This window comes from Carcharhinus amblyrhynchos, chromosome 10 (assembly GCF_965287045.1).
Source record: "Carcharhinus amblyrhynchos chromosome 10, sCarAmb.v2.hapA, whole genome shotgun sequence".
NCBI lineage: Eukaryota > Metazoa > Chordata > Chondrichthyes > Carcharhiniformes > Carcharhinidae > Carcharhinus > Carcharhinus amblyrhynchos.
Genome location: NC_137333.1, coordinates 105,210,931 through 105,329,428, shown reverse-complemented (window position 1 = coordinate 105,329,428; position 118,498 = coordinate 105,210,931). Strand labels below are relative to the sequence as shown.

General features: G+C 48.3%; 1 protein-coding gene across 1 annotated transcript; it reads right to left on the bottom strand.

Annotated features, from left to right (window-relative positions):
- Positions 1-710: 710 nt before the first annotated feature.
- Positions 711-108,505, bottom strand: clpb (ClpB family mitochondrial disaggregase). Its single transcript, XM_080197713.1, has 16 exons — positions 107,868-108,505; positions 103,273-103,324; positions 89,764-89,850; positions 84,620-84,723; positions 77,642-77,770; positions 55,917-56,014; positions 50,108-50,222; positions 33,109-33,186; positions 21,957-22,012; positions 19,403-19,447; positions 17,992-18,153; positions 14,578-14,734; positions 13,978-14,051; positions 7,110-7,229; positions 5,797-5,901; positions 711-2,174 (listed from the first exon to the last, which is right to left on the bottom strand). Exons 1-16 carry the CDS (start codon positions 108,454-108,456, stop codon positions 1,926-1,928), a joined length of 2,220 nt encoding a protein of 739 aa, XP_080053839.1. The 5' UTR covers positions 108,457-108,505; the 3' UTR covers positions 711-1,925.
- Between the last annotated feature and the right edge of the window lie 9,993 nt (positions 108,506-118,498).

Below are 118,498 nucleotides of genomic sequence, written 5' to 3'. Positions count from 1 at the left end.
TTTGAGGTTGTTTTCGTTAGAAAGAAGGCGGCTACGAGGGGACCTTATTGAAACATATAAGATGATTAGAGGTTTAGATAGGGTGGATAGTGATAGCCTTTTTCCTCGGATGGAGAAAGCTAGCACGAGGGGGCATAGCTTTAAATTAAGGGGTGGTAGTTATAGGACGGATGTCAGGGGTAGGTTCTTTACCCAGAGGGTGGTCAGGGATTGGAATGCCCTGCCTGCTGCAGTTGTAAATGAGCCTAGTTTGGGGGCGTTTAAGAGATCCGTGGATAGGTTTATGGATGGTAAGGGTTTGGTTTAGGTTAGAGGGTCATTGTTTTTTAACTGGTCGGCGCAACATTGTGGGCCGAAGGGCCTGTTCTGCGCTGTAATGTTCTATGTTCCAATGTTCTATGTACCATTACTCAGCCCAAGCCTGGATATTGTCCAGGTCTTGCTGCATTTAGACACAGACTACTTCACTATGAGGAGTCACAATTGGTGCTGAACATTGTGCAATCACTAGCGAACATCCCCACTTCTAACCTTATGATGGAGAGAAGATCATTGATGAAGCAGCTGAAGATGGTTGGGCCTAGGACTTTACCCTGAGGAACTCCTGCAGAGATGTCTTGGGAATGTAATGATTGGCTTCCAGACACCACAACCATCTTCCTTTGTGCCAGGTATGACTCCAACCAGCGGACAGGTTTCCCCGATTCCCATTGAAAAAAAAATGAGTTTATTAGTTACAAGTAGGCTTACATTAACACTACAAAGAAGTTACTGTGAAAATCCTCTAGTTGTCACACATTGACCCCAGTTTTGCTCGGGTTCCTTGATGCCACACTCGATCAAATGCTGCCTTGATGTTAAGGACTGTCACTCTCACCTCACCTCTGGGATTAAGCTTGTTTGGTCATACTTAGGGCAAGGTTGTAATGATGTCAGGAGACAAGTGGCCCTGATGGAAACCAAACTGAGCGCCAGTGAGCAGGTTATTGCTGACTGAGTGCTGCTTAATAGCGCTGTCAATGACACCTGCCCTCACTTTGCTGAAAATTGGCTGTAGATGGCTGGATGGTTAATGGCTGGATTGGTTGTCTTGCTTTGAGAACATACAAAAGGCCCTGTGTGAACCATCTAAACCCTCACACTAGAAGAGGGACAAGGTTGCAAGGAAGAAATAGAAGATGTATCTGGGAGTTGACCAGTGTCTGTGGAGAGAGGGGCATTGGTTTGAAAGTCTCCCTGGATTATATGTTGTGATGATATCAAACCCCAAAGCAAAGAGTGCCTGAGAGTGAAGCATCTTGTTTATTTATGCTGTGGTCTAATGATGGGTTAAATTACAAAGTCCACAGTCGTCGCACAACGTCTGCAGTTGTAACTATAATTCGGGCAAATCAGGAATGTCATTAACAATCTGATTCCTGCTGTAAACACAGATCACGTGTCAGTTACGTATCGCTGTCTCGCTCACACTGTAGTGACTGGCAGCTTTGATTCCTGCGATCTCTGCCGAGTTACAATCAGCTGTGATAATTCTGGGTCTTTCACACAACCCAACAAATGGAAAATAAAATCGACCACGGAGAAACTGGTTCCCGAATACGCTCCGATGACTCCTGGAACAGACAGCGATAATTTGACCCCTCAGAACTACTCCAAAGGAACAGCAGAATGTCGTTTTACCCCGAACTTTGTTCCTCTGGACAATGCGTCTATTGGTGAACGGTGGGTAGATTGAGAGGGTGAGGTCGGTCAGAAGTAAACCTGTGGATCCCATATCGCTGCAAGAGTCCAATGGCGAGGGAGAGACGTGGAGACAACGGGAGCGGTTGGGTGAAGGGAGGGAGAGACCACAGGGAGAGGGTGGGGTTGGGAATTCCACCATTTCCTTTTGGCAGCAGTCAGTCTGATGGATGTTCTGGTTCCTGCTACAACCGGTGGGTCACCTTGTCCCCTTTGACCGGGACCCTAATGTCCAGCTTGCGGGACTTGCTGCCTTTCTCCACAATCTCTAGCCGGATCCTGGCTCCCTTGGAGTCCGGCTCCCCGTGCTCTGCGTCTTGCTCCCTCGTCATTCCCATTCCCGAAGCTTCCACAGCAATGCGGAGTGTGCATCCTCGAGGCAGGAGCTCCTGTTCGTAGGCGGCTGCCAGCTGATTCACAACACGTCGCTCCACCTGGGAAAATAACACGGGGCATTGTGAGCAGAAATGTACCAAATTCCATCCTTAATAGTCAGAAGACGTGAATTTGTGCTGTACGGCCAGGGAGAACATAGCAACACAGGAGCAGCAACAGACCATTCAGCCTCTCGAGCCTGCTCTGCCATTCAACCAGATCACAGCTGATCATCTATCTCGATGCCATCTTCCTGCACTCTCCTCATATCCCAGGGTGTTGTCAGTATCCAGAAATCTATCGCTCTCTGTCTTGAACACACTCAAAGACTGAGCTTCCCTCTGGGGTAGAGCACTCCAAAGGTTCACCACTCTCTGAATCAAGAAGTTCCTCACCTCAGCCCTAATGGCTACCCCTTATTCTAAAACCATGTCCCCCGATTCTAGAATCCCCCAGACAGGAGGAATATCTTTCCTGTATCTACCCCGTTAAGCCGCTTAAATATTTTGTAAGCTTCAATGAGATTATTACCAATTCTTCGCAAGTCTGGAGATCACGGGCCCCATCTCCTCAAATCTGTCTTCATAGGACAATCCTGCCATCCCAAGAATTACTCTGGTGAAGCTCTGTGGCACTCGCTAAGTGGCAGCATATCCTTCATTAGGTAAAGTGACCAAAACTGCGTGCAATACTCAAAGTACAGTCCAACCACGTTTCTGTACAAATGAAGCAAGACACCTTTACCCCTATACTCAACTCCCCCTGCAAAGGCAGCCAACATACCATTTGCCTTCCTAATTGCTCGCTGCACCTACATATTAGCTTTCAGTGACTCATGAACAAGGACACCCAGGTCTTTGAAACCTTGGTTAGACCAAGCATCTGAGTTGCTGTAAACAGTTCTGGCCACCATATGATAAAGAGCATGTTGAGGCACTGGAGAATGTATAAAAAACATTTACTGGAGTGATACCAGATCTGAGAGATCCTACCTTTCAGACTGAATACACTGTAGCTCTTTTCTCTAGAATAGAGAAGACTAATGGGTGACCTCAGTGAAGTCTTTAAGATAATGAAAGGGTTTGATAAAATAACTACAGAGAAGATGTTTCCACTTGCGGATGAGACTTAGACTAGGGGCCATAAATCTGAGATGATAAATCTGATTTTCCCAATTTTCTTAAAGCTGTCTCCTCTCATTCTCGATTCTTCCACCAATGGAAACATTTTCTCCCTATCTACTCTGTCCAGGGCTTTCATGATTTTGAACACCTCTACCCAGTCTCCTCCCTGCTTTCCCATCTCTAAGGAAAACCTTTTCTAATCTATCAACATAACTGAAGTTTCTCATCAACGTTCCCGTGAATCTTTTCTACCCTCTCTCTTCACATCCTTCTTAAACCTCTTTGCTTTTGTACTCTATGCCCCTACTGATAAAGCTTTATTAGCCACTCTTTTCTGTTCTGCTGCTTTCAGTGACCAGGTCCCTCTGCTCATGCACCCTTTTCAGAATCGTACTCATTATTTTATATCTCTCTTTGTTCTTTCTACCAAAATCATTTCTCACTTCTCTGCATTAAGTTTTATCTTCCATATGCTACCATCCTGTCTGTGCCCTTTTGAAGTTCTACACTATCCTCCTCATAGTACACAAGGCTTCCAAGTATAGCTTGCAAACTTTGAAATTGTACATTAAGGTCTAGGTCATTAAAGTACCAGGAACAGCAAAGGTCCAGTTACTGAATCCTCAGGATCTCCACAACAAACTCTACGTTAGTCTGAAAAACCTCCACTTGCCATTACTCTCTCCTGTCACTCAGCCAATTCTGCATCTTTTTGTGTTCTTCCTATCCCCTTTATTCCAGGAGCTTTAACTTTGCTCACACGTCTGTCATGTGGCACTTTATCCAGTGCCTTCTGAAAGTCCAGGTACACCACATCAACGGCATTCCCCTCATCCACCCTTTGTGCCGCCGCATCAAAAAAACTCCAGCCAGTGAGTTAAACACGATTTTCTCTCAACAAATCCATACTGGTTTTCCTTAATTAACTCACATTTATCCACGTGACTATTAATTTTGTTCCAGATTATTGTTTTTCAAAGTTTCTGCATCACCAAGGTTAAACTGGGGGGGCTGTAATTCCCGGGCTTATCTTTACCGGATTTTTGAGCAAGGGTAACATTTATAATTCTCCACCCCTCTGGCATCACCTGAGTCTAAGAGAGGCTGAAAAAGTATGGCCACTTGTCTTTGCAATTTCCACTCTCACATCCCTCAGTATCCTTGGATACATCTTAACCAGTCCCAGTGTCTCACCAACTTTCAGTACAGATAGCTTCTTTATCTCCTCTCCATCAATGGTAAACCTTTTTGTTTCCTCCTCTTTCACCATGGTCTGGGTAGCATCTATGTCCTTGGTAGAGACAGATGCAAAGTGTTTGTTTACCTCAGCCATGCCCCCAGCCTCACTCCTCTTTTCAGTCCCTAATTGACCCTCCTTTTTGCACCATTTTACCATTCCAACACCTTATGAATAGTTAGGATTTGATATTCACTGGCTGGCAGGGCAGTGGAAACAGGTTCAATAAAAGCTTTCAAAACGGAATCAGGTAAATATTTGGAAGAGGAAACATTGCAGGGATATGACCATAAGACACAGAAGCAGAATTAGGCCACTCGGCCCATCGAGTCTGCTCCGTCATTCAATCATGGCTGATATTTTTCTCATCCCCATTCTCCTGCCTTTTCCCCATAACCCCTGATCCGCTTATTAATCAAGAACCTATCTATCTCTGTCTTAAAGACACTCAATGACCTAGCCTCCTGTGGTAAAGAGTTCCACAGCTTTCTGTGGTAAAGAGCTCCACAGATTTGTCTCTCTCTGGCTGAAGACATTCCTCCTCATCACTGTTTTAAAGGATTGTCCCTTTAGCCTGAGGTTGTGCCCTCTAGTTCTAGTTTTTCCTACTAGTGGAAACGTCCTCTCCACGTCCACTCTACCCAGGCCTCGCAGTATCCTGTAAGTTTCAATAAGATCCCCCCTCATCCTTCTAAACTCCAACGGGTACAGATCCAGAATCCTCAACCATTCCTCATACGACAAGCTCTTCATTCCAGGGATTATTCTTGTGAACACCCTCTGGACCCGTTCCAAGGCCAGGAAAAGAATGGGTGAGTGGGGTTAACTGGGAATGTTGCAGCTATATGGGAAAGGAGTGTGTAGGTGAGGTTAACTGGGAATGTTGCAGGGATATGGGAACAGAATGGTTGAATGGGGTTAACTGGGAATGTTTTCGGGATATGGGAAAAGAATGGTTGAATGAGGTTAACTGGGGATATGGGAAAAGAAGGGGTGAGCAGATTTAACTAGATTGCTTTTTTTTAAGAGCTGGCACAGATTTGATGGGCCAAATAACTTTCTTCTGTGCTATTCTATGCCTCCCAGACTCCTTTCATCGCAGTTACTGTACATTGAGGAACTGATACTCCAGTAGACCTCTGGCATATTTAGCTTCTTGTCGTTTCTCTGAGTGTGTCTGAGCTGAGTGCGGCTGAGCAGAAGCATGCTGTATTATTCACTGTGATGTATGACATATTCATATTCAATCTGCTTTATTTACAGAAGCTGTGATTTATGGTCGACACTGCCCCATAATCTCACACTGGCCCCCAGCCTCACCTCATGCTTGATGGATCTAGCTCCATAGTGCAAATTGTATCCTTCCGCCAACACATCCATCACCTCCCGGTCCCACTGCAGGTTGATATCGTGTCGTTGTTTGGCCTGGAGGGAAATGAAAAACATTCCAGTGCCGTATGTTTACTGGTTTACAATACAACCACTCAACACTCCTGTCAGTCCTTCTTTAACAAAACACAACAGAATGTGCAACAAGCTCCTCTGACAGGCTCCAGTGAGTGAAGTTGGCATAGCAGTGAGCCGTGCTCAAAGTCTTGCATTTGATTTGTAACCTCTGCAACCTCCTCCAGCCTGAAGGCTCTCCAAGATAGTCATCCAGAGCAGGAAAGGGCCTTTGGCCCATTGAGTTTGCACTGACATTAGCTTCCACTGAAGTTGAGCTAATCCCATTTTCCTGCACTTGAATGTTAGTTTTTTTTCGTTCACTCATGGGACATGGGCTAGCACTTACTGCCCATCCCTAGTTGTTCTCGAAAAGCAGTTGAGAGCCAATCACATTGCTGTGGATCTGGGGTCACGTGTAGACCAGACTGGGTAAGGATGGCAGATTTCCTTCCCTAAAATCCCAGATTTTTTTTATTGAATTCAAATTTCACCAACTGCCGTGGCGGGATTCGAAGCCGGGTCCCCAGAACATTAGTTGATATTTCAAGCACCCGTCCAAATATTTTTAAGGGTTGTAAGGTTTCCAGCCTCCGGTACCTTCCCAGGCAGAGCATTCCAGATTCCCACCACCCTCTAAGTGAGAAAGAAATTCTCAAATCCCCTCCTGCCCCTCGCCCCCTCGTGACTGACCCCTCGCCCCCTCGTGACTGACCCCTCGCCCCCTCGTGACTGACCCCTCGCCCCCTCGTGACTGACCCCTCAACCAAGGGGAACAGCTGCTCCTTACTCACCCTGTCCAGATCTCTCATGTATTACACCCTCTTCAAATTCATGTCTCTCAGGCAACCCGATTTTAATCGCTCCATCACTGGTGGCTGTACCTTCAGCTGCCTGGTTCTTAAGCTCTGGAATTTCCTCCCTAAACCATGTTCTGTCTCTCTCCTCCATTAAGATGCACCTCAAAACCTGCCTTTGGTCACCTGTCCTCATATGTGGCAGGGTCAGACTCTGCCAGTCACCCTGGGTCATTATACTATGTTAAAGCTGCCATATAAATGCAGACTGTTGTTGTTTGGTCCCCAGGTTTATGGTCTTGAGTGGGGAACTAGGGGAGCTGCTGCTGGGAGCCCTGGAGCCAGGGAGTAGAAAGCCTCTGAGATGGATATCAGTGTAGGAACCTTCCTTACCTTCTTGGCCCAAAAGATTAATTCCTTGTTGACCAGCTGGATCAGCTCCGAGTGACAGAAAGGAAGGAAATAAACAATCTCGTTGATTCTGCCCAGAAACTCATCCCGACGGAAGTGAGCCTGATGGAAGCACATTCAGCTGGTTAATAGCATGCTTCAAAAGACGTGAAAATGACAATACGATAGTGACAGCAGGAGCAACAGACAATAAGAGAATGGGTAGGGTAGGTAACGCACAGTATTGAAGGCAGGGATTGAGGATGAGAGCAATACAGCAATCACAGTCACACAGCAAGTCATAGGGAGGTGATGGCCCAGTGGTATTATCACTGGACTATTAATCCAGAAACTCAGCTAATGTTCTGGGGACCTGGGTTCGAATCCCGCCACGGCAGATGGTGGAATTTGAATTTGATTAAAAAAAAAATCTGGAATTAAGAATCTATTGATGACCATGAAACCATTGTTGATTGTCAGAAAGACCTAACTGGATCATTAATGTCCTTTAGGGAAGGAAATCGGCCGTCCTTCCTCGGTCTGGCCAACATTTACATGGCACCCCTTCATTGTGGAGTCCACTAGAGGTAGACAAAAACATTGACGATCGACGAAAGACTTGAATAAGACACTCACTAAGTGTTAAAATGGGCGGCGCGGGCTTGTAGGGCCGAAGGGCCTGTTTCCTGTGCTGTTCTTTGTACATGTGACTGCAGAGCCACAGCAATGTGGCTGACTCTCAAGTACCCTCCAAGAGCAAATCAGGATGGGCAATAAATGCTGGCCCAGCCAGCGAATAAAAGAACTTCATTGTTGACTTTGACCAGCTCGCACACTCAGTATCCGGGGAGTTGTTTGGTTGGAGAAGAACAAATCAAGAGGAATTGCCAAGGTAGCATGAAGGTTCCTTCAACTAAAACATTTGGAAGAATTTCTTGGCTCAGAGTGATAAATAGAACATAGAACATAGAACATAGAACATTACAGCGCAGAACAGGCCCTTCGGCCCACGATGTTGCGCCGACCAGTTACAAAAACAATGACCCACTAGCCTATACCAATCCCTTTTCGTCCATAAACCTATCCAGAGATCTCTTAAACGCCCCCAAACTAGACGCATCTACAACTGCAGCAGGCAGGGCATTCCAATCCCTCACCACCCGCTGGGTAAAGAACCTACCCCTGACATCCGTCCTGTAGCTACCCCCCCTTAATTTAAAGTCATGCCCCCTCGTGCTAGCTTTCTCCATCCGAGGAAAAAGGCTATCACTATCCACCCTATCTAAACCCCTAATCATCTTATATGTTTCAATAAGATCCCCTCTTAGCCGCCTTCTTCCCAACGAAAACAACCCTAGATCCCTCAGTCTCTCCTCATAGGACCTCCCCACCATACCAGGCAACATCCTAGTAAACCTCCTCTGCACCCTCTCCAACGCCTCCACATCCTTCTTGTAATGCGGGGACCAGAACTGCACACAGTACTCCAAGTGCGGCCGCACTAGAGTAGTGTACAGTTGCAACATGACGCTGCGACTCCTAAATTCAATCCCCCTACCAATAAACGCCAAGACACCGTATGCCTTCTTGACAACCTTATCTACTTGATTCCCAACTTTCAGGGATCTATGTACACACACACCTAGATCCCTCTGTTCATCCACACTATTCAAAGTCCTCCCGTTAGCCCTATACTCGACACATCTGTTGCTCCTACCAAAGTGAATTACCTCACACTTCTCCGCATTAAATTCCATCCGCCACCTCTCGGCCCAGCTCTGCAACCTATCTAAGTCTCCCTGCAGACTATGACACCCTTCCTCACAATCTACCACACCTCCAACTTTGGTGTCATCAGCAAATTTACTAATCCACCCAACTATACCCTCATCCAGATCATTAATAAAAATTACAAACAACAGTGGCCCCAAAACAGATCCCTGAGGCACACCACTCGTAACTGCACTCCATGATGAATATTTACCATCCACCACCACCCTCTGTCTCCTATCTGATAGCCAATTCCTGATCCAACTTCCTAGATTACCCACAATCCCATACATCTGCATTTTCTGCAGAAGCCTACCATGGTGAACCTTATCGAACGCCTTACTAAAATCCATGTATACCACGTCAACTGCCTTACCCCCATCCACCTCTTTGGTCACCTTCTCAAAAAACTCAATAAGGTTAGTAAGGCACGACCTACCTGCTACAAAACCATGCTGACTATTTCTAATCAATTCATTACACTCCAAATAACTATAAATCCTATCCCTAATAATTTTTTCTAAAACCTTGCCCACAACAGAAGTAAGACTCACCGGTCTATAATTCCCGGCAAAGTCTCTGTTCCCCTTCTTAAACAATGGGACAACATTCGCTATCCTCCAATCCTCCGGGACTACACCAGAGACCAATGACGACCTGAAGATCTGAGCCAGAGGCTCTGCAATCACCTCTCTAGCCTCCCAGAGAATCCTAGGGTAGATCCCATCCGGACCAGGGGACTTATCTATTTTCAGCCCCTCAAGAATTTCCAGCACATCCTCTTTATCAACCGTAATACTTTCTATTTTACACCCCTGCGACCCAATGTCCTCCTCAGCTATATTCATGTCCCCCTGCGTGAACACCGAAGAGAAATATTGGTTCAATACTTCTCCAATCTCCTCCGGTTCCACACACAACTTCCCCCTGCTGTCTGTAACTGGCCCTAATCTTGCCCTGACCAACCTTCTGTTCTTGACATACTTATAGAACGCCTTAGGATTCTCCTTAATCCTATCAGCCAAAGTCTTCTCATGTCCTCTTTTAGCCCTTCTCAACTCACTCTTCAACTCCCTCCTAGCCAATCTAAAGCTTTCTAGTGCACTATCTGAGCCCTCCAATCTCATCCGAACATAAGCCTCCTTTTTCTTTTTAACCATCGACTCAACTCTTTTAGTGCACCACGGTTCCCTAGCCCTACCAAATCCACCATGCCTGACAGGGACATACCTATCAAGGACTCGCAGTAGCTGCTCCTTGAAAAAATTCCACATTTCAGATGTTCCCAGTCCCTGCAATCCCCTAATCCAATCCATGCTTCCTAATTCACTCCTGATAGCCTCATAATCGCCCTTACCCCAGCTAAAATTGCTGACCCGAGGTTCACGCCTATCTCTTCCCATCACTAAGGTGAACGTAACCGAATTGTGGTCACTATCACCAAAATGCACACCAACTTCCAAGTCTAGCACCTGGTCTGGCTCATTTCCCAGCACCAAATCCAATATAGCCTCACCTCTAGTTGGCCTGTCTACATACTGAGACAAAAAACCTTCCTGCACGCTTTGTACAAACACTGACCCCTCAAGCGAGCTAGAACTATAGCAACTCCAATCAATATTCGTAAAGTTAAAGTCCCCCATAACAATTACCCTATTACTTTCACTCCTAACCAGGATTGTCTCCGCAATCCTTTCCTCAACCTCTCTAGAACTTTTAGGAGGTCTATAAAAGACTCCCAACAGGGTGACCTCACCTCTCCTATTTCTAATCTCCGCCCATACTACCTCAACTGACAAGTCCTCATCAAACTTTCTCTCCGACACTGTGATACAGTCCTTGACTAGCAATGCTACCCCACCCCCCCTTCTACCTTCTTCTCTACTCCGACTAAAGCATTTGTACCCCGGAACCTGCAACATCCATTCCTGACCCTGCTCTATCCAAGTCTCAGAAATGGCCACAACATCAAAGTCCCAGGTACTGATCCACGCTGCAAGTTCATCCACTTTATTGCGAATACTCCTCGCATTAAAGTACACGCATTTCAAACCCTGCTCCGCCCCACCCCCACTATGCCGTGCCTTGCATTCCCCAACTATGCCCCCCTCACTTTCACCCCCTTTCCTCACTATCCCTCCCCCCCTCCGAATCAGTTTAAACCTTCCTGCATCGCTTTTGCAAATTTACCCCCCAGGATATTGATTCCCCTCTGGTTCAGGTGTAGACCATCCCTCTTATAGAGGTCCCACCTTCCCCAGAATGAGCCCCAATTGCTCAAGTACCTGAACCCCTCCCTCCTGCACCATCCCCTCAGCCACGAGTTCAAACTTTCCCTCTCCCTATTCCTCCCTAATCTATCCCGTGGTACAGGCAAGAGTCCAGATATAACTACTCTTTCTGACTTCGCCTTGAGTTTCCACCCCAACTCCATAAATCTTTGCTTAATATCCCCTTCCCTTAATCTCCCTATGTCATGTGTCCCCACATGAACTATAACTTGGGGTTGATCTCCCTCTCCCCTAAGAGTCCTGAATACTCTGTCCGAAACATCCTGGACCCCAGCCCCTGGTAGGCAACACACCAGCCCAGAGTCCCTACCCTTACCTCCAACTCTCCTATCCGTCCCCATAACCGTGGAGTCCCCAATCACAAGGCCCAATCTCTTACCCCTAACCACCTGAGGCTTGCCAATAGGCTCACCCCCAGAGACCTGCTCCCTTTGGCTATCCCCAGTTGATTTCTCCTCAACTGTAGCCTCCAGGACCGAGAACCTATTTTGGAGGGGAACAGCCCCAGGGGATTGTCCCCCCAACTGCTTTTTGCCCCTCTTCCTGGCAGTGACCCAAGACTTATTCCTAGGAGTGACTATCTCCTTATAACTCCTTTCTATGTCCTGCTCCACTTCCCGAATTATACGGAGCTCCTCTAATTCCCCTTCCAGCTCCTTTACACGCTCCTCCAGAAACTGCAATCTAACACACTTCCCACAATTAAAATCACCTGAAACACTGTGGGAGTCCCTCACTACATACATCCCACAGGAGATGCAGCTTACAGCCTGAACTGCCATCCCTGAATCAATTACCAGCAGAAAAGTAAAAATATAAAAAAAAAACTTCCCTCACACTTATAATTAGGTTAGAGGAGGTGGAAGGGTGGGATTCTCTACCAGTGTAGAGAATCGGGAATCCTCTCTGCACTAATTTATAGTGTTAGGGGCACGAGAAAAAAAAAAACTACAACTACCGGTAAGCGTCCTAGTGACGACTTCCGGTTTCTAACTAATTTAAAAAAAAACCGCCGAAACTCGCGACTTAACACTAAAAATAAAAAGTTAAACGGAATAAACAGAAAATTATACCTTATTTTTGCCTCCTCGCACGCCCAAAAATCGCTGCCTCTCGACTCAGCTCCACAGGAACAATGAGGCCGAGACACGGAGGTAGGTGTTTTTAAACCCGAAAAAAAAAACTACAACTACCGGTAAGCGTCCTAGTGACGACTTCCGGTTTCTAACTAATTTAAAAAAAACCGCCGAAACTCGCGACTTAACACTAAAAATAAAAAGTTAAACGGAATAAACAGAAAATTATACCTTATTTTTGCCTCCTCGCACGCCCAAAAATCGCTGCCTCTCGACTCAGCTCCACAGGAACAATGAGGCCGAGACACGGAGGTAGGTGTTTTTAAACCCGAAAAAAAAAACTACAACTACCGGTAAGCGTCCTAGTGACGACTTCCGGTTTCTAACTAATTTAAAAAAAACCGCCGAAACTCGCGACTTAACACTAAAAATAAAAAGTTAAACGGAATAAACAGAAAATTATACCTTATTTTTGCCTCCTCGCACGCCCAAAAATCGCTGCCTCTCGACTCAGCTCCACAGGAACAATGAGGCCGAGACACGGAGGTAGGTGTTTTTAAACCCGAAAAAAAAAACTACAACTACCGGTAAGCGTCCTAGTGACGACTTCCGGTTTCTAACTAATTTAAAAAAAACCGCCGAAACTCGCGACTTAACACTAAAAATAAAAAGTTAAACGGAATAAACAGAAAATTATACCTTATTTTTGCCTCCTCGCACGCCCAAAAATCGCTGCCTCTCGACTCAGCTCCACAGGAACAATGTTCTAAATAATCAGACGGGAAGAACCCAGGTGGGTTGTTCAAACTCTTAGTGCATTTCTTTTCTTTCTCCTTCATGGGATTGGGTGACAGGACCAGCATTTATTACCCATTCCTAATTACCCTTGAACTGAGTGGCTTGTTTGCCCATCTCAGAGGGCAGTTAACTGTCAACCACATTGCTGTGGATCTGGAGTCACATATAGGCCAGACCGCTAAGGATTGCAGATTTCCTTCCCGTTGGTGACACTAGTGAACCAGATGCGTTTCTAAAAATAATAATCCATTAGGATAGCACGGTGGCACAGTGGTTCGCACTGCTGCTTCACAGTGCCAGGGACCCAGGTTCAATTCCAGCCTTGGTCACTGTCTGTGTGGAGTTTCCACATTCTCCCTGTGTGTGGGTTTCCTCCGGGTGCTCCGGTTTCCTCCCACACTCCAAAGATGTGCAGGTTAGGTTGATTGGCCATGCTAAGTTGACCCTAGTGTCAGGTTGATTAGCAGGGTAAATGTGTGGGGTTACGGGAACAGGGCCTGGGTGGGATGTGGTCAGTACAGGCTCGATGAGCCTAATAGCCTCCTCCTGAACTGTAGAGATTCTATGAGTTTCATGGTCAACATTATTGAGACTAGCTTTATATTCCAGATTTATTAACTGAATTTAAATTCCACCATTGGCCGTGCTGAGATTTAAACTTGTGTCCTCAATGTATTGACCTGAGCCTCTGGCTTAATACTGCCACCATCTCTCTCTGATTTGGAGAGTTGGAGTAGCAAAGGAATTAATGACAATGGGAGTTAAGATATTAAAGAGATGAATAACGAAGGATGTTGGAGTGCTGGAGGATGAGCTGTGATTGGAGAGCAGAGAGAGATGGTCCATAAACAAGGCGATGATCATTGTTGGGCTGTAGCTTTTCTTATATACGGCCCAATGGCTGTAGTTAGTGCTAAACCTGAGTAGTTTTTTTACCTTCAGAATGGGTCTGATCACGTGTTCCTTGAAGTGCTTGGAGATGGTCACTTTCTCACTCAGAAGCACATCATCTGTAGCAACCAGAGAGAACCTCAGATCAAAACAGGATCCAGAAACTTCAATCAACCAGTTTAACTGGCACTGAGAAAGCTCCACATAATGACATTTACACTTCACTGCTAAGGACTAAAGCTCTGAGCCCTGCCTCCCATCTATACTGCATCTGACCCTTGCCATCAACACCTTCTCTCTGTAACTGCCCAATGCCTCAGTCACTTGCTGAAGGCACTGTCCCATGTGGCACAGATTGGTCTCTCTGCTACTAAAGACAGTGTCCAGTATGGTGCAGACCAGTCTCTCTGTCACTAAAGATGGTGTCCAGTGTGTTACTGACCAGGTCTCTGTAATTAAAGACATTGTCCAGTGTGGCACTGACTGGGTCTCTCTGTCACTAAAGACAGTGTCCAGTGTGGTACAGACTGGGTCTCTTTGTAATTGAAGACAGTGTCCAGTATGGTACTGACCGGGTCTCTCTGTTCCTAAAGACAGTGTCCAATAAGATAGGGACCAACACATTAACACAATGCTCTCCCTTACCTAGTTTCTCGGCTAGCCGTTTCTTTCCCAGTTCCTGGGCTTCCTGTCTCAGTTGCAAAGCGTGCTCAGCTATCTCCTCACTGGCCACATTGGAGGTCATGATGAAGATTGCATCCTTACACTCAATAGTCTTCCCTTTGCCATCTGTCAGTCTTCCCTGAAGCATCAAGAGAGGCGAGGAGAGGGGACAGGGTTTTAATCACATCACATCTCCAAAACAAACATTCCAAAGTTGCATGAAATATCACAAGCAGTGGTCCCTGCAAAGCAAGCCCAGAAAGAGCTAACTTGCATACAGAAAGCTCCCACAAGCAGAAACGAGGTGACCAAGTAATCTATTCCAGTTCTGTTTTATTAATTTCTGGCACATGGGGGTTGCTGGTTGGCCAGCAATTATTGCCCATCCCTAGTTGCCCTTGAAAGGGTGGTGGTGAGCTGCCTTCTTGAGCAATTGATGCAACTAAGTGTCTGGAGTCACATGTAGGCCACACCGGGAAAGGACGGCAGATTTCCTTCCCTAAAGGATGTTAGTGAACCGGATGGGTTTTTCCGACAATCGACAATGGTTTTGTGGTCATCAGTAAATTCTTAATTCCAGATATTTTTTACTGAATTCAAATTCCAACACCTGCCGTGGTGGGATTCGAACCCGGGTCCCCAGAACTTTAGCTGAGTTTCTGGATTAACAGTCTAGTGGTAACACCACTAGGCCATCGCCTCACCATTGCCTTCTCTGGAAGGGTCATATGGACTCGGAACATTAACTCTGTTTCTCTGTCCACAGACGCTGCCAGACCTGCTAAATTTCTTAATTTTAGATTTCCATTGTCCGTAGTATTTTGCAATGTTGGAATGTTGTAGGGAAAACAAAGGGATTGCTTCACAAAGGAAGTCCAAGGTCCATCTAATTCACCTTCCAGACTATCAGCCATGATTAAGGAGTTATTGTCTAATCTCTGAATCAGAATTGATAGAGATCGATTACTCTAGTATTGAGTCTACAACTGGTCCAGGCATCAGATGAGGAAAAGATCCAGAGCTTTGGGAACCATACACCCAAAGTAACCTCTTGTTCTGGAGCATGTTGACTCAGGATATTGGGAGGACTGCCTTTTGATAGAACATAAAGAGGCCATTTCACCAAATTGGTCCGTTCCAGCATAAGCTCCACATGAGCCTCCTCCAACTCTCTTTGATCTGCATTTATTAGCTGTAGACGTGACTATTCGAATGCTCACCTTGCTGACCTCTCACCTTCCACGAACCTGAGCTCATCCAAACCTCTGCTGCCTGTATTCCTACTCGCTAAATATCCTGTTCCCTGCTCGCTGATCCAGACTGGCTCTCGAATTTAGAGTTCCCAGTCTGTCTCATCTACCCTCTACCCCTATAACCACTTCCAGTTCTGGTATCCCCCATTTTTATTGTTGCACCAGTGGCAGGTGTGCCTTCAACTGCAACGGCTCCAAGCTCTGGAATTCCTGCTCCAAACCAACCTTCCTTTCTTACTTCAAGATACTCCTTAAAACCTCTGGGTTTTTGGTCACCTGTCCTAATACCTACAACCACAGACTAATGATTGATAAAAGAGCATGAGAAATAGGGGTAGGAGGAGACCGCGAGGTTCATCGAGCCTGTTCGGCGAATCATGGTTCATTTGGAATACCAATTCAATTTTTCCCACTCACTCCCTCATCCCTCAATTCCCTGACAGATGAAGAATGTGTCTTTTCCCAGCCTTAAATACACTGAACAATGGAGCATCCCAACACTCCAAAGGTTCAGTACTCTTTGAGTGAAGAAATTTCTCCTCCTCTCAATCCTGAGACCACGTGGATCAGATTCCCCAGCCAGGGGAAACAATCACAGCATCTATGATATAAAGCCCCCTTCGGAATCTTGCACGTTTCAATGTGATCACTTCTCGTTCTTCTAAACACCAACAAAAAAGACCCAGTTTACCCAGCCTCTCATCATTGGACAATCCCCTCATCCCAGGGCCCAATCTAGTGAACCTTCGCTCTACCATCTATCCTTTCTTAAATGTAGAGGCCAAAACTGCACACGGTGTTTCAGATATGGTCTCACCAAAAACAGTTGTTTCAAGAAGCAACAAGTTGTTGGGTGGCACAGTGACACTGCTGCCTCACAGCACCAGGATCCCAGGTTCAATTCCCAGCTTGAGTTGCTGGCTGTGTGGAGTTTGCACGTTCTCCCCGTGGCTGCGTGGGTTTCCTCTGGGTGCTACGGTTTCCTTCCACAGTCCAAAGATGTGTGGGTTAGGTTGATTGGCCATGCTAAATTGACCCTAGTGTCAGGGGTATTAGCAAGGGAAATGTGTGGGGTTATGGGGATAGGGCCTGGGTGGGATTGCTGCCAGTGCAGTCTTGATGATTCTAAGATGTCTCTATTCCATCTGAAGCTATTTACTTCCCATCAAACACCCATCACTTTCTGAAACTAAGCCACTGCTGTAATATAGGAAAGGTAGCAGCCAACTTGTGCACAGGAACTTCCAACAAACCTGGAAATTACATTCAAAAACTCACCCCCTTTGTTTTACAATTATACATTGAAGATTCACCAAAACTAGATTCTACATTTCAAGGAAAATCCCAGGTTTAGCATCAGTGTTAATTTGACATGTCTCCTCTCTGCTTTCTTTCATCAATGCTGGCTCTTCACCTGTATATTAGGAAGGTGATGACCTCATGGTATTATCGCTAGACTATTAATCCAGAGACTCAGCTAATGATCTGGGGACCCAGGTTTGAATTCCACCAGGGTAGAGGGTGAAATTTGAAATCAGTAAAAGAGATCTAGAATTAAGAATCGACTGATGACCATGATTGTTGTAAAAACCCATCTGGTTCACTAATGTCCTTTAGGGAAGGAAATCTGCCATCCTTCCCTAGTCCGGCCTACATGTGACTCCAGACTTGCAGCAATGTGATTGATTCTCAACTGTCTTCAGGCAACTAGGGATGGACAATAAATGCTGACCCAGCCAGCGATGGCCATGTCCCACAAATAAATTTAAAAATTGTTTAAAATGAATTCTTTCAGCACCTTCTTGGAACTTCAGTGTCACACACCTCTCTGAGTCAGAAGGTCATGAGTTCAATTCCGGGTTCTGAAATCTCGTTCCAGTGCGGTACTGAGAGAGTGCTGCACTGTCAGAGATACTATATTTCGGATGAGACTTTAAGCTGAGGCCATGTCTACTCTCTCAGGTGGACATGGATGATCCAATGGCCACTATTTTGAAGAAACGCAAGGGAGTTGTCCCAGCATTTTCGTTCAATACTTATTCCTCAACCAACTTCACACAAACAGATTAGCCGATCATCACGGTCATCGTCACAGTGCACTACGGCATTTCTTTCTCTTGCCTCACAGTTGGATCACACTCACCTCATCGAACAGTTGCAGCATGATGGTCAGGACATCGGGATGGGCCTTATCCACTTCGTCAAACAAAACCACTGCATTCGGACTCTGCTTCAGCTTCTTGGTCAGCTGACCACCTTCCTCATGTCCGACATAACCAGGCGGAGAACCGATAAACTTCGCAACCTTTAAAATACACCTTTTATTGAGAAATTTATTCCAGTCTTGGTTTAATAAGACTCCCTCAAAACTGTGCCCATCAAACATTCTCAGGACAGGTACTGCCAGGGGTTAGATACAGAGTAAAGCTCCTTCTACACTGTCCCCATCAAACACTCCCAGGACAGGGACAGCATGGGGTTAGATACAGAGTAAAGCTCCCTCTACACTGTCCCCCATCAAACACTCCCAGGACAGGTACAGCACGGGGTTAGATACAGAGTAAAGCTCCCTCTACACTGTCCCCCATCAAACACTCCCAGGACAGGTACAGCACGGGGTTAGATACAGAGTAAAGCTCCCTCTACACTGTCCCCCATCAAACACTTCCAGGACAGGCACAGCATGGAATTACAGATTGGTACATCACAGGAGGCTATTCTGCCCATTGTGCTTGTGCTGGCTCTCCCAAGGAGCACTGCACCTTGTGCCCTTCCCCTGCTTTCTCCTTACGGCTATCATCCACCCACACATGCACAACCTTCCTTTTCAGATAACATCTAATTCAATTTTAAATGCATCCATTGATCCTTTCTCCACCACACTCTCCGACAGTGCATTCCAGATCCTAACCACTCGCTGTGTGAATCTGTCTCCACGACACTCTCAGACAGTACATTCCAGATCCTAACCACTCGCTGTGTGAAAAGTTTCTCCTCATGTTTCCATTGCTTCTTTAGCCAATCACCTTAAACCTGTGTACTCTGGTTCTTGATCTTTCCGCCAGTGGGAACAGTTTCTCTTTATCGACTCTGTCCACACCCTCCTGGTTTTAAATACCTCAATCAAAGCTCCTTGCAACTTTCTTCAAGGAAAGAGTCCCAACTTCAGCCTGGGTTTAGACGTGGAATAAAGCTCCCTCATCCACACTATCCCATCAAACACTTCCAGTGAGGTGTAACAAGCACCTGGAACTTTCCAGGACATTGCTCTAACAGCAGTTTCCACGTACCTCACTAATTATTTGCTTCTGCGGACATTTGCAGCTGAACCTCCCCCCCTCTTTTCCAACAACCATAACATCTAGAATCCCACAGGATTGTTTAATAAACTGCTGCACATTGCACTGAGGAACTGTGCGAGCTTTATCTTTAACACATTCATAACAAAAGGTTGGTCGCGGTTCAATAACTTTGTCCCCTGGTCTCTTTGCTCTGGAGCTACCTGCCTGGAGGACTGAATGTTTGTGATCTCACTGACAACCGGTTTCACTTACTTCATGTTTTTCCTGGAATTCCGACATATCAAGCCTGATGAATTTCTGTATCGTGAAAGGAAGAACAGACAGAATCAAACTTTCTGGTGACTTTGTTGTAAGCTGCCCTGCAGTTTTACTTCCCACCTCCACACCACCCCCGATACACCGGTCGAAGCGCGTAGCTCCTTTCTGGGCTAAGACGCAAGCAAGTTGCTCTCCAGAAACTTTCACCAATGCCCCATACTCCAGGCATGAGCAGTAACAGCTATCCCATCGTGGAGAGCGTTGCAGCTTCCCCAGTGCCTGTTCTCGTGGAGCTGGGGACAGGATGGTCACCAGACTGCAGGATTCTCTATTCTGCAGCTCAGGGACCACGAGGCCCAGTGACCACAGTATAAGTGACAAGCTAAAAGCACGGACTGAGACCCAAACCAGAGACAGTCACAAATCAACGTGGCTCACTCACTGTAGCTGATGTGTAGCATCAGCAACTGCATGACTGAGTGACTTTGTGAGTTCCCATAAGCCAAGTGATACAAGTGAGAGTCTGAGCAGGCAGAAACATATAGCATCCCTACAGCACAGAAGAGGCCATTCGGCCCATCAAATCTGCACCGACTCTCTGACAGAGGCCTGCTCCCCTGCCTTACCCCTGCAATCCACACACTTCCCATGGTTAATCCACCTAACCTGCACATCTTTAGACACTAAGGAGCAATTAAGTATGGCCAATCCACTTAACCTGCACATTTTTGGACTGTGGGAGAAAACTGGAGCATCCGGAGGAGACCCATGCGGCCACAGGGAGAACACGCAGACTCCACAAAGACCCAAGGCTAGACCTGAACCCTGGCGCTGTGAGGCAGCATTGCTCACCACTGTGCCGTCCTGGGTAATTCCCACCAGCAACGTGTTGTTCATTCAGACCCTGGGATGGTGGGGGGTTACAGTACGGAACACTAGGACCCTGGGTTGGCGACGGGCAGTCCTGGAACCCCGTGAGAGGCAAGGCGCAGGAGCACTGGGGGAGGGGTGGCAGGACTCGGGGTAGGTGAAGTGTCGGCACTCTGAGAAGGGGCTGGGGGAATCGGAGGTAGTTTATTGCATTTCTGTTTTTGTGCACTTGTTCTAACCGTACCCACATGGCATGTATCAGTGAACTGTAACGGGTCTGTGTGCTGCTTAATAAAACGGCAGGACGAGAAACAGAGCGAGTGTTTTTTCTGATCTTTGTTAATATTTTAAATTCTTGCTTACTGAATGGGGGTGAAGGTTGAGATGAAAATACAGACGTGTAAAGTACATTTTTTTTTAACCTGTGCTTGTGGCTAGAACAGTGTCACTGTGATCACAACCTGTGACTAATCAGGGGACAACAGGGGCGGTACGGTGGCACACCAGATAGCACTACTGCCTCACAGTGCCAGGGACTTGGGTTCAATTCCCGGCTTGAGTCACTGTTTGTGTGGAGTCTGTACGTTCTCCCCGTGTCTGCGTGGGTTTCCTCCGGGTGCTCCGGTTTCCTCCCACAAAGATGTGCGGTTGGGTGGACTGGCCACGCTAAATTGACCCTAGTGTCAGGGGATTAGCAGGGTAAATATCTGGGGGTACAGGAGTAGGGCCTGGGTGGTACTGTGATCGGAACAAACTCGATGGGCTGAATGGCCTCCTCCTGCAAAATAGGGATTCTATGAACAGTGCTTTAGGGGAGCTAGCTGCAGATTATCTCTCTCCCTCCCTCAGGGTGACTGGTTGGTCTTTGCCATCATCTGTCACCAAGCATCTACGTATTGAGAATTTCAGACACTGAGTCCCATCCGCCTCTCACTGTGACTGCATCTCTGTCCCTCATCTGACATCTTGTGACACTTCCACAAGTAACAACGTACATTTTTTTCACTCCATAATTAAACATTCCAAGGTGCTTCACGGAATAGCGATCAAACAAAATTTGACATCGAGCCGCAGGGAGAGATGTTAGGATTTGGTGATTACAAGCTTGGTCCTAGAGTTGGAGCATGTTAACGGAGCAGACAGAGGGACAGAAGCAGTGAGGTTCAGGGAGGACATTCTCAAGCTTAGGGTCCGGGTAGCTGACAGTCCAGCTGCCAAACATGGGGCACAAAGGGACCAAAACTGGAGATAGACAGAGGTGCTTTAAGGTTGGGGGAGGTGACAGCGATAGGGAAGGGCAAGACTACAGAGGAAGTTATCGAAGATATTGTTGGACTGAAAGCCCACCTAGGTCAACAAACACACAGGCTGTGCTAGGATACAGAGAGCACCGGTTTTGATGGTCTTGTGGAAGGTTGTTGGAGAGCTCTGGAGATAGTGAAAGTGGGAGGTCATAAAAGCATGAATGTTACAGCGGCTGGGTGAGCAGAGGTAGCTAGCCTTGGCGATGGATAGGACATGGGTCCAGAGGCTCACTTAGCGTCAAGTAAGTTGGCGAGGATGTCACAGTCTGGTTCAGCCCAAGACGGTGGCCAGCGAGGTGATGGGAAGCGAACGGAGTTTGCAGCAGGGAGCAAAGGCAATGGCTTCTACAGATAATAGTTGAAAGATCCCATACCTTCTTGACATCGTTATGCATGTATTTAGCGATCTGCTTGGCCAGTTCTGTTTTTCCTACATCAAACGAGAGAAACAAAGTCAATATCGAAGATACATTGTGGGAAATCTCAAAAGATGCTGAAGAGGCAGCTGACCAATCATCCAAAAAAATCCCACATCACAATCTCAATCATTTCTCAGAAGTTATGTCTGGACTTTGTTCTAGAAGTTTAGTCCGTTACCAAACAAACCTGAAGTGACAAGGAGGAAAATAATTTTTATTTTACAGTGAGTTATTGTGACCTGTGATATTATTTGTTTTACTCATTCACGGCTGGTCAGCATTTATTGTCCATCCCTAGTTGCCCTCAGAGGTCAGTTGAGAATCAGCCACATTGCTGTAGCTCCGGTGTCACATGTAGGCCAGACTGGGTAAGGACAGCAGATTTCCTTCCCTAAAGGACATTAGTAAACCAGATGATGAATCAACAATGGTTTCATGGTCGTCTTAATTCCAAATATTTTTGCCGTGGCGGGATTCGAATCCAGGTTCCCAGAACATTAGCCGAGTTTCTGGATTAATGGCTATCAATAATACCACTAGGCCATCGCCTTCCCCACAGGGAAGAAGATTCTACAGTAACTTTCAAATTGGAATTGGATAAATATTGGAAAACGGAATATTTGTGGGGAAATAGTGAAAGACCCTGGAGTTGGGAATAATTGAAAAACCACTTTCAAAGAGCCTGCACAGACATGAAGGGCTGAATGGCCTCCTTCTGTGCTGGATGATTCCATGAATTGGTCACTCTTTGTACAAAGAACATAGAATCCCAAGAGTGCAGAAGGAGACTATTCAGCCCATCGAGTCTACACCGACAACAATCCCAATTAGGCCCTATCTCTGTAACCCTACATATTTACTCTACTAATCTTCCTGACACTAGGTCAATTTTAGCACGGCCAATCCACCTAACCTGCACATCTTTGGACGATGGGAGGAAACTAGAGCACCCGGAGGAAACACATGCAGACAAAGGGAGAGCATGCAGACTCTGGGAATCAAACCCCTGACGCTGTGAGGCAGCACTGTGCCATCCCATGAAAGAATAAACAAAAACTGCAATTTTCTCTCGAGAAATACATTTTATATAAATAAATAAAATATGCATTTTTGTAGCGGCTTTCATGACCAGAGTTGGCAGCACTCTCGCCTCGGAGTCAGAGTTGAGAGTTCATGTCCCATTCCAGAAAATTGAGCACAAATTGAGCCGCACTTACGCAAGGATATTTTGGCCTTGGAGGGAGTGCAGAGGAAGTTTACTAGGCTGATACCGGAGTTGAGGGGGTTGAGCTATGAGGAGAGGCTGAATAAATTAGGCTTGTACTCGTTAGAGTTTAGAGGAATGAGGGGAGATCTCATTGAGACATATAAGACGATGAATGGGATGGATAGGATAGAGGTGGAGAGACTCTTCCCGCTCAGAAAGGACAGTAGGACTAGAGGGCACAGCCTCAAGATAAAGGGGGGGCGGTTTAGAATGGAGTTGAGGAGGAACTTCTTCACTCAAAGGGTGGTGAATCTCTGGAATTCTCTGCCCGTTGAGGTGGTGGAGGCTGCCTCGCTAAATATTTTTAAGACGCGGGTTGATGGGTTTTTGATAAGAGAGGGGATTAAGGGTTATGGGGAGAGGGCGGGAATATGGAACTGAGCCACGACAGATTAGCCATGATCTTATTGAATGGCGGGGCAGGCTCGAAGGGATAGATGGGCTACTCCTGCTCCTATTTCTTATGTAAAACTCAGGCTGACACACTCAGTACTGCTGGAGTACTGCATTGTTAGAGCTGCTAGCTTTCAAATCAGACTTTAAACTGAGGCCTGGCCTGCCCTCCCAGCATAAAAGATCCCGTGGAACTATTTCAAAGAGTAGGAAGGGAGTTCTTCGCACTGTCCTGGTCAATATTTATTCTTCAATCAATGGCTAGAGTTTACTTTCTGCGACAGAGATCCCCCACAGGGGAGAACTAGTGGGAATTTGCACTGCTTCTGTTGTGGGAGAGACCCCAAGTTATGGGGGTGGCACGGTGGCACAGTAGTTAGTTAGCACTGCTGCCTCACAACTCCAGGAAACGGGTTCAATTCCTGACTTGGGTCAACATCCATGTGGAGTTTGCATGTTCTCCCCATGTCTGTGTGTTTCCTCTGGGTGCCCTGGTTTCCTCCCACAGTCCAAAGCTGTGCGGGTTAGGTAGATTAGACATGCTAAATTAACCCTTAGTGTCCTGGGGTGTGATAGGTTAGAGGGATTAGCAGGGTAATGAAGTGGGGATAGAGCCTGGGTGGGATTGCGATTGGCGCAGACTCAATGGCCTCTTTCTGCACTGTAGGGTTTCTATGATTTTGATGATATGATGATCATTTCAGTGCACTTGGGTACTTAACTGGCCAATGTTGGGCCTTTCACTGGCTCAGGGACCATGGAAGATGAAATCCCACCCCTCAGCTGTGTCGGTCAATCAGAGGCCCGTAGCTAGCCACTGCCTTCAGCACCATTGGAAGTGGTGGCTGCTCCTGGTAATGCTTCAGGTCCTACGCAGAGGATCAGCACTCGGTCCCTGGAGTTGGGATGGGGGATGCAGAGAGGGGGTGCTGCAGAATGGGGGAGGGTCAGGGTCACTGGAGAGGGTGAGGCTGGATTCTTTCAGCAACTCCTCCCCTCCCCTCCCCCTCCATCGGCAGTGAGCTCTTTGACTGGGCACTGGCTGCCTGGAAACAAAACATACCCCTGTAGGTTGAGGAGTCTGGGTCTGTACTCGATGGAGTTTAGAAAGATGAGGGGAGATCTAATTGGAACTTACACAAGTGTAAGAGGCCTGGATAGAGTGGACATGGAGAGGATGTTTCCACTAGTAGGAGAGACTAGAACCTCAGAGTGAAGGGATGCTCCTTTAAAACTGAGATGAGAGTGCAGAATTCTGCATTCTCTTGTTTCCTTCTCTACGAATGGTATGTTTTGTCTGTATAGGGCACAAGAAACAATACTTTTCACTGTATGTTAATACATGTGACAATAAATCAAATCAAATGAGGGGGAATTTCTTCAGCCAGAGAGTGGTGAATCTGTGGAAGTTTTTGCTGCAGAAAGCTGTGGAAGCCAGGTCATTGAGTGTCTTTAAGACAGAAATAGATAGGTTCTTGATTAATAAGGGGATCAGAGATTATGGGTAGAAGGCAGGAGAATGAGAATGAGAAAAATATCAGCTATGATCGAATGGTGGAGCAGGCTCGATGGGCTGAATGGCCTAATTCTGCTCCTCTCTCTTATTGGTCTAATAGTTTCATAACGCAGTGGGCAAACCCCACAAGGTTTCCTGGGTGGGTTCAGGAGCCACGCTAGTTCAGAATCAACCACATTGTTCTGGAGCCACATGTAGGCCAGACTGGGTAAGGATGGCAGATTTCCTTCCCCAAAGGCCATTAAAGAACCAGATAGGTTTTTACAACAATCAATGAGAGTTTCATGGTCACCGTTACTGAGACTAGCTTTATATTACAGATTTTAAAACTAAATTTAAATTCCACCAGCTGTCTTGGTGGGATTTGAGCCCATGTTCCCAGAGCATTAGCCTGGGCCTCTGGATGACTAGTCCAGTGATGTTACTACAACACCACCACCTGCCCTGAAATTTCATAAAGATTGCCTTCCTGTAAACATTTTAACTCTGGGAAATCACCCCTCAGCCTTCTCTCTTCCACGGTGACAGGGACCCAGCCTCTCCAGTCTCTGTATGTTTTTATGGCCTTGTTAACCTGCGTCATTACGTTGAATCATTTGTGTGAGAGATCCCCTTGTCCCCCGTAGGTTTACCCTTTTCCAAAGTAACTTGCAAGCTCTCTATTTTTTTTTGCTGAAATATAATACCTCACTGTATCCATGTTGAAATTCATGTGCCAATTATGTGCCCATTTAGGCAGAGTTATTAGTATCTGCCAGCAGTTTGTTCCAGTCCCTCATGTTGTTGGCTGTAACTCCAGTTTGATATCGTCTGTAAATTCACAAATTGTGTTTCTGACTCCAAATAGTAAGCAATTGACGTGAGTTGTGAGTAGCTGGGGTCCCAGCACTGATCCTTGGAATCTAAGTGCTGCCAAAGAAGCCACGGGAAGAGTGAGGTTTGAAAGGAAAAGAAAGAATGAACACATTCCGTGCTGTTTGGAACAGTCAGCATTGACAATCTGGGCACACAGTAAATACTGAATATTTCCCTGCACAACTCTGGGCCAGTGTAGATTCTGAAATGTTGATCACACAGCTGACTAGCCAGTAGCTGCAGGTCTTAATAAATATAAAATAAATAACATAAGCAAATTTCCCCCAACCCCTCTGCCTCTGAACCCCCCCAACCCCTCTGATCCCTGAACCCACCCCAACCCCTCTGATCCCTGAACCCCCCTGTCAACCCCTCTGCCCCCTGAACCCCCCCACAACCCCTCTGATCCCTGAACCCCCACAACCCCTCTGCCCCCTGAACCCCCCCACAACCCCTCTGCCCCCTGAACCCCCCCACAACCCCTCTGCCCCCTGAACCCCCCCACAACCCCTCTGCCCCCTGAACCCCCCCACAACCCCTCTGATCCCTGAAGCCCCCCACAACCCCTCTGATCCCTGAACCCCCCCCCAACCCCTCTGATCCCTGAACCCCCCACAACCCCTCTGATCCCTGAACCCCCCCACAACCCCTCTGATCCCTGAACCCCCCACAACCCCTCTGCCCCCTGAACCCCCCCACAACCCCTCTGATCCCTGAAGCCCCCCACAACCCCTCTGATCCCTGAACCCCCCCCCAACCCCTCTGATCCCTGAACCCCCCACAACCCCTCTGATCCCTGAACCCCCCCACAACCCCTCTGATCCCTGAACCCCCCCCAACCCCTCTGCCCCCTGAACCCCCCCACAACCCCTCTGATCCCTGAACCCCTCCCAACCCCTCTGATCCCTGAACCCCCCCACAACCCCTCTGATCCCTGAACCCCCCCACAACCCCTCTGATCCCTGAACCCCCCCAAACCCTCTGCCCCTGAACCCACCCAACCCCTCTGCCCCTGAACACCCCCAACCTCTCTGCCCCCTGAACCCCCCCACAACCCCTCTGATCCCTGAACCCCCCCCACAACCCCTCTGATCCCTGAACCCCCCCCAACCCCTCTGATCCCTGAACCCCCCCACAACCCCTCTGATCCCTGAACCCCCCCACAACCCCTCTGATCCCTGAACCCCCCCCACAACCCTCTGCCCCAAACCCAACCCAACCCTCTGCCCCCTGAACCCGCCAACCCTCTGCCCCTGAACCCACCCCAGTCCCTGTGACCCCTGAACCCACCCCAGCCCCTCTGACCCCTGAACCCACCACAGCCCCTCTGACCCTGGAACCCACCCCAGTCCCTCTGACCCCTGAACCCACCACAGCCCCTCTGCCCCCGAACCCAACCCAGTCCCTCTGCCCCCTGAACCCACCACAGCCCCTCTCACCCCAAGCCCCCCCAACCCCTCTGATCTCTGAAGCCACCCCACTCCCTCTGACCCCTGAACCCACCCCAGTCCCTCTGACCCCTGAACCCACCCCAGCCCCTCTGACCCCAAACCTACCCCAACCCCTCTAGCCTCTGAACCTATCCCCCCAGTTCGGTAGACAACCATCAGCGTACCTCTGCACCGCTCAAACTCTGACCTCATGAGCATTTTAATCTGAACCACACGAATGGCCGTGCCGTCAGCTGTCACTGCCAAAAACTCTGGAATTCCCTCCCTAAGATTTTCCGCCTCTCTACTCTCCTTTCCTTTAAGGTGCTCGATCACCCAACATTTGGTTTTCTGTCCTTATACCTCTTTATGTGGTTCAGGGTCCAATTCAGTGCCTTTGGACAGTATTTGGAGGCCATTTGGTCCACTGACTCCCTGACAGATCATCTTACCCAGGCCCACACATCTTGGCACACGAAGGGGTAATTTAGCATGGCCAATCCACGTAACACACACATCTTCGGACTGTGGGAGGAAACTGGAGCACGCGGAGGATGCCCTACAGGCACGGGAAGAACGTGCAGACTCCACACAGGGAGTGACCCGAGGCGGGAATTGAACCCGGGTCCCTGGCGTTGCGAGGCAGCAGTGCTAACCACTGTGCCCTCGTACTGCACTACATGACAGTGCAATTCCTGTGTTACACAGCGTGAGTGAGTAGCTGCAGTTGGATGAATGACCAAGGGTGTCACTATTGAGCAACTACAATGGCACACAGACATGTAAAGAGAAATACAAGGTGATATTAGACAAGGGCCAGGACAGAGCAACAAATAGTTAAAATAATATTAAAAAGCAAATCCCAAATCTACTGGTTTTAATGTAGGGAAATAAACATAACGAAATAATTTGCTGGGCTGTGGAGAAAGAGTGGGGATTGGGATATATTGAATCAAATGTTCAGAGAGCCAGCACAGACACAACTGGCTGAATGGTCTTCTCTTGGGCTCCATTATTCCGGGAAAGATAGGTACAGCACAGGGTTAGATACAGAGTAAAGCTCTCTCCACACTATTCCCATCAATAACTCCCAGGACAGGGACAGCACAGGGTTAGATACAGAGTAAAGCTCCCTCTACACTGTCCCCCATCAAACACTCCCAGGACAGGTACAGCACGGGGTTAGATACAGAGTAAAGCTCCCTCTACACTGTCCCCCATCAAACACTCCCAGGACAGGTACAGCACGGGGTTAGATACAGAGTAAAGCTCTCTCCACACTATTCCCATCAATAACTCCCAGGACAGGTACAGCATGGGGTTAGATACAGAGTAAAGCTCCCTCTACACTGTCCCCCATCAAACACTCCCAGGACACATACAGCATGGGGTTAGATACAGAGTAAAGCTCCCTCTACACTGTCCCCCATCAAACACTCCCAGGACACATACAGCATGGGGTTAGATACAGAGTAAAGCTCCCTCTACACTGTCCCCATCAAACACTCCCAGGACAGGTACAACACAGGGTTAGGTACAGAGTAAAGCTCCCTCTACACTGTCCCCCCATCAAACACTCCCAGGACAGGTACAGCACGGGGTTAGGTACAGAGTAAAGCTCCTTCTACATTGTCCCCATCAAACACTCCCAGGACAGGTACAGCACAGGGTTAGGTACAGAGTAAAGCTCCTTCTACATTGTCCCCATCAAACACTCCCAGGACAGGTACAGCATGGGGTTAGGTACAGAGTAAAGCTCCTTCTACATTGTCCCCCATCAAACACTCCCAGGACAGGTACAGCATGGGGTTAGATACAGAGTAAAGCTCCCTCTACATTGTCCCCATCAAACACTCCCAGGACAGGGACAGCACGGGGTTAGGTACAGAGTAAAGCTCCTTCTACACTGTCCCCCATCAAACACTCCCAGGACAGGTACAGCATGGGGTTAGATACAGAGTAAAGCTCCGTCTACATTGTCCCCATCAAACACTCCCAGGACAGGTACAGCACGGGGTTAGATACAGAGTAAAGCTCCCTCTACAGTTCCCATCCATCACTTCCAGGACAGGGACAGCACGGGGTTAGGTACAGACTAAAGCTCCTTCTACACTGTCCCCCATCAAACACTCCCAGGACAGGTACAGCATGGGGTTAGATACAGAGTAAAGCTCCGTCTACATTGTCCCCATCAAACACTCCCAGGACAGGTACAGCACGGGGTTAGATACAGAGTAAAGCTCCCTCTACAGTTCCCATCCATCACTTCCAGGACAAACCAGGAGATATTAGTGGAACCCACAAACAATCAGTGTCAGGTTTGTTGCAAAAGCATGGAGAGGTTAGTCATACAGCCCAACTTCTGTGCCCATCTTAATTTGGTTTATTTATTCAAACTGACATTGTTTGATTCCCTGCACAATATTTGCTCTGTCAGTGACGGCCCCTTAGCCCTGATTGTCGGAACTTGTTTCCTTGTCTAACGTGGCATCAGAATTGTGTCAAATGTGCAGCACAGAAGCAGGTATTTCACCCTTTATGATCCATGCTGGTACTTACGTCTCACACAATCTCCCATCTTATTTCATCCACTCACTCTACAAATTCCTTTTCCCTTCACTACCTTCCCAAATGCATCTCTCCCAGTGTTAGTGAGTTCCACATTCTCACCACTCTCGGGTAAAGAGGTTTTTCCTGAAGTCCTAATTTGATTGATTAATGTCTATCTTTTGTGTAGAATGACTGGGCGAATGTGGGCAGCTTAGGACTGCTGCCTCACAGTGTCAGGGACCTGGGTTCGATTCCCGGCTTGATTCTGTGGGGACTCTGACTACACTTCCACAGCCATGGCAAAGCAGCCAGTGTAATCAAGAACCTCACACACTCTGGCCATTCTCTCTTCCACCTTCTTCCGGCGGGAAAAAGATACAAAAGTCTGAGGTCATATAACCAACTGACTCACGAACAGCTCCTTCCCTGCTGCTGTCAGACTTTTGAATGGACCTACCTCGCATTAAGTTGATCTTTCTCTACACCCTAGCTATGACTGTAACACTACATTCTGCACTCTCTCGTTTCTTTCTCTATGAATGGTATGTTTTGTCTGTATAGTGCGCAAGAAACAATACTTTTCACTGTCTGTTAATACATGTGACAATAATAAATCAAATCAAATCAACTCAAAAGGAGAAACTGTTTCCACTGGCAGGAAGGTAGTTAACCAGAGAACAAAGATCAGGGATAATTGACCAAAAAGAGGCAGGGTAAATGTGGTGATTTTTTTTCCCCACACAGCAGGGTACGGTGATCCAGAATGCTCACTTCAAGGGGGCAGTGGAAACAGATTCAATACTTTTGAAAGAGAACTGATAAATTCTTGAAAAGGAAAAACTTGCACTGTGTTTAGGGAAGAGCAGGGGAGAGAGTGGGACTAACTGGATATCCAATTCAAAGCTTTGGCAAAGAGTCATCTGGACTCACATCTGTTGGAAGGTGTTTTGAGAGACAGGATCCACAGGCATTTAGGGACAGTCAGGTTTGTGAATGGAAAATCGCGTCTCACAAATTTGATGGAGTTTTTTTGAAGGGGTAACCAAGAAGGTAGATGAGGGCAGTGCAGTTGATATTGTCTACATAGATTTTAGCAAGGCCTTTGACAATATACCACATGGTATGTTGTTGCACAAGGTTAAATCTCACAGGATCCAGGGTGAGTATATAAATGGATGCAAAATTGGCTTCTTAACAGAAGCCAGAGGGTGTTTGTAGAGAATTGTTTTACAAACTGGAGGCCTGTGACCAGAGGTGTGCCCCAGGGATCAGTGCTGAGTCCACTGTTATTTGTCATTTATATTAATGATTTGGATGGGAATACAGGAGGCATGGTTACTAAGTTAGCAGATGACATTAAGATTGGTGGCATAGTGGACAGTGAAAAAAAAGTTATCTCCGATTACAATGGGATCTTATCAATTGGGCCAGTGGGCCAATTGGTAGATGGAGTTTAATTCAGACAAACGCGAGGTAATGCATTTTGGTAGATTGAACCAGGGCAGGACTTACTCAGTTAATGGTAGGGCACTGGGGAGAGTTACAGAACAAAGAGATCTAGGGGTACAAGTTCATAGCTCCTTGAAAGTGGAGTCACAGGTGGACAGAGTGATGAAGAAGGCATTCGGCAAGCTTGATTTCATTGGTCAGAACATTGAATACAGGAGATGGAATGTCTTGTTGAAGTTGTACAAGACATTGGTAAGGCCACACTTGTACTGCTGTCAATTCTGGTCACCCTATTATAGGAAGGATATTATTCGACTAGAAAGAGTGCAGAAAACATTTACTAGGATGCTACCGGGACTTGATGCATTAAGTTAGAAGGAGAAGCTGGATAGACTGGGACATTTTTCTCTGGAGCGTAGGAAGCTGAGGGGTGATCTTATAGAGGTCTATAAAATAATGAGGGGCATAGATCAGCTAGATAGTCACTATCTTTTCCCAAAGGTAGGGGAGTCTAAAACTAGAGGGCATAGGTTTAAGGTGACCTCATTATTAATTAAAAATCTGTCCGTCTCCTCCTCGAATTGACTCAATGTCCCGGCATCCACAGCACTCTGGGGTAGCGAATTCCACAGATTCACAACCCTTTGAGAGAAGTAGTTTCTCCTCATCTCTGTTTTAAATTTGCAAACCCTTATCCTAAAATTAAGGTCTCTTGTTCCAGATTACCCCAGAAGAGGAAACATCCTCTCTAATTCTACTTTGTCAATCCCCTTTAGCATTTTGCACACCTCAATTAAATACCCCTTGTTACAATCATAGAATCCCTACAGTACAGAAGGCCATTCAGCCCATCAATCCCACCCAGGCCCTTTTCCTGTAACCCCACATATTTACCCTCCTAATTTACCCCTGACACTAGGGTCAACTTAGCATGGCCAATCCACCTAACCCACACATCTATGGACTGTGGGAGGAAACCGGCGCACCCGGAGGAAACGCACGCAGACATAGGGAGAAAGTGGAAACTCCACACAGACAGTGACCCAAGCCGAGAATCAAACCCAGGTCCCTGGCGCTGTGAGACAGCGGTTGGACTTTAACCTGGTTTGCGAGATTTCTTGCTTTGTACAGGAGCAGCAACGCTTCCCTACTTTTATACTCTATTCCTTCAGCACTAAATGTCGAAATTCCCTTTGCCTTCCTTATTACCTGCTGTAGCATACTGGTCTGTGACTCATGCATCGGGACACCCAGATCCCTCTGCACCGAAGCGTCTCTCCATTTGGGTAATAAGTTGCCTTTCTATTTGACATGACCTCACACTTATCCACATTAAATTTCATTCTGGCCCGCTCACCGAACCTATTTATATCCGTTTGTAAACTTCTTATTTCCTCATTACAACTTACTATCCCACCTAATGTAGTGTTGTCTGCAAATCTGGCTACGGTTCATTCTATCCCTGTATCAGAGTCGTTGATATCGATTGCAAACATCTGGAAAGAGTGAAGGAGAATCGTGGGAAATAGCGAAGGAGTTAAAAGCTTTTGGTTCATGTTCCTTCTTGTGTAGGGGCTGGGGCATAATCAGGAGAACCTTCTGTGCCAGACAGCAAATGGTTTCAGCGTCATTTAATTTAACAATTACCAATTCCAGACGACCCGAGGAAGAGGAAGACTAGCGGGTGTTCTTCATCCGCCCAACCATTCTCCTTTCTTCGGATAGCTGCATTTAGGGAAAAAAAAGAGAGAGAAGAGCGAATGAGAGAGGGGAAGGAATTATGTCTAAAATCGATTCCTCACTATCCACCCCCCCCTCCCCACCCTACAATTATCACTAAGTATACATGATGTTCTACCGTCTTCATCCCACGCAAAAAGGCACCAGTAACCATTAGTCCATCAGAGATTTCATTAAGGAGCAGAGCCCAGGAGGAGCCAAATTGAGTTTGTATGGATCTCGTGAGCCTGCCCTCACAGTTATGCGGATAAACAGCGTGGTGTCTGCCGAGGCACGCACTCGCCGTTGCCAGGGAGACGGGATCGACAGCGAGTATGGGGTGGGGGATATGGGAGGAAAGGGCGCACACGCGCACACACACACACACACACAAAACAGAAAGCCACCGGCCGCAACCTTCTAACGCAAAGATTAATAATAAAAAATAATAATAATAATCTCCTGACATTTTCTTTCTCTGTTTCACTGGAAGGACATGTGCTCAGTCTCAGGGTGACTCTCTCCGCACTGACTGGCAGTGTGCACTAAATCGGATTTCACTAAACCTGAAATGCTTGAATAATAGGAACTTGATTGGATTACTATGATAAATTCATGTCAGTCCTTAATCTTTTCAAATGTACCAGAGGATAGAATCCTTTTTATATTCGCTTTCTTTGTCTGTGCGCGTGTCACAGCCACTGGCAAGACTTTTACGTGGAAGATTTAATATTTAGCTTCACGACTGGGGAAGGGAATCTAACAGTGGCCAGTCACCCCTTCCCCGCTCCTCACCGCGCAGGGCATGGGGACGAAGCCCCGACAGATATACTTTGTGCTTAGTGTCGGAAATAAACAATACTATCGCCCCGCGAACCCCCCTTCCCACTGCAGTTGGGTGCTCCTCCTGCGACAGGTGTTAGTGTGGCCCAGTGGGATCACTTTCTTGTCTCTCAGTCAGAAGATCATGTGTGGTCACCCCAGAGCACTGAGCATGCAAGCCACATGGACATGCTCAGTGCAGTAGTGAGGGAGTGACGCACTGTCAGAGGGTCAGTGCTGAGGGAGTGACGCACTGTCAGAGGGTCAGTGCTGAGGGAGTGACGCACTGTCAGAGGGTCAGTGCTGAGGGAGTGACGCACTGTCAGAGGGTCAGTGCTGAGGGAGTGCCGCACTGTCAGAGGGTCAGTGCTGAGGGAGTGACGCACTGTCAGAGGGTCAGTGCTGAGGGAGTGACGCACTGTCAGAGGGTCAGTGCTGAGGGAGTGACGCACTGTCAGAGGGTCAGTGCTGAGGGAGTGCCGCACTGTCAGAGGGTCAGTGCTGAGGGAGTGCCGCACTGTCAGAGGGTCAGTGCTGAGGGAGTGCCGCACTGTCAGAGGGTCGGTGCTGAGGGAGTGCCGCACTGTCAGAGGGTCGGTGCTGAGGGAGTGCCGCACTGTCAGAGGGTCGGTGCTGAGGGAGTGCCGCACTGTCAGAGGGTCAGTACTGAGGGAGTGACGCACTGTCAGAGGGTCAGTACTGAGGGAGCGCCGCACTGTCAGAGGGTCAGTACTGAGGGAGCGCCGCACTGTCAGAGGGTCAGTACTGAGGGAGTGCCGCACTGTCAGAGGGTCGGTGCCGAGGGAGTGCCGCACTGTCAGAGGGTCGGTGCCGAGGGAGTGCCGCACTGTCAGAGGGTCGGTGCCGAGGGAGTGCCGCACTGTCAGAGGGTCAGTGCTGAGGGAGTGCAGCACTCTCAGAGGTATTATCTTTTGGATGAAGTTTACCCAGTCTGTCAAATACAATGTGTTCAGGTGGTGAATGTTGAAAGGTCTTTATAAGACCCTTGTCAGGCCTCATTTGGAGTACTGTGCGCAGTTCTGGTCGCCTCACTATAGGAAAGACGTAGAAGCTATTGAAAGGGTACAGAGGAGATTTACAAGGATGTTGCCTGGACTGGGAGGCATGCCTTATGAAGTTAGGTTGAGGGAGCTGGGACTCTTTTCCCTGGAGAGACGAAGGTTGAGAGGCGACCTGATAGAAGTTTATAAAATGTTGAGAGGAATAGATAGGGTGGATTCTCAGAGGCTATTTCCCCGGGTTGAAATGGTCACTACGAGAGGACACAGATTTAAGGTGCGGGGAGGAAAGTACAGAAGTGATGTTAGCGGTAAGTTTTTCACTCAGAGGGTGGTGAGTGAATGGAATCGGCTGCCGTCAGTGGTGGCGGGGGCGAACTCGCTGGGGTCTTTTAGAAGACTTCTGGATGAGTATATGGGGTTTAATGGGATTGGGGGTTATAGATAGGTCTATAGATTGGTAGGTGTTGATGTGATCGGCGCAACTCGTGGGCCGAAGAGCCTGTTTGTGCTGTAGTGTTCTATGTTCTATGATTCTGTGGAAATATTCAGTGGACAATATCCTGCTTGCTGCTCAGTAAACCTCTCTCAACCAACATTACCAAAAGGTAACCTGATTAACGACTGATAGTTTGTGGGATGGTGACTGATTTGTCTGCCTCAGGACTAACAACAACTGCAATTCACAAGTCACTCAGTGTCTGCAAAGCAGTTTGGCACAGCGACTGTGAAAATGCTCGCATCAATCTATTTCCTTTTGCTCTTTCTGGTATTTTATGTGAATACACTTCAAACATTAGGGGTGGAATTTTTCAGCAACGCTTGCCCCAAAACTGGAAAATCCCACCCGAAGCCAATGAACCTTAGCATGTCACTCACCTGATGAAGGCGCAGTGCTCCGAAAGCTCACGATTCCAAATAAACCTGTTGGACTTTAACCTGGTGTTGTGAGGATTCTCACTGTGCTCAGCCCAGTATAACTCCACATCTTGGTTTAACATCTCATCAGAAATCTGACGCCTCTGACAGTGCAGCACTCCCTCAGTGCTGGCATTGGGAGTTGGATTTTGTGCTCAAACCCCTGGAATAGGGGATTTGAATATCCAATTTAAGAACATAAGAACATAAGAAATAGGAGCAGGAGTAGGCCATCTGGCCCTTCGAGCCTGCCCCGCCATTCAATAAGATCATGGCTGATCTGTCGTGGCTCAGTTCCACATTCCCGCCCTCTCCCCATAACCCTTAATCCCCTCTCTTATCAAAAACCCATCAACCCGCTTCTTAAAAATATTTAGCGAGGCAGCCTCCACCACTTCAACGGGCAGAGAATTCCAGAGATTCACCACCCTTTGAGTGAAGAAGTTCCTCCTCAACTCCGTTCTGAACCGCCCCCCCTTTATCTTGAGGCTGTGCCCCCTAGTCCTACTGTCTTTTTTGAGCGGGAAGAGTCTTTCCACCTCTATCCTATCCATCCCATTCATCATCTTATACGGAAGAGGTGAGTGTGTTACACACTGAGTCAGGGCTAACAGCATAGTGGATAAATTCCTGTTGGAAAAGGTGTGAGCCCTGAATCAGAATCAGATAGCAAGAGGTCACTTCTTGCTGGGGCCACTAAAACCTATTTTACTTCATTGGCTTTCCCATAGGGTCTGACGAAAGGTTTTATGAGTGAAGTTAGCTCGATATTGATTCTCATCAATACAATGGATTACTTTACAAAGATCAATATGGGGGCTAGGGGAGTGGGGGAGGGCAGAGGGGCAGAGAGTGGCGGGGGGTGGAGGGGGGCATGGGGGTGGAGGGGCGGGGGGACAGAGAGGAATGGGGAGCTGGAGGGGAGCGGGGGTGGGGGTGGTGGAGTAGAGGGGGTGGAAGGGAGCGGGGGGGGGCAGAAGGGAGCGCGGGGGTGGGGGGTAGTGACTCAAGGCCGGAATTGAACCCAGGTCCCTGGCACTGTGAAGCAGCAGTCCTAACCCCCGGGCTACCATGCCGCCCCAAATACATAACAATTTCAACACAACATCTCATAGAATCAGAGAATCATTGAATTATAAAATCCTTCCTGTGCAGAAGGAGACCATTCGGTCCATCAAGTTCACTTTCCCCATTATCCCCATAATCCTCAATACTTTAGACACCAACCCTCAGTGTTACTCTCTTCACTCTCCCCTTCCCCATTCTGATTTCTCCTTTCCTGGCTCACAGTTCTGCAGCCCTGACTCCTCACTCTGGTAAACGCAGGTCTACATTAATATCTGCGGGATAGAATGAGAGAATTTTACAGCCAACATCATTTGCATTTGGTAAAAGAGGACATTACGATAAGGTTGGTCAAAGGAGCAACTTAAAGGAGAAGAAAGAGACGGAGAGGTTTAGGGAGCAATTTGAGTTCAGGGCCAGGCTGCCGACGGTGTGGTGAACATCAGGAATGCACAAGAGATCACAACTGGAGGAGGGTGGAAGTCTTGGAGGGTTGTCAGGCTGGAAGAGATTATGGAGATTAGGAAGGATGAGGGCGTGGAAGGATTAGAATATGTCCCAAATTCCAACCTCTGCAGACAGGGAGAACAGCCACTCAGCAACAACTCTGTCAATCCCGACAGAAGTTTTTCAGCTGTTTCAATGAGATTACTGCTCATTCTTCTAAATTCTAGTCAGCTTTGATAAGTTCTAGTCAAAGTCTCCTCACAGGACAACCCTTGCCTGTCAAAAATCAATCCAGTGAACCTTTGCCACCCAAACTCTGAGGCTGGCAGGCAAAGAAACCAAAACTACACTTACAATATCAGGTCTTCTCAACCAGTAACCAGTGTTCCTCCAGAGGACCTGGAGGAAACCCACACAGACACAGGAAGAACTGCAAACTCCACAGTGACAGTGACCCAAGCTGGGAATCGAACCCGGATCCCTGGCGCTGTGAGGCAGCAGTGCTAACCACTGTGCCACCATGCAGCCCACTACTGTGAAGCAGCTTGGGCCATACTCACTGTGTTAAAGGTTCTATGTAATTTGCCAGGAAGGATGTTCTGAAGTCATAAAAGGAGTCATACAAAAACAAGTGTTTTTAATCTTCATTTTTACCCTTTTTCCTCTCCTGCCAGGCGCCCTCCCTCTGCTCCAGTGTACATCCCATCAGGGTGTTCTATGTGAAGTGGACAGTACGAACATAATGTGTTCTAGGGTCTTGTGTTGAGTGATGGGTGTATAAAACTTCCATCTTGCCCTGTCAACAAGGGCTGTCCTTGGGTTGGACGATCTGAACCCGGGCCCTGCAGCTGCCAACCCGTGGGAAATGTACATCTCTTTGAGGCTCAGGTCTTTGAACTGCCTTTGGCGAGGCACCAGCAGCCTCTTGGAGACATCCACTGTCTCCCGTGTCCACATCTGGCCAAAACCAGCAAACAAAGGCCCCCAATTACAGGGGAACCCCGACAGTTAAAGAATTTATAAATTGTGAAGAGATCAAGAGATCATGTGTTCAAGGAACATGGCCCAGGACAGTACCCCAGTGTGTATAGCAGAGGAACATTTCAACACAAACAGTCTCCCCTGCCATTTATGGCCTTCCTCCCACACCTTAAGAATTGGCATCCCCAACCAAGGGGGGAAAGAGAGTCACATCCCAATGGATAAATGAGGGATGGTGGGAGAAAGGGTATTGTGCAGTTCAGGTTATGCGCAGACAAAGGGGCAGCTGTCTCTTTAAATGGTCGATGCTGGCCTGCTTAAGGCAGAAAGAAAATTTGCCCCCAAATTTGATTAGTATCCCACAGCTCGCCATGAACCCGCCCGTCTAATGTGTACAGACACCACCTGTGTCAGATCTGTGCCCGGCCCATTCATCAAGCCTTAGCCAATTAGCACAGGCCTAATGGCCTGAACCATTTGCAGCTGGTTTTAGCAGCGAGGGGAGGGGGGGTTGCTGGTAGTTGGGGCGAGGACACTGATTGATGGAGGAGCCTGCACAAAACAGCAAATGAAATAACAGAAAGACAATAGCAAAAAGGCAGGGGCTGCCTGGTGACGCTGGGTGAGAGAGAGAGAGAGGGGCTGGGACAGAGGAAGTGTTCACAGGGGGTTTGTCCATGTCACTTCAGGCAGACCTCATCTGTCATGTGCCCCAGTCCAAATCTTATTAAGCAGAATGTGACCAGGCTCCCTTATTGTTACTGAACCAATTTGTCCTTGTAAGTAAACACTGGGGTGATGTGATGTTTCTGTCCCAACTCCTCACTGCCATTTAGCTCAGAATTTGAATGACTGAAATTGAAGAGAACAGATGGATTGAAACTTCCTTTCTACATTGAATTACGCAGCAAGAAAGAGACCATTCAGTCCAATAGATTCATGCCAGGGTTTAACCTCCACACGTCCACCCCTTTCATCAAATTCTATCCTCTCCCACGTGTTTAATCAGCTTCCTTCCTGAGGCGCATTGGCCATGCTAAATTGCCCCTTAATGTCCTGGGATGCGTAGGTCAGAGAGATTAGTGGGGTAAATGTGTGGGATTACGGGGATAGGCCCGAGTGGGATTGTTTTTCGGTACAGAGTTGATGGGCCAAATGGCCTCTTTCTACATTGTAGGGGCTTTATTATTCCTTCCCCCTTCCAGGTGTCTACACCATTCACCTTAACCAGTCCCCATGGGAGCAAGTTTCACATTCTCTGAAATGTTGAATTTATTGGTGACTCAGGTTGAGTGCGGAGCTGAGAGAGGCTGTGTTGTCTTTACAGCAGAGAAGCAGAAGGGGATGCTTAGTCGAGCTTATCAACAGGTGGAGGAGTTTTTGCTGGAACGCACAGGGTGACGATGTTGGTTAGTGGCAGCAACATGGATAGGGTCTAGATTTGGACTGCTGCACAAATAGAAACAATTGCTGAGAACCTCTCACCATGCCCGGAGTTGGGATTCTCCAGTCCCGCTGCGGTGAATGGAGTTTTGGCTGAGGGCTAAATTCTCCGTTCTCAGTGAGCGGGAAGGGACAAGGTTGGAGAATCCTATCTGTCCAGACCTACCCTATCAAACAATGTGGGTCAACACTGGACTGCAGCGATTCAAGAAGGCAGCTCACCACCACCTTCTCAAGGGGCAACAAGGGATGGGCAATAAATGCTGGCCTAGCCAGCGACGCCCAGGTCCCACAAATGAATATAAAAAGACCTCTTCATCATACTGAAAGCCTCTGTACTCAGCTTCTGTAGTTTCCAAAGGTGATAACTCCACCGAGGTCTGGTTCCAAGGGGGCTGGTCATGTTCATGTTGTGGGTATGCCGGCGTTGGACTGGCGTAAACACAGTAAAAAGTCTGACAACACCAGGTTTTAGTCTAACCGATTTATTTGATAATAGACTCACAAGCTTTCGGGGTTTGCCCCTTCGTCAGGTGAATGGAGAGTTCTGGTCTCAGACAGAGCATATAAAGCACAGACAGTTTAGAGATTACTGATTAGAATGCGAATCCTTACACCTAACCTGCTGTTCAAGACCTGAAGTGGCTGACAATGTGAGTGGAAGGAGCACTGATCACAGGTTACAGAGATGTGTATTGTCTCCAGACAGTACAGTGAGTGAGGTTTTGCAAACCCAGGCAAGTCACGGGGGTTACAGATAGTGCGACACGGGCATTCAGCCTCTGACCTTCGGGTAAGCATTTTCCAAGGTGGCCTTCACGACACACGACAGCGCAGAGTCGCTGAACAGAGACTGATAGCCAAGTTCTGCACACGAGGACGGTCTCAACAGGGATCTTGGGTTCATGTCACACTATCTGTAACCCCCGTGACTTGCCTGGGTTTGCAAAACCTCACTTACTGTGCTGTCTGGAGACAATACACATCTCTGTAACCTGTGATCAGTGCTCCTTCCACTCACATTGTCAGCCACTTCAGGTCTTGAACAGCAGGTTAGGTGTAAGGATTCGCATTCTAATCAGTAATCTCTAAACTGTCTGTGCTTTATATGCTCTGTCTGAGGCCAGAACTCTCCATTCACCTGACGAAGGGGCTAACCCCGAAAGCTTGTGAGTATTATCAAATAAATCGGTTGGACTAAAACCTGGTGTTGTCAGACTTTTTACCATGTTCATGTTCCCATTGGTCAGCCTGCAAATGCTTGATGGGTGTTATTCAACTCTGGGGGGCATCACAGGCAAACTGATGAGTGTCGGCAGTGGTTTCATAGGTGTCACTCTCGCCTCTGAACCAGGAGGATGTAAGCCCCAGCACAGAGATTTGGGGCTGGATTTTACAGGGTACTAAATTCCCCATCCCCGTGAGCGAAAAGGTCAGTCAAGAGCCCACCCACAAAAAAGCAGATTACCTCCGCAGCCATGTTAGACTTGCTGGGACATCAACCGGCCCAGGAAAAACTTCAGTCCTCATCTGGGAGCGGGGTGGGAGGGGAATGCCTGCCTTGGCGACTGAAGTGTCAGCAGCCACAGGTTGGAGTGATGGCCAACGCTGGGGCTCTCACCAGAACCGGACAACAGCAGCATTGTGGAAGCCAGACTTCAGGTAGGTTCTGGGTATTGATGAAACCTGATTGGCTGATCCTAGCTGCACTGTCAGGGGGTCGGTGCTGAGGGAGCGCCGCACTGTCAGGGGGTCGGTGCTGAGGGAGCGCCGCACTGTCAGGGGGTCGGTGCTGAGGGAGCGCCGCACTGTCAGGGGGTCGGTGCTGAGGGAGCGCCGCACTGTCAGGGGGTCGGTGCTGAGGGAGCGCCGCACTGTCAGGGGGTCGGTGCTGAGGGAGCGCCGCACTGTCAGGGGGTCGGTGCTGAGGGAGCGCCGCACTGTCAGGGGGTCGGTGCTGAGGGAGCGCCGCACTGTCAGGGGGTCGGTGCTGAGGGAGCGCCGCACTGTCAGGGGGTCGGTGCTGAGGGAGCGCCGCACTGTCAGGGGGTCGGTGCTGAGGGAGCGCCGCACTGTCAGGGGGTCGGTGCTGAGGGAGCGCCGCACTGTCAGGGGGTCGGTGCTGAGGGAGCGCCGCACTGTCAGGGGGTCGGTGCTGAGGGAGCGCCGCACTGTCAGGGGGTCGGTGCTGAGGGAGCGCCGCACTGTCAGGGGGTCAGTGCTGAGGGAGCGCCGCACTGTCAGGGGGTCAGTGCTGAGGGAGCGCCGCACTGTCAGAGGGTCAGTGCTGAGGGAGCGCCGCACTGTCAGAGGGTCAGTGCTGAGGGAGCGCCGCACTGTCAGAGGGTCAGTGCTGAGGGAGCGCCGCACTGTCAGAGGGTCAGTGCTGAGGGAGCGCCGCACTGTCAGAGGGTCAGTGCTGAGGGAGCGCCGCACTGTCAGAGGGTCAGTGCTGAGGGAGCGCCGCACTGTCAGAGGGTCAGTGCTGAGGGAGCGCCGCACTGTCAGAGGGTCAGTGCTGAGGGAGCGCCGCACTGTCAGAGGGTCAGTGCTGAGGGAGCGCCGCACTGTCAGAGGGTCAGTGCTGAGGGAGCGCCGCACTGTCAGAGGGTCAGTGCTGAGGGAGCGCCGCACTGTCAGAGGGTCAGTGCTGAGGGAGCGCCGCACTGTCAGAGGGTCAGTGCTGAGGGAGCGCCGCACTGTCAGAGGGTCAGTGCTGAGGGAGCGCCGCACTGTCAGAGGGTCAGTGCTGAGGGAGCGCCGCACTGTCAGAGGGTCAGTGCTGAGGGAGCGCCGCACTGTCAGAGGGTCAGTGCTGAGGGAGCGCCGCACTGTCAGAGGGTCAGTGCTGAGGGAGCGCCGCACTGTCAGAGGGTCAGTGCTGAGGGAGCGCCGCACTGTCAGAGGGTCAGTGCTGAGGGAGCGCCGCACTGTCAGAGGGTCAGTGCTGAGGGAGCGCCGCACTGTCAGAGGGTCAGTGCTGAGGGAGCGCCGCACTGTCAGAGGGTCAGTGCTGAGGGAGCGCCGCACTGTCAGAGGGTCAGTGCTGAGGGAGCGCCGCACTGTCAGAGGGTCAGTGCTGAGGGAGCGCCGCACTGTCAGAGGGTCAGTGCTGAGGGAGCGCCGCACTGTCAGAGGGTCAGTGCTGAGGGAGCGCCGCACTGTCAGAGGGTCAGTGCTGAGGGAGCGCCGCACTGTCAGAGGGTCAGTGCTGAGGGAGCGCCGCACTGTCAGAGGGTCAGTGCTGAGGGAGCGCCGCACTGTCAGAGGGTCAGTGCTGAGGGAGCGCCGCACTGTCAGAGGGTCAGTGCTGAGGGAGCGCCGCACTGTCAGAGGGTCAGTGCTGAGGGAGCGCCGCACTGTCAGAGGGTCAGTGCTGAGGGAGCGCCGCACTGTCAGAGGGTCAGTGCTGAGGGAGCGCCGCACTGTCAGAGGGTCAGTGCTGAGGGAGCGCCGCACTGTCAGAGGGTCAGTGCTGAGGGAGCGCCGCACTGTCAGAGGGTCAGTGCTGAGGGAGCGCCGCACTGTCAGAGGGTCAGTGCTGAGGGAGCGCCGCACTGTCAGAGGGTCAGTGCTGAGGGAGCGCCGCACTGTCAGAGGGTCAGTGCTGAGGGAGCGCCGCACTGTCAGAGGGTCAGTGCTGAGGGAGCGCCGCACTGTCAGAGGGTCAGTGCTGAGGGAGCGCCGCACTGTCAGAGGGTCAGTGCTGAGGGAGCGCCGCACTGTCAGAGGGTCAGTGCTGAGGGAGCGCCGCACTGTCAGAGGGTCAGTGCTGAGGGAGCGCCGCACTGTCAGAGGGTCAGTGCTGAGGGAGCGCCGCACTGTCAGAGGGTCAGTGCTGAGGGAGCGCCGCACTGTCAGAGGGTCAGTGCTGAGGGAGCGCCGCACTGTCAGAGGGTCAGTGCTGAGGGAGCGCCGCACTGTCAGAGGGTCAGTGCTGAGGGAGCGCCGCACTGTCAGAGGGTCAGTGCTGAGGGAGCGCCGCACTGTCAGAGGGTCAGTGCTGAGGGAGCGCCGCACTGTCAGAGGGTCAGTGCTGAGGGAGCGCCGCACTGTCAGAGGGTCAGTGCTGAGGGAGCGCCGCACTGTCAGAGGGTCAGTGCTGAGGGAGCGCCGCACTGTCAGAGGGTCAGTGCTGAGGGAGCGCCGCACTGTCAGAGGGTCAGTGCTGAGGGAGCGCCGCACTGTCAGAGGGTCAGTGCTGAGGGAGCGCCGCACTGTCAGAGGGTCAGTGCTGAGGGAGCGCCGCACTGTCAGAGGGTCAGTGCTGAGGGAGCGCCGCACTGTCAGAGGGTCAGTGCTGAGGGAGCGCCGCACTGTCAGAGGGTCAGTGCTGAGGGAGCGCCGCACTGTCAGAGGGTCAGTGCTGAGGGAGCGCCGCACTGTCAGAGGGTCAGTGCTGAGGGAGCGCCGCACTGTCAGAGGGTCAGTGCTGAGGGAGCGCCGCACTGTCAGAGGGTCAGTGCTGAGGGAGCGCCGCACTGTCAGAGGGTCAGTGCTGAGGGAGCGCCGCACTGTCAGAGGGTCAGTGCTGAGGGAGCGCCGCACTGTCAGAGGGTCAGTGCTGAGGGAGCGCCGCACTGTCAGAGGGTCAGTGCTGAGGGAGCGCCGCACTGTCAGAGGGTCAGTGCTGAGGGAGCGCCGCACTGTCAGAGGGTCAGTGCTGAGGGAGCGCCGCACTGTCAGAGGGTCAGTGCTGAGGGAGCGCCGCACTGTCAGAGGGTCAGTGCTGAGGGAGCGCCGCACTGTCAGAGGGTCAGTGCTGAGGGAGCGCCGCACTGTCAGAGGGTCAGTGCTGAGGGAGCGCCGCACTGTCAGAGGGTCAGTGCTGAGGGTCAAAGGGTCTGACCCCAGAATGAAGGATAGTCAATTACTTTTCCCAAAGGTAGGGGAGTCTAAAACTAGAGGGCATAGGTTTAACGTGAGAGGGGAGAGATACGAAAGAGTCCAGAGGGCCAATTTTTTCACAGAGGTATCTGGAACAAGCTGCTGGAGGTAGTAGTAGAGGCGGGTACAATTTTGTCTTTTAAAAAGCGTTTAGATAGTTACATGGGTACAGAGGGATATGGGCCAAATGTGGGCAATTGGGATTAGCTTAGGGGCTTAAAAGGGTGGCATGGACAAGTTGGGCCGAAGGGCCTGTTTCCATGCTGTAAACCTCTATGGCCATGGTTCTATGATTAGTTGAGTCCTTATCAATAAGTCACTGAAGGCGATGCAGGTGCAGCAAGCTATCAGGAAGGTGAATGGAATGTTAGCCTTTAACGCAAGAGGATTTGAGTGCAAGGAATGGTGAAGTTTGTTCAATTGTTTAGAAGCTTGGTTACGCCACACCTGGAATATGTGTGCAGTTTTGATCCCTTTACCTGCCCCACTGAGGGAGTGCAATGAGGATTCATCAGACTTGTTCCGGGGATGGCAGGAAGAGAGACCGGGGCAAGCTGAGCCTGTATTCTCCAGTGTTTTGAAGAATGAGAGGCGATCTCATTGAAAGCTACAACAGGCAGGGGGAAATGCGGTTAAGACATTTCCCCTGGTTGGGGATTCTAGATGTGGAGAACACTGCTCGACAATCACCAGGCAAGACTGTTCTCTTCCTGTCGGGGAACACTTCAGTGGTCATGGGCATTCGGCCTCTGATGTTTGGTTAAGTGTTCTCCAAGGCGGCTTTCACAACAAACGACAGCGCAGAGTCGCTGAGCAGAAACTGATGACCAAGTTCCGCACACATGAGAACGGCCTCAACCTGGATCTTGGGTTCATGTCACACTATCTGTAACCCCCATGACTTGCCTGGGCTTGCAAAATCTCACTTACTGTCCTGTCTGGAGACAATACACATCTCTTTAACCTATGCTTAACGCTATCCCCACTCACATTGTCTGCACTTTTAAGAATTGATTAGCTGTAAAGACTCGCAGTCTAATCAGTTTTCTGTAAACTGTGCGTGCCTTTATATGCTCTGTTTGAGACCAGAACTCTTCACTCACCTGACGAAGGGGCAAACCCCGAAAGCTTGTGGGTTTACTATCAAATAAACTTGTTGGACTTTAACCTGGTGTTGTGAGACTTCTTACTGGGGATTCTAGAACCAGGGGCACAATTTCAAAATAAGGGGAAAGCCACTCAGGGATCAAGATAAACAGAAATTTTATACAGAGTGGTGAAACACTGGAATTCTCTGCCCCAGAGGTGTGGAAGCTCAGACATGGAGCATGTCTGAAGCAGAGATTGATAGACCTCTGATTAACATAAAGGATTACGGGGATTGTGAGGGTAAAAGGCTCTGAAGTGGCCAATCAACCTGTAGTGGTCAGGTTTAACGGGCTGAATGGCCTTTTCTATGTTCCAAAACAAATAAATACTTGTCTTTCTTTTTAAGTTATGCTTCAGGGCGATTTGAAAATTAAAGTTTAAATTTTATTAGTGTCACAAGTAGGCTTACATTAACACTGCAATGAAGTTACTCTGAAAATCTCTAGTCGCCCACACTCCGGTGCCTGTTTGGGTACGCTGAGGGAGAATTTAACATGGGCAATGCACCTAACCAGCACGTCTTTCGGACTGTGGGAGGAAACTGGAGCGCCCAGAGGAAACCCACGCAGACACTGGTAGAATGTGTAAACTCCACACAGACAGTGACCCAAGCTGGGAATTGAACCCGAGTCCCTGGTGCTGTGAGGCAGGGGCGCTAACCCACTGTGCCACCTGTTAACATTGCTGTGACAGTGGCCCTGGTATGATGTGATTTGCACTCATTCTGATAGAGTGCGGGGCCTGCAGTGCTAATGATGATGTGAGCAGGGGGAAAGCTGCAGCCTCAGTGCAGTTCACAGCGCTGGCAGCAGGAGCTGGGAGGCCTGTGAGACTGTCTAGTGGCCCTGCTTGCTGATAGCCCTCAGTCACGCAGCATGGAATACACTTCCATCATGTGTGGGCTAATGGGCGCCGGGGGAGTGTTGCCAAACAGCATTCACTGACGGATCGCTTAGCTCTTGTTTCTAATATAGCTGTCGTTCAGGTTCTGCTTCTCTTTCTACCCCCCCCACGCCCACCTCGCATCTCCACAGCCTTTCGGAGGCAGTTGACCCGGGGCTGTCTCGTTGAAGGGGTTGTGGCAGATTTCGCAATCTCAACTTATTTTGTTACATTACCTTTTCCAAACAGGATACATCTGATCAGCCCCGGCATTCACATAATTTATTTGTATTCTCTGCTCGCTCCCTACCATACTCACCTGCTCTCTCCCAAGATCACCTTCACTCCCTCACTCTGCTGTGCGCTCTCGCTCCCCCTCTGCTGCACACATTTCCATTCTCTCATCCTCTGATACTCGCTTGCGCTCTTGCACTCCTGTGTTGGTGCTCTCCCTCTCCCAGGATCAAGTACCCCTCATGCACTGGACTTTGTTCATTTTCTCCTGCACTGCTCTCTTCCCGTGCTCACAAATGGGAATTGCCACAGTCGCTCTCACAAGAATGAGAGTTTCAAAATCGTTAAATGAGCATTGGGTGAACAGGTCTTGTTGCAAGTTAGGACAGCGAGTTTTGAATGAGCTCAAGCTTACACACAGCAGAATGTTGAAGGGCAGCCTGGAGTGCATTGAAATAGTTGATTCTGGAGGCAATACAAGTTAGGATGAGGGTTGCAGCAGATGAGTGAGCAGAGACGAAATACGGAGATACTGTGCAAGTGAAAATCAGCTGTTTTGTGATAGAGGGGATTTGCAGTCAGAAGCACAAATGTTAGGGGTCCTTTCAGGTGTCAATATTACAGACAGCCAGAGAAGGAGAGTAAGAGCGAGAGAGAAAGTGCAGGAGAGCAAGCAAGACAGCAGGAATGAGAACTAATGAGTACAGGATTCAGAGAGTGAGCAAGAAAGAGACCGAGATTGAGAGTGCGAGACAGCAAGAGAAACAGAAAATGAAAAAGTGAGAGATAGAGAGAAAGCGAAAGGGGGCGGGCGCGAGGCAGGGTGGGTGTGAGGAGGATGCGAGGAGGGACGGGGGTGAGGCGGGGTGGGTGCGAGGAGAGGCGGGGTGGGTGCGAGGAGGGGCGGGCATGAGGAGGGGCACGGCAAGGTGGGGCGGACACGAGGAGGGGTGGGCGCGAGGCGAAGCGAGGCAAGGTGGGGTGGGTCAAGGCAGGGTGGGGCGAGGCAGGCGTGAGGTGGGGCGGACGTGAAGCTGGGTGGGTGAGTATCAAGCCAGGATGGGCAAGAAAACAGTCTGTCTGCTTACCCAGTTAGAAAGGAATTACCTCAGAGCATCTTTATCATCAAATAGAATCTGCCCTAGGATCTCAGCTCAAAACTTTATGAAGCTTTATATGCCCCACTCAAGCTTAAAGCAAACTTTAACAGAACAGCACATTATAAATATTATTAAATTATTATTTCGAATGTGCCAGCCTGAGGGTTCTGCTTCAAATAGGAAATACCTTTCTTCTTTCCTCTAAATGGATCTGCTGTCTAACTGAATTACTCTGAAACAACTTGTTCTATCTTCATCAGAACTGAGATAAAGAGTGGGGCCATTTGGCCATCCTTTCCGATCCTGCAGCTCAGGCAAAGCCACACCCATCATCGCTCATTCATAAAGTTATTGGAGAGGTTCTCCTCTCAGCAAAGCCCCACTCCTCCCTTCAATGTCAGAATTCTTCAATACTGTTCAATGTCCCCCGTCAATAACTCCCAGAACAGGGGTTAGATACAGAGTAAAGCTCCCTCTACACTGTCCCCATCAAACACTCCCAGGACAGGTACAGCATGGGGTTAGATACAGAGTAAAGCTCCCTCTACACTGTCCCCCCATCAAACACTCCCAAGACAGGTATAACATGGGGTTCGTTACAGAGTAAAGCTCCCTCTACACTGTCCCCCATCAAACACTCCCAGGACAGGTACAGCACAGGGTTAGATACAGAGTAAAGCTGCTTCTACACTCCCATCAGACTGCTTTCTGGCACAAGATTGGAAAAGGAGTGGTTTTGTTTTTCCAGCTGGTTTATGAGTTCTCAGAACCAGAATTGCAACTAAGTGCCAAACCAGAGTCAACCTTCTGATGTTGCACTGAGCATTCCTGGGAACAGGACTGCCACTTGTCAAACTCACATCATTCCAAAGCTTTACCCCCAGCAGAGAGAAAAGTTCCTGACTCTTCTGCCCAAGCTAGATCTGAACCCAGTTACTCCTCAAAACCAGGGACACCAAGCTGAACATTGTGGCTTTCTGCTTTGCACCAATCCACACCAAACCATGCACTCACAATTCAGAATAGTTATACAGGAAATGACTGGAGGAGAAACTCACAAGACTGGTTTGGTCAAACATATGTGGGGATTTCAGGACAGTAACTAGGGAGAAGCACAGTAAGAAATTTCACAACGCCAGGTTGAAGTCCAACAGCTTTATTTGGAATCAGGAGCTGTCGGAGCGCTGCTCCTTCATCAGGTGAGTGTCACACGACATATAACCCCCACCATTTGGCCTGGGCTTGCAAAATCCTACTAGCTGTTCTGGCTTGAAGCAACTCACACCTCTCGTGATTACCTCTCTTTCTGTACATTGTCTGTAGCTATAAAGACTCGATTACCTGTAAAGACTTGAATTCCAACCATTATTTTGCAATTGTGTCTCTGTCTATATATGCCGTGTTTGCACACCCAACTCTCCGGTCACCTGATGAAGGGGCAGTGCTCCAAAAGTTCGTGATTCCAAATAAACCTGTTGGACTTTAACCTGGTGTTGTGAAACTTCTTATGGAGTTGTGATCTGTATGTCAGGGTGGTGGAAGCAGCACATTCCATTGTAACTTTCAAAAGCGAGCTTGATATAAATTAGGAGGAGGAGAATAGAATATAGAACAGTACAGCACAGTACAGGCCCTTTGACCCTCAATGTTGTGCCAAGCTATGTCCAATCCCAAGATGAAGCTAGCCCCTCTCTATCATTCTGAGGATATTTGAGACAATGGGGAAAGAAGAGGGGGACTGAGACTAATTGGATAGCACTTTCAAAAGCCAACATAGGCACAGTTGCCTTTTTTCTGAAGATGTGTGCAATTTCCCTCACTGTGGGCACAGAAAGCTGGAGTGAGGAACGGAACTCGCTCCATAGATGCTGTTCTTTCGGCACAGGCTCAATGGTTGACTTGCAGATGGTGCCTGTGCAAAATAGGGGTCCTGCACACCCACAACCCGCGGTACCCCTTTTTGGATCGTGTTGTACGTGCCTGCTGCTACTGTTGCGATGGCGGTCTCCTGGCCAATGATGTGTTCTTTCAGTCTCTGCTCCAGTGGAAATCGCCTACGTGCCTCAGCCTCTTGCTTCCTCTGCTGTTCCTGGAACTGTGAGTGAGAGACACACAAACACACTGGTCAATGGGTTAACCTCTCCATGTAATATCTTAATACATTGCTGCAAGCCTACAAACATTCCTCATCTCCCTGACCTTTGGTGTAACTCAGTGACTTGCTGAATCACTTCAGAAGGCTTTAGAATTATGAAGTGGGTTGATGTTGGGAATATATTTTCATTTGTGAGGGAAGAGTAAAATTTAAGGCCACAAATAACCAAAAGGCACCAGTACATCCATTAACTGAGCCCAGTGGCACAGTGGTTAGCACTGCCGCCTCACAGCACCAGGGAACCAGGTTTGCTTCCCGGTTCAGGTCATTGCCTGTGTGGAGTCTGCACATTCTCCCCATGTTTGTGTGGGTTTCCTCCAGGTGCTCCGGTTTACTCCCACAGTCCAAAAGACATGCTGGTTAGGGTGCATTGATCATGCTAAGTTCTCCCTCAGTGTACCCGAACAGGCACTGGAGTGTGGCGACTAGGGGATTTTCACAGTAACTTCAGTGCAGTGTTAACATAAGCTGGGCTTGTGACACTGAAAAATAAACTTTACTTTGCGAAACTCAGGGAAAACCTCTGCCCAGAGGAACCTCTCACAGTGGAGGTTCTTCCCTGCTAACTTTCTGAATGAGGTGTTAAACCCAAGCTCCAGTCTGCCCTCTCAGGTGAGCGTAAAGGATGATGCAACACTATTTTGAAGAGTGGGGGTGTTGTCCCCCCACCACTGGCTTTTCCTGTGCTGCAGAACGATATGAAACTTGCAGATTTATTGATTTCACTTTTACAGGTTTCTCGGTTATTAGTTGGGTGTCAGATGCCTCAAACTGAGTGAAATGCCCTCACCCTCGCTTGTTAATTCTCTCCCAAAGTGTCTGAATGAGAGTGATTGAGTGGATCAGAGTGAGTGTGGGTCAGTGTCTGTGACTCTGTGTGTGTGTGTGTGTGTGTGTGTGTGTGTGTGTGTGTATATATAGAATACAGAAAGAGGCCATTTGGCTCATCAAGTCTGCACTGACTCTCCAACAGAGCATATCCTCGTAACCCCACATATTTACCTCGCTAATTCCCCTAACCTCTCCATCTTGGGACACTAAGGAGCAAGTTAGCATGGCCAATCCACCTAATCCGCACATCCTTGGAGTATGGGAGGAAACCCACACTGACACGGGGAGAATGTGAAAACTTCACACAGACAGTGACCCAAGGCCAGAATTGAACCCGGGTCCCTGGTGTCTGGGGCAGCAGCGCTAACCACTGTGCCATCCCTGGGAGTGAAAGCGTGAGTGAGTGAATGAGAGTATGTGTGTGTATGTGTGAGTGAGTGAGTGAAAATTCCAGCACAGCTGTAATACATCACTGGGCAGAGCAGTCTGTTGAGTCTGACTGTGATGAAAAGGCACTTTTTATTCTTTCATGGGATGTGGGCATTGCTGGCTGGGTCAGCATTTGATGCCCGTCCCTAATTACCCTTCAATGGAGTGACTCACTTGGCCATTTCAGTTGAGAATCAGCCACATTGCTGTGACTCTGGAGTCACACATAGACCAGATCGGGTAAGGACGGCAGATTTCCTTCCCTAATGGACATGAGTGAACCAGATGTGTTTTTCCGACAACTGATGATAGTTTCATGGTCACTTTTACTGAGACTAGCTTTACAATCCAGATTTATTAACTGAATTTAAATTTCATCAGTTACATAAGAACATAGGAAATAGGAGCAGGAATCGGCCATCTAGCCCTTCGAGCCTGCCTCGCCATTCAATAAGATCATGGCTGATCTGAAGTGGATCAGTTCCACTTTCCCGCTTTCTCCCCATAACCCTTAACTCCCGTTTATCGGAAATCTATCTACCCGGGACTTAAATATATTCAACGAGGTAGCCTCCACCACTTCAATGGGCAGAGAATTCCAGGGATTCACCACCCTTTGAATAAAGAAGTTCCTCCTCAACTCTGATCTAAACTGCTCCCCCCCACCCCCTTATTTTGAGGCTGTGCCCTCTAGTTCTGGTTTACTTTCTAAGCGGAAAGAATCTCTCTACCTCTACCCTTCATTATCTTGTAAGTCTCTATAAGATCCCCCCCTCGGCCTTCTAAACTCCAACGAGTACAGGCCCAGTCTATTTAATCTCTCCTCATAAGCCAACCCCTCATCTCCGGTATCAGCCTGCTGAACCCTCTTGTTGCCGTGGTGGGATTTAAATGCATGTTCCCAGAGCAAAAGCCTGCGCCTTGGGACTCCTAATGCAGTGATATTCTCAGTACCCGACCATAAACCACACTTGGGTCAGATACCAGGTGATGGTCAGTGTCAGTGGGCCTGATTTCCCATCAGGGAGTTGGCACCTTGGAGCGCAGAGAGGAGAGCAGAAATTTAGAATTGTACAGAAAATAACTACGCTTATTTTTATGGATTTTCAAGGTGAAGAATAAAACTGCCTTATTTATTTCATATTCTCTGATTAAATTATTCAAAATACCTCCAGCTTTACAACTCAATTTTTTTGAAAGTTTTTGAATATGTATTAAAAGCAGCAAAGCTGTCTGTTAAATATTTGAACATTTAATCTATTTGTTATTTAGTGTTGCACATTAAGGGATAACTCTGTGTCTGTGAGCACTATGGAGGTCAGATGCAAAGATGTGAATACCAAACATTAGGCAAATTAAAGAGCTGTGCTTTGATCTGTATTTTTATATAGACATAGATATTTGTGTATTGTGAGAGGTGTTTGAATGATACATCTTCCCCTGGAAGGACCTGAATCTTTAGCTTGGCTGAGGTTCAGGAAAAGCTTTGTTGTGAGTGTTCCTTGCACAGGGGAGCTGTCACACAGTTATTGCCCCATCTGAAACCCTGCGAATGATGGATTCCATCAGTTTATCCAGTGTTTGTTTTGCGACTTCATCCATTTTTTTTATATAAGAAATTTCATTTTGGGCAATTTATCATCAGTCACTTCCTAAAGCATAACGAGGAAACTGCTACAGAACGATGAGACTGTGTGTGTGTGTGTGTGTGTGTGTGTGTGTGTGTGTGTGTGTGTGTGTGTATTTGAGAGTGTGAGAATGTGTGTGTGTGCACGTGTGCATGAGTGCGTGTGCATGTGTGCGAGAGAGTGTGCGTGTTGGTGCGAGAGACAGGGTGCGAGAGAGTGAGTGCGAGAGACAGGGTGCGAGAGAGTGCGTGAGAGTGTGTGTGTGTGTGTTGGTGCGAGAGAGTGCGTCTGAGAGTGTGTGTCTAAGAGTGTGTGTGAGAGAATTTGTGAAAGTGTGTGTGAGAGAGTTTCACTGTGTGGAAGTAATGCAAACTTTTACAGCTACCCAAGTGGGCAGATGGGTTGAACATTTTATCCAAAAGACAGCGCCTCTAACACTGCAGCACTTCCTCAGTATTACACTGGAGTGTCGGCCTTGATTTATCTGGGCCTAAACCCTGAAAGAGAACTTGAAATCAGAAACTTGAGACTCAGGGGTGAGAGTGCTAGACAATGAACTATAGCTCAGAGTAGCTAGCTGCAGTACCCATGGATAAAGAACTGTAATTGGCCAAAATCTATGCTCCTCATTGTTCCCCAGTGATCTCTCATGTGCCCTGATTCAATTTAAGAGTCTGTGCATGAGGAAAACAAGGGTTCATTAATGACGAACTCTCCATTTAACACCCCCAGGACAGGTACAGCACGGGGTCAGATACAGAGTAAAGCTCCCTCTACACTGTCCCCATCAAACACTCCCAGGACAGGTACAGCACGGGGTTAGATACAGAGTAAAGCTCCCTCTGCACTGTCCCCCATCAAACACTCCCTGGACAAGGTACAACATGGGGTTAGATACAGAGTAAAGCTCCCTCTACACTGTCCCCCATCAAACGCTCCCTGGACAAGGTACAACACGGGGTTAAATACAGAGTAAAGCTCCCTCTACACTGTCCCCCATCAACCACTCCCTGGACAGGTACAACATGGGGTTAGATACAGAGTAAAGCTCCCTCTGCACTGTCCCCCATCAAACACTCCCAGGACAGGTACAACATGGGGTTAGATAGAGAGTAAAGCTCCCTCGACACTGTCCCCCATCAAACACTCCCTGGACAGGTACAACACAGGGTTAGATACAGAGTAAAGCTCCCTCTACACTGTCCCCCCATCAAACACTCCCTGGATAGGGAGTGCACCATGAGATAAGGCTTTGTTTTATCTGTAGATTATGGTCTTTGGGGACTTGTAGCAAAGTTTAAATCCAAACTGTTTTCACCTGTAGCTGTTTAGACTGCTGTTATTCACAGATGCTCTGACCTGGGATAAATTAATCCAACACCGACAAATGTTCTTTCCCTAAACAGCCAGAATATTAATGGGCACAGTGACAATCAGGAGGCAGCAGCAGCAGCCCAGGGGCAATGGTATCCTCACTCAATGCTGCAGCTTCTACCAGCAGAATTATTCAGATCACCCAATCACAGAATTCCTACAGCGCAGAAGGAGGCCACTTAGCCCATTGAGTCTGCACCAACAGCAATCCCACTCAGGCCCTATCCCTGCAACACCACACACTTAGCCTGTTAATCTCCCTGACACTAAGGGGCAATTTAGCATGGCTAATCTATCTAACCCGCACAATGGGGCGGTACAGTGGCACAGTGGTTAGCCCTGCTGCCTCTCAGCGCCAGGGACCCGGGTTCGATTCCCGGCTTGGGTCACTGTCTGTGCGAAGTTTACACATTCCCATTGTGTCTGCTTGGGTTTCCTCCCACAGTCCAAAGATGTGCCAGGTTAGGTGCATCAGCCATGCTAAAATTGCCCCTTAGTGTCCCAGGATTAGAGGGATTAGTGGGAGAAATATGTGGGGTTATGGGGATAGGGCCTAGGTAGGATTGCTGTCGGTGCATTTGATGAGCCGAATGGTCTCCTTTCTGCACTAGAGTTTCCACGATTCAATGACACAATATCCCAGCTGATTTTGGCAACATTGCAGCCATCTAATAGTCCACGGAACCTCAACTGGTTGGAAATTGGACATGCGTCAATAAGTCTTGCCTTAGGGAGCTGTCAACCATTGTTAGTCCCAGCAGTGCTGGGTCACTGCATAGACTGCAGGCAGTCCCCAAGGTAAGAGGTGGTTTTGGAGGCTGGAATTGAGCTGAGTGGGGGATTTCAGTGGGGTTTGGTGCGGAGGGTGAGAGCTGGGTTTGAGGGGCTAGGGGGCATCATTAAAGGGGCGGGTTGCCTCCAAAGGGCCAAAGAAGAGGTTCCCCCCTCGACTTGCTTGAAAGCAGCTTGTCCAGTGTAAGCTGATGGAGCACCCACTCAACGGGAGCACCCACTCAACGGGGGATTTAAAATCAATCCAATCCATTAATGCTGGCCCCTGGGAATCTGGTCTTTAAAAATGCTGACTGGTACGTGCTTGGATTGCATTCCTTTCTCTACCTTGCTCTGAATGGGGCCTGTTGCTGGTTATTTTACACCAACTTTGGTTTCACTGTGAGCCCCACACAATGTTCAACACAGAACAAGGTAAAAATAGGATAACACTGCTCAATAACACATTAATATGGCATTTTAATGTGGGGCAGAGGCAGCAGTTAGGGGTAGGGGTAAGGGGTGAGGCAAGGGGAGGGGTCATGGAGGGATTTGAAAGCAAGGATGACCCTCTCTGAAAAGTTTGGGGTGCTGCACTGACCTTGACTTCAGCTTCCTTCAATAGTTTTTTGACTTCCCCTTCCCTGGCGTAGTCCGCAGGTGTGTGTCCCAGATCATTGCGGAGTAAGGGATTGGCACCTGAACATGGAGAAAAGTGAAATTCAACCAGATGCTCCCAACACAAGCTCCAACTCCCCAATTCCAAAACTCATCATCGCAGCAATCTCCAGATCAAACTCACACCCCGACACCCCCCTCACCCTGACACCCCCCTCACCCCCACACACCCCCATTACCCCAACACACCCCCTCACCCCGACACATCCCTGACCCCACCCCACAGCCCCACCTCCTCACCCATTCCACAACCCCCACCCTCAAACCACCCCATATCCCAACCTACAGCTGCCCACCCCCCCCACCCCACCACACACCCCTGTTCCATCAACATTGGGATCTCAACACCATCCAGGACAAAGCAATCACTTTATTGGCAACCCCTCCAAAATAGTCGCTGCTGCTGCCACTGACGCACAGTGGCAGCCGTGTGTACCATCTACAAGATGCACTGCAACAACTCACCAAGGCTCCTTAGACAACATCTTACAAACCCACAACAACTTCCATCTAGAAGAACAAGGGCAACAGAGACCTGAGAACAGCACCACCTGCAGATTCCCCTCCAAGTCACTCAGCACCCTGACTTGGAAATAGATCGGCTGTTCCTTCACTACCGCTGGCTCAAAATCCTGGGACTCCCTCCCTAACAGCGCTGCGCATGCACCTACACCACATGGACTGCAGCAGTTCAAGAAGGCAGCTTACCACCGCTCTCTGAATGGCAATCGGGTTTGGGCAATAGATGTGCGAGCAACGCCCACATCCCGTGAATGAATAAAAAGAAGTGCCACCGTCAACATGCAAACACGCTGCTGTACACAAACCTCCCCGGATGCTTCACAAACTGCGGCTACAGCCTCAGAACAGGAGGGTTTTGAAGGTGGCATTTTGAAAAGGGGAAAAATGTGAGAAGGGTTAAGGAGAGAGTTACCAAGCATGTTGGGAGCATGTTGGCCAAAGACACAGCCAACAATGGTAAAGGGGGAAAGAGAGGATGCAGGGACTTGAAGAGGTCACTGGGCATGAATTGGGACCTGTGTCTGGAGGAGAGGTAGAGTGGGACGAAGCCATGGAAGGGACTTATAAACAAGTGTGATTGTATCTCAGGAACTTGAAGTAGAATCACACAAATACCGAGCAGCTTCTTATACAGCTATCCATTCTGGAATTATATAAATGCTGCATCAGAAAGTAAAGGCAGATAAAAGGCAATGTAGATCTTTGACAAGAAGCTGAGTGTTTTCCACAAGATTACAGCCTGGGTGAATATCCGTTCTCTGGGAGAAATGTGGTGTGCCCCTAAGCATGTATGCTGCAGTGAAGGATTTACGCCCTGCTCTTTGCAATATTGATTGTAGATGTGCAGAGACACTCCTAAGGGTGGCATTGCGATTGTTGGCTCGCACGCTATCAATTTCAGAATTTTATGATTACTTAAGAAATCATATATATATAGATGCTGGATGGCTGCCCCTGGCAGTGCAGCTCAGGGCACTGGAATGTAGCATGCTGCATATGCCACCTGGGCTAAGCTAATCTTGCTGCTTCCTTTCTCATCTGCTATCCCGAGGGTTTATAGAATGATGCAGCATAAAAGCAGGCCATTCAGTCCATCATGCCCATGCCTGCTTTTAGAATTATCGATTCCCTACAGTACAGAAGGGAGGACATTTGGCCCATCGAGACTGCACCAACCACAATTCCACCCAGGCCCTATCCCCATAACCCCATGCATTCACCCTGGCTAGTCCTCCTGACACTAAGGGCAATTTATAGAAAACATAGAAACTCTACAGTGCGGAAGGAGGCCATTCGGCCCATTGAGCCTGCACCAACCCCAATCCCACCCAGGCCCTACCCCCACCCCCATATCCTTACATATTTACCCATTAATCCCTCTAATCTACGCACCTCACGACTCTAGGTGCAATTTTTAGCATGGCCAATTCACCTAACCCACACATCTTTGAGTGTGGGAGGAAACCAGAGCACCCGGACGAAACCCACGTAGACACGGGGAGAAAGTGCAAACTCCACACAGACAGTGACCCAAGTTGAGATGATACAAAGATATGCAGAGGGACAGGTAGTATTAAGGAAGCGGGGGGCTGCGGAAGGACTTGAACGGGTTAGGAGAGTGGGCAAAGAGATGATGGAATACAATGTGGGAAAGTGTGAGGTTATGTAGTTTGGAAGGAGGAATGGAGGCATAGACTATTTTCTAAATGAGAAAATGCTTAGGAAATCAAGAACACAAAGAGACTTCGGAGTCCTTGTTCAAGCTTCTCTTAAGGTTAACATGCAGATTCAGTCGGCAGTTAGGAAGGCAAGTGCAATGTTAGCATTCATGTCGAGAAGGCTAGAATACAAGAGCATGGATGTACTTCTGAGGCTGGATAAGGCTCTGGTCAGACCCCATTTGGAGAACTGTGATCAGTTTTGGGCCCCATATCTAAGGATTTGCTGGCCTTGGAAAAAGTCCAGAGGAAGTTCGTAAGAATGATCCCTGGAATTAAGAGTTTGTCTTATGAGGAACAGTTGAGGACTCTGGGTCTGTACTCGTTGGGAGTTTAGAAGGATGAAGGAGGATCTAATTGAAACTGAAAGGATACTGTGAGGCCTGGATAGAGTGGGCATGGAGGGGATGTTTCCACCAGTAGGAAAAACTAGAACCAGAGGGCACAATCTCAGACTAAAGGGATGATCCTTTAAAACTGAGATGAGGAGAAATTTCTTCTGCCAGAGGGTGGTGAATCTGTGGAACTCTTTGCCTCAGAAGGCTATGGAGGCCAGGTCATTGAGTGCCTTTAAGACAGAGATAGATAGGTTCTTGATTAATAAGGGAATCGGGCTTATGAAGAAAAGGCAGGAGAATGGGGATGAGAAAAATATCAGCCATGATTGAATGGCGGAGCAGACTCGAGTGGCTGAGTGGCCTAATTCTGCTCCTATGTCTTACGGACTCAAGGGAAGCAAACCCAGGCCCTCGGTGCTGTGAGGCAGCAGTGCAAAGCACTGTGCCACCGTGCCACCCAAAAGAGCTATTTTATTAGCCCGCTCCTCCTGCTTATTCTCCATTGCCCTGCAAATGACTCCCTATCAAATAGTTCCCGTTTGAAAGTTCCCATCGAATCTGCTTCCACTGTTCTTTCACCAAGTGTTACGATGTCCATGGGGGATCTTTAGCAGGGTTTCTCCGAGGGCCTCACAGAATACGGGCTCCCTGACTAGGTGTGTGGAGGCTTGTCCAATGGGGAAGGCATGATGTGGATGTGCCGGCGTTGGACTGGGGTAAACAGTCTGACAACACCAGGTTTTAGTCCAACCGATTTATTTGATAGTAAACTCACAAGCTTTCGAGGGGACTCCCTCTTCGTCAGGTGAATGGAGAGTTCTGGCCTCAGACAGAGCATATAAAGCACAGACAGATTAGAGATTACTTGTGAGTTTACTGTCTGTGCTTTATATGCTCTGTCTGAGGCCAGAACTCTCCATTCACCTGAAGAAGAGGGAATCCCCTCGAAAGCTTGTGAGTTTACTATCAAATAAATCGGTTGGACTAAAACCTGGTGTTGTCAGACTTTTTACAATGGGGAAGGAACAGGCCGGGGTTAAAATCAGCTGGCTCCATTCAGGCTGGCGGTTGAACAACTTTGGGGCTGATCTGTACCCCTGCAACTGCTGAACATGTTGTAAATAAAGGGCGACGGTGATGGAAAGTTGGCCTAGGTAAAGTCACTCCACCAAGTGTTGTCAGTAACAATGTGTGTCAGCTGCAGCTCGGTGGGCAGCACTCAAGTCTCAGGTTCAAGACTCACTCCAGGCCTTGAGCATAAAAAATTCATGCTTGACACTCCCAGTGCAGTGCCGAGGGAGCGCCGCACTGTCAGAGGGTCGGTGCCGAGGGAGCGCCGCACTGTCAGAGGGTCGGTGCCGAGGGAGCGCCGCACTGTCAGAGGGTCGGTGCCGAGGGAGCGCCGCACTGTCAGACATGTCAACCTTTGGGAGAGATAATAAACCTCTCAGGTGGATATAGAACATAGAACACTACAGCACAAACAGGCCCTTCGGCCCACAAGTTGCACCAATCATATCCATACCTACCAGGCCTATATGAAAGATCCCATGGCACTAATTTGAAGAGGAGAACCTTTCTCCTGGTCTGTGTCCTGGCCAATAATAAAATCTCACCAACATGAGAAAATTACAGACTATCTGGTTGATTTCTTGTTGCTGGATGTGGGTGGGATCTTGCTGTGTGCAATATGGCCACTGCGTTTCCATCAGTAACTACACCTCCAGAGTTCTGCATTGGCTGTAAAGTGTTGAACGTTGTCTGCTGGCTGTGAATGAACCTACATAAATGCAATGATCTGTTCTTGTCTGAACAAAAAGTCAGTTCATCTCATTCACTAGGGTTTTGCTAATGGTCTGAAATCTGTCCTCTGGTTGCTGGCCCTCTGCCACTGGAAGCAGAATCATAGGATTATAGGAGGCAATTTGGCCCATCAACTCCCATCTAGCCCAATCCCCTGAGCCCCATATATTTACTCTGCTAATCCCTCTAAACCTATGTTTTCTGGGACACTAAGGGGCAATTTAGCATGGCCAATCAACCTAACCTGCACATCTTTGGACTGTGAGAGGAAACCAGAGCACTCCGGGTACTCCAGTTTCCTCCCACAGTCCAAAAATGTGCAGGTTAGGTTGCTTAGCCATGCTAAAACAAATTGTCCTTAGTGCACTGAGATGTATAGGTTAGAGGGATTAGTGGGTAAATACACAGGAATATGGGGGTAGCATCCAAAGCAAACCCATGCAGACAAGGGCAGAACACGCAAACTCCACACAGACAGTGACCCAAGGCTGGAATTGAACCTGAGACCCTGGTGGTGTGAGGCAGCAGTGCCAACCACTGTACCTTATCTGCCAAAGCAATCACGTGTTCCCTTTTTGCCCTCCTTTCTCTCAACTCTAATTCGACACCCTCTCTTCTCTTCAAGAGATCCAGTTGATCCCAGCTGCTGATGAATGTCATATGCCTCCTTCTTTGTGATCAGAGAATCAATATCCCGAGCCATCCAAGGTTCCCTACTTCTACCATCTCTGCCCTTCACTCTAAAAGAAATGTGCTTACCCTGAACCCTGATTAACACTTTTGAAAGCCTCCCACTTACCAGACGTCCCTTTGCCTACCAACAGACTCCTCCATTCAACTTTTGAAAGTTCCTGTTTTAAACCATCAAAATTGGCCTTGCCCCAATTTAGAATTTTAACTTTTGGGCCAGGCCTATCATTCTCCATAGCTATCTTAAAACCAATGGAATTATGGTCATTGGTCCCAAAATGATCCCTCACCAACACTCCTGTCACCTGCCCTTCCTTATTTCACAAGAGGAAGTCAAGTTTTGTCCCCTCGCTAATTGGGCCATCCACATACTGAATGAGAAAGTCCTTCTGAATACACTCAACAAATTTCTCTCCATCCAAGCCTCTAATACTATGGCTGTCCCAGGCAATGCTGAGAAAATTAAAATCTCTATCATCCTATTTTTCTTGGAGCTATCTGTAATCTCCTTACATATTTGCTCCTCAATGTCCTGCTGACATTTTGGGGCCTATAGTACAACCCTGTCAAAGTGATTTCCCCCTTCTTATTTCTCAGTTCTACCCATATAGACTCAGTGGGCGAACCCTTGGATATATCCCCTCTCAGTACTGCCGTGATATTCACTCTAATCAAAAACACAACTCTCCCTCTTCTCTTACCTCCTGTTATATCTTTCCTATAGCATCTGTAACCTGGAACATTGAGCTGCCACTCCTGTCCCTCCCTTCGCCACGTTCCAGTAATAGCTATAATATCCCAGTCCCATGTACCCACCCATGCCCTGAGTTCATCTGTCTTGCCCGTCAGGCCTCTTGCATTGAAATAAATGCAGTTTAATCTGGACTTCCCTTGCTCTCTCTCTTGCTTTTGCCTGATCTGTCTGGTACTAGGATTACTGACACTGCCTTTACTACTCAATGTGCTCTCTTTAACTTCTGTGCTGTCCTCAAACATCTCTTCTGTGTCCTTACTGCTTTGGGTCCCACCCCCCTGCCAAATTAGTTTAAACCTTCCCAAGTGGCTCTTGCCAACCTCCCCACCAGGATATTAGTCCCCCTCCAGGTCATTTTAACCTGTGCCTCTTGAACAAGTCACCCTTGCCCACTTTTGCGATCACTCCTGTCTTATTATTCTCTTTCATAAGGTGCGATTGTGGGGAAGATAAATATTTGGGTTTCGGAGGAAGGTTCACTGTTCCTCTTTGATAATGCCTTGGCTGCATTATGAGGTCTCAGGGTGTGGATGGTCCACTTTGTCTCTTGTCTTTACATTTCCCGCTTTCCCTCTGAATGCTACTTTCTTCCTGTATCCCTGTTAGAATCCCTACAGTGCAGAAGGAGGTCATTCAGCCCAACGAGTCTGCACCGATCACAATTCCACCCAGGCCATATTCCCGTAACTCCACAGAAGATCATAAGACATAGAGGCAGAATTAGGCCATTTGGCCCATTGCGTATGCTCCGCCATTCAATATTTACCCTGCTCATCCCCTTGACATTAGAGTCAATTTAGCATGACCAATAAACCTAACCCGCACCTCTTTGGACTGCGGGAGGCAACTGGAGCACCCGGAGGAGCAGACACAGGAAGAATAATTATTTGTAATTAGTTATTCTCTTCTTGCTGGTCAGACTCTGCTGCTTTTCTGTTACTTGTTTTTACTGCGTTTGTCACTCACTCTTTCCACGTTTATCCCTGCTGCACTCTGTAACTGCTCCCTCTCAGGCTCTGCACTGGGAATGGACAGGACTTTATGGGAGTGGGACTAGGTGCAAGTGAGCAAAACAAGCCCCGTGAAGCCAGGTGCATGCCTCTGGGGATCTCTGCTTCAGGCCTGGATCTGTCCCTCTGATACTCACTCTCAATTAGTTTCCCTTTCATCAATAATGGAATTTGCCTAATCAGTGAGGAATGACACAGTAATCAGACAATCAATGGGAATAGAAAAATGACTGCAATATAATACTGTAGGAGCCCAGGCCATAAATTACTGAGTGAGCTATTAAGGAATCATTATTTAAAGGTGTAGAGGAGGCATTTAAAAATAAAAAAATAAAGTCCCCTAACTGTACAGAGAGGAACTTGCCAGGCTGTAGTGTTGGGATGTCTGAACTTGCCCCTCACTATGGGCAACACAGGGGGTGATACTCCCACCGGTGCAGTGGGCCGAGAGGATCGTGTGTCGGCTGATTCACACGAGTCCCACCAGCGTTTGGGCGTGCTTGCTTCTCCCAGGCTTCCAGTGGATTCTGCACAGTGCAGGAAATTGGCTGGGAAGCAGGGTTAGCGCGTACACAGTATTCACACAGGACTGAATTCTCTAGGCCCAATAGCATCTCCCACCTCACCAGGAGCATTTCACTCCAGCGGGGTTCACACTCGTTCTCCACTTTTAGGCAACTAGTGGAACGATCCTGCTGGAGTGAAGTGGGGGGGGGGGGGTGGTGGTGGCGGTGGTGCAATTGCGGCTCCCCCGGGAGTTGGCTGCGGGGGGACGTGGTGCCCCCTGGACATGGACACCTAGCAGTGCCAGCCTGTGCCCCCTGGCACTGCCCAAGGGGCAAAGTGCCCATGCACAAAAGGCACCTTGGCACTGCCTATCAGACAGTGCCAAAGGGCAGTGGCTATTGTGGGCATGGCCCAGTCCAGAGTGGACACCACCAGAAATCCAGCACTGGAAGACTTGAGCGAGGTGTGAACGCTCGAGTGAACCCCATGAATCAGCCAACGCAACAATTTCCCCGTTTACTACACTAAAAAACTAGCGCTGCGGGATGGGAGAATCACGGCCAGCACCTCCAACAGTGCAGCACTCCCTCAGTACTGCGGCAGGGATTGGATTACCAGGTCAAACCCCTGGACAGTAAGTATAGATCCCAGTGTCATGGTTCATGTTCCCAAAGAACGATCATTCACCTTACTGACGCTGACGGGGATCATGCTGTGAGTGAGTGTGACATCCCGCTATCCACTGTGTGTCCTGGAGAACAGTCACTGCCCCTCAGAGTAATTTACTGTCGGTGGACATTGCTCTGAGGCACTTTGGAGAGGTGATAAGGCTCAGCACGTACACAGGCTTTCAGGATTCAGTCACGCCTGTGAATGGAGCGCTCACTGAGACTATTTAACATGTTTACAAAATACAGCAGCAGTGGTCACAGCTGGGCTGGGAAGAGGAGAAGAGAACACTCTGACCCGAGTAATGTACAAGATTACAGGATATGAAATGGATTCCACTCCTGCTAATCGCGCCTGCTCGGGAAACTGGAGATTGTGATCACCTGACAAGGCTGAGTTTCACATTTTCCAGACACTCATCTGCCCACAACCCAGCCTGGCGGCAAACACAGTCCCCCCGCTGGCTCACTCACCGTCCCATGGCAAACACAGCCCACCCCAACCTATTCACCATCCTGTGGCAACCCAGCCTGACCCACACATATCACCCGGCAAACACAACGCGCCCCCCTGACCCACTCACCATCCTATGGCAACCCACCCCAGTGCACTCACCGTCCCGTGGCAACCCACCCCGATCCATTCACCATCCCGTGGCAACCCAGCCTGACCCACACACCATCACCTGGCAAACACAACCCGCCCCCCGACCCACTCACCATCCTATGGCAACCCACCCCGATCCATTCACCATCCCACAACAAACACAACCCACCCCAACCTATTCACCATCCCACGGCAACCCCCACCCATCCCACTCACCATCCTGTGGCAAACACAACCCGCCCCAACTCACTCACCACCCCGGCAGCAACTGCAACCGCCCCAGTCCCAAAGAGCTATGCTGTACACAGGGAGTCTATTTGGCCCACTGTGGCTGTGCCGGCTCTTTGGAGAACTATCCGATTAGTTTCAATCACTCTTCCCCCAGAGCCCGGCACATCTTAGCTCTTTAACAAATTACTGTTTGAAAGTTATCCAGGATCTGTCCTTTCAGGCAGTCCATTCCAGAGCACAACCACTCACTGAACAAAATAAAGCCTCATCCCAACTCTGGCTCTTTTTACTTTAAATTATTGAGAGGACAGACAACTATTGTCTATTTCTAGTTGCCCTTGAGAAGATGATGGGTGCTGCTGCAGTCCATGTAGTGCAGGGACACCCAATTATCTTTTACAGTCACCTGCACGTGCAAAGAACGGCCCCAGTTTGATGTCACATCTGAAATGCAGCACCCCTGATAGTGTGGGGCTCCCTCAGTACCGCAGCTGGAGTGTCAGTCTAAGATTCTGAGATCAAAGTCTCTGGAGTGGGACCTGAACACACAATCTTCTGAATCCGAGGTAGCAATGCTACCCACTGAGCCATGGCTAGCACCAAGTGTGCAGAATGGTTACCAGGAATGGGGGTGGGGTGGATGGTGGGGGATAGGAAATGTAAGAGACAACTTTAGGGGCTGCACACTGGTGGGGAACCTATACCTCAAGAAGAAGTGAGGCAGGGACAAAAAGGAGAGAAGTGACAGGTTTTATTCCATATGCAACAACTGCTTTCTCTGCGCTGGGAAGCTCGATCACTGACACAAAACAGACCTTAGTTTCTGCACCTGTCCCCTCGCAGTATCCTCTTACCCTGCTGCACATCCCCAGAATCTGCTATATCCTCAGGGCATGCTATTAAACTGTGGCCTCTACTCACCCCTACCCCGTCCACACCCTCCACAGACCCTTCGATTTTCCTCTCCCCCTCCCTGTTCCTAAAGCCTGTTGTTAAACAAGTGCAGAGTTAATAAATGCTCTTCAGATAAGGCACCCTGCTGTGTTCTGCTCTCTGTCTCACTTGACCTGGTCGAGACCTCTTGTCTCCTCCACGTGCCCTGGGTTTTGGATCCCACTCACACCTCCAGGCAAAGGAAGCTGTGTGACATTTTGTCTGCGCTGCTTTCTGGAAACTAACAGATGCTTTGTGTCTGTTTGCGGGGATCCCGCTTTCTTTCCACTTCCTCTCGCAACAAACAACCCCCCCACCCCCCTGCCCCTACCCCCAATCCCTCTCCTCCTTCTGACTCCCAACAGCTTGGGGGAAGTGTAATCGTTTAAAAATGGGGAGGAGGAACAATGGGAAACAGACAACTCTTCATCTTTGACCTGTCGCAGGAGAATGGCACAGAAACAGCTGGACATAACTCCACAGACGCGTGTGGTGTGTCAGAGAGACTGCACCTTTTGTGTGGCACAGGGTGTCATTCACTAGAGGTGAAAGGGCAACTTTCAAGACTGTTTATAGTCTCTCGCAGTAACTGACTGTTTACCAGACTGAAATAATCAGTCTGATTTTGATACTTAACCTGGCCTGACACTGATGCTATGAAACTATTATCTGTGTTGTTCTGTCTCTCACTCTCCTTATGTATTTATACATCCGTGTCTGTCTGCACCTCAGTGCATACTTGTCTGTGTGTCTGCGCACACCTGTGCGTGTGCACATCTGTATATCTACATGGGCGGCATGGTGGCACAGTGGTTAGCGCTGCTGCCTCACAATGCCAAGGACCCGGGTTCAATTCCTGGCTTGGGCCACTGTCTGTGCAGAGCCTGCACATTCTCCCAATGTCTGCGTGGGTTTCCTCCGGGTGCCCCTCCGGTTTCCTCCTACATTCTGAAAGACGCGCTGGTTAGGGTGCATTGACCCGAACAGGCACCGGCCTGTGGCGACTAGGAGAATCACACAGTAACTTCATTGCAGTGCTAATGTAAACCTTACTTGTGACTAATGAAGAAACTTTAAAACACGTGTCTGCACACACCTGTGTGCATGTCTGTATGTCAACATGTGCCTGTGTGTGCGCGCGTGTCTACCTCTCAGGACACAACAGCATTGCAAATTTCTGTGTAAAAGCCTCAATATTTCAGCAAAAGGTGTGGGCAGGGAACAATTTGTGTTGTTTTTGAAGAATTAGTCCTATATTCACTGCAGGACTTAAAACAATCACAAGAATTTGCTATTATGCAGAGTGCTTAGTGTAGAGAAATGCCCCAAGGTGCTGTAACAGGCAAATATGGGCATATATTTCTATAGCACCTCTTGTGTCTTCCGCATGTCCTGAAATGCTTCAAAACCAACAAAGTGCTTTTAGAAGTTCCGTCACCACTGTAAAGCAGGAAACGCAACAGCCAATTTGAGCACAGCAAGCTCCCATTCACATCAACATCATAACATCCAGTTAATCTGTTATTAGTGACATCGAGGGATAGTTACTCCACTGAACCATCAGCCGAAAGCAGAATCAAGACACAATTCAGCCCAGAGCCATGGAGGGGGGGAGGGGGGCTGTTAAAATAGGCAGCTAAAACCTTGAACAAAGAGGGAAGTATTAAGGGAGGGTTTTAAAGGAGAAAGATGAAGATGCCAGCAGGTTTCGGGGGGGAATCCCAGAGCTCGGGGCCATTATGAAGACATGGCCACTAATGGTGGAGCGATTAAAATGGGGAATGCTCAAGAGATTGAAATCGAAGAAGTGTAAAGTTGTCAGAGGGTTATATAGATTACAGATTTCAGGAGCTGGGGATCTGGGCTGTGGAGAGGTGGGGAGAAGGGTGGTTGGTAGCAAAGCCATTCAGGAATCTGGAAGAAAGGATGAATTATTTTTAAATTGTGACATTGTTTAAAAAGTTTATTTATTAGTGTCATAAGCAGGCTTACATTAACACTGCAATGAAGTTACTGTGAAAATCCCCCAGTCGCCACACTTGGTGCCTATTCAGGTACACTGAGGGAGAACTTTTGATTTGATTTATTATTGCCACATGTATTAACATACAGTGAAAAGTATTGTTTCTTGCGTGCTATACAGACAAATTATACCTTTCATAGAAAAGGGAAGGAGAGAGTGCAGAATGCAGTGTTACTGTCATACCTAGGGTGTAGGGAAAGATCAACTTAATGCGAGATTGGTCCATTCAAAAGTCTGATGGCAGCAGGGAAGAAGCTGTTCTTGAGTCGGTTGGTATGTGACCTCAGACTTTTGTCCCGACGGGAGAAGGTGAAAGAGAGCATGTCCGGGATGCGTGGGGTCCTTAATTATGCCGGCTGTTTTGCCGAGGCAGCGGGAAGTGTAGACAGAGTCAATGGATGGGAGTCTGGTTTGTGTGCTGGATTGGGCTTCATTCATGACCTTTTGTAGTTCCTTGCAGTCTTGGACAGACTAGGAGCCCAGACCGAGCTGTGATACAACCAGAAAGAATGCTTTCTATGGTGCATCTGTAAAAGCCCAGCCTGGCCAATGCACCTAACCAGCACGTCTTTTGGACTATGGCGGTCAAGCGGAACTGGAGCCAACGTACAGCAGCAAGCAGTCAGTACGATGGGAATCCAGAACACTTTCCGCATCCCGCATATACAGGCAAACGTTTCAGCAACAGGTGAGAGGGGAAAATTCTCAGGGGAATGGTCAATAGATATTTTGGAATCTAAGGCAGAGAACTGGAGTGCAGATCAGCCGTGATGTAACTGATAGCTGGGATAGGCTGGAGTGGCAGAACGGCCTCCTCCCATTCCTATGGGCCGAGAAGCAACTCCCGTCAGATTGCTGCCTGACCTTGAAGGGTTAAATGATTAAAAACAAAGCTTCTGTTCCACTTATTGTGCTGTTCTTTTATTATGACACCTATTGATTTTTGAATTACTCATTCCGCCCCTTCCCCCCACCTCCCCACTAAAAGTTGCAATTCCAATAGAGCAGCTGAGGAAAAAAAAACGCAGCCAAAGTCAGTGAACTTTGCACCTTAGAAAGTCAGGCCCATCATTTACTGGGCTTGCCTCACACCAGTGACGGATAGATTTCCCCACAGATGAACACGGATCGATCTCAGTTTGGAACATCTCCGTGTCCAGCTCGCACAGCAGCGAGGGGGGAAAGAAAAAAAATGGCAGGCGTCGGGGTGGGCGAGCGCGGAGGTTATTAATCAAATATTATAAGGCGAGGCTTCTAAACGTGCTGCGCCAGCTCTGCGGTGTCACCCAGCTGTTGACCCGCAGATAAAGATGGACCAGTGGGTGGCGACTAATTGCTCAAAGGCTTCGGGGCCTGGAGGTTGTGGCCCTCGCCGGGTGCCTGATGAGGGGGAAATGCTTTGACACTGCAGAAGGCAACAAGGGCAGGTCCAGCTGTCTGTTCTTTATAAAGACGAGGCGGCGGGGGGAGGAGGCCGGCCAGGCAGATCTTTATGAACTACCCCGGTTCAAAGGCCAGAGGTCCGAGGAAGTGAAAGGGGAAAAATGATGCTTTTCATTATTAAAGTGTAATATTTTATTGCCAGTTGCATCGGTCTGATCGATTGGGCCCCGAGTCAACAGGCCTATCAATTATTGAAGTACTTAGTCAAATAGTCAGGTACATTAAAGGGTCGGGCTGGATAGGGCACATAGTAATACTGGGCATAGAATGGTGAGGAATATCTCTGTCCAGTCCTGAATGAAGAAACTTCCTTCATATCTTTCCTTTCCCCCTTCTACACCCAGGTGGACAAAGCAAACACAGGTAGTCCTGACAAAGAGGTGGGGCTTGTTTCTGGGGACACAGGATGTAAAAGCAGGGAAGTTGTGTTAAACTTGTATAGAAATGTGGCCAGACCACATTGAGAAGTATTTGTGAACAGTTCACGTCTGCATAATCATTAAAAATACATTGAGGCACCGGAGAAGGTCATAGAGGTTTACAGCATGGAAATAGGCCTTTCGGCCCAACTTGTCCATGCTGCCCATTTTTTTAAAACCCCTAAGCTAACCCAATTGCCTGCATTTGGCCCATATCCCTCTATACCCATTGTACCCATGTAACTATCGAAATGATTTTTAAAAGACAAAACTGTACTCACCTCGACTATTTCCTCTGGCAGCTTGTTCCAGACACTCATCATCCTCTTTGTGAAACAATTGTCCCTCTGGACACTTTTGTATCTCTCCCCTCTCACCTTAAACCTATGTCCTGTAGTTTTAGACTCCCCTACCTTTGGGGAAAAGATATTGACTATCTACCTTGTCTATGCCTCTCATTATTTAAAGACCTCTATAAGATCACCTCTCAGCCACCTATGCTCCAGAGAAAAAGGTCCCAGTCCAAACAGCCTCTCCTTCTAACTCAATCCATCAAGTCCCGGTAGCATCCTAGTAAATCTTTTCTGCACTCTTTTCAATTTAATAATATCCTTCCTAATAATAGGGAGACCAGACTTGCACACAGTATTCCAAGTGTGGCCTTACCAATGTCTTATACAACCTCAACAAGACGTCCCAACTCCTGTATTCAATATTCTGACCGATGAAACCAAGCATGCCGAACACCTTCTTCACCACTCTGCCCACCCGTGACTCTACTTTCAAGGAGCTTTGAACTTGTACCCTATAACTCTTTGTTCTGTAACTCTCCCCAGTGTCCTGTCATTAACTGAGTTAGTCCTGCCCTGGTTGAATCTACCAAAATGCATCACCTCACATTTGTCTAAATTAAACTCAGTCTGCCATTCATCAGCCCACTGGCCCAACTGATCAGAGCAATTGGAGATAACTTTCTTCACTGTCCACTACGTTACCAATCTTAGTGTTATCTGCAAACTTACTAACCATGCCTCCTATATTCTCATCCAAATGATTAATATAAATGTCAAATAACAGTGGACCCAGCACTGATCCTTAAGGCACACTGCTGGTGTTGGAAAAATACTGATGAGGATAATACCATAACTGAAGAGGTTGAAATACTGGGAATGATTGGATGTTTCTGGGAGGGTGGGGGGAACGTGCTGCTTTTCTCTCAAAACGAGAAGGCTGAGTGGTGACTTCACAGAAGTCTTTAAGATTGCGGTTGTGGGGGGAACTTGAACAGAACAGACACAGAACAGATGTTTCCACATGCGTGGGAAGAACAGAACTAAGGGTCATCAACATAAGATACAGACCAATAAATCCAATAGGAAATTCAGGAGAAATGTCTTTACCCAGAGAGTAAAACCACAGGGAGTGGTTTAGGTGAATAGTAAAGAAATATTTTATCAGGAAACTGGATGTTAAGACGTTCGTTTACCAGTTTAGGGAAATCACAACTTGTTTATTTACAGGTTAAAACTAGAGTTTAAAACTATACCCCATGGTTGCAATCAGCCCCCACGATGACTCTGGGTACAGAAGCCTACGCTGACCAGGTTGATTCTCCACCCCGCTCCCCGATTGGTTTCCTGGCTCATGTGACCCTCACTCTGCATCCTTAAAGGGACAATCACCACTTCACTCCCCCTCTAAGTCCCTTTATACCAATGTCAATACTCAATGTACAGAGTCCCGGATAATTACACATTTAGTATGTGAATGTACTCAATTATAAATCAGGTTTTTCAGGGAGTTTTCCAAATCCTTGGAGTGGTGCAACTCCCCCATCTGGGCGCTGCCACAGGATTGCCTCTTGAGGAGCAGACAGTTCAGTTGTAGCTGTTCCCGTGGAGACATCGGTTGTACCTGCCACAGGACGAACAGGTATTTCAGTGCTAAAACCATCGGCAACATTTCCTGATGGGAATCCACTTCCTAATGGCAAAGCTGGTGGAAGGGAAATCTCTCTTTTCCTCAAAAGGTCTTTCGGACAATCCTTCCTTCTACATCCACTTGATAAGACAGGGCTCCAGTGTTAAAGACAATTATTCCAGTGAACCAACTCGATCCACAATCAAAATTCCTCACACCATAAACGACCGTGTTCACTGACATGAAGCATGACTTGTCTTCTGAGAGCTTTGGTCGGCCTCTACCCTCTCTGGTAAATTTAGAAACACAAGGCTCAGTCTCGCTCTGAGATGACAGTTCATAAACCATTCCGCTGTTGGGACTCCCAGTGTTGCACATCGAATGTCCGACAGCCAAGAAGGAAGCATTAGATTCAGGGTTCCTCTTGACTACTTCTTTAGTCCAGACTTAAAAGTCTGGAAGGTTCGTTCAGCTCGTCTGTTGGATGCTGGGTAGTAAGACGCTGTTCCAATGTGCTTTATACCATTGAGTGTGGTGAAATTTTGATTTGATTTATTATTGTCACATGTATTAACATATAGTGAAAAGTATTGTTTCTTGCATGCTATATAGACAAAACATACTGTTCATAGAGAAGGAAAGGGGAGAGTGCAGAATGTAGTGTTACAGTCATAGCTAGGGTGTAGAGAAAAATCAACTTAGTGCGAAGTTGGTCCATTCAAAAGTCTGATGGCAGCAGGGAAGAAGCTGTTCTTGAATTGGTTGGTACGTGACCTCAGATTTTTGTATTCTTTTCCCGATGGAAGAAGGTGGAAGAGAGAATGTCCAGGATGCGTGGTGTCCTTAATTATTCTGGCTGCTTTGCCGAAGAAGTGGGAAGTGTAGACAGAGTCAATGGATGGGAGGCTGGTTTGTGAGATGGATTGGGCTACATTCATGACCTTTTGTAGTTTCTTGTGGTCTTGGGCAGAGCAGGAGCCCATACCAAACTGTGACACAACCAGAAAGAATGCTTTCTATGGCGCATCTGTAAAAGTTGGTGACAGTTGTAGCTGACATGCCAAATTTCCTTAGTCTCCTGAGAAAGTAGAGGCGTTGGTGGTTAGTTGAAATTCAGCACCTGTGAATACTGTTCCATTGTCAGACACTGTGACTTCATGTATTCTGTGGATGGAAAAACATTGGGGTAATCTTTCAATGGTAGCATGCGATGTCGGAGACTTCACCCCAATAATGTCCATCAACAATGGGCAAAATAACTGCACTCAAATGCACCAAAATAATAAATATGGACCTGTACCCATGGCTGGCCAGGCCATTACCAAGGGTGCAGTAGAGCTGCAGAAGGTGACTTTTGTTGCAATTGACACCGTTCTCAGTGTTTGACTAGGCTCTCGATGTTGGCATCCATGTCAGGCCACCACACAAAACATCCGGCGAACATCTTCATCTTCAAGATGCCCAGATGAGCACTGTGTCATTCTGTTGCAAGTGGCTCACTGTCTGGCACAGCGACATACTCTTGCTCCCCAGAGCATGATGCTATCCTGGCAACTCAATTCATTCTGCGGATAACAGATAGTTTATTTCTTTAGAAGCTGGCTCATTAGCCCAACCTTTAAGTATTTTGTGTCTCCAACTGGACAGAAGTGATCCAAACTCTCCATTGTTGCATGGAAAGCTACACATGCTGAAGACATGCCAAAAGACAGGCTCGTGTATCGTAACAACATTTTGTGCGTTTATGATGATATTACCTTGAGAAGCATCGTGTAACTCGAATTGCTGATATGTAGCTTTGTATAAGGTTGACCTCTGGCTAGCCTTGCACACAGGTCTTCAATCTTCAGGATTGGACAATTATCCGACTTGACAGCTCGATGAACCGTAATCACCATAAATGCAGATGGTCTTGTCTGGTTTCAATACAGGAACAATTGTGTGCTGCCCATTCCGAGAACCAAACTGGTTGGATAGTGCCCAGATCTTCCAAGCACTTTAATTCACTAACTACTTTCTCTAGTAAAGCATACGGTACTGGTCTTGCCTCAAGGAATCGAGGGGTTACCTCTGGGTCCATGTAGATCTTTGCTTGCAGGCCTTTTCATTTGTCTGATTCATCCTTGAAGACACTCTCGTATTTCTTCATCAGTTCGAGCAGTCCTTCCTGCACTTGGAACATTTTGGTTCAAATTAACTCGATTTACTTAAGCCAATCATGGCCAGCAAGGCTTGGTCCTTTGCTGTCACTATGATCTCTGGGAGTCTGGCAGATTGTTGAAACCGCAGCACCCGGAGGAAACCCACGCAGACACGGGAAGAACATACAGACTCTGCACAGACGGTGGCCCAAGCCGGGAACTGAACCCGGGTCCTTGGCACTGTGAGGGAGCACTGTGCCACCCATTTTGTTAGCAAGATGGGATCAAACAGGCAGTGGCAATGTAAATATGAAATTGGCTTAGGGACAGAAATCAGAGAGTACTGGTGACTGGCTGTCTTTTACTGTGGAGAAAACTATACAGAGGTCAGTGTTGAGACCACTGCTCTTTCCAATCTAGATTAATGATCCGGACTTGGGCATCATTTCAAAGCTGGCAGATGATGTAAATGGAACAAACAAAGAACAGGATAGTTCAGATTTCCGGAAAACTGGCGAAATGGGCAGCACACGTGGAGAATGAATTTTTAGACAAGCTGAGTGGGGGTAATTCAGTTTAGCAGCAAGAATGAGGATGTGTCATACAGGTAAAACAGCACAGTTTTCAAATGGGTGCAGAACAAAGAGAGCTGGGTACGTACGAATCTCAGATGATGACGACAAGCTGAGAAGGCTGCGAATTAGGCCAATGGGATTCGGGGTTTTATCAATGGACGCACTGAGTCAAAAGTAAGGAAGTTATAAAACACTGGCTAAGCCTCAGCTGCGGTACTGTTTCCAATTCTGGGGAACTCACAATAGGAGGCGCAGTGCAGAGCTACACCTGGGCAGCAAGGAGGAAAGGTTTCATAATATGGAAACCTATATTATATTACAAGAGGTTTTTTTTAAATGTTCACGGGGTGTGAGCGTCGCTGGCTAGACCAACATTTACTGCCCATTCTTAATTGCCCTCGAGAAGGTGGTGGTGAGCTGCCTTCTTGAACCCCAGTAGTCCATATCTAGGTACACTCACAGTGCTGTTAGGGAGGGAGCACCAAGATTTTGTCCCAGCGACAGTGAAGGAACAGCGATATATTTCCAAGTCAGGATGGTGAGTGGTTTGGAAGGAAATCTCCAGGTGGTGGTGTTCCCATGGGGTTACTCTCCTGAAAGAAGGTTAAGGGAAATCTGATAGAGTGTTTCAGAAGAAATTGTTCCGATAGATTAAAGAAGAAGTGTTCTTCCAGTGGCAGGAGGGTAAGTCAGCAGAATGTCACAGATCTGAAGATATTTGGAAAAATATCCAGAGGCAACACGAGGAAAATAAATTTTTGCTGTGAATTGTTGTGATCTGGAATGTGCTGCTGTGGAAACAATTAGATAACATTGGAAAGGGAATTGGAGAGGGGATATTTGCTGGGCTATGGGAAAAGAGATAGGGAATGACATTAGTCTTGTAAACCTGAACTGTTCCAATATATTTACATCTTTCCTTAAACAAGAAGAGAAATAGTATACACAATACTCCAGATGTGATCTCACCAGTGCCCTGTACAACTGAAGCATTACCTCCCTACTTTTCTCTCACAATAAATGATAATATTCTATTAGATTTCCTAATTACTTGCTGTATCCACATACAAACCTTTTGCAATTCATACACTAGGATGCCCAGATGGCTCTGAACCGCAGAGCTCTGCAATCTCTCACCATTTAGATAATAAGCTACTTTTTTATCCTTCCTGCCAAAATGGATGATTTCATATTTGTCTGAATTATACGCCATTTGCCGGAAACTTGCCACTCACTAAACCCATCTATGTTTCTCTGTACGTTCCTTATGCCCTCTTCACAATTTATTTCCCACCTATCTTTGTGTCATCAGCATTTTTTGCAACGATACCTTCAATCCCTTCATCCAAGTCATATAAATTGTTAAAATTTGAGACCTCATCCCTGTGGCTTACCACTCATTACAAGCTGCTAATCAGAAAAAGACCCACTCTGCAAACCATGCCAATATATTACCCCTAAAACGAGCTTTTATTTTCCTCAATACCATTTGATGTGACACTGTATCAAATGCCTCCTGGAAATCTGGGTACAGTACACCCACCGGTTCCCCTTTATCCACAGCACCTGTGACTCCTTCATGAAAACCCCAATAAGTTACAGAATCCCTCCAGTGCAAAAGGAGGTCATTCAGCCCATCGAGTCTGCATCGCCCACAATCCCACCCGCAAGACAACATATTTACCCTGCTAATTCCCCTGACACTAGGGTCAATTGAGCATGGCCAATCAATCAAACCTGCACATCTTTGGACTGTGGGAAGAAACGGGAGAACCTGGAGGAAACCCACGCAGACACAGGGAGGATGTGCAGACTCCAGACAGACAGTGACCCAAGGCTGGAATTGAACCCGGGTCCCTGGCGCTGTTTTCAGACAACAGTGACCATTTTCAAACCCAATATCAATGTTGTTTGTTTCGATTGAGATATGTTGCGTTTTTTATAGGGGAATTGGGAGTTGTCACTAACAAAACAAAAGGAAGACGGGACTAAAGAAATCAAGCACTCCGAACCGAGAATTGGCAAACGGAGTTCAATACAGATAAGTGTGAGGGGTTGCATTTTGGAAAGTCAAATCAAGGTAGGACTTTCATGATGAATGGTAGGACCTTAGGGAGTACCGTGGGACAGACGAACCATGGAGTTCAGGTGCACGGTTTTCTAAAGGTGAAGATAGATAGGGCAGTGAAGAGGCTTTTGGTATGCTGGCCTTCATCAGTCAGGGCATTGAGTATAGAAGTTGGGAGGTCATGTTGCAGCTGTACAGGGCATTGGTAAGGCCATACCTGGAGTATTGTATCCAGTTTTGGTAGACTTGCTAGAGGAAAGATGTTATTAAACTGGAGAGAGTGCAGAAGAGATTTACAAGGATGTTGCCAGGACTCAAGGCACCGCGTTATCAGAAATTGGACAGGCTGGGACTTTGGAGCGTAGGAGACTGAGGGATGACCTTATAGAGCAGTGTAAGATCATGTCGGGCATGGATAGGGTGAATGCATTCAGTCTTTTCCTCAAGGTTGGGGAATGGAGAACTAGAGGGCATAGGTTTAAGAGGGGAAAGAATTAATGCGAACCCAAGGAGCAACGTTTTTATAGAGGGTGGAATGTATGTGAAATGAGCTGCCGGAAGAAGTGGTTGAGGTAGGGACATTGATAGCATTTAAAAAGCATTTGGACAGATACAGGGATAGGAAAGGTTTAAAGGGATATGGGTCAAATGCAGGCAAATGGGGTTAGCTTAGATGGGTTTTTTAGCCAGCATGGACCAGTTCGGGCCAAAGGGCTTGTCTCCGTGCTATACATTTTACGATTCTAAGAACTGTTAGTGTTGTTTGCACATGAAGTAAAGTAAGAAGGAAGATTCTTTTCTTACGATGAACTGAATGAATTGAAAACATAACTACAAGACTTGGGGGCAATCTTTAAAATTAGAACCAGGCCTTTCAGGAATGGCATGGGGAAGGACGTCTTCACACAAAGTGGAGGGGAAATGTGGATGTCTTTCTCCCACAATAAGCTGCTTAGGCCGGTGGGGGGGGGGGGGGGGGGGGGGGGGGGGGGGGGTGTGTGTGTGTGTGTGTGTGTGTGTGTGTGTGTGTCCAAAAGACAATGTCCAAACTAACGCTGATGGATTTTCATTAGGTTAATGATAGAATGAGATAGAAGCTATTCGTCATCTCACTGAATGGCTGGGTGGGATTGAGGGGCTGAATGGCCTCCTCCTGTTCCTGTCTTCGTTCAGTGTTTGTCTGCAAGCGCTGGAGCTGCTGGAATAGTTCTAACATGGCCTCCAATGCGACGACATGATTCAATATTGCGAGCCGTGGATTCGAGAGCAATTCCTTACCGGCCTCCAGCAGCAACTGGATTGTCTGGAAGTCGTCAACCAATACTGCGTAATGCAGAGCTGTGCAGCCACGGAAACTTGCCCGTGTGTTCAACCGGTTACTAAATTCATCTTCTCTAGTTACCAGCACTGCGGGTCAGAAAATATTACAAACATTAATATAAATATACCTCAGTGTGTACTCTAACAATCGGCATGGAGAAATCCTGAGCACAATATCCAGATAGTCAGTGCTGAGGGAGCGCCGCACTGTCAGAGGGTCAGTGCTGAGGGAGCGCCGCACTGTCAGAGGGTCAGTGCTGAGGGAGCGCCGCACTGTCAGAGGGTCAGTGCTGAGGGAGCGCCGCACTGTCAGAGGGTCAGTGCTGAGGGAGCGCCGCACTGTCAGAGGGTCAGTGCTGAGGGAGCGCCGCACTGTCAGAGGGTCAGTGCTGAGGGAGCGCCGCACTGTCAGAGGGTCAGTGCTGAGGGAGCGCCGCACTGTCAGAGGGTCAGTGCTGAGGGAGCGCCGCACTGTCAGAGGGTCAGTGCTGAGGGAGCGCCGCACTGTCAGAGGGTCAGTGCTGAGGGAGCGCCGCACTGTCAGAGGGTCAGTGCTGAGGGAGCGCCGCACTGTCAGAGGGTCAGTGCTGAGGGAGCGCCGCACTGTCAGAGGGTCAGTGCTGAGGGAGCGCCGCACTGTCAGAGGGTCAGTGCTGAGGGAGCGCCGCACTGTCAGAGGGTCAGTGCTGAGGGAGCGCCGCACTGTCAGAGGGTCAGTGCTGAGGGAGCGCCGCACTGTCAGAGGGTCAGTGCTGAGGGAGCGCCGCACTGTCAGAGGGTCAGTGCTGAGGGAGCGCCGCACTGTCAGAGGGTCAGTGCTGAGGGAGCGCCGCACTGTCAGAGGGTCAGTGCTGAGGGAGCGCCGCACTGTCAGAGGGTCAGTGCTGAGGGAGCGCCGCACTGTCAGAGGGTCAGTGCTGAGGGAGCGCCGCACTGTCAGAGGGTCAGTGCTGAGGGAGCGCCGCACTGTCAGAGGGTCAGTGCTGAGGGAGCGCCGCACTGTCAGAGGGTCAGTGCTGAGGGAGCGCCGCACTGTCAGAGCTGTCCAAGGTGCTGTAAAGTGGATAAACTGAAGCAAGAACAGAGCTCAGTATCTGATATTCCTCTTCCGGGGCAGGTATTGTGTGTCTGATGAAGGGTCATCCAGACTCGAAACGTTGGCTCTACTCTCTCTCCACAGATGCTGTCAGACCTGCTGAGGCTTTCCAGCGTTTTCTGTTTTTGTTTCAGATTCCAGCATCTGCAGTATTTTGCCTTTATCTTAAAGCAAAATGAAGTCCTGCCTGTCATTTATGATTGACAAATTGATCCCTCAGACCACTGCATGAAGGAAGTAGCTGTGCTGAAAATGCCGCAACCTGAAGCACTAAAACCATTTGGGAGCTCGCTGTGCCCATAATGTTTCCTAAATTCTAAAACCCAAGACACTTCAGTGGCACACAGGGATGCCCTGAAGTTATCAAAGGTGCTACAGAAATGCAGTCTCTCTGTTCCATTCTCTGTCTTTCCTCCATGCAGCATCTCAGCTGCTCCATGTAACCTAATTCTTCCAGCCCTTGCAGCATCTGAGGATGTCTGGATGCACTGGAAGGGGTGCAGAGGAGATTCACCAGGATGTACCTGGGATGGAACATTTAAGTTATAATGTTATAATTTAAGTTATAATGGACTTAGGTTGTTTTCATTGAAGCAGAGAAGTCTGATGGATGACCTTTAAAATTGTACCCGCCTCTACTACTATCTCTGGCAACTTGTTCCCGACACTCCCAACTCTGTGTGTGAAAAAAATTGCCTCTCTGGGCACTTTTGTATCTCTCCCCTCTCACCTTAAACCTGTGCCCTCTAGTTTTAGACTCTCCTACTATTGGGAAAAGGTATTGACTATCTAGCTCATCTATGCCCCTCATTATTTTATAGACCTCCATAAGATCATCCTTAAGCGTCCTACGCTCCAGAGAAAAGAGTCCAGGTCTATCCAGCCTCTCCTTATAACTCAAATCATCAAGTCCTGGTAGCATCTGTAAGGAGAGAAAAGAGCTGACATTTTGAGTACAGATGACCCTGGGTCAAAGCCCATGTGGGGTTAGGGGACAGGGGCGGAATGGAATTGTTGTTGGTACAGACTCGATGGGCTGTATGGCCTCCTTCTGCACTGTAGGTACCAAAAAGGAGGGCACTTTTCAGAAGATCATAGAATCCCATCGTGCAGAAGGAGGCCATTTGGCCCATCAAATCTGCACTGACCCACCCAGGCCCTATCCTCATGTATTTACCGTAGCTAAACCCCCTGACACTAAGGGGCATTCACCTAACCTGCACATCTTTGGACTGTGGGAGGAAACCGGAGTATTCGGAGCAAACTCCACGCAGACAGTGACCAAAGCCGGGAATCGAACTTGGATCCCTGGTGCTGCGAGACAGCAGTGCTAACCACTGTGCCACCATGCCGCCCCTCGTTTTGGCTTTGGGTGAAGAGAGGTGATGCAACCTTCCCAAGGTTTCGCTGGGCCATCTTTCTACATAGGCCAAGGGTTCCAGTCTTTGCGTTTTTGCCTTTAAGCTCTTCGTTGTGAGGAATAACACCCAGGAACTGACAGCTGGATACCATAGCTGCAAAATACAGGTTTGATCTGCACCCGCACGTGGGTGTGCTGAGTAGGGCTGTATATGTGTGTGTGTGCGTGTATGCGCGTGCATGTGCCAATATATCCGCATGTTTTGTTTTAAAAATTGTTTGCCGGGCGGAGACCCCTTTTATTTCAGATGTGGAAAGTGTAACGAACAGCAGTTGCCACGGAAGATGAATATCAGATACTAGCAACCTCCGCTATAAAAAGATTAAACCGTTATTGTTGTTTTCCCCCATGGTTCGACGTGACAGAGCAGTCATCATTTGTAAAAAATGTCTGTGCATGAGATAACTACAGAAAACTCAATAAAGTGTCAGCCAAAGACTGCTGCACTATCCATCACCGGGGCTGGCTGGAAAATTTCACCTCTTTGTCTCTGCAGGCACTGAAACAGATGCTGGTAATATTTCCGTAACATTTGTACATTAAAACACAAAACAAAAGCAGTGAAAGAGAGCGGGAGATGGATAGATGGAGATCGAGAGCGCAGGCAGTGGAGGAGACAGAAATAAATAATACAATGGTAAACACAAATAAAATAACACTTCTCAGATTTCATTTGCTTATTGAAAGCAGATATGGGAAAAGAAATGATGGTTTTCAGGTGGCTCAAAGTTATTGGATTTGAAACCAGCTTTTTTTTCTAAAAAAACCAGAAACTGGGATGAGCTTCCACTTGAATGAAAGACTCCCACAGGAATGAACAACCCCTCCTTTGCTCCATCGTTTTGTACTGAACCTCATTACATCCATCACTTTGGAATAAGGAACTTGGAGGTGCCAAGCTGGAAAATTTGGCAGCCATTTTGCACATGGCAGGATCCCACAAAGGAGGGTCACTGTTAATCTGGTTATTTAGCATTTGTTTGGAGTGATTAATGTGGAGACTACAATCTCCTGTCAGTTACTTCCAGTCTGTGCTGAGATAGCTCATCTCAATTAGATGCAACAGTTACAGTCATAGGCTTGGGTTTAGCAGGATTATGGTTGGTTTGGATGGGGTAGCTAAATCAACCAGACCTCCCAATCTTTGGCAGTGCCCAGTGGGTACCGAGGGAAGACAGGGCCATCTTAATTGGATTTCCCAGAACTCCCAGTGTTGTGGCATCCCTCCTCCACTGGGAAACACCATGGCTCCGAATGTCCTTCACGGAGGAAATCTGCCATCCTCACCCGGTCTGGCCTACATGTGACTCCAGATCCACAGCAATGCGGTTGACTCTCAACTGCCCTCTGAAATGGCCGAGCAACACACTCAGTTCAAAGGGCAACTAGGGATGGGCAGTAAATGCTGGCCAGCCAGCGACACCCATGTCCCACAAAATGAATAAAAAGAATTTCCTGCAATAAGGCTTCTTATCGTCATCCTTCAGCTCAAAGGGACTCTGTGATACGCCATTCGGCCCTTCGAGCCTGCCCCGTAACTCATTATGATGATAGCAGATCGTCCAACTCAGTAGGCTGTTCCCACCTTCCACCCATATCCTTTGATCTCTAAACGTTTTATCTAACTCCATTTTAAAAATGTACAATGTTTTGGCCTCAATTACTTTCTGTGGTAGAGAATCCCACAGGCTCACCGCTCTCTGGGTGAAGAAATTCCTCCTCCTTTCGGTCCTAAAGGGGCGGCACGAGTGGTTAGCACTGCTGCCTGACAGCGCCAGGGACCTGGGTTCAATTCTGGCCTTGGGTCACTGTCTGTGTGGAGTTTGCACGTCCACCCCGTGTCTGCGTGGGTTTCCTCCGGGTGCTCCGGTTTCTTCCCACAGTCCAAAGATGTGCGGATGAGGCGGATTGGCTAAATGCCCCTTAGTGTCCCAAGACGTGCAGGTTAGGGGGATTGGTGGGGTAAGTATGTGGGGTTATGGGGATAAGATGGGGGAGAGGGCCTGGATCAGATGCTGTCAGAGAGTCGATGCAGACTTGATGGGCCAAATAGCCACCTTCTGCACTGTCGGGATTCTATTCCATGATTCTAAAACAGTAAGCCCGTATCCTCAGACTGTGACCCCTGGACAAACCCGCCCTCAGGAACATTCTTTCTGCATCTACGCCGTTTAGTCCTGTTAGAATTTAAAGTAAGGCTTATGTTAACACTGCGATGAAGTTACTGAGAAATTCCCCTAGTCGCCACACTCCGGCACCTGTTCAGGTCAAGACTTCCCCCCCCCACCATCATTCCAAACTGCAGACATCTTCCATCACATTGCAGATGATGGAGAGCTGGCTGATTGGGTGGTAACTGCCTGGGTTGGATTTGTCCTGCTTTTTGTCAACAAAATGTACCCTGGCAATTCTGTGGGGAGAAGGTGGAGGAAAGGCACTGGGTGAACTGCTCATTTGGAGAGCTGGCACGGATATGATCAGCTGAATGGCCTCTTTCTGCACTGTAACAATTTTGTGACAGCACAGCACTCCCTCAGTACTGAGCTGGATTTAATTGTCAAGCCTGTGGGGTGGGTCTGAAGCAGTGGGGTCACTGAGATGTGACTCATACATTTAAGCTAACACTCAACATCATCACAGCACTGGAGAGAATTCCACGCTTCTCAGCATCCAGCAGGTGAAATTTTTTTTTGACTGTTTTGAAATCTTGGAACAAGAAACAATAAAAATTTGCATTGATGTTGTGCCTTCAATATAATTTGACAGAGCCACATAAGGAGACATTAGGGCCAGTGACTAAACGCTGGGTCAAAGAGGTGGGTTTTAAGCAGGGTCTTAAAGGGGAGATGGGGAGATGTTCATAAGCTTGGCATTAAGGGCTTAGAATCCCTACAGGGCAGAAAGAGGCCATTCGGCCCATCGAGTCTGTACTGACCACAATCCCACCCAGGTCTTATCCTCATAACCCCACGTTTTTACCCTGCTAATGATTAGTAGGTTTGCGGATGACACAAAGGTTGGTGGATTTGTGGATAGCGATGAGGACCATCAGAAGATACAGTGGGATATAAATCAGTTGGAGAGTTGGATGAAGAGATGGCAGATGGAGTTTAATCCGGACAAATGTGAGGTGATGCATTTTGGAAGGTCTAATACAGATAGGAACTGTACAGTAAATGGCAGGACCCTTAAGAGTATTGGTAGGCAGAGGGATCTGGGTGTACAGGTACACAGGTCACTGAAAGTGGCAATGTAGGTGGAGAAGGTAGTCAAGAAGGCACACGGCATGCTTGCCTTCATCAGCTGGGCACTGAGTTTAAAAATTGGCAAGTCATGTTGCAGCTTGATAGGACCTTAATGAGGCTGCACTTGGAATATAGTGTTCAATTCTGGTCGCCACACTACCAGAAGGATGTGGAGGCTTTGGAGAGGGTAGAGAAAAGATTTACCAGAATGTTGCCTGGTATGGAGGACATTAGCTATGAGGAGAGGTTGGAGAGACTTGGTTTGTTCTCACAGGAATGATGGAGGTTGAGGGGAGACCTAATATAAGTCTACAAGGTTATGAGAGGCGTGGACAGAGTGGATAGTCAGAAGCGTTTTCCCAGGGTGGAAGAGTCAATTACTAGGGTGCTCAGGTTTAAGATGTGAGGGGCAAGGTTTAAAGGAGATGTACGAGGCAGATGTTTTTTCAGAGTAATGGGTGCCTGAAACCTGTTGCTGGGGGAGGTAGTGGAAGCGGATATGGTAGTGACTTTTAAGTGGCTTCTTGACAAGTACGTGAATAGGCTGGGAATAGAGGGATACCATCCCTGGAAAGGTAGGGGGTTTTGGTTCAGTTGGGCAGCATGGTTGGTGCAGGCTTGGAGGGCCGAAGGGCCTGTTCCTGTGCTGTAATTTTCTTTGTTCTTTGTAATCCCCTGCTGCTAAGGGGCAACTTAGCACGGCCAATTAACCGAACTTACACATCTTTGGACTGTAGAAGGAAACCAGAGCACCCGGAGGAAACCCACGCAGACACGGGGAGAACGTGCAAACTCCACACAGACAGTGACCCGAGCCCGGAATTGAACCCGGGTCCCTGGCACAATGGGGCTGCAGTGTTAACTGCTGCGCCACTGCGCTAGCTTGGATTCTGGTGGTTGTAGACAGGCCACCAAAGGCGAAGCGATTAAAATCGGGGATGGTTGAGAGACTAGAATTAGAGGAGTGCAGAGATCTGGGAGAGTTGTATGGCTGGAGGAGGTTGCAGAGACCATGGAGAGATTTGAAAGCAAGGATGAGAATTTTAAAATCGTGGTGCTCCCAGACTGGGAGACAATGTAGATCAGCAAGTACATTGGTGATAGGGGAACAGGATTTGGTACATGTTAGGATACAAGCAGTCTGACTTTGCTGCGTAGTGCAGGGTAATGTATACCTTCCAGAGAATGGATGCGCTTCTCCCTCGACATCTCATACACATTACTGAATGCATCTCCGAGGTTGGGGTCCGCACCAGCTGCTAAGAGGACCTTCACCACACTGAGAATAAAACAAACAGACATTGGTCAGCAACAACATGCATTTATATAGCAGCTTTCACACCCAGAGTATCAAACCGCGGCACCAAGACACAGAAGCAAATTTGAGCATAGGTGAGTAAAGAGGTAAGTGTCTTCAGGAGGAGACAGTAAGAAGTCTCACACCACCAGGTTAAAGTCCAATGGGTTTATTTGGAATCACGAGCTTTCAGAGTGCTGCTCCTTCATCAGGTGAGTGCTTAGGGGAGCAGGCTCAGGGCTCACCTGATGAAGGATGGCGGAACCATAAAAATCATCAACGCTCAAGTGGCCAGATTTGGAGGAACGCAGAGGGTTGTAGGGGTGGGGCAGATTAGAGAGAGAGAGAGAGAAGGGGAGGGGGAAGGGCAAGGGCATGGAGGGATCTGAAAACACGGATGGGAATTTTTAAATTGAGGTGTGCCAGGGTGGGGTCTGTTGGGGGTCAGTGAATCGAGAGGTGATGGATGAACAGCAATGACCACCAGTTGAGATACGTGACAGTAAGGCCTGTGGCCCTGAGCATTTCCACAAGTCAATCTCCAGAACGTGATGTGGGATTGGAGTCACAGGATTAGGTAAGGAGGGTAGGCTTCCTTCCATAAGTCGGTTTCTCACAACAATCTGACGTGTTCTAGCGAGACTGCTTCTTTATTTCCATAATTTCTGAGGCTGAATTTAAATGCTCAAATTGTCATGTGAAAATCCAGAACTCGTGTCAACATAAGACCATAGGAAACTGGAGCACGAATAGGGGAGGTGGTGCCGATGTGGTATGGTTACTGGGCTAGGAATCTGGAGACCTGGGGTCATGTTCTGGGAGCCTGGGTTCGAATCCCGCCAGGGAGGATGGTGAAATTTGAATTCAATTTAAAACAAAACATTATTGATTGTTGTAAAAACCCATCTGGTTCACTAATGTCCTTTCGGGAAGGAAATCAAATATCTTACCTGGTCTGGGCCTACCTGTGACTCCAGAGCCACAGCAATGGCTCTTAACTGTCCTCAGGGACATCTCATGAACCAACGTCCCATAAATACAAGTAGGCCATTCAGCCCCTCTAGCTTCTCTGTTAGTCAGTAAGATCATGGCTGATCTAACTGTGTGTGTGTGTGTGTGTGTGTGTGCGTGCGTGCGTGTGCGTGCGTGTGTGTGCGCGTGCGTGTGTGTGCACGCATGTGTGTGCGTGAATTTCAAAGACGAACAACCCTCTGAAAAATTCTCAGAGACAGAGGGATGGGGCGAAGAGGGAGAAAGAGAGATATGGGGGTAGACAGGGGAGAGAGAGAGAGAGACGGAGGAAAGGGAGAGAGAGAGGTGGGGGGAGAAAGAGAGAGAGAGAAAGAGAGAGACAATAGGAGCTACTAGGAGAGAGAGACAGTGAGAGAGATAGAAAGAGAGAACCAGAGACAGAGAGAGAGAGGAAAATGTGAGAAGGAATGAGAATCAGATACAGAAAGGGTCAGAGGGAGTACAGAGAGCCTGTAGAATACAGATTGTTCCGGTAAAAGTCGAGGGTGTCAGCCTTTCAGACCGTTAAACTTAGGAATGGGAATTGAAACCAGGCTTGCCAGGGAGCTTGGTGCAAGGGGGGGGGGGGAGCAGGGTGGATCTTACCGAGTTCTGAAAATAACAGCAGTAAACGGGGTGGTCATGTGTGGTGAACCAGGGCGATTACTGATCCCCGAGAGGCTCCTTGGACACACACACAAAGGCTAGGCCGCTGGGAAACAGAACGTGCGATGGGTCAATTAAATATGGACGTGGCTTTTCCCTGAGCAGTGGGGCCGCTGGACAGCTAGGTAAACATCCGAGGCATCACATCAAACCGCCAGCAATGGCCTGGATCAGGAACAAGAGCCCAACATCAAATAAACATCTGCTGAAAAGGATGACGAGTGGCTGGTGTGGCTGAATCATGGCCTGGCAAGACTGTCACAAGAAAAGACCTGCATTGCTATAGCGCCCATTACAACCACAGCACATCCAAAAGGGCTTCACAGACATGCTTTTGAAGCAGAGTTTCTGTTGCAAAACAGGAAACTTGGAAGATAATTTGTGCATAGTAAGCTCCCACAAACAGGAGTGGGATAATGATTTGGATCGTATGGCTTTCTTGGCGACATTGACAAAGATCAGATCAGCCTCCGGAGAGGATCCCCAGATCTTTCTTTGAATCTTAACTGGCCCTGTGAAATGGCCAAGTGAAACACTCAGTTCCGGGGCAATTGGAGATGGGTAACAGGTACTGGCCCAGCCAGTAATGCCCACTTCCTGTGACAGGAGAAATAAATAAATCAGGGGTTTTCTAAACCATGATTTGACAGAAGGAGATATTCCAATACACGGTCAAAGGCTTGTCAAACTGCAAGACTCTAAACAGCATTTCAAAGGAGGAAACAGAGAAGTTTAGCATGGAGCGAGACCGATGATGGTGCCATTAAAATAGAGGATGCTCAAGAGGCTGAGATTAGAGGAGTGGGGATACTTCAGAGTGTTGTGGGGCTTGAGGAGATTCCCGAGTTTGGGAATTGCTGGCTTGATATGACTGAGCAGCCACTGCAGAAGGTCCACACTGATAACTCAGGGCCTGGAGTCACATGTAGGTCAGATTTGACGTTCATAGATAGAGCAAGGAGGTTTACAGCATGGAAACAGGCCCTTCGGCCCAACTTGTCCATGCCGCCCTTTTTTAGAAATCCCTATGCTAGGCCCAATTGTCTGTGTTTTGCCCATATCCCAGTGATGAGGACCAGAGGCGGATGATCCAGACCAAATCCCGGAGGCGGGGGCGACCAGAATGTTCCTTAAAGGGACATTCATTAGAGAAGCAGTGGGTGTTTTACTGAATGACAATCTGACAGTTTAACTCAAACCAGCATTTTATTTGACAGTAAACTGAAACTCGCAAATCACCAACCTTAAATTTCCCTGCACCGTTAACCGAGTATCGAGACCACGACAGGGAATGTAACCTGTAGGCATTGTCACTTAGAGGCATCAAGTACTCAAAAATATAACGCAACACCTTATACACTCCCCCCCTCTCTTTTACCAAATATTTGCTGCTGGTTTTCAACATTTTGCAGAGTTTATTTCCGAATTCCAAACTAAAAAACTCAAACACAACTCGTTCCCTTTGTCCACCTGTTCCTCATTTAAGTTTGAAAATAAAACAAATGTATTTGTCAAAGCAGTTACTGCAGAAACTGGGAATGGGCGACCAGAGAAGATCCCGGAGGCGGGGGCGGCCAGGGAAAATCCCGGAGGCGTGGGAGCAACCGGGGAAAATCTGGGAAGGGGGCGTGACTGGGGAAAATCTGGGAAGGGGGCGCGACCGGGGAAAATCCGGGAGACCAGGGAAAATCCGGGAGGTGGGGGGTTGCGACCAGGAGTCAATCCGAGGTCAAACTCGGAATCTCCCACTCAGTCCCTCAGCTCCGAATCTGCTAAATTCCAACAGCCAGCTGCAAGAAAGGACAACAGTCACACTTCACTGCTGCTCATTGTGTCCCTGCTCTCGCTCTCTCCTTTCGGAAAGAAAGGAAAAGACCAAAGGCTGTTTTCTTATCCTCTCGGCCTCCAGACTTTTCTCTCGCTCTGTCCAACTCTCTCTCTCGCTCTCTTGAATCGCAAACAGACTCGCTTGGACTTCAAAGCGACGTGAAGCGGGACGTGTCCCCTCAGCCCAGTGTGTGGCCCATAACCACCAAAGGTGCCCCCCTCCCTCCGACCCCCGCACTCTGCCAAACACCCTCGTCTGCTGAGCTTTTTCACAGGAGCCATCAAAGGCTGATTTTTCTGCGGAAGCAAAGAGCTTCCACACACACACAGAATCTGAGGAGATAGCAACCGAAGAACATCAAAAACTAAATTAAATAACAGAGGGTCAGACACTGCCAGCACTCAGCGGCTGAGTGCACGTGCTTGAACTTTGTCTGTCGAGAGGGGGACACTGCTTCTTTAGTCTCCTGATCTACTGCTGATCTCCTGAACCATCCAAGGCTTTGCTTTATGAACTGGAGGGGGCTGGTTTAGGATTCTCCCATCTCCGGGGTCAGTCGGACCAGAGAGCCAGCTTCCCAGAGCCTCACAATTTGAAATTTTACATCAAAGTGGAAACAGTTACACAATTCCCGCCAACCCCGTCCCCCACCCCCCCCTCGCCAAACCCCCACATCCCTACCCCCCCCTCATCCCCATTCCCCTTTCTCAACTCCACCATCCCCACCTCGCTGGCGGCACAGTGGGTTAGCACTGTTGCCTCACAGCGCCAGGGACCTGGGTTCGATTCCCAGCTTGGGTCACTGTCTGTGCGGAGTCTGCACATTCTCCCCGTGTCTGCGTGGGTTTCCTCCGGGTGCTCCGGTTTCCTCCCACAGTCTGAAAGACGTGCTGGTTCGGCGGATTGGCCATGCTAAATTCTCCCTCAGTGTACCCAAACAGGCTCTGAAGTGTGGTGACTGGGGGATTGTCACAGTAACTTCATTGCAGTGTTAATGTAAGTCTACTGGTGACACTAATAAATAAATTCTAAAACTTTAAGCTCCTCTTGAACTCCCCCATCTGCACCCCTCGAACCCCTCATCTCCACCCTGAAAACTCCCATCTCACTGTCCCCAACGCCCCCCCCATCACCAATCCAATCCCCACCACCTCCCTCGTTCCCAACTCACACCCCAGCCCATAAGCATTGAGAGAATTGGAGGTGAGATGGAGCATACAGGTGGAAACTGAAGCTAAATGTGAAACCATGGGTCTAAACATTGAGAGCAGCCATTAAAAGCATTGTGAGGTGTCTGCAGGTTAGTGGGAGCTAAACTTTATACCACAGGATCCCTACAATGCAGAAAGAGGCTTTCTGCACCGACTCTCTGGTACAGCATCCCATCCAAGCCCACAGCCCTGCCCTATCCCCAGAATCCCACTCAGGGCCCACGGCCTGAACCCAGAGGCTGCAGTAAGGTACTCACAATGGAGGAGAAGTCGAGTACCTTGTCTTTAGTTGACGGAAGCACCTACCTGTGGTTCTTGTTCATAGCTGCGACCATCAGTGGGGTCCAACCCAACTTGTGCCGATATGAAGCAGGGACACCAGCAGACAGCAACCTGCAGGAGACGCCATGTAACAAGATCAGCACAGCAACTCACGCACAACTAAATTACCCTTCCACCCTCCCCCACCATCATCCTTACCTACTGGAAATGTCCCAGATACTGGATTCAGAACGTAGAGAATGTGACTACAGATCCCACTACTGAATGGTACTTTCGGTCCATCCTGTCTCTGCTAGCTCAATGAAAGTAACATCCAATTGGTCCTATCGCTCTGACTCTTTTTCTCATGGCCCCGCTAATTTTTCCCCGCGAGGACTCACCCAATTCCTTTTTGAAAGTTATTGAGTAAATCTGTTCCCACCGCCTTCATTCAGAACGTATCCCAGATCCTAATAACACACAGTGGCACAGTACTTAGCACTGCTGCCTCACAGTGCCAGGAACCCAGGTTCAATTCTGGCCATGGGTCACTGTCTGTGTGGAGTCTGCACGTTCTCCCTGTGTCTGTGTGGGTTTCCTCTGGGTGTTCTGGTTTCCTCCTGCACTCCAAAGATGTGTTGGTTAAATTGATTGGCCATGCTAAATTGCCCCTTAGTGTCAGGTAACAGGTGGGATTACAACAATGGGACTGGGGTAGGATTGTGGTCAGTGCAGAGCTGATGGGCCGAACGGCCCTGGTTCTTTTCATCGTAAATCTGTGTCCTTTGATCATCTTAAGCCACTGGAAACACTTCTTTTTATCCCCTCCAAATACCATGTATTTTGAAAACCAACCTGTATTTGCATTGCACCTTTAATGTAACGAACCATCCCAAATGTGCTGGACAACAGCGTAATTGGATAGAATTCACAAAAGGAGACATTCACACAGGTACCCAAAGCCTGGTCAGAGAGATCAGATTGAAGGAGTATTTTTAAAGGGAGAGAAGGGGCAGAGAGGTTTAGGGAGGGAATCCCAGAGCTTAGGGCTCAGGCAGCTGGAGGCACGGTGGCCAATGATGGAGTAACGGCAATCAGTGGGTGCACAAGAGGCCGGAACTGGAGTTCAGGTATCACAGAGGGAGCATTACACATTAAACGATATAGTGGGAGTGTCAGAGTGAATTAGACTGTACACAGGGGTGTCGTACCCCAGTCATTCTCAGCAATGTCAAATCAGCTGAGGTGGCTGGTTACCTGTGACGGACATAACCTGTCCCAAACCAAAAACAGATGGAACCCATCTGTCCTCTGCTGTGGATTCTGTGTGTTAAGTGATACTGTTACATGGGGGCAGCTACTTGAGTCAAAGATACCCAGAAAGATTTAAAACGTCCCTCCATACATCTGGTGTATCCTATTGTAACACTACAAGCAGGCACATCAATTGACCAGAATGATATGGAGCTTACAGGGTTAACCCCTTCATCCCCAGTACCATTCTGGTGAATCTACATTGCACCCCATCAAAGACTTCCCTCCCCAGGTGGGGTGCCCAGGAATGAACTCAGTTAAAGAACAAAGAACAGCACAGCACAAGAACAGGCCCTTCAGCCCTCCAAGCCTATCCCAATCACGTTGTCCTATCTAGACCAACCGTTTATATCTCCCTGTTCCCTGTCTGTGTGTCTATCCAGATAAGATGTAAATAATTGAGGCCCAAGTACGTACCCATCTGACACTCCACTGATTACAACTTGCCAACTCAAAAATGTCCCATTTACTCCAGGTCTTGCCCAGAGATCTGTGCTGCTGGAATATAACTTCCACCCCTCGGAGATGAAAGGCAATTTCCCACTAGCTCTGACTCCTCCTGACCCCGCTCCCCGTCACCCTCGCTATCCAAGATCAGCCGGGATCTGGAAAGGCCTTGTGGATTCTTTAACTCCAGGAAATGCGGCAGGGCCAGTATATAAGAGGTCATGCTGCGAGATAGGCAGATTGTGGCAAGAGGGACCTGCGCCTAATTGGCAAATGGAATGGAATGGTGGGAGCCACGCAGAAAGACACCTTGTAGCAAGGGGAGGATAGGACCAATGGACCAATGAGCTACAACATCCACACACAGTCAATAGTCCTGCTGATATTTGGTGGTTAGCGCCACAGGGAAGGGTTGGAGGAACCCCATTCTCGATGGCAGGAAAATAGCATTCCAAAATACTAAATGATGACACCATCCCACAGCAGTTAGCAGTCCCATTCCTCATAGCTGAGCACAAAATCTAAGCTGACACTCCCAGTGCCACACTGAGGGAATGCTGCACGGTTGGGGGTGCTGTCTTCCAGAGAAGTCATTCAGCTAAAGACCCTCTTAACTTCTCTGGTAGATGAAGCTCCCACTATTTCCAAGGGCAGAAGGGGGTCCTCCCTGATATCTGGCCAATATTCATCTCCCAGCCAGTGCCACTGGACAATGTTGTTTTTGGGAGCTTGCTGTGCACAACCTTGGCTGCTGCATTTTTACATCACAACAGTGGACACATTGCAAAAATAGTTAGCTGTTTTCTTTTCACTATTTCATGGGGCGTGGGTGCCGTGGGCTGGGCCTGTGCAGCACTGCTGCCTCACAGTGCCAGGGACCCAGGTTCAATTCCAGCCTCGGGTCACTGTCTGTGCGGAGTCTGCACGTTCTCCCCGCGTCTGCGTGTTTTCTCTCTGGGTGCTCCGATTTTGTCCCACAGTCCAAAGATGTACGGGTTAGGTTGATTGGCCATGCTAAATTGAGCCTAGTGTGTGGGGGATTAGCAGAGTAAGTATGTGCTATTACACATATATGTGTAAATTGCCCCTTAACGTCAGGAGGACTAGCTAGGGTAAATGCATGGTGCTATGGAATAGGCCCTGGGTGGGACTGTGATCGGTACGGACTGGGGCCGAATGGCCTCCTTCTGTACTATAGGGATTCAATGATTATTACTCATCTCTAATTGCCCTTTAACTGAGTGTCTCACTTGGCCATTTCAGAGTCAACCACATTGCTGTGACTCTGGAGTCACATGTAGGCCAGACCGGGTCAGGACAGTAGATTTCTTTCCCTGGAGGACATTAATGAACCAGATGGGTTTTCAAACTATCAATTTCACCGTCACCATTACGGAGACTAGCTTTCAATTGCAGATTTATTAATTGAATTCAAATTCTGCCAGCTGCCAGATTTACCCCATGGTAACAGCCTGAGCTTTTGGAATATCGGTCCAGAGACATTACCACAGCATCATCTCCCCTGCTCAAGAGAAGCACAGCCTGAGGTTGAGAAAAGTGGTACTGAAACGCAATTTCTTTTGTCTTTTTGGTCTTCAGAATCCTACAGTGCAGGAGGCGGCCATTTGGCCCATTGATCTGCACCAATCACAATCCCACCCAGGGCCTACTCCACAGCACCATGCGTTTACACTAGCTAGTCGTCCTGACATTAAGGAGCAATTTAGCACGGCCGATCCACCTAACCTGCACATCTTCGGACTCTGGGAGGAAACCGGAGCAGCCGGGGGAAACCCACGCAGACACGGGGGGAACATGCAGACTCCACACAGACAGTGACCCAAGCCAGGAATTGAACCCGAGTCCCCGGCGCTGTGAAGCAGCAGTGCTAAGTAGTGTGTTACCGTGCCACACTTCTTTACACAAAGAGGTGTGGAAATGTGGAACTCCCTCTGCCAAATATCAGTGAAATGGCTTTTTGGGGGGGGGGGGGGGGGTACAGAAAGACGCGTGACTGCTGGATTATTGGTGGTTTGGAGTATCAATGACTATACTCGGCAGATACAGATCAGTCATTAGCTAACGGGGATCCAGGCTCCGAGTCAGTACTGCAATGGAAATAAGTAGTACGTTTTAAACGTGTAAAAGCATCGATCGTACTACTCTCATTTTTAATTTCCAGTTTTAAACTGCTCAATCCTGCTTCTCAATCCCGACCTCCTGACAGATGTTTCCTACGTTTACACTCCACCTGGCCCAATGTTCTGGGTGAGTGACTGCGAGACATCAGTCTAAAGCCACGAGATGCCAGAGGCTCTGTTTGAGTTTGGGCTCAGCCTCCACCAATAACCCCCTCCCACCCTCCCCCCGTGTCCTTGGTTCCGAGCGCGGGTCAGTTTGTCCGTCTCGACAGGTGGACCTCCGGCAGCCGCTTAAGGACGAGTAACTCAAACCGTTTTTGTTTTATCCTCTCCGCACCCACACACACACACGAGGTCCGACAATGGGAGACTGTTGCCATCCGACTGCTGCGTTCACTGTTTGGCAACGAGTTTCAATCTGTTACTGTTTTAATAGGTGGCCCGCTCCCGGGAGCCCTTCACAAAGCCCGGGTCTGTGTGAGCTCTGTGTAACTTACAGATTTCCACAGCATTAAGCTGACATTACTGGGGCTCTGGGTCAGGTACGCTGAGCTAGTCACCACTTCACAATCCTCCGTACAACATCCCCACTTCCAGATACTGAGTGAGGATAACACATTCAGACATAATAAAGAAAGCAAATGGAACGCTGGCATTTATAGCTAAAGGAATAGAATATAAAGGGAAGGAAGTGTTGCTGTAACTATACAAGGCATTGGTGAGGCAGCACCTGGAGTATTGTGCACAGTTTTGGTCTCCTTACTTGAGGAAAGATGTAGTGGTATTGGAGGCAGTTCAGAGGAGGTTCACTAGATAGATCTGACTTTGATTTGATTTATTATTGTCACATGTATTAACATACAGTGAAAAGTATTGCTTCTTGTGCAGACAAAACATACCGTTCATAGAGAAGGAAAGGAGAGAGTGTAGAATGTAGTGTTACAGTCATAGCAAGGATGTAGAGAAAGATCAACTTAATGCGAGGTAGGTCCATTCAAAAGTCTGACAGCAGCAGGGAAGAATGGGGAGAGGGCGGGAAAGTGGAACTGAGCCACAACAGATCGGCCATGATCTTATTGAATGGCGGGGCAGGCTCGAAGGGCTAGATGGCCGACTCCTGCTCCTATTTCTTATGTTCTTATGTTCTTATGTAAGCTGTCCTTGAGTCGGTTGGTACGGGACCTCAGACTTTTGTATCTTTTTCCCAATGGAAGAAGTTGGAAGAGAGAATGTCTGGGGTGCGTGGGGTCCTTAATTATGCTGGCTGCTTTGCCGAGGCAGCGGGAGGCGTAGACAGAGTCACGGTTGCAGAGACGAGGGGTTTGTTGTGTGAAGAGAGATTGAACAGTTTAGACCAACACTCTCTGGAATTTAGAAGAATGAGGGGAGATCAAATTGAGGTACAGATAATGAAAGGTCTGGATAAAGTAGACATGGAGCGGATGCTTCCTCTTGTGGGACATTCTAGGACGAGAGGTCACAGTCTTAGGATAAGGGACAGTAAATTTAAAACAGAGTTGAGGAGAAACTACTTCTCCCAAAGGGTTGTGAATCTGTGGAATTCACTAACCGACAGTGTAGTGGATGCTGGGACAGTGAGTAAATCTAAGGAGGAGTTAGACAGATTTCTAATTGGGAATGGGTTGAAAGGTTATGGAGAGAAGGCAGGAGAATGGGGATGAGGAGCATACCAGCCATGGCAGGGCAGACATGATGGGCCAAATGGCCAAATTCTGCTTCTGTTTCTCACGAACTAATGGACAGAGGCTAAGAAGCAGACAGGCAGGGTGACAGTGGATGACGCACACACAAAAATACACACTGGATCGTTTACTGGGTGCCAGTAAGACTGCACACAGCTCAGTAATGCACTGAATCAGATAAGAATTTACATCAAAATATATCGCAAGTAAAAGGCCACTCAGCCCAACAGCATCGTTTATGTTCCACTTGACCCTTCTCCCAGTTAACTCCGTCACTATAAGCCTCTACTGCCTTCTACCTTCCCCTTAAACTCCTCTAAACTATTTGCATCAAATACTCCCCTGGTAGCTTGGCTATTCCTCAACTCTCTCCCTCTGGATTCCTTTTCAGGGAACGTGGGAGTCTCTGGCTGGGCACCATTTGTTATTTGTCCCTAAACACCCTCGAGGGCAGTTATTAATCAACCACATTGCTGTGGGTCTGGAGTCACATGTAGGCCAGACCGTGTAAAGATGGCAGATTTCCTTCCCTAAAGGATATCAGTGAACCAGAAGGGTTTTTTTTTTACAACAATTGTCCTCAGTTAGAATCAATGTGATTACCTTTTAACTCTACGTTTTTTTAAAGTTTATTTATTAGTGTCACAAGTAAGTTTACATAAACACTGTAATGAAGTTACTGTGAAATTCCCCTCGTTGCCACACTCAGGAGCCTGTTCGGGTACACTGAGGGAGAATTTAGCATGGCCAATGCACCCTAACCTGCACTGTGTGAGGAATGATGTGGGTATGCCGGCGTTGGACTGGCGTAAACACAGTAAAAAGTCTGACAACACCAGGTTTTAGTCCAACCGATTTATTTGATAATACTCACAAGCTTTCGAGGTTTCCCTCTTCATCAGGTGAATGGAGAGTTCTGGCCAGAACTCTCCATTCACCTGACGAAGAGGGAAACCTCGAAAGCTTGTGAGTATTATCAAATAAATTGGTTGGACTAAAACCTGGTGTTGTCAGACTTTTTACTGTGTGAGGAAATCAGGGCACCCGGAGGAAACCCACGCAGACATGGGGAGAGTGTGCAAACTCCACACAGACAATGACCCAAGCCAGGAATCGAACCCGGGTCCCCGGCACTGTGAGACAGCGGTGCTAACCATTGTGTCCCTGTGCCACCCCGCATACAGGTCGGCAGGTTTGAGTTTGGATACAGGCAGCAGAGGTCCGGGTGAGCTGCAGCTTCTGGGGGATGAGAGACCGGCCAGGTGAGTCTGTGGTGGGGTTTCAGGATGGGCGGGTGAAGGGCTGGCAGAGTTTCAGACACGGCTGGCTGTGAACGTGCTGAGTTCATTATCCTGAAGTGGGTCAGTCACCACAGAGCACGGATATAAAATCATCAGGAATAGAGCGTAAGGGGGAGATGAGGGGAACATATTTCACACTGCGAGTTCTAATCTGGAATGTGCTGCTTGACAGGGCAGTGGAAATAGATTCAATAATAACTTTTAAAAAGGGATTCTAGTATAGATCAGAGGCAGAAAGGTGTGCAGGGCTGCAAGAGTGCGAGAGGCTCTGAAACTGCAACAAATTGGATTGATCTTTTAAAAAACCATCACAGCTACAATGGGCCGAATGGCCATTTCCCATGTTGCAGCATTCTACGATTCAAGAGCTGCCTCGACTGTAACATGCGTCAACACTCAGGGTCTGATCACGCACAGAGAGAGTGGCTACTCGGGATAGTGAGTGTGGGGTGGTCCCATCAACAGGTACTTTCCTTGGAAGAGGGAAATAGGGACTCAAGGGAAGATGGAAGTTGATGGAGCAGAGGAAGACTCGATGGGAAGATTCCCTTCCTTCAGTCCGGGTCCCAGCACAAACTGGGGTTGGAGCCGGGTCAGTTCAAGCAACACAGAAACCCTTGGAGCAGACAGACAGCGGTGAGACAGCAAGGGTACGTGAACATTCGAAAACCTGTACGCGAGGGTCTGCGTGCATCAGAGTGTGACAGTGTGTGTATGCTTGTGTGTGTGTGTGTGTGTGTGTGTGTGTGTGTCTGAGAGTCAGTGGGGACAAGCTTATCATTGTGCCCCAACAGCTGGTGGGCGGGGTGAGCTGGTAAGATCGAGAGAGAACCAACAAACCTGATTAGTGCCCGATTTCTCGCTTTTCACAACTACTTCCTGTGGGAATGAATTCCACAGGCTCACCGCTCTTTGGGTGAAGAAATGTCTCCTTATCTCCGTCCTAAATGGTCTACCCCCAATCCTCAGACTGTGACCCCCTGGTTCTGGACTCCCCCCACCATCGGGAACATCCTCCCTGCATCTACCCTGTCTAGTCCTGTTAGAATTTTACAAGTCTCTATGTAAATGCTCATTTAAATAGAATTAGCAAGGCTGGGATGCTATCGTCCAGGCTCACTTGCTTCCAAGGCCTCACTGGGGAAGGTTTTACAAAGAACAAAGAACAACCCAGCACGGGAAACAGGCCCTTCGGCCCAACGAGCCCGCGCCGCCGCATCGCCCTACACCTATTCTACCCTGCATGTCTACGAATGGAACCCTACTCAGTCAGATTCAGGGAAGAAATAGTGTCAATTTGGTAAAAACCGATTAGCCTAAGAGCACATCTTTGGGGTGTGGGAGGAAACCGGAGCGCCCGGAGGAAACCCACGCAACCACAGGGAGAATGCGCAAACTCCCACAGACACAGGCCCAAATCCATGTGTCTGCACAGCCAGCAGTGCTAGTCACTGAGCTGTTGTGGAGCCCGTCTATCGGTCCAGGATCAAGCACACACACCAACATGAAGTACTAGGCCACTCCTGGACTTCCAAGAGCAGCCCACGCACGACCCGCCGTGTGCATGCCCCTCGCTTGACACGAGGTGGACCTCCACCTGTGGAATAAAGACAAAAATATTAATCTTACAGCCTGCCCTTCCGGTGTCTCCCGAGGTTTAACCCTATTTAATAGCCCCTACCATATCCCTCCATTCTCGTTTCACTCATGTGCCTATCTAACTGCATCTTAAACGAGTCCAACGTTCCTGCCTCCACCACCCTACTCGGTAGCGCGTTCCAGACCCCCACAACTCTCTGCGTAAAGAACCTTCTTCTCACATCCAAATTATACCTCTCCCCCCTCACCCTTAAATGATGACCTCTCGTGTTCGTACCCAGTCTAGGGAGCAGTCTCTCACTATTAACTCTATCTATTCCCTTCAGTATCTTATATACTTCTATCATGTCCCCTCTCAATCTCCGTCTTTCCAAGGAGAATAGTCCCAGTTTCTTCAATCTCTCCTCGTAACCCAGTCCCCCCATGCCAGGCAACATCCTGGTAAACCTCCTCTGCACCCTTTCCAGAGACTCCACATCCTTCCGGTAGTAAGGTGACCAGAACTGGACGCAGTACTCCAAATGCGGTCTAACCAACGTTCTGTACAACTGAAGCATTAGACGGCAGCTTTTATACTCTAAGCCCCTTCCTATAAAGGCTAACATCCCATAAGCCTTCCTAACAACCTTCTCCACTTGTGACGCAACCTTCATGGATTTGTGAACCTGCACTCCCAGGTCCCTCTGTATGTCTATACTCCTAATCGGCCTACCTTTTATCACATAGCTCCTCTCTGCATTATTCCGTCCAAAATGCATCACCTCGCATTTGTCAGGATTAAATGCCATCTGCCACCTATCTGCCCACTGCACCAACCTATCTATATCCTGTTGTATCACCTGACAATCCAGTTCCGTACCCGCCAACCCTGCCATCTTGGTGTCATCAGCAAACTTGCTGATCACACCACCTACGCCCTCTTCCAAGTCATTTATGTAGACTACAAAGAGGAGAGGTCCCAGTACTGAGCCCTTCTGTCTCCTATTTCCCAGCCAGTTCTCAATCCACCTCGCTACCTGGCCTCGTATCCCATGCGCCTTAACCTTTTCTACCAGCCTACCATGAGGGACCTTGTCAAACGCCTTACTGAAATCCATATAGATGACATCAACGGCTCTCCCATCGTCAACCGTTTTTGTCACCTCCTCAAAGAATTCCACCAGATTCGTAAGGCAAGACCTCCCTCTAACAAAGCCATGTTGCGTATCCCTAATCAGATCGCAACGCTCCAAATGCTCATACATCCTACCCCTAAGTATTTTTTCCATTAACTTCCCTACCACCGACGTCAAACTCACCGGTCTATAATTCCCAGGGTTATCCCTACTATCTTTTTTGAACAACGGGACCAGCGAGGGTCATGTATGGTTCCCCCACCAGCAGCCATCGAGGCCTCCCCGGGAAGTCGGGGTCAGGGGGGTGTACACCTTGAGCAGTGCCAGCCTGGCACCCTGGCAATGCCCACGTCACTCCCTAGAACCTGATCTAACAGTGTCACCCTTCTGTGTGGACTGGAAGTTTCCGAGAGAGAAATTTCTCCTGAATATGCTTCAGGAAGTCTTGTCCTCTCTGCCCTTTACACATTACTCTCTGAAGTGGGGGCGGCACAGTGGGTTAGCACTGCTGCCCCACAGCGCCAGGGACCCGGGTTCGATTCCCGGCTCGGGTCACTGTCTGTGCGGAGTCTGCACGTTCTCCCCGTGTCTGCGTGGGTTTCCTCCGGGTGCTCCGGTTTCCTCCCACAGTCGAAAGATGTGCTGGTTAGGTGGACTGGCCATGATAAATTGCCCCTTAGTGTCAGGGAGATTGGCGGGGATGAGTCCTGGATGGGACAGTGGTTGGTGCAGACTTGGTGTGCTGAACAGCCTCCTCCTGCACTGTGGGGATTCCACGATAAATAAAGGCCCCGACAATAAGATAGCGCTGGCACCGCTCTGCCATTTCCTTCTGCACTTCTTCATCTATGGCTTCTTCCCTCTTAAGGTTTAAAATCATGAGGGCTCTGGGCAGCATAGGTCCTATTGATGGAAGGATCACAAAGCATGACACACACACATATACGTGTGCGAGTTTGGGGTTAGAGGGTGCTGTGTTCAGGAGGAAAGCAACAAGAACCGACACTTGGTGACGGTGCTACTTGTCCCAGTCAGAGGAGGGAGAAAGCAAACCAGACATGTAGCAACACCTCCCCCTGATGGCTTAGTTAGTAACTGCATCCTGGAGAGTTGAACCAGGCTTGTCCCAAATTCCCTAACTCCTCAGCTGAGTTCAACAACTCAGATCCCCGATCACCGCCAATTCCTGCGTTCTGACCCTCCCCAATTTTACTGGGGACCAGGCTGTTGGGTACGAGCCCCAGACTCCGAAATTACTCTCTCCAAACCTTTCCCCTTTTCTCTCCTCCCTTCCTAAAACTGACGTCATCGGCCAAACTTTTGGTCATCTGATCTCATCATGTAGCTTTGTATCAAACTCTGGTCAATAACAGTACATACAGAACACCTCAGGATGTTCTCACTCAACTCAACTATCCACAATCAATATCAATGTCTCAGATGAAGGGATGGACTGTATTATAGACAAATTTGCCAATAATACAAAGACAGGTAGGAAAGTAAGCTGCGTGGAGGATACAAAGGATCTGCAAAGTAGTACAGATCGGTTAGGAAAGTGGGAAAAAATTGGCAGCATGCAGATCCAGCAAGTAAGGAAGGCAAATGTTGGCCTTAATTGCAAGGGGAGCCAAGTCTTGTCAATCAACTGTTGGTGAGACCATAAAGGGGAGGTGATGGCCCAGTTATATTATCGCTACACTATTTATTCAGAAACTCAGTTAATGTTCTGGGGACCTGGCTTCGAATTCTGCCACGACAAGTAGTGGAATTTGAATTCAATAAAAAAATTATCTGGAATTAAGGATCTACTGATCATCACAAAACCATTGCTGATTGTCAGAAAAACCCATCTTTGTCACTAATGTCCGCCAGGGAAGGAAATCTGCCATCCTTACCTGGTCTGGCCTACACGAGACTCCAGATTCACAGCAATGTGGCTGACTCTCAATTGCCCCCTGAGGGCAACTAGGGATGGGCAATACATGCTGGCCAGCCAGCGAGGCCCATGTCCCACAAACTGTGTACAGCTTTGATTGCCTGATTCAAGGAGGGACATGCTTTCATTGGACACAGCTCAGAGAAGGTTCACCAGGCTGATTCCTGGGGTGAAGGGGGTTGTCTTGTGAGGAAAGGTTGAGCAGGTTGGGCCCAGACTCGTTGGAGTTTAGAAGAATGAGAGGGGATCTTATTGAAACATCGGATTCTGAGGGGGTTTCACAGGGTGGATGCTGAGAGGAGGCTTCCCCCTCGTGGGGGAATCTAGAACCAGGGGGCACAGTTTAAAGATAAGAGGTCTCCTGTTGAAGACAGCAATGAGGAGGAATTTCTTCTCTCAGAGGAAGGTTAGTGTTTGGAATTCTCTCTCTCTCTCTCCCTCTCCCCCTCCCCCCCCCCCGAGAGCAGTGGGGGCTGTGGGTCACTGGGTATATTCAAGGCCGCATTAGACAGAGTTTTCGGGGGGAGGGGGTCGAGGGTTATGGGGGAGAGACAGGAAAGTGGAGACAGGCCACAATCAGATCAGCCATGATGTTACTGAATGGCAGAGTAGGCCTGAGGGGCCGAATGGCCTCCTCTTGCTCTTGTGATGTTAGCTTCTGCTTTAGAAAGGCAAGTTGATCATTTTTACTGAGGTAAAGGCTTTAATTTGGCAAGCGTCTGGGGTGGGGAGGGGGCTGGGGGAGGTCAGAAATTCCTCCACAGATTGTTTGGGGACCAGTCAATGTCAGCTGATCACAGCGCCAATGGTCAGTGGACGTACTGTCCCCTGGTGTCCACAGTGGGGACTGCATGGGGATCATCTTCAACCGGAAGGTAGGAGCACAGGTTAGTGATGAGGCGAATTGTTACCAGATGATGAAAGGAAGGGACATAGCATGTGAATGTCACTTTACGCCAGCGAATCGTACAACAGAGCAGTATGGTGGTTAGCCCTGCTGCCTCACAGCTCCATGGACCTGGGTTCGATTCCAGCCTCGGGTCACTGTCTGTGCAGAGTTGGCACATCCTCCCCATGTCTGTGTGGGTTTCCTCCAGGTGCTCCGGTTTTCTTCTGCAGTCCAAATATATGTGGGTTGGATTGATTGATTGGCCATGCTAAATTGTCCCTTAGTGTCAGGGGCTTGCAGGGGTTATGGGTGGATGATGGGGACAGGGACTGGGGGGGATTGTTATCGGTGCGGACTCAATGGGCCGAATGGCCTCCTTTTGCACTGCAGGGATTCTATGATTCTAAGAGTAGAGAAAATTAATAAACTTAAAAAGGACAAACTTAAAAGCTTTGTATCTGAATGCACCTGATATTTAGAATAAAATTAATGAGTTAACAGCAAATAGAGGCAAGTGGATATGATTCGGTGATGATTACTGAGACACGGTTACAAGGAGGCCAGGTCTGGGAGCTGAATATCCAAGGGTACTCAATACTTCGGAAGGACAGACTGAAAGGGAAAGGTGGTGGTGTAACTTCGCTCATAAAAAAAGGACATTGCTGTAGTGAGAAATGAGATAGGCACTGGAGATCAAGATATTTTAAAGATTATTTATTAGTGACACAAGTAGGCTTACATTAACACTGCAATGAAGTTACCGTGATAATCCTCTAGTCGCCACGCTCCGGCGCCTGTTCAGGTACACTGAGGGAGAATTTAGCACGGCCAATGTATCTAACCAGCATGTCTTTCGGATTGTGGAGAAAACCAGAACACCTGGAGGAAACCCACGCAGACATGGGGAGAATGTGCAGCCTCTGCACAGACGGGAACTGAACCTGGGTCTCTGTGCTGTGAGGCAGCAGTGCTAGCCACCGTGCTCCCTATTTTGTTTCATGATCCAACCAGGTCAGAGCTGGTGTGTGTCAGTGTGTTATTAATGACATTGTCCTTTGTTTGAGGCTCGTGTGTTTTGTAAGTGTTTAGAAACAGAGCGCTCTGCCTACCTGCTGACCTCGGATGTGTTGTTCAAGCGGGCAGCTTCCAACAGCGCCTGACCTGGGAATAAAACAACTGTGAGTCAGTCACACCACATCTTCAATAGGAGGATCCCTCCCAGACCTAATTACTGAAACTACTGGGCCACAGGAGACCCAAATCCATCAGGATTATCAACTCCACAATGCAACATAAAGCAATGAGTTTTTAAAGATTATTTATAGTGTTGCAAATAGGCTTACATTTACACCGCAATGAAGTTACTGTGAAAATCCCCTCATCGCCACACTCCGGCACCTGCTCAGATACACTGAGGGAGAATTTAGCATGGCCAATTCATCTAACTACCATGTCTTTCGGACAGTGGGAGGAAACCCATGCAGACAAGGGGCAAACGTGCAGACTCCACACAGACAGTGACCCGAGCTGGCATCAAATCGGAGTCCCTGGCGCTGTGAGGCAGCAGCGCTAACCCGCTGTGCCAATCCCAGAATGGATAGATACGGTAACACAGTGGCCAGGTCAGCTGATAGAATCCAGATTAATACAGAACATCTCCTCCACCTTTAAACTGAACACCCCCCAAGAAATGCAAACAAATATAACGTAAACAATGTCCAATAAACAATAAATCAATAATCTGGAGGCCATCGCTCTCAGAACGGTTGATAGGTGTCCTTGTGCAGGAATCACAAGGAGTTGGTTTGCAGGTGCAGCAGGTAATTTAGGCGGCAGATGAAAATTTGTCCTTCATTGCGAGAGGGATGGAGTTTAAAAACAGCGAGGTTATGTTGCAGCTGTATAAGGTGCTGGTGAGGCCACACCTGGAGTACTGTGTACAGTTTTGGTCTCCTTACTTGAGAAAGGATATACTGGCACTGGAGGGGGTGCAGAGAGGATTCGCTAGGGTGATTCCGGAGTTGAGAAGGTTGGCTTATGAGGAGAGAGTGAGTGGACTGGGGCGATACTCAATGGCATTCAGAAGAATGAGGGGAGATCTTATAGAAAGAGATAAGATTATGAAAGGAATAGTTAAGATAGAAGCAGGGAAGCTGTTTCCACTGGCGGGCAAAACTGGAACTAGGGAACCATAGCCTCAAAATAAGGAGGAACAGATTTACGACTGAGTTGAGAAGGAACTTCTTCACACAAAGGATTGCGAATCATAGAAACATAGAAAAACTACAGCACAATACAGGCCCTTCGGATCTGTGGAATTCCCTGCCCAGTGAAGCAGTTGAGGCTACCTCATTGAATGTTTTTAAAACAAGATAGATTTTTGATTTGTTTATTAATTGTTTCACGTATTGGTATACAGCAAAAAGTATTATTTCTTGTGTACCAAAACATACCGTTCATAGAGAAGGAAAAGACAGAGTGCAGAATTTAGTATTATAGTCACAGCGAGGGTGTAGAGAAAGATCAACTTAATGCAAGGTCGGTCCATACAAAAGTCCGACAGCAGCAGGGAAGAAGCTGTTCTTGAGTCAGTTAGCACGTGACCTCAGACTTTTGCATCGTTTTCCCGATGGAAGAGAGAATGTCCGGGGAGTGTGGGATCCTTAATTATGCCGGCTGCTTTTCAGAGGCAGCGGGAAGTGTAGACAGAGTCAGTGGATGGGAGGCTGGTTTGGGTGATGGATTGGGCTACATTCATGATCTTTTGTTGTTCCTTGCGATCTTGGGCAGAGCAGGAGCCCATACCAAGCTGTGATACAACCAGAAAGAATGCTTTCTATGGAGCATCTGTAAAAGTTGGTGAGAATTGCAGTTGACATGTCAAATTGTCTTAGTCTTGTGAGAAAGTAGAGGAGTTGGTGGGGCTTTCTTAACTACAGTATCAGCATGGGAGGCACCAGGACAGGTTGTTAGTGATCTGGACAGCTAAAAACCTGAAGCTCTCGATCCTTTCTACTTTGGACAGGGGCATGTTCTCCTTTACACTTCCTGAAGTCAATAACAATCTCTTTCGTTTTGTTGACATTGAGGGAGAGATTATTGTGGCTGCACCAGTTCACCAGATTCTCTATCTCATTCCTGTACTCTGTCTCATTGTTTGAGATCCGACCCACTACGGTGGTGTCGTCAGCAAACCTGAAAATCGAATTGGAGGGGAATTTGGCCACACAGTCAGAGGTGTATAAGGAGTATAGTAGAGGGCTGAGAACACAGCCCTGTGGAGCACTGGTGTTGAGGGTGATCGTGGAGGAGGTGTTGTTGCCGATCCTTACTGATTGTGGTCTGTGAGTTCGGAAGTTCAGGATCCAGTCACAGAGGGAGGGGCCGAGGCCCAGACCACGGAGTTTGGAGATGAGTTTCATATGATTAATAGGGTTGAAGGCTGAGCTGTAGTCAATAAATACAAGTCTGACACGGATGTCCTTGTTATCTGGGTGTTCCAGGGTTGAGTTCTGGGCCAGGGAGATGGCGTCTGCTGTGGACCTGTTGCGGCGATAGGCAAACTGTAGTGGATCCACGTACTGCGGGAGACTGGAATTGATTCGTGCCATGACTAACCTTTCAAAGCACTTCACTATGATGGATGTCAGAACCACCAGACGATAGTTATTAAGGCACGGTGCTTGGTTTTGCTTAGGTACCGGGATGACAGTTGCCTTCTTAAAGCAGATAGGGATCTCAGATTGTTGTAAAGAAAGATCCACAGGATCTGACTGCACATCCAGGTTCCCCATACGAGCCAGTCGCTTTCCGTGGGTTGACCTTCAAGAAAGCTGCTCTGGCATCCGCAATGGTGATTTTTGAACAGTAAAGGAATTAAGGGTGTTGGTGAGTGGGCAGATAAGTGGAGCTGAGTCCACGAAAAGATCAGCCATGATCAGTTTGTAACAGGGTGGTACGGTGCAGCCTCAATATGTTGGATACCATCCTCTTTCAAGAGAATTTCTAACTCTTCAGAGATGAATTGAGGTCCGTTGTTGCTTATCAATCGCCAGGGAATCCAAACCTCAAGGACTGCCTGGGTGGGATGCTCTCCTGGAGAGTCAGTACAGGCCCAATGGGTTGAATGGCCTCATTCTGCACTGTAGGGAGTCTATGAAAGCGTTATTGCTTTGACCCAACCACTTCCACTTCTTGTTCTGGCACAAAGGGTTATGTAATGGTTTTTAAAATGGTTGCCTCTTCATCTTTTCCAGTGACTGGGATGTCAGATAGCACCGGACCCCCCTGCAGGATCTGATCCACTGCTCTCTGAAGCAATGCAGCCAGCGTCATAAAGGACCCCATGGACCCCGGACATTCTTTCTTCCACCTTCTTCCGATGGGAGTAAGATACAAAAGTACCAACTGACTCAAGAATAGTTTCTTCCCTGCTGCTGTCAGAGTTTTGAATGGACCTACCTCGCACTAAGTTTCTCTACACCCTAGCTATGACTGTAACACAACATTCTGCACTCTCACCTTTCCTTCTCCATGATCGGTATGCTTTGTCTGTATATTGTGCAAGAAACAATACTTTTATGATAATATATGTGACAATAATGAAGCAAATCAAAGAGTTCAAGGCTGTTCAATGTACTATCAGCTTGGAAACCCTCCTCCCACTATTCCCAAAGGAAACAAACACAGTATAAGAAATAGGAGCTGGAGTAGGCCATCTAGCCCCTCAAGCCTGCCCCGCCTTTCAATAAGATCATGGCTGATCAGATAGTGGTTCAGTTCCACTTTCCCCCCCATAACCCTTAATTCCCTTATTGATCAGATTGATCTATCTACTTGTGACTTAAACATATTTAACGAGGTAGCCTCCACTGCTTTAATGGGCAGAGAATTCCAAAGATTCACTATCCTCTGGGAGAAGTTCCTCCTCAACTCTGTTCTAAATTGACTCCCCCTAATTTTGAGGCTGTGCTCTCTAGTTCTGGTTTCCATTCTAATCGGAAAGAATCTCTCTACCTCTACACTATCCAGCCCCTTCATTATCTTATATGTCTCTATAAGATCCCCCACCCGCCTTCTAAACTCTAGTGAGTACAGGCTCAGTCTCTCCTCATAAGCTAAACCCCTTCACCTCCGGTATCAGCCTGGTGAACCTTCTCTGCACTCCCTCCAAGACCAATATATCCTTTCGCAAATAAGACCAAAACTGCACACAGTACTCCAGTTGTGGCCTCACCAGTAGCTTGTACAATTGCAGCAAGACCTCCCTGCTTTTATACGCCAACCCTCTCGCGATAAAGGCCAACATTCCATTTGTATACGGGTATGAAGATACGTTAACAACAACTCCAGGTGTTGTCCAACAAGGGATTTGCAGAGCTCCAAGTTCCACCTCTCTTTATCTCTGAGGAAGAATCAAACCAACACAAAACATTAACTCCGTTCCTCTCTCCACAGATGCTGTCAGGGTCACTGGGTCTTTCCAGCACCTTCTGTTTTTAATTTCAGATTTCCAGCATCCACAGTATTTTGTTTTTATTTCTCCATTTCCTCTTGGAAATGCTGATAGTTCCAGTGGGAAGGTTGGGGACCTGATTGGAATGATTCACAGAGTTGGGTTGGTTCAGGAAGTTATCATATCCCCTTCATCCAAACAGCATCCCATGCCCACGCCACCTTACCGTGTTACGGTGCGACTACTCACCATCTGACCCCGATGTTCTGCTGTAGCAATAAGTGAGGGCAGCTGCCAGGGTAAAGAGACTGGCAGAGGTTCCCAGTGTCCATTCTCCCTGATCCTGCCCCTGCTGTGATCGCCTCCCCGTGGCCACAGCCTCCAACTGCAACCCAGCCCCTGGCTCACAGCGACACCCACTGGCCTGCCCGGGGAACTGCATCAACCAGCAGCGGCTCTCCGCGGTGGGAGGCCGGAACTGCAGGCCGGAGACGAGGAAGGAGCGTCTCCCCGCGGTGGGAGGCCGGGACTGCAGTTCGGAAGGCGGGAGGGAGCGGTTCCCCGCGGCGGGAGTCCGGGACTGCAACTCAGAGGTCGGCATGCAGGGACTCCCCGCGGCGGGAGTCCGGGACTGCAGCCCAGCACAAGCTGTCTCCCAGGTCGGGCTGGCGCTCCATAGCCACCGCCCCCTTGTCACCGTGGATCCGATTGCCGCAGTATCGCGGCCCTGTTCCCTCAGCAGCGCGGACGGCAGCCGCCGACCGACTCCGCTCAAAATCCAGCGGGTCCGGAGATAGTGGGTTACCAGGGAGCGGCCCGTCTCCCTGGAAAGCGCCATCGTGCCGTAAAGACACAGCTGAAATTTCCCACAGGCCCGAAGCACTCTCACTTTACGGCCGGGTGGAAAAGACGTCACAGTCGCCGCCTGCCCGGGGTACCCCGGGAGTTGTAGTTTCCGGCCTGTGATCGTCACTTCCGGCCACTCCGTGGGCACTACAATATCCTGGAGTCAGTGCGGTACGCATGCGCAGATCTTTGGTAACAGGTGCATGCTGGGAGTTGTAGTTCCCCTCTATATTGGGGAGACTAAAGGCAGACTGGGACTGCTTTGTGGAACACCTTCACTCAGCCCCCAAGCATGGCAACAACCTTGGTTACGTCCTATTTTAACATGGCACTTTGCTCTTATACCCATATGTCCTTCCTTGGCCTGCTGCACTGGTAGTCATGATGTGGAGATGCCAGCGTTGGACTGGGGTGGGGGGTGGGGGTCTTTCGGGTCAAACCAAGTAAATAAACTCAAATTACATCAGGACAAAGAAAAAGGGAGCATTGGACTGGGGTCAACACAGGAAGTCTCACAACACCAGGTTAAAGTCCAACAGGTTTATCTGGTAGCACAAGACACTAACTTTCGGAGCTCTGCCCCTTCGTCAGGTGAGTGGGAGCGAGCGAGAGAACTTCCACTCACCTGACAAAGGGGTAGAGCTCCAAAAGCTAGTGGTGTTTGCTACCAAATAAACCTGTTAGACTCTAACCTGGTATTGTGAGACTTCTTACTGCTGCTCTGTTCCAGTGAAGCTTGGCGTAAGCTGGAAGAGTAGCATCTCATCTTCCGCTTAGGCACTTTGCAGCCCTGAGGACTCAATGCTGAGTTTGGCAGCTTTAGGTTGGGACCTTTATCCTCCTTCTTAACCCACTGGTCATGTTTTTATTGGAAACTCCCCCTCCACCACCACTGAGCCAGCTGTCACTTGCTCTTTAGATATGTTTGCACAGAAAACTGATCTTTGATTTGATTTGGTTTAATTTATTATTGTCACATGTATTAACACACAGTGAAAAGTATTGTTTCTTGCACGCTATACAGACAAAACACACCGTTCATAGAGAAGGAAACGGGAGAGTGCAGAATGTAGTGTTATAGTCATAGCGAGGGTGTGGAGAAAGATCAACTTAATGTGAGGTAGGTCCGTTCAAAAGTCTGACAGCAGCAGGGAAGAAGCTGTTCTTGAATTGGTTCGTACGCGACCTCAGACTTTTGTATCTTTCTCCCGATGGAAGAAGGTGTAGGAGAGAATGTCCGAGGTGTGTGGGGTCCTTAATTATGCTGGCAGCTTTGTCGAGGCAGCGGGAAGTGTAGACAGAGTCAGTGGATCTTTGTTTTCCATTAATACATACTGATATCTCTCTGTTGCTATCAGCACCTTCTCTAGTCCTTCTCCTCCATTAACATTCTCGTAACCTGCACATCTTTATTGCAATCTCTCCTAGCTACCACCAATCACTGATCTCGTACTGTGTTCCAGCTCTACTCCCTGTCATAGACAGTATATTACCCAGCTCATTTCTACCTCCTTTTAAATCTGATGAAGACCCATACGGACTGTGAAAGATAGAAACATAGACAGTGACACAGTGGTTAGCACTGCCGCTTCATAGCGTTAGGGACCCGGCTTCGATTCCCAGCTTAGGTCACTGTGTGCAGAGTTCTCATGTTCTCCCCATGTCTGCATGAGTTTCTTCCGGGTGCTCCGGTTTCCTCCCACAGTCCAAAGATGTGCTGGTTAGGTGGATTGGCCATGATAAATTCTCCCTCAGTGTACCCAGGATGTGGCGACCAGGGGATTTTCACAGTAACTTCATTGCAGTGTTAATGTAAGCCTACTTGAGTCACTAAAATAAACTTAAAACGTAGAAAATTTGATAGATCATCAAATTCAATACCCTGATCCCACCTCCCCTCCATATCCTGTGATCCCTTTAGTCCCAAGAGCGATATCTAATTTCTTGAAACGTTAGCTCTGTTTCTCTCTCCACAGATAGCTGCCAGATCTGCTGAGTTTGTCCAGCTGTCATGTTTAAGTTGTGATGTATATATATACTCATCAGCTGGACGAATTTATAAAGTAAGAAGTCTCACAACACCAGGTTAAAGTCCAACAGGTTTATTTGGTAGTACTTATTTGGTGTTGGACTCTAACCTGGTGTTGTGAGACTTCTTACTGTGTACACCCCAGTCCAACGCTGGCATCTCCACACCTAATTTATAAAGCCATTTCCTTTTCTGTGCTGTTAGAAATGGAAAATTACTGAGCTAATAAGATGTCTCCATCAGGGTAACAGAGGCCAAGGGGATGGTGAGTCTGGTCCAGCTAACTCTGAACTAAGCAAACCCTTCGCAGGTCATAATCCAACCCATAACAAGACTAATGGCTGAAGCTAATACAACAGCGATGACAAAGAGGGTGACCGTTAGTTAACCCAACACCAGTGTCTCCAAAACAAACGGAATCCTGACTCCCATTGCACCTCAAGACCTCAATTAGTCTTCTTGTGTCCAGCATCAGGGAGGAAGGTCACATGACCCCTGACCGTCAACATGCACAGAACTAGACCCTTTATTAGACCCCACTTGGAGTACTGTGCGCAGTTCTGGTTGCCTCACTACAGGAAGGATGTGGAAGCTATTGAGAGGGTGCAGAGGAGATTTACAAGGATGTTGCCTGGATTGGGAGGCATGCCTTATGAAGATAGGTTGAGGGAGCTCGGTCTCTTCTCCCTGGAGAGACGAAGGTTGAGAGGTGACCTGATAGACGTTTATAAAATGTTGAGAGGAATAGATAGAGTGGATTCTCAGAGGCTATTTCCCAGGGCTGAAATGGTCGCTACGAGAGGACACAGGTTTAAGGTGCTAGGGAGCAGGTACAGAGGAGATGTCAGGGGTAAGTTTTTCACTCAGAGGGTGGTGAGTGAGTGCAATCGGCTGCTGTTGGTGGTGGTAGAGGCAAACTCACTGGGGTCTTTTAAAAGACTTCTGGATGAGTATATGGAATCTAATGGGATTGGGAGTTACAGATAGTTCTATGGCTTGGTAGGTATAGCTGTGATCAGCGCAACTTGTGGGCCGAAGGGCCTGTTTGTGCTGTAGTGTTCTATGTAACTCCAAGCACAGCCTGTGCTGTCTACTATCAAGCTGGTGGCAGTAGAAAGACCTCAGACCCTTGTCAAACCTGCCAGCTGCTGGAACTTTGGGACTCATACCTCCCAACTAACTCATTCTACCTGACTTCTCCTGTTGTGCCAGTAAAGATGGAGCAAATTGGGAAGGTGATGGCTTAGTGGTATAATCACTAGGCTATTAATCCAAAAACTCAGCTAATGTTCTGGGGACCTGGATTCGAATCCCACCACGGCAGCTGGTAGAATTTGCATTTAATACAAAATATCTGGAATTAAGAATCTACTGATGACCATGAATCCATTGTCGATTGTTGGAAAAACCCATCGGGTTCACTAATATCCTTTAGGGAGGGAAATCTGCCATCCTTACCCTGGTCTGGCCTACATGTGACTCCAGAGCCACAGCAATGTGTTTGACTCTCAATTGCCCTCTGAAGTGGCCAAGTGAGACACTCAGTTGTGTCAATCGCTAACAGCAGCAATTGCAGAAGGCAGTTCATCACCACCTCATCAAGGCCAACTAGGGATGGACAATAAATGCTGGCCTAGCCAGTGACACCCATGTCCCACGAATGAACTAAGAACTTCCTGCACTTTCCCCATATCCCTGAATCTACTCCAGGCCCAAAGATTTATCACAGTCTCTTTAGAATAAATTCCACTTGTAAATATCCACAGCTGTCTGGGGTAGAGAATTCCAAATCCACACAACCCTTGGAGTGAAACTATTCCTCCTTATCTGGGTCCGTGTGTTCTAGACTCCCCAACCAGGGGAAATATTTTCTCTTATCAAGTTACTTGACAATTGTATAAAGTTCAATGAAATCACCTCTCATTCTCCTAAACCCTGTCTATTCCATATTCCATTCCTTTGGAGTCATGGTGAACAATCACTGAAACAACTATATGATGATATCAACAAGTTCCACCCCACCATCAGACTCACCATGGACTATTCTCTGGAATCGGTTGCATTCTTGGACACACGCATCTCCAACGTGGACAATCATCTGAGCACTTCAGTATACCCTGGATAACCTCACAATGCTCCACTTCTCCAGCTTCCACCTTAAACATGTTAAAGAAGCCATCCCCTACGGACAAAGCCCTCCATATACGCAGGATCAGCTCAGATGAGGAGGATCTCAACAGACACCTATAGACATTAAAAGATGCCCTCGTAAGAACAGGATGTGGCACTTGACTCATCGATTGACAGTTGTGACACGCCACAGTGAAAAACCGCACCGACCTCATCAGGAGACAGATAAGGGTGGACAGAGTACCCTTCGTCGTCCACTACTTCCCCGGAGCAGAGAAGCTGTGACATCTTCTCCAGTGCCTTCAACGTGTCATCAATGAAGACGAACATCTCGCCAAGGCCATCCCCACACCCCCACTTCTTATCTTCAAACAACCACACAACTTCAAACAGACCATTGTTCACAGCAAACTACCCAGCCTTCAGGAGAACAGTAACCACGACAGCACACAACTCTGCCATAGCAACCTCTGCAAGACATGGATACCATCATCTCACATGAGATCACCATCCACCAGGTACACAATACATACTCTTGCAACTTGGCCAACATTGTCTAGCTGATACGCTGCAGGAAAGGATGTCCCGAGGCATGGTACATTGGGGAGACCATGCAGACGCTACGACAATGGATGAATGAACACTGCTCAACCATCACCAGGCAAGACTGTTTTCTTCCTGTTGGTGAACACTTCAGCGGTCACGGGCACTCGGCCTCTGATCTTCGGGTAAACATTCTCCAAAGCAGCCTTCATGACTCACGACAACAGAGTCGCTGAGCAGAGACTGATAGCCAAGTTCCGCACACATAAGGACAGCCTCAACTGGGATCTTGGGTTCATGTCACACTATCTGTAACCCCCACAACTTGCCTGAGCTTGCAAAATGTCACTAACTGTCTTAGCTGGAGACAATATACATCTCTTTAATCTGTGCTTAACCCTCTCCAGTCACATTGTCTGTACCTTTAAGACTTGATTACCTGTAAAGACTCGCATTCCAACCATTATTTTGTAAATTGAGTTTGTGTCTTTATATGTCCTGCATGTGAACAGAGCTCCCACTCACCTGATGAAGGGGCAGCACTCCGAAAGCTAGTGGCTCGTGCTAACAAATAAACCTGTTGGATTTTAACCTGGTGTTGTGAGACTTCTTACTGTGCTTATCCCATTCCAACACCGGCATCTCCACATCATATATTCCATATCTCCTCATAGGAACAATCTAACCATTGTCAGAATGTGTCTTCATCGCACTCATTCTAGGGCAGGTACATTCTGTTCAGGAGATCAGAGTGTAGACATAAAAACAGAAAATGCTGGAAAATCTCAGCAGGTCTGACAGCATCTGTGGAGAGAGAATAGAACCAACGTTTTAAGATTGGATGACCCTTCACCAGAGCGATTTTGCCTCTGATCAGGATGTAGGATTGGTTTGGGTGGAGATGAGGAATAGTCATCAGTCACTAGACAGAAGTCAGTAATGGGAGTGGTCTGCAGGATCCTTAACAGTAACCACAATGTGGGACTTTTTTTTAGTCTTTCATGGAATGTGGGATGTCTGGGCCAGCATTTCTTGCCCATCCCTAATTACCCTTGAGGGGCAGTTGAGATCAATGACATTGCTGTAGCTCTGGAGGCATTTACCCTGGCTAGTCCTCCTGATGCCAAGGAGCAATTTAGCACGGCCAATCCACCTAACCCGCACATCTTTGGACTGTGGGAGGAAACCCTTGCAGACACGTGGAGAATGTGCAGAGTCTGCGCAGACAGTGACCCAAGCCAGGAATTGAACCCGAGTCCTTGTGACCTCGGGGTCCTTGTGCATGAGTCGCAAAGACCCAGCTTGCAGGTGCAGCAGGTGGTCAGGAAGGCGAATGGGATGCTGGCCTTCATCGCGAGGGGGATTGAATATAAAAGTAGGGAGGTCTTGCTGTGGCTGTATAGGGCATTGGTGAGGCCGCAGCTGGAGTACTGTGTGCAGTTTTGGGCACCGTACTTACGCAAGGATATTTTAGCCTTAGAGAGAGTGCAGAGGAGGTTTACTAGGCTGATGCCGGAGTTGAAGGGGTTGAGCTATGAGGAGAGGCTGAATAGATTAGGCTTGTACTCGTTAGAGTTTAGAAGAATGAGGGGAGATCTCATTGAGACGTATAAGATGATGAATGGGATGGATAGGATAGAGGTGGAGAGACTCTTCCCGCTCAGAAAGGATAGTAGGACTAGGGGGCACAGCCTCAAGATAAAGGGGGGGGGCGGTTTAAAACAGAGTTGAGGAGGAACTTCTTCACTCAAAGGGTGGTGAATCTCTGGAATTCTCTGCCCGTTGAAGTGGTGGAGGCTACCTCGCTAAATATTTTTAAGACGCGGGTTGATGGGTTTTTGATAAGCGAGGGGATTAAGGGTTATGGGGAGAGGGCGGGAATGTGGAACTGAGCCACGACAGATCAGCCATGATCTTATTGAATGGTGGGGCAGGCTCGAAGGGCTGGATGGCCTACTCCTGCTCCTATTTCTTATGTGAGGCAGCAGTGTTAGGGTGTAGAGAAAGATCAACTTGATGTGAGTATTTAAGGGGTTAGTTGTGAATACTCAGAGTAAGTATATCCCTACTGCAAAGAAAATCTCTGAAGGAAGGGTCACCATCCATGTTTAACTAAAGAAGTTAAGGAAATTATTAAAGAAAAAGTATATAACTGCTTGAAGGTGAATGGCAGGTTAGATGACTGGTCAGAATATAAAGAACGGCAGAGAATGATTAGAAAGTAAAACAGGGGAAAGAGATTAACACGTGAGAGAAAGCCAGCTGGAAATGTCCAAACTGATAGCACGGGTTTTGACAGGTTTTTAAACAGGAAAAGAGTGAAGTGAGTGTATTTCCTCTAGAAAGTGACAATGGTGAGTTGACAGTAGATGGAGCTGTACACTGACGGGTCCTCAGGTCCTGCTGGGCTTCACCCTAGGGTTTTAAAAGAGGCGGCCAATGAGGAAGTACTTGCATTGGTATTAAACTTCCAAACTTCCCTCGGTTCTGGAAAGGTTCCATCAGAAACTGGCTTCGTAATAGGACACAAAGGGTGGGGGTGGGTGGGGTGGTAAAAGGCTGTTTGAGTGACTAGAGCCCTGCGTCCAGTGGTGTATGGAAAGGGTCAGTGTTGTTATTTGTTATATGTTAATATGGGGGGAATGATAAGATTGTTTGCAGGCAACACGAAGTTTGGTGATTAGTAGCGAAGAAGATGGTTGTAGGTTACAGGAGGACAAGGATCAGTTGGTCAGATGGGCAGAGCAGACTCAACCCTGGTAAGTGTGAAGTGATGCACTTTGGAAGACATATCCAGATGCGGGAATATTTAATGAATGGCAGGACACTGGGAAGCTCCGAGGAACACAGGGATCTTGGGGTTGTTACTCACAGATTCCTGAAGGCAGTAGAGCAGGTGAATAGGATAGCTCAGAGGCATATGGGACAGTTCTTCTATCACTTGTGGTACAGAGTGTAAGAACGAGGAGGTAATACTGGAGCTGTACAGAGCGTTGGTTACACACTGCTGGAGTAACGTGTGTAGCTGTGGTCACCTCACTATCGGAATAATGTGATAGCACAGAGGGAGTACAGAGGGGATTCACTAGGATGTTGCCTGGGACGGAGCATTTGAGCTGTAAGGAGAGACTGGATAGGTTTTCTCTCTGGGGGGGGGGGTGGGGGGGAGGTGGATTGGGGGATGATTGAGGTGGAGAAGATTATGAGGGATATGGACAGGGTGGGTAGGAAGCAGCTGTTCCCCTTGGTTGATGGGGTCAATCACGAGGGGGCAGAGTTTTAGGGTGAGGAACAGGAGATTCAGAGGGGATTTGAGGAATAAAGTATCACTCAGAAAGTGGTGGGAATCTGGGATACACTGCCTGGGAGGGTAGTGGTGTCCAGAAACCTCACAACCTTTAAAAACATTTGAATATAAGAACATAACATAAGAAATAGAAGCAGGAGTCGGCCATCTAGCCCTTCGAGCCTGCCCCGCCATTCAATAAGATCATGGCTGATCTGAAGTGGATCAGTTCCACTTTCCCGCTTTCTCCCCATAACCCTTAATTCCCCTGTCTATCAGAAACCTATCTACCCGTGACTTAAATATTTGGATGAGCATTTACAATATCACGACATTCGAGGAGAAGGGACAAGTGCAGGAAAATGGGATTAGCGCGCCTTTAGTGGTAGTTATTGTCGGTGCAGACTCGATGGGCTGAATGGCCTTTTCTGTGCTATACGACTCTGTGGCTCTGTGACTGGAAAGCTGCGAATATAATCTCCCTCTACGGGAAGGGAGAGAGGCAGAAAACCGGAAACTCTCGACCCATTAGATTAATATCTGTCATGGGGAAAGTGTAAGCATTGATTACTCAGGAGGCAGTAGTTGGACACATGGAGAAACTCGGGACGAGCAGGAAGGCCGCAGGGAGCTCGAGACAGGCTGTGTAACTCACACAGGATGCCAGCTGGGAGTCTGATAAGAACCCTTCCTGAACACTGTGGAACCTGACTGTGCTCTCCAGTTACTAAAACACCCCGTGACCACAACACCTCATTTCTAGTCCCTGAGTCAACTGTGGGTCCAACGGGGTACTTTCCCTACTTTGGATCCCATGGGCTTTTAATTTCATGACGAGTCTATCGTGTGAAAACTTGTCAAACCCTCCTATGGGCGATACCAAATCTAGGGACAGACCGTGGCACTGTGATAATGTCACTGGTTTATTAATCCTGAGGCCCAGTTTCATGCACCAGGGATTTGGGTTCATTCAAATCCAATGAATGAATCTGGAATGTAAAACCAGCGATGGTGACCATGAAACTATCGTGTAAAAACCCATCTGGTTCACTCATGTCCTTTAGGGAAGGAAATCCGCTGCCCTCAATCAAACCAAAAAGAGAAAATGCTGGAAAATCTCAGCGGAGTCTGGCAACATCTGTAAGGAGAGAAAAGAGCTGGCGTTTCGAGTCCAGATGACCCTTTGTCAAAGCTAAAAGGCTCAGAAAGTGGGAGATATTTATACTGCAGGGGGGGAGAATGAAAGATGAGTCATGGTCACAGAAACTAGAACCTGCCGTCCTTACCCCGGTCTGGCCTACATGTGACTCCAGAGCCTCAGCAATGTGGTTGACTCTTAACTGCCCCTCTGAAATGACCAAATGAGACACTCAGTTCAAGGGGCAATTAGGGATGGGCAATAAGTGCTGGACCAGCCAGCAACACCCACAGCCCATGGAGGAATAGATTTTTAAAAATATTCCACACTCACTTCATTTTCTTTGTTACCTCCTCAAAAATTTCAATTATGTTCGACAGACATGACCTCGTCTTCTCCATCCACACTGACAGTCTTTCATTCATTCCTCTCTGTCAGTGAAGGTTTGGATTAGAACTTTTGCCAGTGATCTGTAATTACCCAGAATGTAATTACCCAGGACTAGGGGGCACAGCCTCAAGATAAAGGGGGGGCGGTTTAGAATGGAGTTGAGGAGGAACTTCTTCACTCAAAGGGTGGTGAATCTCTGGAATTCTCTGCCTGTTGAGGTGGTGGAGGCTGCCTCGCTAAATATTTTTAAGACGCGGGTTGATAGGTTTTTGATAGGCAAGGGGATTAAGGGTTATGGGGAGAAAGCGGGAAAGTGGAACTGAGACACGACAGATCAACCATGATCTTATTGAATGGCGGGGCAGGCTTGAGGGGCTAGATGGCCTACTCCTGCTCCTATTTCTTATGTTCTTATGTTTTATGTCTCTCTGTCACTTTTTTCACAGTAACACAATGTTAGCCATTCCTCACTACAGGAAGGACGTGGAAGCTATTGAGAGGGTGCAGAGGAGATTTAC

Coding starts and splice junctions, on each gene's coding strand:
- clpb (XM_080197713.1), bottom strand. CDS start 108,456: ATGGCGCTTTCCAGGGAGACGGGCCGCTCCCTGGTAACCCACTATCTC. Junction 56,015..77,641: donor CCAGTTGCTGCTGGAGGCCG/GTAAGGAATTGC, acceptor CTCCATGTTCAG/GTGCCAATCCCTTACTCCGC. Junction 7,230..13,977: donor TGATCAGACCCATTCTGAAG/GTAAAAAAACTA, acceptor TGCTTCCATCAG/GCTCACTTCCGTCGGGATGA.